Below are 120,632 nucleotides of genomic sequence, written 5' to 3'. Positions count from 1 at the left end.
TGATGATTCAGTGTTCTGCTTCTTCTGATGGTAAACGCCTCTGGAAAGCCTGAATATGTGAGCGCGTCTGATTCATACAGCGTTCTGCTCTGCCCCCCGGGCTGATATATGCAGCCAGTGTGAATGTGTGTTATGTGTCACTCAGATGTTAGGTTCATTAGACTGTCACAAGAGTGATGGACGGATGTTGGTGTTTTTAGGGCCAGGTGTATGAGCAGACCAGCTTCTGCTTTTAAATCAGGTAGAACGCGACCTCATCTTTGTGCAGTGCGTTACACATTTAATCTTTTTAACTGATTGGTGATTTCAGGCTAAATTAGTGAACTCTGTGACAAGAAAGGAAGTGAAAAAGCGACAAGGTCACTTCAGGTTCAATGTCAACAACACATTCATGACTGCTTAATGAGATAATCCATCCACCATATCTAGTCCTCCACTTATCATCGTCAGGCTTCCCCGTGTGCCCTCTGTCTCATTTCTCTGAGAGCTGAGGTGAGACAGCAGTCTTTCACATCACAGCGTCACATTTTCCGCTGTAAAGAAAAAAATGCATTCCAACTTTCAAAGTTTCAATCCTGCTGCTGTAGGACACAAACACATGACGTGTAGCATCACACCGGGCACACTGTGCGCTGTCCTGTACACTTATCTTCAGCTTTTCACTTTCCTTTGTGCAAACTTTCGTCAGTTCCTTTGATGCTGCAGGGACGTTAGACAGGGAATCTCCACTGTTAATGGCCACAGTGACAAACTATCAAAACTAATGTTGAGCAAACTATTGCACCATAAATGTTTTTGTACACAGTGGAAAACGTAGCAGTCAGCTGGCTATTCTTGTACCAAACATTATGTACAACGGACACTTCTTGGCACGATGTCACCACCTGAATGCATAGCAACAAAATTCCCATTCCAGTGTGCTGATGTGAATGAGGATTTCTGCCCTGACCTCAGCTCGGGCTTCTTGGCCTCATCGAGGTATTTGACAAGCAAGCGCTCATATCGCTATTGAGCCATGAGGTCACAGAGGAGTTTTTCTGCCAGCGAGGCACCATCTGGTCCCGTCACAGGCAGGAGATAAAGCCTCTGTAACATTTCACATTTCATTAATTTCTATATGCAGCATGTTTCTACAGCATGTGCAGAATCTGAAAGAGAGAGACTGATGTGTAGGCTTTTTCTAAGAGGCTCAGTCATCGTATGACAATGAAGAGAAGTCCAGTCCTTTGAGATGCAAAGAATAAGTAACATTTTATTAAAGATTTTAGTCTTTAAAGAGCTAAAATTTAACACAGCAAATACAAACTGTATAAAAGTGGAGTTAATTTTTATCCTTTAATATTTTTAACAGAGAAAATAACAATATAAAACAAAAGAAAAAAGCTATAATAATACAACACTCAGTCCAAACTGCAACACTCTGTTTAAACACCTGAAAATATAACCATACAAGCAATAAATCTGAACCACATGAGTAGGATAACATTTTTAAAAATATCCTTAAAAATACTGAATTTCCAAGCATAAAAACATGAAACGCTGATGGTTTTTTGTTTGTTTGGTTTTTTTTTTAAAAAGGGTCATGTTTAATTAAAAGTAATTCATTTAATAATCTTCATATGCTATTGATTAAAAACTGGATTTAACAATGTGTTCAGATGAGCTGAATCTCTACTAGGTTTTAGCTGGATGCTGTAGGTGTGTTCAGGCAGCCATTGTCAGCTTAGCAGAGCTTATGGTGATGCTGCTGTAGGGCTCAGCCTGATGTACGGTCACCTGTCCAGCAGACAGGAGCTCTGTTGGAAGGAAGCGTCACAGAATAGGGCCATTAAACATGTTACAGAGACCGCACTCTGTGACAGCCTTTGTTACTGTACAATGCAGGGAAGTTTGTGAAAGGTCAGCTTTAATGACACATCAATCCACCTCATTCTTCAAAGCTCTAAAAATCAATAAAATCCATTTCTGTCTTTCCCATACCCAGCAGTTTGTAGAATGTGTCAGTTGCAGTGGAGCGATTGGCCTCAGGGGGCAGCAGAGAGTCAAAGATGACTTCACCAAACCTCTGCAGGCTGAAGGTGATCCAGCTGGAAAAGAAACGTATGTTTTGTTTTGTTTTTAAATATCTCGAGGAAGTACAGATTACGTTTTTTTAAACAATGATTTCATTTATTAAGAAACCAAGTTACCCAAACCATCCATGTTCTGTGTAAAAATGTGAGAAATCCCTTAAACCAACACGTCTAACAAGGTAAAGTAGGCTAAAAGCACATCATGCCACAATCTAAAGAAAGAGCTAAGAAAAAAAGTCACTGGCATCAGTCAGTCTGGAAAAGGTTACAAAGCCAGTTCTAAAGTCTGGGAACTCCAGTGATCCAAAGTGAGAGCCATTATCCACACATGGAGAAAAACTGTACCAGTAGTGAATCATCCCACGAGTGGCCAGTCTACAAAAATTACTTCAAGAGCACAGCAATGATTCATCCAGGAGGTCGCAAAAGTGACAAGGCCTCATTTGTCTCTGTTGAGGTCAGAGTTCATGATTCAATGACAAGAAAGAGACTGGGCAAAAATGGCACCCAAGGAGAAAACCACTGCTGAGCAAACAGAACACAAAGGCTCAACTCACATCTGTTAAAAAGCATCTTGATGTTCCCAGAGACTTTTGGGAAAACACTCCAATAAAACAATTCTGAAAAGAAGAGTGGGCCAAAATTCCTCGACAGTGATGTGAATGACTCACTATCAGTTATCAATCATGTCTGATTGTAGTTCTTGCTGCCAAGGGTGGTGCAGCCAGTTGTTAAGCTTAGGCGGTTATTTCATTTTTACACAAGGGATATGTAGTTTTGGATAGTTATTCATTTAATAAATAAAATCATAATTTCACCAAACTGCATTTTGTATTTACTTGGGTTGTTTTTGTCAGATATTAAAATCTGAAATGTGAAAATTTACAAAAACTGAAATCATGAAGGGAGCAAATACTTTTTCACAGTATTTGACATTTAAACAAAATCAGTCAGGGATACGTGTCAGACTCATCCCTCAGGTCTGCTGCTTCCTTTCGGTTTAGAATTTCAAAGCAAATGTCCAACAACTTAGAAAGCAGGTCAACCTGTTATGCTGGAGGCAAAAAGTGTATATGCAATTATACATGTTACCGGACATGAATATAATTATAGATGCACTGTGATCAACAGTTTCACTGTCTGACGCATGAACTGAATAAAAATTAGAGTTTTAAACCAGATCAAACCAACAGGGAGACTCCCAGTGTGTAGATGACAGCTCAGTGTAACATCCCTGAAAACACTGAAGACAAGTGTGCATCAAAAGACGAGTGACCCCAACACTGTCACATAAGCAAGGATGTGAAAATGTCTCAGATGCTGTTTGTTGGCACACACTGGATAAAGATTACGAGTGTTGTTAAGCGTTGTTTTGGCCTGTGTTAGGAAAGGAAAGTCACTGTGTTTCTCTTCATGCAATTCAACCAACACAGCTGAAACTCTGAATAAATAGACTAGTTGTCCTAGTTTTCAAACTGTAGCCATTAATGGTTCACCTTTAAAAGTCTGCCACAGCCTACCTTCAAATACAAAGAGCAGAGTAGCATGTCGTGCCACAAAAACTAATCACCTTGGGGCGATTCTGGCAACAGAGCAGAGTGTGGACTCTTCAGATCTCAACACGAGTGGATATTAGAGCACTAACGCGCATGTGGAGGCTGGGCAGCATTAACAAAGAGCCTGCACTCAGGAGCCAGAAAGGATTAAAAAGTAAAGAAAGATCCTTCAGCATCCTGTATTATCACAGTGACTCTTACATGTTTACCTATGTTGCAACACGTGTCAAACTCCTGCAGTCGGGGCTGTGTGGGCACACCTCCATGACACCTTAAAGCTGATGAGCTAAAGGTGCCACTACACCCTCTGCAGTGGTCGCTTCGCTCGTCTTTATTCCCCACTGTTAAGGTGCAAGAAGCCACTGCGTTATTCTTCTAAACAGTTGCAACATCTCCCCCTGTGTGTTTGTGCGTCTCTGAGCTACTGTGCAGAACTATTATTAAAATAATCATAAAAACGGGCACGATCGTACACTCGGGTCTTGCGCGACCGGCCGATGTGTCACAAAGATCATGTCTCACGACACAGGATGAGATGTAAAAATTATCCCACAACACCCGGCACACAAGCGTCACGGTGAGCATAAAAGCGGCCCGACACAGAGTGGGACAAAGCAAGCAGAGGTGGACAATTTCAAAAGATGTTTGCTGTTTTATAAAGAGTACAGAGAGGCCTGCGCATGTAATCAGCAAGAGACGATCTCTGTTTTCAGGGAATATCATTTCTATTGATATACTGAATATACGAGAAAGAAACCCTCGGAGCTGATAAGAGGCAAGCAGTGTCAGGTAGACCATTTAGATGAGGACTTCCAGATAAACTGCAAACTTAATTTACAATTCAAAACCTTTCCTTGTGCGCCCACTTTCATATGAGCTGCCTGGCTTGTGCTATATATGCAAACCACCTGATCAGAGGCGTTTTTCCCCTTATATTTCCCACACAGCCACTAACATGTTAAGACTTACAAATAAGCACTTTGTTCTAGAGCTGGGCGATATGAGATTTTTTCATATCACGATATGTTTTTTTCATTTCAGGCGATAACGATATCTATCACGATATAAGCCAAATAACTATATTTGTAAGATTTAAATGTGCCGTTGCTCACAAGTAAAATGTGAAATAATCAGCAGCTTGTTTTTATTTAAATATTTATTTCCCATAATAAGTTCAACAGGGTAGATGTACTTAAGGAACATGAGACTTTTTCAGATAAATAAAGGCAAATATTGCAAACTACACAAAAGGCAGCCGCTAAAGCGTTTAAGTTTCAAAATAGAACAAATGAAACAGACTAAATTGTCAATTCCACTTAGAAACAAAATATTAATTCTAAAAATAAATCTTAGTTTGTTTTACAGAAGAACAGACAAAACTGACTAACTTTTGTCAATATCAAATAAACTGAGAACTAAAAGGAAATTCTCAATCTCTCCTTGTTGTATAGCTTAGCTTTTCAAACAGTTTTAACAGTTACTTTAGTCTGACAAAAGCCGAATGACGAATTAGCGCTTCCAGTCAGAGACTGAGGCTACGTCCACGCGTACACGGGTATTTTTGAAAACGGAGATTTTCCGTTTTCGTTTTAAAAAATAATCCCGTCCGCACATAAAGGGAGAAATGAAGGAAAACGCTGCTATGAACATGCCAAAGCAGCAGGTGGAGCTAGATTCCTAACCGTGCAGAAATATTGGCCAATCAGAAGTCTAGAAGCCTCGGTGGGAAAAAGTAAACAAAGCTGGGGCATAGAAGCAGAACCGAGTCGTATGTGTGGAGGGACAGTAACTGTGTGTGTATGTAAGCATTTAAACACTGCAGAGAGTAGAATTAACAGTAACAGTATTGTAGAAATTCATTTCACCGAAACAATAACGTGGCGCACAGTGTGACGCATGCACCAGTTTATTGTATTTCCAGACTTGCTTTCGGCACAATTTACAGTGCACGCTACTCTGTTTTTTGTCAGACTTGAAATAGCCGAAATACCTTCACACTACGGAACTTCTATGGCTCTTCCGTTCGACAATCTCTCCGGCATTGGAACCATCATCTGTTTTCTCTTCGGTCACGCTCGGTTGATTTTTCTAGTCGGCACACTCATTTCCTCCATTACGCGCTGGCTCCATTACCCGCTGGCTGCTTCCCAAACAAACACACGTGCGGCTTGGCACTTGTGCTGTACGTAACAAGTCACGCGACGTGACGCTGCGGCTGTGATTGGTTCGGCTCTGCGCTACTTAATTTGGATTGGCTGACCTTTTTTTTTTTTTTTTTTTTTCTTTAAGAGGACAAGAGCGGCGAGGTCTATCGCGATAGCTTAATTTCTCTATCGAGTAAAAGTTATATCGCGATACATATCGTTATCGTTCTATCGCCCAGCTCTACTTTGTTCCCACTTTGCTTTTACATAAGGACTGATGTTGTTTAATCAAATTCGTGCTACAAGCAACTGTCACACTCAGGCTGATGAGCAGGTTGTTAGGAGTTGGCGGTGTGGGCGCCATAATGACAACATATAGTTCAGGATTCACGTGGACCAGATTGTAAAGACAGGCACGTCAATAACATCTATAGGTCTGGTCCACAATGTAACTCTCATTTCAAACAGTGGGCATCAGTGAGACTGAGTTTGACACAGCTGCAAATGTCTTTCATGCATTTCTTGGAGTTACAAAGTATGTTTGTGTGTCAGTGTGAGTGTGTTTGTGCGTGTTTGCTAGCTTATGTTTAGAGCACCTCAGCATGTCCCTGCTGTCTGCGTTAGTCTGAGCCTCGGGCATCTCAATCCTTTCTTCTGCTATGGGCTCCATTGGTTGTTGGACTTCCTCCTGCAGAGACCTGCAGACACACACACACAAACACATAAACACAAACACACAGTGATCTGTTTCTTATGCACCGAGCTGTCCATCTTTCTATCCATCTGAGACTTACCATCTGCTGATGGAAGTAACGGCATCGCTTACTGATCGATCTTCTTTGGACATGTCCAGCATCATATCTGACACAGCTGCTGACACACACAAACACGCAGTGAGTGGCTTTGTGCTCTTAAAAAAATCTAAGTAGTCTGTGTCAAAGATGAGAGTTCTTCTTACATGAGCCCTCTGTGCTTTGCAGTCTTAAATCACTGGGTATCTGAGAAAGAGAGAGAGCAAAGAAATAGAAATGAGGTTTATAATCTGATTTATTTCACCAATGAGCTGAACACACTGAGCTGGCAGGCTACCACTGCGGGCTAGCTGGATACCAGATAAGCCTTATTATTACAACTCTGGCTCCACAAATACCCTCTCAGAATTCAGGATGGCATTACACTGGAGTTTGGTAAGATTACCACTACTTTACATCAAAATCCTCCTCGTCGATGGTTAAATGTACGCAGACCCACCTCCTTCATGGATGAGTCCCTTCTCTTCCTCTCTGCCCTCATTATCTCTCTCTCTTGCTCTGACCCCAATCTCCCCTCCTCTTCTTCTTCCTCCTCCCCTTTCTCTTTTTCTTGTTTGGGCAGGACGGCGAGTGAGGCCTGCTGTTTCCATAACGTCTGGAGGTCAGAGTGAAGGAGGGCTGTAGATAGGGCAAAAGGCAGACAGGGTGCTATGCCGACAGTTTGTTTTTTTTCTCTACAGCTATAGTTTTTTTTCACTATAGCTGATGACTGTGTTGGAGATTAGTCCCACCTATTAGCATGCAGAGGCCCAGTGAGGCTGAAGCTGATTAGAAACATGCACAACATTTATGTGGCGAACAGACAAGTTGCAGCATTTCTCTTTATTTATTAGGCTTCCTTACATGATGTACAAGGATTCTCTCTAAGGGATTTTATACTGCTCAATCCGTCTGTGCTTTCATTACCTGAGAATAAAAGGCTTAGAAATAATGGTTCGTATTCAGTCAACAGTAACTGTGTAGCTCCTGGTACTTACATCCACAGGGGGCGCTGAAGAGCTGAGTAGGAGTGGCACGCGTGGTCACAGACAGGAAGTCCAGCAACACGTCTGACTGAGAGAAAAAACAAGATTTTAGAGTGAAGGTTCTGGTGCAGCGAGGGAGGGAAACCAATCTCAGCATATCACAGGAATTTAAACATGGCAGGAAATCAATAAGCACTATTCCAGTGGGAAGAGAAGGAATAGAAGTGGAGAGCAGGAGTTTAATTAACAGACACCCTGGTGAATAGACACTTTGATGGCAAGACTTTGATTACAGAACAGCAGAGACTGAAAATCGGTCAGTCAACCACTGATCCCCGTCAACTGAACCAGGAACATCCAGTGAAGACGGATTTTAGTATGGAGTCTTTGTGTCTATTGCCTCTTTTCCATTAATACCTACTCTGCTCAGCTCAACTCCATTTTGGTTGTTTTCCACTACAATCGAGTACCACTTTGCTACGTGTGGGTCGTTATAGTAACGCGGACAAAAGTCCCGTGATGTGATTTGCATGTGACACAAACACAATAACAGCGGATGATGATCATCTACCTGCTGCTCAGTGTATGGCTTTTTCAGACTCAGGGACCGCACTGTTTTTTGTGTAGCTCTCGTGACGCCAATGACTGGCCAACTGTTGGCATGCAGTCTGTTGACGACATATTTTCGGATTGCCTCGGATCACCTGAAATCCAACAGGAGGTAACAAAAAGCCTAATGGAAAGCCCTAAAAAATGGATTGAGTCAAGTTGAGTAGAGACTCATGGAAAAAGTCTACATGTGTCTGAGAAGAAAAGAAGCTGTTAAATGTGTACATAACTCCAGCAGTTATGTGATGCAAACTGTCATTCAAAATCTGAAATATTTAGACTGAATTCATTCAGATAAATCTTTAAAAGTTCAGTGATGTCATCTTATTCTAACTACCAGTGTGAGCGTCTCGGCCCTCGGGTTCCCGATCTGCTCCTCCATCACTCTTTCAGATATCTGGACCTGAGGGTCTGCAAAGACCAGCTGACGCCTGCGTCTTCCACCGCGCTTCCTTAGAGGAGGAGCAGCCACCTGGTGGCACAGCAACAATCATACGTTTACAGTGCAATGACTTAACAGTCCAGAGTACGCATACTGGAAAATATGCAGCTCCATGTTGACACACCCGCACATGCTTTCTATTATTTGTTTCTAAAACAAAACAAACTGCTCGTGAGTCACTGGGCTACGGGTGTCATAAAAACAAGCTGTCATCACAGTGTTTCCTACACAATCATCGTTCAATAGCCTAAAAATAAAACATAGCTTTAATAGCTGTTTTTCCATCAACAAAATCCAGAGCCTTTCAGATACATCCCACACAGACACACCGGAAATCTTTTACTTTCTCACAAAACAGTAAAAGTGAGCAGTCCTCCTTATCCCACCTCATCACAGGGCCTTTCTGTCGTTCGGTCCCCCTCTCTCCCAGATGCCCCAGAGGGTGGAGATGGCATGGCAACTTGTACAGGGGTCATCTCTAGGGCAATGGTTGCCAAAGGAACTGCCATAGGCTGACCTGTCTCCTCGTCCAGCAGCCACACACTGTCCCGGTCTGTCCCCAACACCACCTCCTCCTCCAGCCTGGAAACACACACGTAGCACCACACTGAAAATGTTCATGAGACGAAAACTGTTATCACACCTTTGAGACACACATAAATATTCCTGTAAGTCTGCGGTCTATTTTCTGTGCACGGGCCGTAACAGCCAGTGGAAACACAAACCATGTTTGTCACTTTTGTTTCTAACCAGGACTCACTGATCAGCAGAAGACATGGCTCCTTTCCAGCTGCTCTCCTCTGTCTGCTCCTCTGCATCTGTTTAACACGTGTTGTAAACAACGCTCAGAGAAACAAGACACATACAAACTAACAGTTTTCACCAAATGACCCAAACTAATGAATCAAGTGGCTTAAATCTATTCTAATAAGACTCTAAAAAATCCTTTTCTACTCTCTCACTCATGTTTTAACAGAGAAAATTGGAACTAAATACAAGCTACTCACATGTTGTCCTGTCTTTTATAATTTTTGTCAGAGCAGAAGAGGCGATCTAAAGTTTCTGCCTCTCTGCTCTCCAATGAAACCAACCAGTTTCCAGAAAATAAATGTTTTCTTTCTGGTAGCAAAAGCACTCATGGGGTCAGAGCGGCTCTTTTTCCAATTATAGCCGTGGCACAAAGAATTTGACCCGGCTGATGGGGGCAGTCACATTACAACAGGCTTTCTCCTGACTCAGAATGGGGTCTTGTTGTAGGTGACCACATGCTTACAGTAAAGTAAATAAGTTCCGGTTTTGGCAGAAATCGATGCCTTTTCCTGTTATTTCTCAGGATTTCATAAACAAAAACGTCTTCAAGGCTTGGAATTAATGAAGCTAGCTTCAAATGAGGGTGACCTGTCTTTGCCACTCCTAAAACCTCTTAGAAGACAGTGCCAAAAATTTCCTCTAGGCAGAGAAAATACCCTGTGCAAGAGAGGGACGTGTTGCAGAGCTGATAAGAATTTCTGCAAAGCTAAAACATGATGTCAGGCTAAACACATAAAACCCTGTTATATGTGCACAGTGCTTATCACAGAGGACAATCAATGAGTCTGACAGAAACACCTTTATGGAACTGGTCAGCTTGGTCCATCAACAAGTCAATCTCTCTGGCTGTAGCTTCAGGAAGATCAGCTCCCTCGAAATCCTGACACAGAAAATGTAAGACGCGTGAATGAAAGACAGAAATAAAAATACAGCAGCAGCAACAGAGCTGAGAGTACAGATATTACCATGTTTCTGCCTGCATAGCAAAACTAAACTCATGAGACTGACAGTGCAACAGGGATGTGAGCAGCATGTCTCTGTGAGCAAACTGTGCACACAGGCTGATGTAATTAAGCCCGATCTCAACAAGCCAAAATGGATATCATCAGCTGATGCGGTTCATGAGGGCTAGGGCTGGGCCATATTATACCGTTCACGGTAATACCGGTATAATGTTAGGCAACGATAGGAAAATGAAATATCGCGATAGAATGGGAGTAAAACGCGCATGCGCAGTGCCTTTGTTTTCATACGCACATGGCCGATTGTTGAGTGAAACAGATGATCCAGATTTGGTTTGTAAAAATGGTGCAACTTCAGTGATGTGGAACTGGTTTGGTGTTTGTCCGTCAGATACACAACAAAGCACATTTTTTTTGCAGAACATGCAAGCGGCCGTTGTTATTGTCGTATTTGTCGGACTAAGATGCTCTTAAATCTGGGAGTAATCTGGGTCCTAAACTCCGTATGCTTCAGGTCAAACAACACTGCAGCATCACTTAGAGTTAAAAACTGTCTAAATTCTTTCATCTTTAATAAAACGATCAGCATTGCTGCTTTACGAGGTGTAACTATAAAGTTTAACTTCCAGGCATCCATGAAAACAAAAGTTATTACATTTAACGGAGTTAGAAGTTAGCAGGAAGCTAGCGGAAGTTAGCTCGCTAGTTTCGCTAGTTACCTAAGCATGATATTGCATGTTCTGACTGAGAGATTTCTGAAAAAATTCAAACGTACAGCTCTGCTATCACTTGCAACATAAATGAAGACAGGAAACTAAACAGCAGTGACGTTTGTAGGGTTACTGAAGTTGGGCTAGCTGGTATATAATGATGTGCTACGTGATCGCTAGCGACACAGCTATGTTAGCATAACATAAACAGTGAAGCTGGAGGACGAACACTAACACTTTTCCACTTATAAAAGTTAACGTGAAGGTTCTTCATGGTTAGAGACAAATGCAATCGCATGGCAGGATGCTGTAAACGGACCAAACTTCAGTCAGGAGAACAACTGAGATAATCCATCCACAATACGAGGTTAGTCATTAATATACTGCAACAACATGGGAATAGAGCAGCTGCCAGAGAATTCAACATTAAGGAATCAATGGTACAGACGTGGAGGAAGCAAGAAGAATGAGTTTAATAAAGTTTGATTTATCTGACTGCTTTGTTTCGCTTAATGTGCCTTATAATCCCGTGCACCTTATGGTCCGAAAAATGCGTACTGCACACTGCAGTTTAATGTTGCAAAGCACCTCTTTTTAACTTCAGTGGATATTATACATGGTTATGCTCAGGATATGTCAGCCCATTTCTAGTGGAAATGCCTTTTGGTTAAACTTTCAGCAAGGAATTTGCATTTGCACTGTTACATTTTTATAAAGCTTTAATGTACATAAAAACCAGCTTCTTGTTTAAGTGAATATAAATGGAAGGTTGTCTTTTTGCGCTAGTAATGTTGTGGAGTTGTATTTTGTCTCGCATCAATTATATCGTCGGTTATATCGTTATCGCAAATTTTCAAATATATATCGTGATAAATATTTTTGGCCATATCGCCCTGCTCTAATGAGGGCCATCGGCAGTCTCTAAGTGACAGAGCGAGGAGGCTAATACTGTGTGATGGTCCTGCTCGACTTACAGTAGGGAAACACATCCCTCTGCCTTCTTTTCTCTGTCTGTCATTTTGATCCACATTTCCTCACAACACTCACCTCACTTTATCTTATACACACTGGATTGGTTTGAGCACTTCAAAATAAGAGTTCTTATAAATATCTGGCCTTGTTTAACAGTAAACATCTTTCTCACAAGAGCATGTGACAGTGTACTACATCTTCTGCCTTTGATGCTGCTCCCTCGTCACAAAGCATGAGGCACACAGGAAGCAGGCTTCTAGCTTGTGACAAAGATGTTAACTGGAGATGTTGTGGGCACACGGTCCACATCCTGGCTCAGTGATTTACCAGGACGCCTGCTGTAACTAAAAATGATGACTGGGGTGTTTCTTGTCCCCGCACTATGACAGAGAGTTTACCTCAGCAGTGGTGATGATGAAGTGCTCCTTCTCAGTTAGAGTGATGGCAGCTGGAGGTGACCTGAAACCTGGTTTAACATTGCAGGAGGAATTAGGAGCACAAGGATGTGAGAGTAGCTGAGATTCAAATGGGGAGCAGCTACAGCTTTTTAAAATGCCAGAGTTTTCATCTCACCTCGTGTGGTGTGGGGACTGAGCACCAGGGAGTGCTGTGAACCAACATCTTCAATCACAAACCCCGCCTGGAAGCGCACATCACAAACACGTAACAAACACTTATGATGCAGTGCAGCAATCCTTTAAATCCATATAACATTGACTCATTCTACTCATTACAGATTATGAGGACAAAGTTCAAGTCCAGGTCTGCCAGATTTACATCACCCACACTCAGCAAGGAGTTATTCACTGTGATTTAACTGACTCAACACTATGAAGTATTGTAAGCAGGGAGAAATATAGTGCACAACCCCATTGCCACACGACTCGGGGTGTAAATAAAACCAGAATGCAATGACTTGCAAATCTCACAAACCCATATTTTATTCACAGTAGCAGTAATATAGTAATATACCAAATGTTTAAAATGAGAGAATGCAACAATTCAGGAAAAAAATCATTTCATGGCAGCAACATGTTTCAAAAAAGTTGTTACAGGGCCACGTTTAGCGCTGTGTATCATCCCCTCATCTTTTAACAGTCTGTAAACATCTGGTAGCTGAGGAGAGCAGCTGCTGGACTTTTTGGAGAGGAATACAGTCCTGACAGTCCGGGGTCTTCTGTCGTATTTCTCCTGATGTGCCAAATGTTTCCATTTGCTCTAAAACCTGTTTACACCCTTCAACACTGATGGTGTCTTTACAGGTGTGCAAGGTGCCAATACTATAGGCACTAATGCCATCAAAGATGGCTTTTGAACCGAGTGTTGATAACAACCCAGATGATTCCTCTTCTCTTTAATCTGAACTATAGGGCATCTATAACAGAATAATTTCATTTTAAATGAGCTTTGGCCAAGAGAAGCGCAGGGTCACGTTCATGTGGGGCTTCTTCTTGTCACGATAAGAACTTTAACCTGCATTTTAGAGGGGCATGGTGAATTGTGCTCACAGACGTGCCTGTTTTAATGCAGTGAGACCTGAGGCTCTGAAGATCATCTCATGGGCATCCCATACTAATTTTGACCCTTGCACACACAGATTTCTCCAGGATCTCTTAATCTTTTGAGTATTATGATTATGTACTGTAGATGATGAAATATATGGTGAAAAGTTTTTTTTCTGAAGTTGTTCTGCAGAAACCTCTTTAAGATGCATTTTTTATACCCAGTCACATTGCTCACTAGGTAACTTCTTAACTGCAAAATGTTCCTCCAGCGGTTTCTTTATTGTACCTCTTACTTACTCAGTGCTTTTCCAGCCTTTTGTTGCCCCATGCCAACTTCTCTGAGACATGTCGCTGCCGTAAAAATTCAAAATGAGGTGTTATCCTTCACGAAATAATAAAATCTCTTAGTTTAAACATTTGATATGTTTTCTGTGATCTATTGTGAATAAAATGTGGTTTTATGAGATTTGTAAATCACTGCATTTCCCCCCCAGTTTCGTCACTCATCCAAGTGACTTCTTCAGTCTCAGCTGACTGGAGGTTTCCCCAACCTTATAGACAGTACATTTGCACAATAACTGAAACCAGCCCACTGAATGAACAATGGGCAGCTCCTTGATCATTAATATGCTAATTGTCATGACCGTTGATCAAAAAACACTGATCAAAGCCCATTTGTAAACATTACCATAAAACAATAATCCAAGTAAATGGTGCATGTGTAATTTGTGGTAACAAACAAACAAAACTGTGTGAAATAACAGTAAGTTCTGCATTTATATGGCCAGTCACAATTTCAGGACATCAGATGTTTGTCTGTGTGTTAGGATAAGGACTAAATGTCACAAATAGTCTTGCATATGAAGCTCAACACTGAACTGATCTTTACAAGTCAAAAGATTTTTTTGGAAACAGGAGTTCGCCTGCATGTGTGAAATCCTGCAAGCTTCTATTATTATGATTCATGGTAAATCTAATCATTATTGTAATAGTAGCAGCTACTGCTGCCTCTCACCTGCATGCTTACAGAGCGTGACCTTCAACACTGACTGCAGTCCCTCTGTAGCAAACCTGACATATTACAGAGGCATGCATATATAATACTGGTGTATAATGGTGGGTGTATGTACCTGGGGTAATTTGTATGGGCTGGGTAGCTGGTGAGATTCCATGATACCAAAGAAGGGATCCTGAGCTCCTTCTGCCTCCTCCATCATGTACAGGATGTCAGGTATATCCAAAGCATTCCTACAGTGTGATACGCCAATGTTATTACTCAACATATTCAAACACTGCACACATTTTAGAATTTGCAGTTTCTAATAATATAAAATATCACTGGAATAAGACTAGAGCTCCTTCATATCGCACAAAATGGATTAATAAATAGCAAAGTGCATAACGTTACTGCTGTTCCATAATGTGGCTTATGAAACATTGATGAAGCTATTTAAAGGGAAGGAGAGCCATTTGTCCACTAATTTAAACACCATATTCTCCATTTTACTGTTTATTACTCCAAACAATCTGTTTGTCATCTCATAAATATTCAACAACAAGCCTGTGAGCTCACACTTCCCCAAACAGCTAAAACTTCCTGACAGTTCTGCTAATTTTTTTTCAGATGCCGCAAGAGACAAAACTTTCTTCCCCTGTGGATTAGCACACTGTGCGTGCATACACAGACCTGCCAGATTCAGCCATGTCTATAGGCACACATCTTTTACAGCGCAGCAGGCGGTCTATGGTTTGTTGAACCTCCTCTGGAAAACAGAAAAATTATGCACACGACTCGTACAAAAAAAAACAGAGATGCAAGAAGAGGCATCACATTTAAGTTAACAGTGACAAATGTACTAAAGGTCACTTCAAGCTAACATGTGTATTCAACATCCTCATTGATAAAAAGTACTAAGAGTATTTAGGTTGCCTGTACCGGCAACCTGTCCAGGATGTACCCAACCTCTCCCCCAAAGCCAGGATTGCCTCCAGCCTCATAGGACCTTCAACTGAATAAGCATATAAAAAAATGGATGTCTGGAAAAATAAAAATGAGCATGGAGGATGTTTGTGTCCCATTTTACAATGACCATACCAAACTCCACTAAGCCCTGCTTAATAATGCCATATAAACATCATACCCACACACTTGGAGGTTTTATTGTACTGGTGGGTGAAATTAAATGCCACTGCAGACAATGGCTGCTTTCTTGGCATCTCCTCCTGCTGATCATCCTGCATTATGTTTCACCATTTTCATCAACCATGACAGCAGCATGATTGCGAATATGTCGGATGCAATATCATCGTCAGGCTGCAATTTGAGACCTGATGAATCGAGACTGTTGCGCTGTGTTTGATGATGTTGCTTTCATTAGTTCCATATTGGCTTCTAAATCACACTTATCAGGGGGAGCTGGGATGATAGCATTGTTTTGGTTTTTGCACCAAAACAGTTTTCATGACACAGAGAGAAGGTGACGAACACAATCTGTCTGATGTGTTTTGCATAAAGTAAACAAGCTGGGCTTTTTTCCCCAGTTAACATCAATCATGAAAAATAATGAAGCTGCTCTGTTTTTGCTTTTGGTTTATTTGAGTTAGTGTTTTTTGTTGGGGTTTTTTGGTTCAATTGAAAATCATTTTGCCAACCAACTCCCTTTTTTTTGCTAATCCTATATAAGCAATCTACCATGAAATGATTCCCATTTATTTTTTAATCCATGTTAGTCATCTCCTCAGTGTTTTGTATACACTTTCAAATTTGACAACTACTGCAGTGACTCAACTTGCAGCATAGTGTGTAGGGAAAGCAGAGGAATGTCATGGCTGATCACACGATTTCAGTTTCTCTTGTTTCTGCTGTCTTGCTGTTTGTTCCTCACCAAGCAAGAAGCCACACTGCCTGTGGTAGACTACAACCACTCCGTACTGCAGCTGAGAGGACAGGTACAGAGAGAACCGAGGCCTGGGCAGGCTGGGTTGTGGTGGAGGAACCTGTGCCGTCACATAGTCCAAAATCTCCCCGCTGTAAACATTCAAAATGAGGCAGATGAATCTTGACTAAATGTGCACAGTAAAACTTAGCTGCACAATTTACTGGCAAATGGAGATGTAGTGAAGTGCTAAGTTTGAACTAAGTAACCTAAACTAGTCTAAACCTTTGCTAATCTACTTTAGCAATTTTATCAGGCTTGCTATACAAAAACATGCACATTCATACCAGGTCCGCTTGACATTGACTCTCAGAAGCTCTCTGCGGGTCACCCTGATGCCTTTAGTGGCTGCTAACCTGAATAACAAAACACATTTACAAAATTTAGACATAACAGTTAGCTAGTCGGGAGGTAATGTCCATCAGGACTTCTTGCTAATGGCTTTGAAGCAACATGTAGACTCACCAAATTGTGGAAAAACATCCAGAATGTCGCTGGAGCACATTGGGGTAGTAAAACATTTCGTCTTATCTGTCAATAAAAATGCAAGAAGTTAAAGAAAAGAGGACCAAGTTTAGGAACTAGATTAAAACACCAATCTTTGCCGAAATTTAAATCTCGGTTTCCCGCCTCAAAACATGCTCCACCAATCCGGTTTCAGATTCAGGACACGATAGTAAACACCCATGATGCGTTCAAGTACTAAAAATAAATCCATTGCTGCATAAATAAATGTAAGATGAGTAGTTATGTTAGACTTTACCCGTTTAAAGAAAAACTAACATAGAGCCTTACAATTAAAAAGGGCATCAAATTACTCTAAAACTGATGATTAAGACTGATAGCAGTACTCAAGTACTATATGGCTTTAGGTTTTACTTGTTCCCATTTAATGTAATATTATATAACTCTGCTCCCTTTGTGAACAAATGGATTTTTTTGTTTTTATTTTTGTTTTATTTATTTCACAGCCATACTAGTTACAAACACTAAAACTTTAAAATGCAAAGTATTTGAACTGACTATATTTGTGTTTTTTATAATCATAATATAATTGCCTGAAGCACACACATTTATATGTTCCCTGTGTAGGGCACACTGAGTGCCAACAGGTATATGGGGTATACAAACATTTTATACAACAGTTCAACCAAGCACAGAATGAAGTGTCATAATGTATAATAGCACTGTAGCACATGCATGTATATTTGTATGTTCCCTATCTGTATACTTGCTAGTATTTAAAAAATATTAAAACATTTTATATAAAGTTTTCATAGTTACTAAACAATATATAAAATATAGCACCTAGACTGTGATGGCATAGCATAGGAAAGTATAGAAAGTTCAGTTTTGTTGAGTTATCATGCCATTATTTTGATAAAGATTAAAAATATAGCTTTAGAGCAAAATTATCCTCTTTCAGAGAATGGTACTTTAATTATGCTTTTGCTGCTAACATTTCTATAATTTATTAAGTAATAAGTAATGCAATATATAATCATGTAATGTTGAAAAATTATTCCTATTCTTAGTCCTAATATGAAGACACATTAAAATCAATATAACTGAACTGTGAGTCAGTTTTCAAATGCTTTTGTTTGGCTTTTATTTCTCAGAGAATGTTGCTGATTTTCCAGGAACTTCTCTAGACTGGTCCCTATTTCATCCCATTTAAAAAAAAATCCTGGAAACGCCCGTGAATTTTACACTTAGTATTAAAATTATTTTAAAAAATTAATTTGATAAACTGTTGTTAGACGTGACTTTACCAACACTTACAATTACTTAAAAATTTTAGGTTTCTATTTTCACTTTAGCTGAAAATAAGAGGAAATTGTGACGTCACCCCCTTCATGGGTAGTGTTGAATGATTGGCCACGCCTCTGTGCGCGAGGGAGGCAGGCTGTAACGTGAACGTCAGGGTGGTGAAGTCTGATTGAAGCTACTGAGAGCAGAAACTACAGCAGGAGGAGGAAACACAAGCTATACTTGTGCAAACCTGACAGAGAGCTCCGTGTAAAAATGGCGTACCACAGTCCATACAGAGCCCCCCCACACATCAACGCTCCTCCGGACCAGGGTTTCCTGTGGAATATCTTCCAGAGGTAAGTGCAGGAAAGCCGGGTTGTTTCGCTGCTGTGTGCCTGTCTCTCACTTTGCTTCGAGGTGAAAACTGCTGTCGTGTAATAGCGCGGGAGGAAGAGGGTGAGACTGGGTGGGGGTGACACTAAATATTTCATTGAGAGCTCGCTGTTTTTGTTTGTCGTTGCTCTCATCTATGCATAACTCTTTTTCGGGACAGATTTCCCGGAGTGAAATGACTGATTTTCAGTGTTACAGTTGAGCCTCAGTTGTGGAAGTAGTACTACACAGTACACAGCCTGTAGCTGCTTTATGTCACATCTGGTACTACCTTACATTACTACGCGTCTGCATAGTGCCGCATAGTTGTATTGATGATGTTACATTGTGCCGAAATGAAGTCAAAGTCAGTCAGCTTGCTCAGTGAGAGTTTTCAAACCTGGGTTCAAGGACCTCCGGGAGTCCTTGAAGGGTTTCCCCTCCCCGGTTTATCCTAGCAACGGAATCACAGCTCCATTCAAAATGTTTTATTTATGTCTCCAGTGAAAACCATCTTCCACCAACACTTGAGTCTGAAGAAGTCATATAGAAATGATATAATATTCTAAAAAAGCTGGATATGACTAACTGGATCTATTTAAAACACATTGGAGAGCTTATTTCCCAAAAAAACATTGTTTTATGTTGGATTTTTGGATGTTCCCCCCCCTCCCATATTTGGATGTTAAAGTGTCAGCCACTGATAGTCATCAGTTTCAGCACAGCCTGAGTCAAAAGCGTGTCAGCAGCCAAGAAGGTCATAGAGTAGTAGGCAGAGATGGAAATGTTCATATGCCTTGGCCCCTGGCAATAGTAAGCTATAGAGTTATGTAATACTGCAGAAGATTTTTTTTCTCACATTAGGATGCTGCTGGCATTGCAAGGCTCGAAACACCCTTTAACTAATTATTTATGTATGGTGGAAAAGCTTTAAGGTATCACATGTACACATTTTGCCTCTTTGAGGAGCAGCACCTTCTCGTGGCTGCATGCATCATTGTCATGCCAGGCGTTATTGTGACTATCATAAAAACATACAGTCATCTGTCACATGAGCCATTGCGCTGCCTCATCTGCTGCCCCTCGGTGAATATCTGGCAGAGCTTTGCTGGAATTCCCTCGGTCATGTGGTCAGAGTCAACGGAGCATGTTGACGCAGAAGGCTTTGCAATCCCTTTTACACACACGCACCTACTAACCCATGACTCACCATCCCATTGTTGGACTGCTTTTATATACATGTTTGCTATGATATGACTACATCTGAGTGGATGCGCCACGACAAGATAAGAAAAGTAGGCTATTTGACGTCTGCCTGGCTAGATGCTGAATGAGTCACTCTCTTCCTTTTGTGTGCATGCTCATGGATGGCTATGGTATGACAAAAATGTTTGAATCCTGCATTTCAAGACTCAGACTTGACTGAGTAGCTCCTACTCACCAATTCTCAGCGTTTAATCAAATTACACATTGATTTAATCAAATAACTACTTGGCAGAAACAAATGTACCTGACAAAAGTTGTTACACATGCAGAGCTAACCGTAATTCTTTCTGCGACTTGCTTTATCCTTAGATTAAAAAGGTTTAAAGTAGGAAGAGTAGCAGTGGAATTTTCAAGCTTGGGAGCTACAGCACCAGTGCCTTACTTTTGGACCAGTTATGTGGAAAGTAGGACGGACTTTTGTTCCGCAAGCTATATTCCAGCCTGATTGCCTAATAGGAAACAGTGAAACATGGGAAAATCTGAGCAGAATAACTGACTCAGTCATGGTGTTTTGTCCTTTTCCCCCCCCCTTCTTTTAATATTGTCCCGCTGCAGCTTTTACATAGAAGTTCTGTATTTGACAGTGTGAATATGGAAACACCAGATGGTTAACTGCCTGCCTCTGCAGGCAAGAAGCAGTTTTAATGATGCTTTCAATTTTTTTTCTTTTTTACTGTTGAGGTAACTTCGCCTAAGGCTGGGCGTGTGAGCTTGTAGGAAGAAGACAGGCGGAGCGGGGGGAAAAAGAGAGCTTATACTGTACACACACATACTTCTTTGAGATAATATCTCAGTGTTTGGTAAAGGCTGGGTACCCCCTCTGCCTCCACCAACCCAACCCATCACCACCTTCACAGTGACAAGGCTCTCATTTATGGCAGCATGCTGAGAGCGGTTCCTTCCCCAGCAGGAAGACCAGGCGAGACCGCGTGTTTGTTTTTCTTCATTTAACAGGGGAAATGCACACCGACATATAGCTGATCACCATGCCTCGATGGCTGCAGTCATAGAGTTGCGGCCGCACAAAAACGAGTCACAGCCGGGAGCAGAAACCCAGCACACTTTTTGTTTTTGTTGTTTTGTTTGTTTGGGGGGGTCCTCCCCTCTTCTTCTCTGCTGGTATTCAAACTGTGTTTGTTGAGTGAGCTCTGCGTCAACAGGTTGGGCCTGGCAGGTTGCTAAGGAACAACTGAGTCACTGGATTTTTGACTAAGCTAGATTTCAAAAGTGTAAGGCCTCATATTTGTGCCAGAGTCCAACCTTATAATGTCTCTGCATCTCAAAGAGAGACTTGTGGCAACATTCAAGCAGACTATGATGTGTTTTTGTCCTTTATAGTTATCTATACTATCTAAATGTTCAGCTAAAGATTTGCTCTCAGCTCTGTGTGATGTCACTAAGAGCCGAGTTCCTAATTGATCCTAACATGGTGAGGCTTATGATTTGATGCCTGTTTGTTTGGGTCTCTAACTTTGTAGAGTGAAGAACTATGGTTATCGCATACATTGAATGGTGATTGGCTGAGAGCATCAGCAGAAGCTGAGATCAAAAAAGCTTCAGCGGTCTATCACCAGCTGTTTAACATGTAGACTGCAGGAGTTGTTATAGCAACAAGAACTAATCATTCAAATGGTAATGGATCCCTGCATTGATCAGCTTCTCCATTTTGATCCCAAAGTCTACTTATTATCTCACTCTCTTGGGATATTTTCAAGATGTGATGTGATTGGCTAGAGGTAGCGCTGGTGAATTTGAAATCTGCTTTGATTGGCTGATGTTTGCAACTTCTGGGAATTGAAAAGCTGAACTTTTATCAATGTTTCAGCTCCAAAGTAGTGGGAGGAAAGTGAAGCTGCATAACCTAATTCCCAAGGAGTGAAGGGCAATTGAAGGCTGAAGTGTGCACATGTGAGGGCTTCTTGAGCACAGAAGCCCCACTCACCTGGTGTTTAAACCTTCTGTTTATGAGGGGCAGCCAATCAGAACAAAGTCTTCTAAAAGGGCCAGAGGAAGGGAGCATAATTATGAGATAAATTATGATCTGTGTATCAGGAAAGCTACTCTGGCATAAAGACATAGAAATGACAAAGATTGCTCTCCTTAAAGGTACTGTAAGTGTACATTAATAATTACATCGCATCCCATTCCCTTTCTTTGTTTAAAGTCTGCCAGTGAGTCACCACATCAGTAGCACTTTCCTTCAGTTCTTTCTTTAAATACCTACACAGAGTAGAAATGTACTTAAAGAAGCAGCACTACCTTTGGATGCTTTACTAGCTTTGGTGGCTCCATTAGGGCTAAAACACCTGAATAGTTGGTGAACTGTGACAGTAAATTCAATGACCCTGGTCTATGAAGCTCTTAACCCATTTGCTAACGTTTTAAAGTAGAAATGATCCATAATAATTACATCAATCCTAAGTTTAAAGCCCTTTGATTTGTTGTCACTTCACCTGTAAAACATATTCAAGTAATGAAAACTTAAGTTCTCCAAGATCCAAAGTGACCTGAGAAAACTGGCTCAAACAAAGAGCAGTGCTTTTTGCTTGCTAGTTTCCAGTCAGTTGATTTACTAACTGTATGAGCTGTAACTTCAGGATCTGGGACAAAAAGAGACTAATTTAATTTTCTTGAGTAATTCTGCTTTGTTTTGTGAAGACTTTTCTCTCTCTCTGATATAATTTAATTAAACTGTCAGTGTTGTTGGCAGGAGGCAGCCTGATACATTCTTTTATGTATTGCCAGGTAGTCAAAATAGCATTGCTGTGCACATATGTCAAATATGAGAAATTTTAACTTTTGGTTTCACTATCACTTAAAAGAATCTTCCAAGCAGGCACTATGCTGTGGGCACTAAAAGTTACGAAGCAACAACCTGTTTTAGTTTGCATTCTCAGGACCAACACACACTAACACACACAAACCTTTAGACCTTGTCTGGCTGGTTTCTCTGATCTCTGAGTGTACAAACTGTCTTGTGCACCCTGATCACAGACTTCCATTCATTCTCTGTGCACTGTTGAAACACTAACACATGATCAGCGGGATGAGGTTTCAGTTTTCGAGCGCTGGTGCATGCTGCTTTTGTGTGTTGGGATTGTGTCCTGGTGTGAAGTGGTTAAAGCAGGCGGTATCTAATCTGTGTTTTCCTCCCCAGGGTCGACAAGGACCGGAGTGGAGTGATATCAGACACGGAGCTTCAGCAAGCCTTATCGAACGGTATGGATCAGTGTCTTGGAATTTCTGCCACTACTGTTATTGTCTTTCTTTCCCGTTCTATAAATATCTATATATATCTCACCTCCTTTTCTATGTCAATATATCATTTTTCCCTTTCTTCTTAATTCCCTCTGTTCTTCTTTGCTCCCCTGTGTGTCTCTCTCTTTGTCTCCCATCTCCTCGTTACACACCACTGGTCACTGGCTCACTCTTTGATTTAAGCAACGGCATGTTAAAGCAGAAAAATGGATGGGGATTTTATTTTTATCCCATCGATAGCAGGTGAACCGGATAAAAATGAATGGAGTTTTATTTTTGTCCCAGAACAGAGGAGTAGGTGAAGAGTTTAACGGCGTAGCTCGAGAGAAAATACTTTGATAGTCTTCTGTGTCCCAGCAATGACAGCCAGCGCCACACCGTACAGGATGCTAACTGAAACTGTGGGTGTGGATTTTGTCACACTCTTCAAAAGTTCAAACAAGATGAATGCTCTCACATCATTGTAATAGGAATAAGCACAGACTGCTTATAAAAGATGGAAACTGGCTTTTGTTTTGTTGACGCCAGTAATAATGACCATATTTATACAAAAGCGTGTGAAGTTAACAAATCCATAAACTATAGAAAGCAAAACTGGCACAGGATGTCACATGATGGGTCAAATAGTTCCAATAAAATACTCCAAAAGGCACCAAACCTCAAATAGTTTCTAAAGGTCTTTCTAAAGGCAATGAACACCTGCCATTTATACGAGCTAACACATGCTTTTATACATGGAGATGATCGCTGATGCTGTGCTAAAATGCTTGTGTGGACAGAGATTAAAACATGCTAATACTGACATAGCGTAATAAAGCATTTCTATTTACCTAAGTCACTCTGAAAGCCATTTTATTGTGCTTTCTCTTCTCTCTTGCTCTTGTATAATTAAAAGTGAAGCACAGAGTTTTAAAAGGGGGGAAAATAATGCATAAATCTGCCTCTGGTTAACTATTTAAGCATGTATGCAGTGCAATTAAACAGTAGTATGACAGAATTACATCATAGTTTCTATCCCCTGGTAAACTTGGAGGAATCCTGTGTGGTTCATCAGCAGCTGACGATGTTGACATTTACTCAGCACTTATAGTCTTTTAGCGCGATAATGTGAATTTGCAATGTATTGTAGGTGACTGTTAAGTGAAACCCTTTAGCAGAGTTTTAAAGGTGAGTCAGCTGGAAGCAATTAAATGTCAGCCATGGATAACAACCCCAATCATGCCTGTGCCACATAGGCTAATGGTGGCTTAATTAACTAGTTAGCTACAGCTCATAAACTGCTTAAACTTTTAAACTCTTGCTTTTGTCTTTCATAAAGTTGTTTGTGAGGCTGGGTGACTTTATATAAGGGGTGTGCTTTCTCTCCTGCAGAATGTATTAATCTGATTGAAAACCCAGGGATGTTTCATGAGGCTTACAGCTGCTAGTAATGGAGGCACAGTCCCTCTTAGTCTTGTAGCTCTGCAGGAGGAGCTGCATTCAGACAGGGACGAGGCTTCATTTCCTTAACAAATTAAAAGAAAAGAAACAGAGTGCTTGTTATTCCTCCCCAGCGGTTTCGGGAGAAGCACTGAATAAATGATACGGGTCATCTTCTCTGCTCACATCCTGGAAAATGAAGTCACTTATTATTTGTTTATGTATTTATTTTTTTAGACCAGAACCGTTAGACCAGAAACTGTGGCACAGGGTTGATGTTTGTATATTCATTATAATATAATGTCTTCCCCCATCAAGCTTTTGTTTGATTTGCTCCAGCAGCTTTTCAAAGACTTTTCAGCAGATTACGCTGCCCAGAAACCCATTTTTCTGGGCACTTCAAAAGAGAGAAAGAGGCAAAAAAGAAGTGTGAGAGCCAGCAGCAGCACTGAAAGAAGCTGTTATCGGGCTGCGCAGTGACTCTGGCACAGCATACTGATTAGTGTGTAGTGTGTGTTTGTGCGAGGCAAGCGTGTGTGCGTTGCTCATTTCATCAGATTTTTGGGTTTTTTGCCAAGGGTCAGTGAGTCTCTTCTTGTTTTTTTGGACTCGCTGTTGTGTTTGTGTGCTCCTCGCTGCGTATGCGTGCGGCGAACGGCAGGTTTCCCGGTCCAGTCTCTCCTAGTTCATTAGATTCATTGGGAAATGAAACCGAGCCAGTCAAGCCGAACACGGCGCACTGCATCCTGTCCTGCAGCTTCCTAAAGACAACCCGCCGTTCGACTGTCTGTTGCAGCTCTACTGTCTCTGCATTCTGCTTTTTTGAATCAGTTTCCTGCCATCAACTATGCTTTGTCTACTTATTCTTCTTTACCCCTGTCTCTGAGGAGAGCAGAGAGCATCAAGGTTCAGGAGGGAGGCTGGGCCAGTTAAACTCTTTTATCCTCTGCTGCTGTTTCTGCATCACATACTCTGGTTTTCTTATCGTCCATCAGCGCTCTGCCTACCTGTCTTCTGCACATAGAAAATGATCCGGGCTTCACTTCATATGTTTCTTTTTTCCTTTTGCTTTGTGCAGAAATCTTTTAATCTCCTGCTTTTTTTACATGTATTTTCTTTTTCCAGGTAGAAAAAAGAAATCAGTCGGCTAGAAAAAGGCATTTTAAACATTTTAAACATAGGATTATACAACATCTCCTCTCCTCTTACATTTCTCTTGAGGATATGGTACCAGCTGTTTTCCTGCCATGCCCTCTGTCTCCTTGTCCTCTCTTACTCTGACTTTGTCTCTTTGTCTCTCACCCTTACTTAGACAGACACACAGAGAGGGAAAGTGAAACTATCTTCCCTCCTCTCTCTCTCAGTCCTGGGTGTTACAGGACTGAGAGAGTGATGGCTCTGTGCTGTTGGAAGTGCACGTGCCTGTCTGTTTTGTCCGTATGCCTTTTAGCCGGGCCATTTGCTATAAATATGGATTTTTTTTTTCTGGCCTTGTCTCTTTGCTCAGCAGTAAGCAGATACCCTACCAACTTGCCTCCATGCTCCCCCCACTCTCCTGCTTGAGTTATTTGTGTAAGAGCTCCACTGAAACTGCTGACATGCAGAGCGGGCTTGAGGAACTCAATCAGCAGCCCTTTCCGTTACACTTGTACATATGTACACTTTTGTAAAACCTGAGCTGAGTCAGATGGCATGGATATTACCCAGACAGTGTTAAGCTTTTCAGCATTTCCACCTTCTGGTGAAGGAGCTGCGTCATGCACTGAATATGTTAGATCCAGTCATTTTCTAATGGCGTGAGGCACCGGTGCCATTTTGACTGGATTCCTTCTTATGCGTTTTCCTTATATGTGACCACAAAACACACAGAGCTGACTGTAGCAGTCGCTTTAATTATAATTCTCTTTACTCTGAGCAATGACTTGCTTGGATACTCCTGTTGATAAGCTCCCAGCATACTACATAACTGTACTCTTTGCATGATTTCAAATTGCAAGGTTTGAGCGACTCCCAGAAAAAGCTAAATTGCAATCACGTACATTTATATTAATTCAACGATAATCAAGCAGCTCTGTCCCTTTGCTGCTCTCAAGGTCAAACCTTTACCTGAGTAATACAGGATGTGTGTTTCGGGAGGTTTCAAGTCTGTGTCGCTACTTTGTGAGCTTAACATTTAAAGTGTGTTTGGAAAAGTTCAAATCCGTGTTTGCTTATGTCAGGCGTGTAGGGGACAATCGACTCACTGAACTCCATCACGACCGTTACATGTATGCGTATACACTGCGGTCAGCGCTCTCCGTTTTTCCACTCGCCCGCCTCCCTCCTCACCTCTTATATTCTCTCACTTCTGTCCACCTCGCCACTGGCAGTTCACCAGTGAGAGGGGTCCAGTGTGTGGACAGGACAGAGGGAGTATTGTCCCAGTCTGCCATCAGACGCTCACAAACATCTCAGCCATACTGGCCGCTTCACACTGGGCAGCCGCAGTGTGTCTAGCATACATTGGTGACCTCACAGCTAGCTACTGGTGTGAGGTGTGTGTGCGTGTGCATGCATGCGTGTAGAAGAGCCCGTGCGTCTGGAAAGGTCACAGCTTGTTATCTGCTCTGCCTTTGGGCATTTTACTGCTGGCTCTAATGTTTGAGTAGCATTCACAGCGTTTTAGCTGAATCCATGTTTGAACATCCAATTTCTGCTCACGCCAACAGCTACGTAACACTGTAGTATAGAAATATCAAAGATGCATTTAAAGGAAAATTAGAAACACTGTTTTTGGACTAGTGACAAACTCTTTTAATTATAGTTATAACTTATAATAACAGCCTATAAAAATATCTGAATTTTTTTGCTCCTGAAAATTCCAGTATCCCTCGGTATTTGTTACAGTCAACTTATTACATTTAATAAAATAATTGTTGACATTTTACTCTGGATTAACCGTCAAGCGGCATTTTTCATGATCCTATATCCATATTGGATTCTGACCGGTTTATCGGCAGACTGATATTATCTATACAGGTAACAGCCAGATGCTCTATAAAAGCAGAAGTTGTTGCTGTTTGCTAGTTTGGAGCATGTAAGTGTGTGTTAACACAATGCCACAGTCTTCCTGGGAGGCGTGATGATTTGGCCATGTTTTATAGCCACAGGACCTGGACACCTTACAGAGTTGAGCATGAACTCCTCTGTATACCAAAGTAATCTAGAGTCAAATGTGAGCTTTAGCTGTTGGCCATCTGTCCAACAGCTAAAGCTCACAGTGGATCTAAAACAGAATGACTGAAAAACAAAATCAGCAAGCAGTGACCCGCTCAAAGTCCAGTCAACCTGATTGAAATGCTGTTGCCTTAAGAGAGTTGTGCATAAATGAAGTGAATGATTCGAGTGTTTCTGCAGATTTTTTTTTTTTAAAATTATCTATTAAAAATAGTTTTAGTACTAGTAATACAAACATAAAAACATGAATTATGTTTTTGACTATGAATTGTTGGTGATCAAAGTATTAGGGAGTTTCCAGTTTATCTAAATTGTTGTGTTTAAATGTGCTGTAGCACATAATTCGCTACTATTACTGAAACGAAGAAGTAACAGGCAATCATTTTGTAATGAAGTGTGTGTGTGTGTGTGTGTGTGTGTGTGTGTGCGCGTGTGTGTGTGTGTGTGTTGTTTTTTTTTTGTTTTGTTTTTTTTAAAAGCATCTGTTGCACATTAAGGAAGTATATATAGAGATGACAAACAGAAATGTAGCCCGATTAAAGAAGTATTCCTTTAACATGGTCATAAATGACACCACGCCATTCATTTTAGTCGATGAGAGATGTGGTTTGATGAAAAAAGTACTTGTGAGAAATGGCAGCAAAGAGACATGCTGTAACACTGACCCGCTTCTACAAATTGCCCTCACATCTATATGCTAATAATACTTTATGATTGTTGCTTTAGTTCATTATTTAGTTCGTTTTGGATGAAAGTGGAATATAGATTCTGGCCCAAATCCCAGCATCAGTAAGAGCCTCAGGCCTGTCCCAAAACGGCTCTATCCACAGTCCTAGACGGCCTCAGCCATCAATAAAACAAACTGAGCAAGAGGGAGGAAATGACTAGTGTCCTCTGAAGCACACAGTACTTAGTGTACCAAAATCTTAAAGTTTTGAGGTCCTGAAATTGTTTCAGCTTCATATTATTTATTTAGACGCTTTAATGGGCTTTCCCAAGTAAAATCGAGGTGTGAATAAATCAACAATAAAGCAATTTCTGTGTTATGTTTGATTTGAAACCTTTTTATTTAAATGAGATCCTCTTATCTAAGCTCTTGAGGCTCGCGCTGCAAACCTGCTTACTGCTGTGCTGGCATAGCTGTGGAGGAAAATCAAAAACAAGCAGCACGGTGTGAAAAACGCTCCAGAGTTTTGGCAAGCTGTTGAAATTCTGCAGAGGCTGTTTTAGGATCTGCAAAAAGAGTTTCAGGAAACAACCTTAGGTCAGCAAATGTAGGCAAGAGAGCTCAAGGTACTGCAATGAGAACCAAACTGCAAATGTTTTGTTCACCTCATCTCCTCGGGTCGCTTCTCTTTTGTTATCTCTGCTCCTTTTGTGCGTTTCCTTGCCTCCCCTCGCTTCTCTACATCTTCTCAGACACGCTTCTCTTTATTCCTGGTCCTGAACTGCCAGCCTGCCTGTAATAAAGTGAGGTGGTGTGTCAGCAGCTATTTAGATGGCCTGATAAATCTCACTGTCTTGAGAGTGTGAAGCAGGCTATAAAAGTATAAACACTCACCTGAAGTAAAGACCTATTGCTCTTTTTCGCGCCCACCTATATGACAGGTAGATTCACTTGTAATTGAAGTTTGTCCTCTAGATGAAAAATAATGATGCGTAGCTGGAAAAAAAAAAGACATAAATTGTCATAAAACTCACCCCCGCTTTTTTAAAAAAACTGCAAAAGTCTTGAGCCACCCCTCATTTCTTTGTACTTTGCTGGGAAAATGCGCCAATGGGTGCAATAACAGATATGTAGAGAGAGAGTATTGTAACAAATCTTAAGGTCAATATTTGATATGACCACCTTTAATCTTCTGCACAGATTGAACTGTCTTAGTCAAGCTTTCCTGTCACTTCTTCAGGAACAGTTCTCCAGGCTTCTAAGAGCTCGTCTGCATCAATGCATCAAAGCTCACGGCAAATTTCAGAATGCTGATGTGCTCGTTCTTCTTCATTGCAGCCACCACATTCTCCTTTAACCTCCTAAGACCCGAACTTTTCCACAGCATGCATTTTTAATTTCTCTTTGACATTTAGGCATATTGTGGCCCGATGAATGTAAAAACAAAGAATTACCAGATTTTTTTTTTTTACCTTATTTTTGTTTTTATGAAAAATCAGAGCCACATATGAGGATATTCGTTTAAAATTTTGATAGAACAGTAGCAGTATAATGTCCTTATAAGTGGATATCAGGCCCTTGAAGAGCAAAATTGAGTATTTTGGTCTAAATAACCCAAAATGTTATTTAAACATATGTGGACGCCAGGTCCTAGGAGGTTAAAGCATTACAGACATAATTCACTGTTTGCTTGACTTCTTCATACTTAAACGCACAGACACGCACACATGCACAAAAACTCATAAACATGAAGACACAACATATCTACCTCATCCAGGAGATAAAACTCTGCCCAAGAGTACTTGAGAGTATTTATATATTTTTGCATTTAGTAAAATGTTTACTTAATTTTTTTTTAAATTTATTATGGCACGTAAATACAACGAAAGATTTATACAGTTACTCGATTACCAAAATAATTGGCAGTATGTTTGGGATCACTGTTATGCTTTCTAGATGGTGTTGCGTGATAGGGTAGCTGTGGCTTAGGAGGTAGCGCAGGTCACCTACTGATCGGAAGGTTGGTGGTTCGATCCCAGGCTCCTCCAGTCTGCATGTCAGTAACCCCAAGTTGCTCTCAGTTTAGAGACAGTGCTTGTGAGAATGGGTGTGATTGGGTGAACGTGGCACATTGTACTCCGGGAGAGTAGAAAAGCACCGTATAAGAATCAGTCCATTTACCATAGATCAAAATGTAATGGTTTTTTCTGCATTAATAATTCCAACAATTCCAACTTTATTAAAACAACCCTGCTGACTTAAATAAAGCCCCAAATCATGACAAAGTCTCCACCATGTTTTCCAGATGGCTGTAGACACTCACTGCTGTACCTCTGTCCTGCATTCCTCCAGATAATCATTGTAATTTAAACCAAAATTTCACATTCGTCAGTCAGAGTTGTTTGTTCTGTGTAGACACAACACTGGTTCATCCCTTGATTTAGATCCAATTTTTTAATGATTTACATGTCAGTGTTAAATAAATAAAACCTTCAAAAGCCTGGAGAACTGTTACTGGAGACCACTTTAAAAAAAAAAATCCAAGCAAGCGTGACTCCTTGGGCGCAAAACATAAAGAAATCGGGGGTGGCCTCATAGACATAGGCTGTCTTCACAGCATAAACTTTTGATTTGTCATTGCTGGAGTGGAATTAATCACAGTATTAATGGCTCTGTTCTAATCAAGTGTCCTTTGAGGATGACGGTGTGATAGTGAGTCAGCAGGCACAATAAATCATGTTAATGGCAGACGGTTTGACGTGCCATTAAAGGACAATCACAGTAGATTAGTAACATTTGTGATAGGTGATATCAGGGATTGCTGCTTTCTGCAGGTTTCAGGTCCCTGCCACGGCAACTCAACAGCTGCTGTGAAAAAAAGTGTGTCTGCAAAATCCTTCCCTCTTCACTCATTCACATCTCTCATAATAACGCACATGAGACTACACTAATGATCATCATTTTTCATTATCATCTGCTTGATGGGTTACTATGGTAATTTTCTGATTTATGAAACGTAAAGCGCCGCAGTGTGGGCTTGTTCGCATTGAAAGTCATCTGCCTTACATGGACACTACCAATGTATTTCATGCACAGTGCACATATAATCATAATAACAGTGGCAGGAAGTACATTTTATAGATAGTACAGTCAAGTATGTCTACAGTACTGTTATGTTTGGTCAAATGAAGCCGGGCGTTGCATTTCAGTTATCGTCTCGAGATAATGAACTCATTAAAAAGCAGTAAAATCAGATTCTTTCTTGGGTATGTCGTGATCTTAGGAAATAAATACAGGCCCCGCTAAAATGCTAATCTTGTGAAAATGTTTAATTAAGCTCCGATAGCAAGAAGAGTGTTTATTTTCTGTTTATTGTGATGATGCCAATTTTAACTGCAGTTCCACACAGTTGGTGTTAAAAAACAAAAAATCCCACGGCTGCTGTGGCTCTTACAAAACTCTACTGCACTCCCTAAAGATTTATTATATCATTACTGCTACCTCAGCTCTGTTATCATTATATCAGTTTCTTTGGGGCATTTAGCAGCTGGATGTTGCTGCAGGTCTTGGTGTATTTTTAACCAGCGCTCCTCTGTTTCACAGGCACGTGGACTCCTTTCAACCCAGTGACCGTCCGCTCCATTATATGTAAGTGACCAGTGACGGTGAGACAACCAACTTCCACACACTGCCTCTTGTTCTGGAAATATTCAGGTTGTTTATCTGCCTCCATGCCATGACAACCAGATTAGTTCATTAAACAGCGAGCAATCTGAAGACACAAACAAGCCTCTGCTGTTCTCCTGCTTTAGTGGAAACCTGCAGCCATCAATAAAACCAGGAAGAGGGGAATATCTGCAAGGAAATTGAAAAGCTGGTCCTAAAGGGCAGCTGAGAGTTTCCTAAGACTTCAAATATTGATCTGTTGACTCTTTTATAATATACAGCTGAGGTTAAAAACTGTAAACTTTGCAGTGTAGTTGATCTTTTAAACACACTGACTCTGAATCACACTGTACTAAACGATTCTTTTGTACTTTCTGTACACGAATGGCTGTGGCTTATTTATTTTTAAACTCCAAGACCAGAAGTATGTTAAAAAATGTCTGTCCCTGGGTCTCGCATGTACTTTGCACTCTCCGTTTGTTGTGCGACTTCCAAAGTAAATCCGTATAATTCCATCGCCTCTCCTTTCCACTGCACCATGCGCAGTAAATCCATTGTTTAGTACTCCCACAGCAAGAAGCATATCCTGTGATAACACTCCCTTTGTTGGGAGGTAATTGGATTGAAGCGCATGGGGGTGAGGAGTGGAGTACTGGTGGGGGGGATCAAGCTGTTTTCTTTCGCTGTCTTATGAGGCAGGAGTTAGTCAAGTGTGAGTCTTGCTGTCCCACACTGTTAATTCTGCTGTTCCCTGATAGCCCTGCAAAGATGTATGCGGTGCCGTACTCACTCTCGTGTCCTTAAAACTGTCCCAACCACATTTAATGTCCAGAATGTCTACCAGTGTGCGTGCATATGCATATATGTTGTCAGTACCGGTGCATTTAATATGCGTTATATTCTACTTCAGCCATGTTCGACAGAGAAAATAAAGGCGGGGTGAACTTCAACGAGTTTGCCGGTGTGTGGAAGTACATCACGGACTGGCAGAACATCTTCAGGAACTACGACAGGGACAACTCCGGCTTCATCGATAAACAAGAGCTTAAGCAGGCACTGACTGGATTCGGTGAGCAACAAAGTATGCTTGTGTACTAAAATTTAGGGTGCTGGTGGAGGGCTCGATGGTCTCTAGGCTGTTTCTACACGGTCAGTGTTTTTGTCTTTTCAGTTTTCTGTGTGTGTGTTTTAGATACAGCAGCTAGACACCAAATGAGTATATTTTAATCCTACTTTTTTTTACTAACCACCACATATACAAATGCTTTCAATTCATATATTTTGACAAATGTTAATTTGCGACTTTAAATTGGCCTGTAAAAAGCCAGAAAAAGTTGGGGTGCTTTGCAAACTAAATTCAACAGGAAGTGCTACAGACAACTAATAAAGTGTTGAACATTTGAGATTTGGCTGTTTGTTAGCAGGCAGGTCAGTTTATCACCTTGACATAGTGTTGGAGTAAGTACAAAATGTTGTTTGGCCTTTCTTGATAAGACGTCATCTGGGCGACGGCACCTGACTCCAAAGCCAGCATTAATGGTGTTTCCACTGCCTCCAACTGTGCAGAAAACATGCCGAATAGTTCCAGTTCTCCGTGATCTGACGAAGGGAGAACACAAAACATAATCGTTACTCAAACTACAGCAAGACAGTTTTATCTGCTGAGTCCATTTTAAACGAGTTTAGAGCCACAGAAGGGAGCAGCAGCATCTTGTGGACTTTCTCTGCATTCAGTGGTGGAGTTTAAGTTGCATTGTTTTGAATGCATTGCTGCCCGAAGGCCTGAAGATCATTGCCATTCACTGTTGGTTTTCAGCCTTGTCTGCTGTGTGCATATATTAAAGGATTTTTTGAACAGCAGATAGTATTACCTGCTTTGTACTTATACAATAAGAAATACGGCTATTAGACTGTGTGTCTATGCTGTCTTTACACTGTTAAGACTGTCGTGTTGCTCATTAACCTGATGAGTTGCTCATTGGTGCTGTTTAAGCATTATGCAGCTTTTTTCAGTCTCATTTTTCTCCAACTTTTATGAAACAATTTTCTTTCACCAAATTGAGCAGATGTGTTTTGTCAGTATTAAAATCAATTTAAATAATTTACTAATCAGCAGTAAAGTGACCAAATTAATAAATAAAAAAAGAACCTGTGAATGAAATGAGAGTGAAATCTGCCTGTGGGCTACGTTTGTGGTCAATGAAAAAGAAAGATTTCTTCGAAATAGCTGTTTTACTTTGCATGTTTTTGGTGTTTCTTTGTGTTTCCGTATTTTCTAAATCTGCTTCACGAGACTCCTGAAGATCAGAAGACACAGAGGCTCATATTCACTGTATTGTTTTCACTGGCAGTGGCAGGAGCGTCTCAGTAAAGCAGATGTACAGTATCACACTGATGGCGGCTGTCCCGTGAATGCCTTAATCTGACCGTATCATAACATGTCTCGAGTACAGCCACAACTTGTTCTTCTGCCCAAGCCAGTCTGCGTTCATTCCACCCAGCCTGGAGCTCTGCCACAGTCAATTTGCATATGTCATGGTTCACTTAAAAGTCATTACCTGGCCAGGAGCCTCGTGTATGTAGAGGCTGTCATGCCCTCAGTGGCTCCAGGAGCTTCTCACAGTCTCAAGGTCCAGGATACAAATTAAGGGGTGGGGAAAGAAATCGACACAGCATAGCATCCTGATAGTTTGTGTGGCAATATCGTATCGATATAGAGACATCCAATATCAATACTTTATTATTCAGTGACAATGTTGCTGTGCTAAACTGTTTCATTTTGTAGCACAGAAATAACTGAAATGAGCTGTATCTTATTGGATAAAACAGATACTGAGAAAGCTGTACTTTGAGGACATAGCTTGCAATTAAAAAAGGTAATAAATCGCAGTAAATGTTTTTGTGATAGCATTTTGCAAAAGTAAAGAAAACAAATCCCAATCGTATGATGTTGCAGGGTGCGTGGTGATTCCCACCTCAACAAAGACCCAGAGGTGAACGTCCAGCATCTGCCATAGCAGAGTTTAGACCAGAAATCAAATGCATTATAAATCATCCTTTATCAGAAAACAAACTGAGTGGGTGAATGTGTAGGACAGCTTTGAAATGACGGCTGTGTTACTGTTGTGTGCAGGCTATCGTCTATCGGACCAGTTCTACGGCACACTGATAGAGAAGTTCGACCGCCAGAGGAAGGGACAGGTGGCCTTCGATGACTTCATCCAGTGCTGTATTGTACTGCAGGTAACAGAGTCGCACTGACTGTAGTGTGCATGTAAAAGACTTGAAGTGGACTTTCAATCATGTATTTTTATGAGCCAGTTTCTTCCTTCTCAGTAATTTCATGCAGCTATAGAAGAGGCTGCTAAGTGTGACAAAAAGCCTAAAGAAGTAAATGGTATTAATAATAATGAGATAATGCTTCTGGCTAATCTGCAGTAAATCCTTTTTCTGTGCTTTTGCAGAGGTTGACTGATGTTTTCAGGCGATATGATACGGATCAGGACGGCTGGATCCAGGTTTCATATGAACAGTATCTTTCCATGGTCTTCAATATAGTATAATATACACGGCTCACCACAGAAGAGCACAACTGGACACAACTGTGCCAAAGCTACCGGCACCTCCCGGAAGTCTGCCATGATGGACGCTGCAAGATTTTTTTTAATTTTTAATGCCTTGCTGTTGTTTTTTGTTTTGTTTTTTTTGGGTTTTTTTTTTTTTTGGGGGGGGGGTTCACTTTTATTTATAAAGTTAACAACACAATTTTTTCTGTTTATTTTCCAAATCATTTATCTGGAAGTATAACTCAAATGCTTGATATAATTAAAAAAAAAAATCTTGTAGTGTTTTTGTTTGTTGACCAATCTGAACATTGTCTGTGTCGGCGACTCCGTGTGGGGGAACATTATGGACGCATCTGTCTTTCTGTCTGTCTGTTAATGTTGACATTAAATGTCTTAACTTTAATTGATTACATTAAAAAAAGAAAAGAAAAAAAGATCAGTCGAGAGTGAAATAATGCATTGTAAATACGATTTCAAATGCATTGCATGCTTTTCAGGGAAATTTCACCCCACAGTTGAAGCATGCTTTCCCTTTCTCTTGACTTTTTCCTCAGCCCTATTTTGCTCAAAGCCATGTTTACAAAACTGTGAGAGCAGGAGACGCCCTGCTTTGAGATTCACTCACATGCCAGCTTACATGCCATATTTGTACAAAATTATTTTTAACAGCAAATCTTCAAATGTGAGAACATACAGTTGGTTTTTTTTGTTTGTTTGTTTTTTTGGTAGAGGGTAAGCATAATGCCTTTAGTAAAGCTTATTTTTTGTGCATGATGCCTTAAAATGTGTACAAACAAACAGGAAAAAAACACAAAAGAGAAATCTTTTATTAAAAACAGAAATAAGAGAATCTGATGTGGAGTTTGCTCTCATTATTTCCAGCTTCACAAAGCCTGGCATGCCTGGCTTTGCAAGGAAAACTGGATTTAAGGCTCAGTGTCTCCCTCTGCTGTGTGTTTCCGGTTTTTACCACTGCAATGCACCAAGCTTGTGTGCGTCCCAGAACCTTTTGCATTTGTTTTTGTTTCAGTCGGGAAGGTAAAAGAGTTGCTCCTTGATAGCACAGTTCAATCGAAGCCAGCTTCGTCAAGTACAGCTGAGGTTATATTTTTGCTTTGAGATATTTTTCACTGAACTTTGTCGGGTTTTTTTTTTTTTAAAGTTTTTATTTAGACCTTCTAGGTTTTTTCATGCGAGTGTTAGCAATGGCGCTAAAACATTTGCGGACACTGACACCACTTTTAAGGTTTAATTGTCAGAGTAAAACATTTGGAAAAGACTCTATAAAGACAATTTTAGTTCCAGTAAAATCCTACAGCGCTCAGCATGGAGGCGAAGACACGGGAAGAGGTGAGAGGAAAGTGCAATCACATGATATGGACGCTAGGGGGCAGTAGAGGCTGCTAGTAAGGTGAAACAAGCTAATGAACAGCTGTGATTTAATCTTGGGGTATTTTTCAGTATTTATTTTATAATCCTTGTTCACAGCAGATGTTATTTATTTTTTTAGTTCCTAAGAGGAAAAAGTAATAATAATAATAAATTTGAGCTTTTTTTTTTTTTTTTTTTTTTTTCCTTCCAAGAAGCCAGACTTTCTTGTCATTTTAAATTGCTCTTCTTGAGTAATCGGCCTCCAGACTTTATGAAGTTATTTCAGATAGCTGTGATTGCTAAAAGACATAAGTCTATGGCAAAACAGCTTTCTGTATGACCTCTGCAAGCGGGGTTGAGCGCACACAACACCGCTTAAAACGCTTCTTTTCCCTTGAAATCACTCTGGTAGTGTATGAGTGTAAAATGCGGTGTGAGACAAATTGTCTTTGCGCCTCACTTCACCGGGCTTTGTCATCCTCAGAATAGCCTGTGAGGTGAACACATCCAGTAGCTTCTCTCCTGGATGTAGTTTCCTCTGGGTGTGGTTGACGCTCGGTTTCCCGGGATGAACCTAAACAATGTCAGGTTGACTGCCTGCTGCAAGTTAAGGCCACAATCACTGGCACACACACACTGACCCAAAGTGCTCACCTCAACCCAGATGATATCTTTCAGAGCCTCGTTCACTGTCATTATTTTATCAACTCTGTCCACATAAGACAATTTACGTCCCATCTCCATCCCGCCTACTGTGAAGTTAAAGCTTAACGTCTCTGGGTAAGCCTCTTTCTAAGTGTTGTGGGCCGCACTGGTTTCTCCCTGTGCATCTTTCTCGTTCTCTGTCATTAGCTGCAGGTCAGACTGTGGTCTCGGAGAGAACGGGATCCGTGGTTACTGTGGCAATAAACCGGCCCGAGGTGCGTAATGCGGTGAACCAGGAGACAGCGAGGCGTCTGCTGGAGGAGCTGAAGGCCTTTGACAGTGACCCAGGCTTGAACGTGGCTATCCTGCATGGGAAAGGTAAGATAGTCCTGTGGGGAAGGTTGGGGCTTAAATTGAGGCAGATATTTGCAGAAGCGTTACAGAGTCTTGTTAAGAGATTTTGTTAGTAGTAATCCTCCTAAGTGTCGCCCAGATTCTCATCCTCTTATTTATCTGTAATTAATACTTAAGCATGTCAGGCTTACAGCCGATCGTGAATATTAAGGAATATCTCTGTGAGCATTTCGCCTTAAAATGAGTTGATTTTCAAGCCGGGCAATAATTTTGGCTGAAGGGAAAAAACGCTGTGGCACCAGTGTCTGAGTGAGTAACCAACAAACTTTTAACTGGAAATAGAGAGGAAAAAAAAGTCTTAGTATTAATTCATTCTCTGTGTTTTAACAGTATTTATACCTTGTCTCATGTATTAGTTAAAAATGGAAACTTGGCTTCCTGCTCACAGAGAGCACGACTGTTTCATTCTTCATTCATTTGCTGTAACAGAAATATGCTGGATATAAAATTAGTTTTTTAAAAGAACATATTTAAAATTCTACTTTAATGTACCTTAGAGTGTAATTATTCTAGGAATGAGTTGTAACATCCCATATGGAAAAGAAATAGTAAAAACTTATATGTGATTACTCATGAAAGTGGCCACTTTCTCATTACTTTCATACATTGTTTTAGTAAGTATCCAAAACATACAAGTTTCATTATATAATTTTTCAAGGGATCTTATATCTGTTTTCACTCTTATATGCTTTTCATACAAGTTTCACACAAGACAGATACAAACTTTATAAGATTTATATATATCTTTTTCATATGGGATATTTTTTAAAATAAAGAAATAGTTCCCCCAGGTTTAAAGGCCACCATTAAAGAAACACTGCCTGGAAAGAAATGCCCATCTTTGTTAACTTGCTGAGAAGATAATGAGACTGACACTACACTCAGTGTCTGTAGAGGTAATTCTCCTCAGTCGCTGTGATTGTGAGTGATGTGACAACTACATCAAAGCAATGGAGAAAAACTGCAAAGGTAGAGCCATCAGTCTGTTAGCTTAGCATTAAGAGTGCAAACTGGATCAATGTCAGCGGATGCTGAGGGTCATAGTGCACAGCGGTGTTTCTGCACAGTCAATCACTACAAACCTCCAAACTTCATGTGGCCACAATGTAAAGCATCGAATACAGTGGCGTAAAGCACGCCGCCACTGGACTCTAGAGCAGTGGAGACGTGTTCTCTGGAGTGATGAATCACTCTACAAGCACTTCCTTCTTCTCCTCAGTACCTTCTATCTAACATTCACACTCCAATGAATGCATCAGGAGCAACCTTGCAAATCAGAGAGGGAGGCCATTTCCGGCCACAGTCTAATGCAGCTGTAGGATATAATGGGATACTCACTAAAAATGGACGTAACTTCTTTCCATCCCGCCTTAGCCCTTAATTTCTTCCTTACTTCCATCCTCAGCATTCATCCCACCTTCCCTCACATCCGCTTGACCCAGCTTTGCTACTATGGCTGCTTAGATCTCAACCAAACAGTGAGATGACTAGGCAAGAGTGCACTCGGTAACAACACACACACACCCACACTTGTAAGGTAGCCTGCACTATGTCAGCCGCAGATCCAAAATTATGCCACAGCTCCTAATGCTTCTAAAAATAATCATATCCCACACACTCCTTCCTTTGGTGGAAATAATGTCTTCAGTCTGGATCAACCTGTCTGCTCCGGCCTCTGAGCGTACACTCCAAAAGCCGGAGCATCTCCAGATGATGGCTGCTGATGGCGCTGTGAAATGAAAACAGTGTGTGTAACAGAGTAATGAGCTTTTATTAAACTGGTGAGCAATTAGCAGCACAGTGGGTAAAAGTCGCTCTGTCGTGATTCCCTCTACATCTGTAATCTGATTTTAATCATCGAACCACAGTTTCCTGTCAGCGGGCTGTCCCGTGTTCCTGCTCCAGGATAACTTGACGACTGACCTTCAGTGATGATTAGCAGTGCGTCTGTGCTGCGAAATGACAAGCGGGGAGTTTCTAGTTTCAACGTAGTGGTTCTGCAAACATAAGGAATCCATTTTGCTCAAATTAGCGCCGACACAGCTCTCATTCTTCAGCGTCCGAATGTGTGTTTTTAAACGTATGAAATTAAGAGTAATTGCTTTCAGCGGGTTTTGAATATGCTCGGACATATTTGGAGTGTTTGAGATTCGGATTTCTGTGGGAGTTTGTGGTTCAGGTGCAATCAGCTGTGTCACTGTAAGACCTGAACAGATGGAAAGACACTTTGAATGTTTTTTAATTTTGCAGTAGCTCCAGAGAGTGAGACAGAGGAAGGAGGCAAAGCTGGTTATTATGGGTTGGTCACGGTATTAACTAGTTGCTCATGTAGTTCATTCAGATTTATGAGGGAGGACATTAAAAGTTAGATTTTATTCTTAAAGAGAGGGAAGTTTTACTTTATCACAGAGAGCTGTTTCAGTTCAACTGCTGCATGGAACACCACAGCAGGTGAAGTACAGGTGTTTGCACATTAGCGGCTCTTATCAGCTGACTGTCAGTAAGCCGTTTACAATATTTTCTGCAGCTGTCCTTTCTCACGTGTTGCATACAGTAAGGAAACTGTCTGATTCAGGCATTTTAACACTACTGGATGTTCTCCATGTGTTTTAGGTGAGAGAGCTGCCTGAACACGGGCAGAGTGAAGTGTGGTTAGTGCACCAGACCATTCGCTTTTTTAGTAAACACTTTGCAGTTAGAGATCGTCTGATTCGCACTCTCATATGCGCGTCTTTCGGGTGCGTTCTAGAGAAGCAGTCAGCGGACCAGGATGTGCAACATAAAGCTCAGCGAGCTCAGTGAAATTCAGCCATCAATAATCGTTTTATTTTTATTTCTGCTGCGATATGTCAAAATGCCATGTTGAAACCGAAAAAATTGCTTCATAAAAATGTAAGCGCACAATTATATAGTGATTTCTAACATATTTGGCTCGGAGTCACTAAAGAAGAGTTGGCGTGCCAGATTATGGAGCCAACATAATGGAGTAAGGCTCTTGTGTTTAGAGGCTGGTGGCTTTTTTTAGGTTGGTTTTTTTCATTTTTGTGCCATTTATAGTTGTTTGTTTTGTTAAAGTGAGGTGGCTGCTGCATTTCTGTAGCCCAGTGTTATTTGTCAGCATTGAAAGGTTTGGCTGTGATGGCCTGAAGAGAAGAGTTGAAGTTAAGGAGAGATGCTCGTGTGCTCTCAGGCTGAGATGTTAGTGTATAATACGATATCGGCTGTGACATCCTCAGGGATTTTATTTATTTGCCTTGATCAGGTTGACCAATGATGAGTTTTTGTGTGTTTTGTTTTAGTTAAATTCTTAATAAATAAATAAGTAAATAGAAAAAAAAAGCTTCTTATTATCCCTGTGAAACTGCATCTTTTTGTAACTTCTGTGGAAACAAAACTGTTTCAATTCTCGTAACATTGATTCCTTTCTTCGGTAACAAACCTGAAGGTTTCCTTGTGATCTGTCTGTCGCTTCTGCTCATTTCCTCTTACAAGGACAAAGGAGATAAGGGTGCTCCTTCACAATGCTGCTCCCATAAACAGGGTGACACACTGTGTTTCTGTAATTGCCTTGTGCTGACCCACAGCTGCAATCAAAAGCTCCCAGTCGATGGGTGTTGCTTCCGCATGCATTCATTAAATTCGTTTTCATTACTGTTACATTACAGAGGGAGGAGGATTTTATGAGTCCCTGCCCGAAACTGTGACACAGTGTTTGTAGGCCTCTCGGGCAATGTTGTAATTACCACATGAATCCAACAGGAAGGGGCTGTGGTTGCAATATGTTACTCTTCTGTCGATGAGAATATGATGTGTGTGCATTTGCATGTGTGCGAGCACACGCGCGATCTGTGCCTATGCATCAGATTCTGCTTCTTTAGGGGGGAGAGAAGCATTTGTGTGCCAGCCAGCCCAAAGCAAGCTGTGCTGTCCAAATTGTAGCGCTCAGACTCCAGCTCAACTTGTTGTTTTTTTCATCCTCGTCATTTTCCCTTCCTCTCTGACTTTCCAGCTGCCATACTTTGTAATTTTGCGGTCTCTTCCAGGAGGGAATTTCTGCGCTGGTTATGATCTGAAAGAGCTGGCCAATCACACAGGCCCCTCGAAATTGGAGCAAGATGTCACAAAGGGTCCTGGTCCAATGGTGAGTGGTGAGGGTTACGGTAGATGTATATTTCCTTATGATGTTAAAGGGTTTGAATAGAATGTATATAAAAATAGATTTAGGGGCTCATGTTGAATCATGGAAATACCTCGGTAACTACAGATGCATAAGCAGAAAGCCCTGGCTTCTCGTACAGTCTTGCCACTCGACGAAAGGACGAATCATAACACAAATGATGTACTGTAAGCCAGGAAAAGTGCAGGTCTGTAAGGTCTGTTAGGATCGCATGCAAAGGCTTTGGGATTGAGTGGACCTCCTGTGCAGAAAATTATAGCCTTATATCTCGTGCACAATACAAAGTGCTTCATTTGTTCAGCTACGGCCAGAACTCGGATCATATTTCAGCCCTTTGTTTGACAGTTTGAGAAATGAATTGGCAAATAAAATCTGGAATGTTTTCAGTGGATAAACTCCAAAAAGCATGAAGTGGATAGTGAAAACATACATACATAAATATACACAGACAACAATTTACACATTTAGTTCTGGGAATATTTGTTCCTCGTTGAGTGTGTGTTGATTGTAGTCATTTGGCTTTGCGTACGATGTAAGTGTGCGTGTATGTTTGCAGTCACTAATCCAGCTGTTTCCTCCAGGGCCCGTCCCGTTTACAGCTGTCAAAGCCCCTGATAGCAGCAGTGAGTGGTTTCGCTGTGGCTGGAGGGTTGGAGCTGGCTCTGCTGGCAGATCTGAGAGTGGTGGAGGAGAGCGCCGTCATGGGAGTGTTCTGCCGCAGGTTTGGTACGTCTAACACCCCACGCTGCTATTATCTCTTCTACTGCTTCAGTTACTACTGTGCTGTGCTGTATGGTCTGTCAACAAACTGGCGACTGTCACCACTACTGCTTTGTTTTGACAAAAAAACTAGATACTAAAATGTTCACCCTTTTAGCAGAGCCCTGCTCACAATCCAGACATTCAGATACCACCATGGCAGATACTGCACCTAATAATAGAAGTGGGGGGAGATTTTTGGTACCAGAATCTTTCTGGTTCTAGTCCAAATGGTTCTGACAATTATAGTCGAGCAGGCTTTGATTGCATGCAGGTATATAGTCAATTTGCTGAAAATGGATTCTCGAAGCTATTATCTATGGTCTGAAGAACAAATCCACAAATCCAGAGGTCTGGATGTTTGGTGGTTACGCTGAACCCCCAAAATACTTGCCAGTGTCCTAGAAGTCAGAAAATGTGGAGTGCCCACTCCAGGTCAGGGACTAATTGCTGCCCCAAGTGGAGGAGTTAAAGTATCTCGGGGTCTTGTTCACAAGTGAGGGAAGAGGGGAGCAGGAAACTGACAGATAGAAGTAAGTGTAAATGCAAATGCTATCGATTTACCACTCGATCTATGTCCCTAACCTCACCTATGATAACGAGCTCTGTGTAGTGACCAAAAGCATGAGTTCGTGGATACAATTGGCAGAAATGATAAGGGGAAGAGTTCAGTCATTTGAGGGGGACTCGGAGTAGAGCTGCTACTCCTCCTGACTGAGATGATCATGATGCCTCCTGGGTAAATGGACATGTCCTACTTGGAGGAGGCCCTTGGGGTAGACCCAGGACATACTGGAGGAATGACATTTTTTGGATGGCCTGGGAATGCCTCACTAAGCCCCAGATAAGGTGGAAGAGGTGGCTAGGGAGGGAGGGCTGGGTTTCTCTTCTTAAGATGCTGCCTCTCTAACACAGCCCTGGGTAAGGGGAAGAAGATGGATGGATGGAGGGATAGATCAATGGATGTCACCAGAGTCATTAGACAATAGCCAAAGCATTTCAGGTTATCCAGTGAGCTCTTATTGCTACTCTGCTAGTAGTGCTACTTCTGTTTGTGTGCTTTTTGTACACAACAAGCCTAATATTAGAAATATCACTGATGTCTTTACTTTAATATGACTAGTATTCATACTAAAATATATAATGATCAAAAGAAGCGCTGCAGCTGGCCGTTCTTAATTTCCTGCCACTTGTAGTTGCAGTGCTATATCTATTAAACGCTTTACCAAAGTCGTAGGTGTAATGACATTAACAGCCATGCTTTCTCTCAGTTAATCCTGCTGCTGTTAATAATACCAATCCAAGCCTGTCAGTAGTAACACAAGAACCAGGGGGACCTATTTTTTGGCAGGCCATCTCTTTTTTCCCCTTCTTTTCTGTTTTTTGTTCTACCTCTGTGTGTGTGTGTGTGTGTGTGTGTGTGTGTGTGTGTGTGTGTGTGCGCGCGCTCAGCTAATTATATCTGCCCGTGAAAGTGTCCTTGTGTTTTTCTTTGCATCCAAACATACATCACTCGTGTCCTAATGCCAGGAAGTTGACACTGTTTCTATTTTTCAACTCTGTTACTCTGTCCTGTGTTATCACCGAGCCTCCTCTTGTTTGTGTGCGAGGACGGAGGCAGCGCGATAACACCAGTGACCGTGACCTTTTGGCATCACGGCCAGAGTCTGCTGGGCAGTCTTGATAAGTAGAAGAGGAAGCAGCCAACTGCCAGGTTTCCACTGCAGGGCCAAAACAGGGCTTACATATTATTTATGTCACACAATTTCCTCATAAACAACATTTTCCCTTTTTGGCGTCTAGTAGCTTACAGGCAACGTTTGCATGCTGAGTCAATTCTACTTTTAAACGACCAAGCAGTACTTTAGAGCATCTGCTGTAAACACTTTAATCCTGATCCCATTGCTGGCTTCACTCGGTAAAAGTGGCTCGTGTTGGAGCATCGCAGCTTCTCTCATAGAGCTGTCACTCCTCTGACCGTGCTGCTGGACGGCTTAAAATCCAACCATAGTGTTTATAAATACAGCTGTTGTACTATAATTTACTGGGAGTACTAGATTTAGAGTGTAAACATGCATGGTTTATTATCCAAGCCTGTAATTTAACAGGGGAGCAGTGCCCTCATCTGCTGACCGACTATGCAGTTCATCCTCACAGACAGAGTAGTGCCATGTCCTCAGTGTAGGGAACACTCAGCTCTACTTGTTGTGTGTTTTTTATACATATTTTTTTAGTGTTGGATCCATTTTACTGTCATTATTTTTTCATTTCTGTTTCAAATGACTCTTGAATTTGTTTAAATAAATTTTTTATACCCATTGAAATAAGTCATGTTGTGACAAAGTAATTTTTTTCTTTACATGATAATTAAATAAAAAAAATAAAAAGATCTATGTATATATGTAGTCTTCCATGCTAGTAGATATGGGAGGGACAAGTGGTGTCCGGTGACACCGACCAATTTGTTTAATAGCAGCGTTACCTAGTAAACTAAAAAGATATCACCAATAGCTGCCAGCAGAACAAAAGCACTGTCCTCTTCGTGTTTTGGTTGCACAGTCAGACCTTCAGCGTGGTAAATGTGGCAGACAGAAGGCAACCGTCAAAGCAAGGCTCATGGCGAGCCTGCACTACCATAGACTGTCATTATTCTGCAGCCTTTAATGTCTTCTCACGTTACTCAGTGTTGGAGTCTGTGCAGCTGCTTGTGCTTAACATTTTGTCAAGATTTGTTGTCATGCAAACTATTTATTAGTGTTACACTGGGCTAAGTGATGAGCGGATCAACAGCACAAGTGTCCTGGTGATGTGTTTAACCCACATATCAACGGCCGCTGCATCCATCCAGGTTTGAGCCCTAAATGCTGGAAGAAGCAAAATGGCAGAAAAACACTCAATGAAAAATTCGCTCCTTCACTAGCAGGAGATGCTAGCTGACCCGCTAAATGGGGAGCTCCTCATACCCAGCTTATATACTCATGCTGAATGGAGTCAGCTGGACTGGCCTTACGGGAGACAGATTGGCACCTGTGCAATACTACACAGCATCCATCCAACCATCCATTGGATCCATAGTTTACTTGTTTATGCATTCACAAGATATCCCAGGTTCAATTGCAGGAGGGTGAACAAATAAGTTTGGGATTGCATCAGGAAGGGCATCTGGCATAAAAAAAAATGGAGTGACCCTCTTTGGTGACCCCAGAGAGTAAAGCAGCAGCAAGTAGCAAATTTCATTTTCTAATTTCTGAAAAAGAAAAAAAAAACATTGTAAAGAGTAGAAATGATGCAAAAGTTGTCATTTCAACAGTGGGTTCGGTTTGTCTCTGAAAACAAGCTTTCTTAAATGTTTTTTAGAAATATCGGCCTCCACTCTGCACGTCTCATCAGCAACGAGACGAAGCCGACATCTGCGCTCTTCCTTCATCTCAGAACTATGTTTGGGAGGCAGAAATGAGCATTACTGCGGTGTCGACACATTAAGTTACACATTTCCTCCCAGTAATTAATTCTGAGCCTCATATTTGATTGCCACATATTTTGTTTGTCAACACATTAGCGTCGTTTCCTTCAGCTTAGCCGAAACCGCTGTGGTTTTTCATTCAGATGTTCGTTTAGCAGAAGAGCGGTTTTACTGTGGCTTCACCAGTTTTATACTCACTTTCTGCATAGCTTAGGCCTCCCTACCAACATTTCCTCTTCCTTAAACCCGTAGGTGGTGTTTTGTCTGGTTTTTTTTTTCTTAAATGAATGTGGGTGAAGGAACATTAGATCCAATGGGGCTTGACAAAAAGCCGCTTTTTAGGAGTTCAATTTTTAACACACAAAAAAAGAGGCTTAACATTAAAGTTTAAAAATCTTCTAACGCTAACGCTAAACAATTTAAAAACCAAACTTCCCAAGCCTTTCACATCAAAAGTACTGCTGTTCTGCCGGGCGCACTGTTTATTTAAAGATCCTGCGTTTCTTAGTGATTATTTCCTTTTAATGGTCGAATTCTGTAACCGTTTTTTGGGCCAGGCACAGATGGCAGCAGCCGGAGGGAATCCCTGGTGGTTTTGGAGATGAAAAACCCTCAGAGGCTCGCTGCGCTGCTCTGATGTGGGCCAGCGGTTACCGCAAGGATCTGACAGTTTTCTGGCATGTGATTGGCTGCCAAAACCTGTGGCTTCCTGTCTGGGGCACCTCTGCCCCGCCAAGGAGGAAATGAGAAGGAGGAGATGGTTGCGTCACAGGAATCTGGTGTTGGTGTCTGCTGCTCTTTGAATTTTCAGCCCTGAATGAGAAACCATGCCACTTACCTAATTCCCTCATGTTATTTTGGTTCCTTAAACCAGAGGAACATAACAAAGGGAAAAAAGGAAAGAGTTGGAGTAGGAAGTGGAAAATAAAAATACTTCACTTGTCTTAGTCTAACTAACTTGGGACCCGTCCTACACATAAACCAATCCATTTTAAGCCTGTGTGTTCCTGCATGGGTAAGGCGGATTCTAATTAAGAAACAAGAAGCCAATAATTGAGGGACACAGATTTATTTTTTAAAGTGAAGCTCTAGATTTAATGAGGCTTGACAAAATGCATTATCACAATAGTTAATAGTTTAACTCTATACCCCCTGAAAGCCTCTTAGGAGTAATCACTGAAGATAGTGAGGGTGGAAAAACCTAGAAACTATTCTAATATTCAGCCAACAACATCTTTATTGATATAAACTGAGGTGCCAGTGGAGGTCGTCAAACGTCGTCTTTATGGGTGGAGAGAGTTAAAGGTTAAGGGGAAGCTTGTTCCCTGTTAGATCTTATCGTGCACAGCACTTACATGTGATTTCGCCCTTTTTCTGAGCTGCTACACCTTCTGCCATTTTCATGGCTCGAGGCCCCATTTACAGCCTTGGTGGTCTTGTGTAATAGCCCTCTGCAAACTAAACAATACGCAGCCCTGGTATTAAATCAGTGGGCTAAACACATGAAATCAAGTTAGCTGTGTGGTGCTCATTTCTGACCCTGCCCAACTCAGTTATTTTCCTCGATTCCCAGTCAGTATTTCAAAGCGAGCTTCCGATTGAAGGTCTTGTCCATTTAGTCTGGAGTTCTCCGGAAATCGTTAATCCACATCAAACTTAATCGCATTACCCTCATGGGAGGCCATTGTAGTGGGTTTTGCTTTGATGTGGTGAGGATGCCAGCAGCACCAGGAGCAAACCAGAATGCCCCAGTGTGTCACGTTTCACACTGTTTGCGGTTATTAGCAGCTAAAGAGTGGTGGGTGTGTTGCCTTATTTCCTTTTCGTGGGACCTGGTACCTAACTCATGCTAACGATGATGAGTTGATGCCTAGAGCTTTAAGAGTGATGGGCCACCTCTTATTTCGGTATAGTTTGTTTGGAAAATGGGGAAATAGGTGCAGAAATGTATTGAAATGTGGAAGGATACATGGATTCATAGTATTTAAGAAAAAACCAGCTTGAAAGTCGATGTTTATTTGACCAACTTTATTCTTCAACGCAGCCTGAACTCTTGTAGTCGAGCTTTCTTCTCATTTCTTTAAGTAGTGTTAAGGAATCTTTATCCCGGCTTCTTGAAGGACATTCAAAGCTCTTCTTTGGATGTTGGCTGGCTTTTGTTCTGTTCTCTGCCAAGATGATCCCACACTGCTTCAGTAATCTTGAAGTCCCTGCTCTGGGGATGTCAGTCCATGACTGATCTGTTTTACTGTCCAGGTATGTTTTACTGCATTAGCAGCGTGTTTGGGATCACTGTCATGCTGAAAAATGACCTCTGTACATACTGACCCACAATGTGAACCAAACATTTCAGATTTGGATTCATTGCTCCATGAGACCTGTTGCCACTAATTTTCAGTCCAGTTCTTGTGTAATTTGAAGACTAAAACCTTTTTCCTCCTGTTTCCTTTCCTTAAAAATGGCTTTTTGATAGCCACACCTCCTCCAATGTAATAGCTTGATAGTGCGTAAACAATATTATTGCTGTCAATCTGTGTTGTCTTTGGTATTTCTGTAGATTCAAATAAATAAATGGTAACAAGTTATGTGTTTTTACAACAGTGTTTGTAACAAAGTGCCTGAAATACAATTTAAATTGTATTTTTTCATTTTTCTTTTAAAATTGATCCTTTGAGTCTGAGATGTTTTCTTATGCTTGATTGATTTATAGGTCACTATTAACTAGGGATGGGTACCGGTGTCCGGTGCCATTATGGCCCCGGTTCTGACATAAACGGTAGTAACCAGACCGAAAAGCAGCGCACATTTCGGTGCTTTATTTCGGTGCTTTTTTTTTCCTGAGCTGTGATACACTTCTAGCCAATCATTTTACGTTTCCCAGGATAGTAGGCGGGGCCAGGTACGTACGTTCAGTTAGAGCAGAGCTACAGATTAAAAATGTCCAAGGCGAAGCGGTCAAAAGTCTGGCTGTACTTCACAGTAAAATATGCAAACTCAGCAGCAACAAGTGCTTTAAGCTGATACTGTGATACTGTCAAAGGAGGTAACACCTCAAATCCGATGAAACAGCTGGCGACGCATAGCGTTTTTTTTAAAAGCCGAGAAATGCGCCGTATTTGATAGCTTGCTGCGAGACCTCACACCGAGCACGTCGGGTGGGTTGCCAGTTATCGGACCGGAGCAACATCCCCCAAAAACCCGAAGAATAGAGTCCTGGCCCCTAGCCCTGCCAGTGTAGCAGAAATGATGAGGATGATGCAGCAGCAGCTGTTCTTCTCTGTGTGAGTCGCTTAATGTTGTTCGAGTGTAATTTACGTTGAGTAAGCTAACCACGTTATTACATTAATGCATGTAAGGTGAACTAGCAAACATCATCATAGCTACATGCGGCTGTCTTCTTGTTTGATGGCAGATACTCCCTTCACCCTGCCAAAAAGGCTAAAATGACCAAAGAAAAAGTGGGAAACAGCTGAACATGAGAGGATTTTGGACAAAGTTTGTGTTTTTTTCCCATTGTTTAAGCACTGCTTCCAGCCAAGAGTGATACCATATATGCCCCATAGCTGCAGAAAAGGCTAACATTGTTATCTTTTTACAAAAAAAAAAAAACAGCTGAACATGAGAGATTTTTGGACAAAGTTTGTGTTCTCCATTCTTTAAGCACCGGTTCGAGCACCGTTTAAGCACCGGCACCGTTTCAAAAGTACCGATTTGGCACCGGTATCGGATAAAACCTAAACGATACCCATCCCTACTATTAACTGACCGAAAAAAAAAAAAAAAAATTTCTCTGATGATCAAGTACAAAAGCCAGACTTTAACACTTTAGTACTGTTAATATAAAACATCGAACAGCCTTTAGAAATCCCGGAAAACTATTGCTCAAGATCACTTTAAAAAATGACATCAAAGTCTGGCCTCTTGGAAACAAAATACAAAGAAACGAAGGGTGGCTGAAGATTGTTAAACAGTGCTTTATATTTGTCCTTTTAACGCTTTGAACCAGAGTTATATCTTTTATGAGACGAGAAAAGATATAAAGCCGTTGTTCACAGATCGTTAAAGTCGGTGTGCATTTCTGTTAACTGTCCTTTTAAGTAATTCATGGTCAATATACAGAAACATCTCGAGTTACAAGCGGAAAAATATTTTTATCGCTCTCTAAATGTTGCCTCGTGTCATTAGAACACATTCGATGATTACTCAGAATTGCTTTTTCTAAGTAATGTTATGACATTTTTATACAAAACTATGATGACTGGAAGGCAACACATTTCAAAGTCTGCAGCAAGAAGATAAAAGAGCAGATATCATCTGTCCTCTAGACTTTTACATATCAGTCAGATAAGCAGGAAGAGAACTCACTCTTCTGTCTGGTTATTAAACAATAGGCACTGCTGATTCATTCTTATCCCTGCTTTGAACAAAAAAGGGAGCTGACTGCTTTTCAAACATCTGGCTCATTACTAAGGACCAAAGATGACAAATCCACATCGTATTTTTATCTTCAGCATCAGGATCGTTGCTCAAACGTCCCCCCCACCACCACCTTTAAAGAGGATCTCCACCACAGCCTGCCTCTTTCAAGCCAAACATACCTTTTTAGTTAAAAACTGCTTCTGAGCTCCTATTCATGTGGGACAAAGCGCAGGTCTGTCAAACAGGACACATCAGAGACGGGACTATCAGAGAAAGAGGGGTGGAGTGGGGCTGCCAAGGGTGGAGGTGCTGGAGACGGCTGCTGTGGATAAGAAGGGAGATCCTTCCGGTAGCTGATAGCAGCGGTGCCAACAGCAGCACCAAAAGACAGAGACTAGGGGGTCAACCTGGTCTTTATCTGCTCTTCTTTGAGTCGGGCTCTGTCTTCTTCTGGCCTTATTTAAGCTCAGCGTGCTTCTCGACTAGCGTGCTTGTCTGTGTCACTCTACTGACTTCCTGTTTCTGTCTTTTCCTGCAATCAGATTGATAACACTGGGGTTAACAAGCAGCACAATCTTCTCGTTATTTCTCCGTCACTGAGGACTGTAGCAGTGACTCCCAACAACGGGGTCATTCAACCCATGCAAAGACTGTTAAGGAGCTCATTTAGTTGAAAAGAAATGTATCCAAGTAGGCAAAATGGATATCAACACGCCTTCTCAGTAAAGGACTGTGACTTTTAGATCAAAACAAACTAGGTTTAGGCGGCCACAGTACAACCTGCATTACTCAGAACCTGCATTTCACACAAACTCATGGAATGAGGGAACACTGAAAAGAACTGAGTGAAATCTCATCTTTGCGGACAGTGTAGAAACCCCCTCCCTCACTCGTCTAATTACAGTCTTCAGCCTGTGAGAGCACCATATGTGCCGACTGTCTCAACCTGGACCAGGCCCCTGGATTGGTCGCACATGTATTGGCGCTGGTATTCCGTGTATTCCAGTTTAATTTATTTGAACGACACGGAGAGACAGAGGAGCTCACAGTGTATGAATAGAATCGCATTATTTCCATGACTCTCTGCAGAATGAAAGAGGGGGAGGAAGAAAAAATTGAAAGCTCGCACGATGATTTGGGGTTATGAAAACATGTTCTACACATGTGCTCTCAATAAGAGGCGGTCAAACAGAATCAGTGACTTGGAGGAATTAGGGAGTTGGGATTGTGGTGTGGAGCTTGGGAGAACTGAATGGTAGAAAGTGTGCCAGTTGCAGCTGGTGCTCTTTAGAAATTAGGACTGATGCCAGAAGTTTACGGTACCTTGCAGCGTTCCCTCTTATTTTCACCCGATTTCTCTCCGCTGGACGCAGTAATAATGCAAATGTGTCCATTGAGACTAAGAGTAAAGAGGAGTTTTCTTGCACTGATGTAAAGAAAGTCAGTAGTGTTTCATCAGCTGTTTCCACACAACTTGAGCGACTTTTAATGAACATGTTGCACACGGCACAGCAGCCTGCATTCACTTTAATCTCGTTCAGTTAATTAATATTTATTTAAAGATCATTTTTTTCAGGAACTTCAGGCTTTACTCCAGACTGCTTATCATTCAAGTATTGTTTTTATTTGTTTTATTCATTGCAAAAGAATGAAAGGAATAATTTTAAAACTTATCAGATCTCAGTGGGAGAAAATCATGCTGGATATCTGCACTAATATAGACTGGGTAATATGTTAGGAATGAAAGGATGACACATTGTTTTAGGCAGATGAAAATGATGACGCTACAGAGGGCTGAACTCAAAGACGTCCATGAAATCAAGTTGAAAAGTGATGCAGCAGGCTAGTCCATTTTGACAAAATTGTAATTGCAGGAACGGCATCAGATGGGCAGAAACATAAAGAGGTGTTGTCTTGGATTTAGGTCAGGTGAGCGTGGGGGCCAGTCAGTGGAATTAATTGCTTTCTCCTCCAGGAACTGCCTGCATAATCTCGCCATATGAGGCTGGGCATTGTCGTGCAGCAGGACCCACTGCACCAGCGTAGAGTCTGAATGGGTCCAAAGATGTCGTCTCGATACTGAAGGGAGTCAGGTGGCATTTCCTACCCCGTAGATGTCTGTGCGTCCCTCAGTGGATTTGGCTTGTGTTATCCACGGCTTCTCAAGACCCTTTCACATCTGTCACGTGTGTTTAGGGTGAACCTTCTCGCATCTGTGAAAAGCACAGGACACCACTGGTGGACTCTGGTATTCTATAGCAAATGTTAATTGTGCTCCATGGTGCTGAGCAGTGAGCACAGGTCCCACTAGAGCAGACCTTCCCAAAGTGTGGGGGCGCAGAGCCATGGCAGGGGGGGCACGGTATGAAAAAGGGGGGGAGGACACTGCTAGCACGGGGCGCCCACAGAAACGCAAAGCAGGAGATGAAGCATCGCTGAATATGTTTCCAAACCAACTTCATTCTAAGCCAAAGACTAGAAAATATGGTGAAGCAAATCTGCCCTTTGGCTTCACCTGCACAAGTGCCGAGGTAGGTCTCCCCTGCAGAACTGGTTTTCACTTTGTCGAGAGCAGCGCTGGGCTGTTTAAATCACGGACAAAGTTGTGATTTTTAGTTCACAAACCCTTGTTGTAATGACTAACTACTCCTGACATTTTGGAGATGTTAGCTCTTTATACAGTAAAGCTACAGCGGGATACAAATAACATCAGGCTGATCCTGCCACGATTTGTCCCCCGGTTCAAATCACGGACAAACAGGATCCCACAGCTGTTTATGTTTTTAAACCCATTTTGCACAGAGAGGCCTTTTTTGATTTGATTGCAATGTTGAATATTATTACACAGAAGAAGAAAAAAACAACTACATGTAAAATAATCACACCGTGACGCCTCTGCCTTTATAAATGGAGGGACAGAAACTGAGTGTTTATATGTAAGCTGTAAAACCTGCAGTCAGATTAACAGTAACAGTATTTTGTCTCTATCTGCCATTTTGCAATCCATCTCATGTAAACAATAACGTGGCGCACAGCGTGACGTGAAAAAAGGCACATACCTTTGACGTTGCGTGACGAACTCTGTATTCCTCGTCCACACGTAAACGCAAAAAAGAAGTTTTAAAAAATCTCCGTTTTCGGTGATTCGAAACGCCGTTTACGTGTGGACGAAACAGCTGCGTTTTCAAAAATCCCCGTGTAGGTGCGGACGCAGCGTAAAAGAGTTAGTAGTTTATTTTATTACTACCTGTAATTTATTGCAGGTTACTTGTATTTGCTTAATTGCTTACTAAATATTTGAGGTGTGAAATAAACCGCAATGGAGCAAAATATGGGCGTGTGTGGTTGGAGGGCGTGTGCGTGTGCGTGCGCGCGAACATTTTTCTTGTAAAACAAAGGGGGGCCCAGCAAAAAAAGGTTGGGGACCGCTGCACTAGAGGACGTCGGGGCCTCAGGCCACCCTCACGAAGCTTGTTTTTGATTGTTTGGTCAGAGATATTGAAACCAGTGGTGTGTTGTCATCTTGTAGCTCTCTGGCAATGCTCATCATGTTCCTTAAAGCACAAAGGAGCAGTAGTGGTCATGCTGATAGGTTAAAGGGCCCTGTTGAGCTTTTCTGACTGTTTTTTCACTAGTTTTGCATTTGGCTAGAGTCATTGTCACTACTGGTGGCATGAGGTGGATTTCTGGATCCTACAGCGTTTGCACAGCTAGTCCAGCTCCTCCAGTCCAACTCCTCTAAAGGAGTACATGCTGATGGGATGGCCCTGCTGATCGGTTAGGACCTTCTATGGCCCTGTCCAGCTCTCCTAGAGTAACTGCCCATCTCCTGGGATCTCCTCCGTGCTCTTGAGACTCTGCTGAGGGACAAACCAGAACAAACCTTCTGGCAATGGCATGTTGGACTGCCTGTAGAACCTCTTTAGCATCCAGGTATCACCTCATGGTATGAGTAGTGACAGTAGCCTAACCAAAAGCAAAGCTAGTGAATAAAAACAGTCCCAAAGATGAGGAGGGAGAAAATGTTGGTGGCCTCCACCTGTAAAACCCTTCCTGTTTTAGAGGTCCCGTTGTTGCCCCTCTAGTGCACCTGTTAATTTCATTCACACCAAAGCAGTTCAAACTGATTAACAAGCCACTTAACTGACCAATATCCCTGAAGTTTAAATGATTGATGCTTTACTCGTATTAAAAGGTTTTTTTAACGTGATTTTTTTGAGCAGTGTAATTTATTGGTTAGATTTTGTTTATTTGGTCTAACGTCAGGGAAAAATGGAAAGAAACTGTATTTAATGCACCATTTAAAATGTCACAGTAGGAAATGTTTCTTTGATGAAACATAAATGATTTATCAGTTTTCTTCAGACTTATTCAGGAGTAATCAGATGAGTATAACAAGGTGTTATGTACTGTCAAAGTAAAAGGAAGCACAGCAGTAGAACTAATGCCTTTCATGCACAGTAGGCTCAGATATATATTTTATATTTGAAATCCTTTTCTAGGTGTTCCACTGATTGATGGCGGCACGGTGCGCCTCCCACGTCTAATTGGTTTATCAAGAGCACTTGACCTGATTCTGACTGGACGGCCAGTTGGAGCACAAGAGGCTCTCGCATATGGACTGGCCAATAGAGTCGTTCCTGATGGCCAAGGTATGTAAATTGAGTGTTTTAGCAACATCATTTTGTGAGTTAGTACGAGATATTAGACCTCAGCATCCCAGCACTGAGTATTTAAAATTATCAAGCACCAAAATGTTGCTAAAAATACTTGAAGTGATTGTTTTTTAACTTTTATTATTAAATCATAAATTTATAAAAAATTCAATTTTGTATAACGACAAATCACACTAGTCACATCAGGCACCTTGAGGTGCTTTATTGTAAAGGCCTTATAATAATACAGAGAAAACACCAAGAACCAAATAACCCCCTATGTGCAAGCACTTGGTGACAGTGGGAAGGAAAAACCCCCGTTTAACAGGAAGAAGCATCCAGCAGAACCAGGCTCAGGGAAGAGGAAACACTGGGAACTCTGGGAAAAGTTCTTGCTTTAAAAGTGATAACAGATACTCAATATTAGATTTTTTTTAACTTGAATTAAAGCCGTAATTAAAGCTTTAATTACTTCTTGATTGACTGATTTAAATCTGATTGTGTTGTTGTACAGAAGCAAAAAGTGACCTTGTCCAAAAACTTATGGTTCTGTCTTTAACGCGCTACATGGATGGAGCTGGGTTAGGTTAAGCAGGCGCTGTGGCTTCAACGCCACACTGGAGCTATAAATCCTCATTAGTGCTGTCTCCTTCCCTTCAAACGGCCGTTTCAGGATTAAGCTACACACACATTTCAATGTGGCATTTCCTGTGTTATATTAATGCATAAAGTCTCTTCTATGCTTAAATCCAAAAAAAGCATCTCCATGTGGTCTTCATGATTCCCCCTCCTCCATCCTTAGATGTTAGAAGAAGATTAGCTAATTCTTTTAGGAAACACTTCTTCCCACAATTGCCTCTCCGAAGGATGATCACTTAGCTCAAGTTTAACATCAGAGGAAAGCGAAGAAGTAGCACTTCATCATGTAGAGAGGCAGATCAGAGTGTGCCATCATGAGGTGTAGTTTCTTTTCCAAATGGCTGATCTGGATGTGTCCCAGTGCTTTCATGTGAGTGAGGAGGCAAAGTGACGCGAAGGCCCAGTGGCAGCATTAAAACACATTGAAATGCAGTACGTTGGGGATCTTTGTGTATTCGCTGTGTTGGGAATGGACACGTTTCCTAACATATGGACACTGCACATGTTTTCACTGTGTTGATTGAGTTCATGTTGCAACCACAGCTTTACAGGCGGCGCTTGAGCTAGCAGAGCACATCAGCTCCTTCCCTCAGCAGTGTCTGCGAGCCGACCGTGCTTCAGCCATGTACGGCTGCTATGACGCTCCATCTTTCACACAGGTAGGCAGATCCATATTTACACATTTTGATGGGATAATAGCTTAAAATGAGTTCACGGTTGTTAATGGCGGAAGGGTTGTAGTATAAAGGAATAAAATGCCTTTATGTAAATACATGTACATTTTTTTTGTTGTCCAGGCCATGCAGTATGAAATCGACCATGGGATTCCTGTCATCCAAGCAGAAGCTGTTGCCGGGGCACTCAAATTTACTTCTGGAGTAGGAAGAGGAGGAAAGTACTCCTAGGATTTAGCTTGCACTAACCTTATGAAGTGTGACCACAAACTGAAAGTATTTTTTTATGTCTGTACTCACTTCCGATCTGCTTTAAAAGCAATTACAGTTGCAGTGAAACCCAATAATTAAGCTCAATTTAAAAGAAATACAACTAATGATAATATCTTTCTACCACTAATATCGTCTCTTTGGTTTAAAATTTACTATGTTGTGAGTTGCACTTGTGAGCAGCTCAGCGGAGCGGTGGCTGTCAACAAGTTTTTGAAAATTACTGCACTGTCTCCAGACATAATTTTAGAGTTGGTGTTAGTAATTTGAAATGCACAAAGTGCACATGCTGCACGGCCCACTTTCTCCCTCAGTGATGTTTTCAGATGTTTATGAGGGGAATTCGACTTTCATTTCTCAATGTAAAACACAATAATCCCCTAAACTTCCCCCAAATTCAAAAATGTGTCGTATGAAAAGCAACATATAATGTTTACTTTTAATAAAATGAGAGCTTACCTGATTTTCTCTGTTGTTTCTAACACCCTGTGGACTGATTTCTACGTGAAGGACCAATTCGCAACCATCTGCCAACCAAAATATGAATATATATCCCTGACTCTTTGGCAAATGGTTGCTGGAGATTGATGGCGGTCACCGGGAATTCAGTAGTCCCAATCATATAGGCCTAGAGACCAGTCAGTGAGCCTCTGAGAACCACTCATCGCTGGGAAAAAACATGTTAGCTGAAGCACAGAGGGACAACTTTTGCTTTGAAGGCAAATGTTCTGTGTTTCAAGTGTGTATTGCACTTTTTCTACCACTTGGCGAGATCTTAGCTAGCTTACTTGGCTATTTGCAGACAAGTTTGCATCTTCTACGCACTCTACGGGCGACTACAGGAATTTACTAGTGACCAAAGCAATCATAAGGAGTTTTTTTTGTCACAGCATCTTTTTTGTGACCAATTGCATCTAGAAACCTCCAGAAACCACTGAACAACCACATTTTTGTGGGGAATAGACATTTTCAATGTATCACATTCAATGTTTTTTCTCTGTATGTATTATTGTAGGGTCTACCTTAAAATATAAAGTGCCTTGAGGGGACTTTTGTTGTGATTTGGCGCTATATAAATAACATTGAATTGAACTGAATGTGGCAGACAACTCTTGAGGAATTAGGAAGATGTCTTTTAGCATTGAGATCACCTTTACTGTTTGTGCCACTGCTGGAGAGTCATATGACCACAAAACGACTCCAACTCAAAAGACTAACAAGATGTCGAAAGAAGCAAACCTGCAGGAGCTCGCAGTTGCTCCTTCGACTGAAGAAACACTTGATAACTGGGTTAAGGTGTCTGCTTGCATGCGTGTGGGTGCGTGTGTGATTTAGCAACTGTAGCAATACAATTACTGCAGAAAATTTAGCGCTTATTATCAGGTCTGTGCCAGGTTAAGCATTCCTGTGGCTTTGGCGCATACTTCCCCTTAATTTAGCATGTTGGAGATTCTTGAGAAAAAAACAACTTGGTTCTCTCTGCATGAAAGTTTGTTTGAACTCCTCAGTGACCTCTTAAATAAAAATGTCTCATGGGAAGATTTAAAGGAGTATATAGATGTGTATGTGCGTGTGTGCGAGAGTAAAATAGAGACAGACAGACAAAGACCTCATTAGGTCTAGGAGGTGTCCTGTCTAGACAGTGTGATGACAGGACACAGAACTTCTGTTTAATGTTTCCTCCTCCCTCTGCTTCCAATTCACCCAGCATGCACACATATCACCTGCGCTGCCTCGGGGAATGCGCACACACACCCTCACACACACACAACATGTCAAGGGATATCTTTTCATATTATTTTAAAGTAAATGTGTGCATGTGCGGCTTGTTATGCTGGTTGCTATGAAAGCTCTGCGAAAGACAAGAAGAGCTATGAATTGTTTTTGGGGAGCAGGGTAGTGTTTGTTTATTGAGACACATGCCTAAAATTAATGGTCCATAAAGACTTTAAATCATGGACTTCATGGTGTTGCCATCGGCTGATTCATAAATGAACCCTTTCCTTTCATGCTTTTATCCTGACTCGTTCCCTGTTTCTCTGTTTAACACTCAAGCCAAAAAAGCATCTTTTAAAAAAAAAAACTGGAAGGGAAAAAAGTCACCATTCACAAAATCGTTCCCAGTGAAAGGGTTACTTTTATGTGTCTGTGTGCTCAAACTTGGCTTAACCCACAGCCTGTGTTATAAATCAGGACTTAGCTCCAGCTCAAATAAATGAGATCTTGGTTTCCAAGAAAAACTGAAAAAAGCTGATAAATGACGTCCGCGGGACAGCTGGTTCTCCGTCAGCGCAGCACAGCATCTTTAGCCCTGCTTCTGTTATTTCAGAGATGGATCAGTTTGCGTTTCAAAACACATCATTTTATGTGTGACAAGTCTTTCTGGATTATTTTCATGTTGATTAGGCGGGATAAGTGTTTTCAACTATTTCCAATCAGGAGAACTGTGTAGAGTGAATATAGCGAATAGACAATGACATTTGAAAAACACGCCCTTCCCCAATGTTAGGTTTTCTTTCAGCTGTATGGGATTGATGGTGTGGTATTTAGTCTGGAAGCTCCCCAGCAGTAGATGTGTGAGTGTATGTGTCTGTTTGTGTGGTGGTGGTGGTATGTGTAGCTTTGATGCTGGATCTCACTCTTCACGTACAGATTAGATAAGCTCTGGCAGCAGCAGTAGCAGAGACTCAGGACGATATGGACACCTTTGGACCTTATCACCCGGTCCATCACAGACTGAAGGGACCAGGAAGACATAACACAGGTTAGGGGGAATGGAGAGAGGGCAGCAAAAGACAGAAGAGGAATTTTAGAGAATTCCTTTTCCGTTTCTGGAGCACGTTTAGCCGAGTTCTGAAATACCACAGCAACATATTATTTAGTACACTAAAATAGCATGTGAGATTTTTTATTTTTTAGTACATCCAAATGCATGAGGTCCATGCTATTTTCAATGGAATATTAGAGACTATAAAAGCACTAAATACTACAGCAGCACATTGCAGTGAATTTGTGACACATATAGGAGACATAGGTGGCTAAGGTATAATGTTAAGCACTATATTTTATAGGGTTTAAATGTATGACTTTAATTCGCAAAGTATTAAAATTGCTTTATCGAGTCATCTGAAGTGAGGAAGTGAAATAATGTGCCAGAAAAGAAGCATACCTACTATTATTTACAAAAAACTTAAATAATAGAGAACAGGTGAGTGTATTTGTGTATGGTATGGCACTTAAAAATACTTTTAAGTAATTAGTGACCAATATCGTTCAAATCACAACAAATACTCTGTCTTTGAACACTTTTGATTTGAATTTTGACTTGAATTTCAGGGGAGTTAAATCGCAAAGGTTCACCTCTAAGAACAAACTCTTAGCTGTGACCGTGGGCAGCTGTTGTTTCATCATCATTTCATTCACAAAAGAGCCTACAGAGCTGAGTGAGAGATATCATTAAGTTACTGTCCTATGAGGAGCAGGGAGCTGACCATGCATGTGAAGTAAATCCAGAACTGGAGCATGTTTGAATGCCTGTGAATGTGAGATAAAAAGCCCTTTGAAAGAAAGAGCATAGATTGTGAATGGATGAATGAGGTAAGTGAGCGAGGAGAAGAGTGCTCAGAGTAGAAAAGCGCCATATAAGAACCAGTCCATTTAGATCCAGCTGCGGGGAAGTGTGTGGGTTTGCACAGCCAGTGTTAAATATTCAGATGTTCATTAAATCTGTGTTTATTCATGCAAATATTTCTGAACCCTTTAACTCTGGACTCTGTGCTGTCTAAAAATCCCGTGTCTGCCACGCAGATACTTCTATTTTCCTGTAAACCCACTCGAAGCTGAGACTGGGAACTAAATATTTACTTTATTGTTTTAGTTTGAAATGAATGTACGACCGCAGACTGTACAAAGAAGCAAAAGAAAAAAAGTAAAAATTCTTACTTCAGGACTTTGTTTTCCAAGGGTCATCTCGGCCAAATTACCCATTGCGCAATTTGTTCGCGTTATTTCCAGCGGCGGTAACAGGAAGGTGCGGGCTCTTCTCGCTTGTAGCTGCTGTGAGCGCTTTACTTGCTGTTTCAGTCTCCATCGTCAGGGGTCGTGCCTCAACAGGACAACGTGTAAATGTGTGACCCCTGCTTTAGCACATTTACTGATTCAAGCTCCCGCATCGCAACTCTTCAAACCTCGTTAAAAACAGATCATTTTAGAGTATGGTGTGCTCCGATCAGAAGTGTGAGATCGACCCCAGCAGTCTTATTTATTAGTTACACGTAGAAGTATGACGCAGAAGCAGAGTTTCCCTCAAGTCCTGACACGGAAAGTGTAAAATAACGACCGCATCTCGTGCTTCACAAACCTGACAGCTTTATTAAAACAAACAGGCTGTAAGTAAAATCTGGAAATACGATGTTAGGTCGTGTTTGCAGCCTAAAAAGAGCTCCACCTCTGGCTGAGAGCGCACAGAGTGGGCGGTTAAAGCGCCGAACACGTCCGTGCGCACGCATATTATGGACTGCAACCTGCTGATTCCTGTTAGACTCTGACACTCCGCCTGTGGGAGTAGGTGACTGTCGCTGAGAGCGCTTCGAACAGTTTAAGGACCCAGTGCGCAGCTTTGGAAAAGCCATAAATCCAGGCGAGTAGATATATCCGCTGTAAGTAACATGGCTTCTGTCAGAGGAGTTGTTCTTCTTCTGGTAAATGTGACATCAGACGGTGTCTGTTGACCGACTTACTGGAGCGCTCAGAATTAAGTTTCACATGGTGCACTTTATCCTGAAGGAGCCAAGCGCGCTACGGCGATCAGAAATGAAAGCTGGGCCGATACTATTATGCGCATTTTGCTTTGGCGAGTCTTTTAAATGGCTTGATACACGATTCTTTCTTTGCTTTTGATCTTTGGTTGCCACAGATCACAACGCGCCCGGACGGACTTTGGTTACCATTACGCGCATTTTTACTTTCGGATAGGCGACTGAAGCTCCAAGCCAGCCACTCTTGGGACTCCGGAGAGCCACTGAGGGACAACACCATGACCATCCGCTGGCTTGCCTTGGTCGGATTGTGGTGGAGCGCTTATTACTGCATGTTCACAGTCGCGGGGAGTAATTATTCACTGGATGGGAATAACGAGGTTCAAGCAGGTTTCACCCACCGGCGGCTGAGGACGCATGAGAAGAGGGAGATGCAGAAGGAGATCCTGTCCATCCTGGGGCTGCCCCACAGACCGAGACCACATTTGTCAAACGGAAAGTACAACTCCGCTCCGCTTTTCATGCTGGACTTATACAACACTATATCCAGCGAGGAGAAGAGGCAAGTGGAAAGCAGGTTGGAGCGATATCAGGCCATGCGGACGACCCAGAGCCCTCCCCTGGCCACATATCAAGAAACTGCCTTTCTAAATGATGCAGACATGGTGATGAGCTTCGTTAATTTAGGTAAGTTATTGAAACAAAACAAAACTTTTTCATCTGTGATTTTTTCTTCTCTGTGCGTAATTGTGATTGTGTTGGGTCTATTTTATATGAGACCGAACAGGTGTTTTATACAAGCAAGTGAAACTTGTGCCTGGGCAGACCGGAGGATAATTAGACAAAATAAGAAAACTTTATCGGAATTTAATGCTAAAAAAGTAAAATATAAAATAAAGGGTCATAACTTGGCTCTTTTTATCTCATCTACTTTAAACTTTGGGGTTACAGCTCTCAACACAGCGCGACACACAAAGCAGACACACAGTTACGCACTTTTATCGCCGGATAATGAACGAACCCATTGTGCAAACCACAGGGAGAGCAAATAACAAACTCATCTACTGTGCGGTTTGAGGAAAAACTGACGAGGTTCGTATTGTTTCTGAGTAATTTATTGTTACACGTCCTCTCCCTCCGCGTAAATTCGCCCTCCTCAGCTCATTTATAGGACCGAAATTCTGTGGTCAAGTCTTGCTGTGCAATCTACGCCATGATTTATGTCTTCCCGGGAAAAATAAACCTCGTATTCTCAGCAAACCATCAACCACCACCGCTGGCGTGTAACACACACACACACACACACACACACACACACACACAAATATAAATATATATATATAAGGCTATTCTTGCCGTTGACCTCCGTTACAGCGAGTTGCAGTTACTGTGCGTAAATCGCGTCGCGTTGTTTGTGTTTCCCAAGCAGCTTTGTCTTTAATTAGCTCGAGTGATGATAAAGAGGAACACTTTAATCATAACGGGTTTAGGACATAAAAGCTCAAAGCCTTTCCTTCCATTAGGAGCTGTAGTGTTTACTGGGAGACTCTAAACAGAGCGCCTCAAGATAAACAGACGCGCTGCCAGAGTCAGGCGCTGGTGGAGAAGGAGGCTTAAATCCAGATTGATTGTCCTTTTTTGGGGGGGGGGACTCGCTGCATTGTCATGATCTGGCTAGGAGAGCAGTGGGAACATATCACTGCAGAAGAATGTAGTCTTATGGCTTCACACACCCCCCCCTCACTCAAACTTTTCTTAAAACAAATATTCCTGTAAATATTTTTACCCCGCACCTTTCTAAACCATTTAACAGTCACTCAGTACCGCAAACGAAGAAGTGAATTAGGTTGGAGTGACTGAAGTAGAGCACTATTCTCTACTTATTGTACCTCTGAGGATTGGTGTTGCAATTTTGTAGTGATGAAAACCAGATATTCAGACAGGAGGAGGCCGTCGTTTTAGTCTCATATATCGGAGCCCCTCTTTTGGCTTCTGTGGGGGGAATGCGATGGTGTTTGTGCGTCTGTGGCTTTGGTGTTCCTTTGCTGTGCGAGTGTTCGGTTTATACGCCTGTGTTGTTGCACATCTGGCTCTCCACTTTGATTAATCATGTCCTGTCCATCCTTTGACGATTCCCTCAGATTTCTGCGGTGACCAGGGGATTAGGTTGCCATCTCCTCCAGCCGTACACAGAGTCCTAACCGCCCTGGAGGAGGGATGGCTTCCTCCCTGAATGTGATTGTAATTAATGTTGGACAGGCCAAGGCTTTCCATCTGCTTTGCAAATAAGGCCTTGCACGACTACCGTGTGTCGTCGCCGTCCGATTAGTTTTTAATGTGTCTTTTTTGGGGGTTTTTTGGGCGATTGGAGCCATTTGTGTGGTGGATTCTCTTTTAGAAAACTATAGTAGAAAGAAACACTTCTGGGTGGTCCTTTTGTGTGTGTATTTCAAAAGTAGCCCCAGAAATCTGGATATCATGTGTGGCCTGAGTAAAACTACAAATTGGAATCAAGATTAATGAGAGAAAGAAAAGCGGAGAAGTCAAGCAATCTGTCTGAAAGGATTTGAAAATGACAGATTAACAGACTCAGGTTCAGCCGAGCTCCTTCATCTGACAAATATTGTTAAGTGAAACACACTGTAGCAAGATCATCGGTCAAATTAAAGAAGATGACATGTGGTTTACACGGGTCACATGGTTTTCAAAGTGGATTCACCTGTTTTGAAACCAGCCATGTGTGCAGATGCACGAATCACAGAGGTGAAAGCGCCCCGTAGCAAACAAAACAATGACAGTGATTTAAACTTGGGTCTGAGCTGATGGCTTTCACAGCCAACCGTGGCAGCAGCACAGATAGATGTCTCATTCTCAGAGTGTATTCTCCCGGGGGCACGGACAGATTTAAGAGCCCCAGCGTTACATTCGGTCTCAAATACGCTCTCTGCAAACCATATGCCTCCTCACACCCCCACCTCTGCGTGATTCATGTACACTTTGTGTTTGGTCGTCCATTCTCCCATGCCTTCATCACTTGTTCAGAATGACCCACTGAAAAAAAGAAGAAGAAAAAAAGATGTGGAAAACTTTAAATTGGGGGGGAGGAAGCAGAAGCACATTTTCCAGCTGCTTTTTCATCTTCATTCCTAGAGGAGCGCGTTCATCACTGTTTGCCTTGTGGACGTTCTGCTTTTCCACTGGGGTGGAGTGAAGCGACACTGTGTGCCGCGTGACTCACCCTGTGCGACACTCTGCAGCTCTGGACACGTCCTGATGCACAGAGAGGTCCACAGGTGACGGTCGCTCTGAACAACAGGAGTCGGGGGTTGTTAGAAGCACTTGTTTCACGTGTGAAAGCAAGTGCTTCTAATCCTTTACCAGCAAGAACTATAAAGAGTGTTCATCCTTTAGTGTACAAAGCTATGTTTTCCACATTCACATTTGCAGTGAACTATTAGAACTATTAATATTTAGTGGGGGAAAAAAATATGACCTACTGGACTCCTCGGTAAATCTCTCACAAGGTAGTATATTGTGGAGTAAGTGACCAGTATTGGTAAAGCTGCATTCCAGTGGAAAACAAATACAAGAGGTCATTGCTCACTCAATTAATGAGCGGTGACATATTGCTGAGCAAATACCCAAAGCCGCAGTGACGGTTATAATAGTCAGCAGGGGAAAATTTGCTATTCCTATCAGGTTTGATTTTTAGCAGTTAGGCTGTTTCCTGGTGGTTATGGTGAATGAGAGATGCACAGAAACGCCTTTGGTTTCATGGGTCGCCGAGCAGGAACGACAAATGTTGTTCCTGTGTCATCTGCATTTAACTGTGATGTGTTTGTGGCCGACAGACAGACAGGCAGGCAGGTGCGGAGGTCTCTCTAAAGCTTGGCATAGCTCTGCAGGGCTTCTGTTTGTCTGCTGGGAGGCACCGAGGGGAAGGTCCCATAATAATCCTGGAAAACCCCCACAGGGATTTTGAACCTTGTTTGACTTTTTCGAGTTCTAAATACCCTCTGATGCTTTGGAGGTGAGATGAAACCTGTCCTCGGAGCTACTTTTTCTTCTAAGGCCCAAGTTGCTCTTGTTTTCTCAGGATACAAAGCATCCAGATAAGATTCATTTACATTTAGTCACGGGCTGCTTCGTCAAGCAGATCACAAATCAGATTTTTGTGGTTAGATTTGGGAGCACAGAGGATTATGTGTGCGTCTCGGGGGAAGATTTTTCACCGGCTGGCTAAAGTGCAGTTGAAACCACGTCTTAATAATCTGCCCTTAATACTTCTTGTTTGTATCTACACTTACCTTTGACACATTTATGCTCACCGATCCATTCTATACAAGATGTAATTGAAAATAAGCAGGCTTAATAGTGCAGTCTGTTCATTCTAGTTGAAACAACAGCTCATCTAGAAAACCCACAATCAAAGATGAGAGGTGCCCATAACCTTGAAGGAGGGATGGGATTTAATCTTAAAATCTGAGTAATAAATTGTCCAACTTATATTTTTATCAGGGTTCAGATCGATTTTTTTATATGTAGTGTGGAGAGTGGCTATTTCGATGCACAGACTGCTCATCGGTGTAGCAGAACTTAGAAAAAAGTACACATCAGATCTTCATCTTGGAAAAAACACGTGCAGCTTTTTGTAGACTGCATCTCTAACACTCTCTGGAGGAGGTCTGAAAACAAACAAACAAACATGACATCTTGATTTAATCTTGGTTGCATTTAAACTTGGCATTTTTCCCGGTGTCCAGAAAGCGAAACTGCACATCTTTCCCTCGAAGCTCGAATGTAATGAAATTTCTTTCTCCCACCTGTCTGTCATCGCTTCTACCCTTATTTTCTCTTTTTCCCTGTCCTTTCAGTCTCTGCACACCTCATTGCATGGTTATACCTGAGCTGTCACTAAGCAAACAGCCAAGCGTTCACCTACCTCCCACACTTTAAAGGCAAACAAGGCAGAAAGCTTTAAGAAGTGGGTTTTGGGGAGATTAGCCGGGTTCAGACAGCCCTGGGCTTATTCTCAAATGAAGTGCCCTTATTAAATGCCTGTTTTCCTTGTCTTATGATGCCTGGCTGCGTTTCTCAGTGCCTAAGCCCAGGTAAGCCACTTCCTCTGCAGCAGTACGTGTCCCAGAGCTCCAGCATGATCAAATAATTAGCTGGCTTCGATCAAAGAGTCGATTGTTTAGGGCACGGACTGTGGAAAATTGGAAAATTTTCACTAAATTGTCTTGAAACACTTCCTGCAAAGCCAAAGGGACCAGAACAGAGGACCACCCATCACTTTTCTTCAACTTTGAGAACCCCGTAAACAGTATTAGCCAGAAGTTAAGTGAGGAATTCAAGATATGCTAGAGTGGAATAAAAGCTCTTTTCTGAAACATAAACTTGGCAGTGAAGGCCTTCCTTCAACGGTGAGAAAAATTACATAGTACAAACCTCTGTGTTTGTTTTCATCTGTTTACAGTATCAGATATTTCACTGCCACAACAAATTCACTTGAACTTGCGATGATGTTCAAGAATGGCCCAAGATATACAAATAATTCTGCTTATTGAGTTTCAGGGTTTCAGCGCGCTTCTTTTTTCTCATGTTTGGATTGAGTTGGTTGTTGAGCGCTCTGGCAAAACACACAGCTGCCTCAAGAAACAAACAGGGTTGATGGGGGAAACATGTCTGGTTAACGAGATTATGTCTTTTCCAGTCAGGCTTCATAAAAAAAAGAAGGCTGTCATAAAAAGATGGAGTGTTACAGGACAACTCTGTTGAACGTCCTAGGAGAACATTTGTGCACATTACAGTGCTGATGAGTGCGTCTCCTGACTGTATTGTGCTCGGTAAGAGGATGTACACACACAATCTCACACACACTCATCCACCCCTCGATAATATCGCTCCCTCTCACGGCATGACTCTCAGGCTTGAAGAGATGGCAGCTGAGATTTGGGGCTCCCTTACACCTCTTCCCATTTTCCTCCTTTCCCCTCTGCCTCCCATCCATTTTCATGTCTTCATTGGGCATTCCACTTCGGAGCGATAGAGGCGTGGGATGACGGAGTGTGACGAGATAAGGAGGTGATGTGCAGCGCACTCCCTGCCGGTAACGATCTATTGAAATGAGCTGATAACCCCGGCGGAACATCTGATTGGGACTCGCTGCTCCCATCTATCACCTCTGCGTGCAGGCATGGAGGAATTTGTTCTGTTTGCTCTGCTGTGCTTAAAAGAAAGTGACGCCAAGCTCCGCTCGCATCTCTCACATCTGCGATTCCTCTCCACGTCTATCTGTCTTTGCTTGTCACTTTTTAACTGTTTCGTGGTATCTCATGGGGTTTGCGATGCGAGAAGAACGCTGTATTTAAAACCCCGGAGAGAAAACGCAATCACTTTCATTGCCTCCTGCCTTTTTTTTTTTTTGTGCACATTTTTTAACTCCTGCGTCACTCTCCCGAGGGGGGCTTTAAAACTGTCAGGCTTTGTGTCATGTTTAAGTGTCTACAAGGAGGAGATCATTAACCAGGAATCAGGGTTTTGTGCTTGTGTAAGGCTGAGTTTGTATGTCTGAAGAGTGTGAACATGAAAGAGACGGACAAAGGAAAGAGGTGAAGATGCAAGAACACGTTTCACTTTGTTTTGATTTATGCATTTCTCCAATTTCCCCAAGTTTGTAGCTACAAATAAAATAAAAGTAGAAGGGGAAGAAATGGCATCCAAAGACAAAGACCACAGCTGCACCTTCAGCTCAAAAATAATGTGAAAACATTTAATTCTATCAAATTAGTCAATGTTCCCTCCTTAAATCAGGCCCTCACCAATATAGTTCACATCTACACTTGTGTGTAGTAAGAACTGGCTGGTTGGTTTTTTCCTGCTGAAATCTCAACTCAGCATGTCCTTTTGTGCCCAGTAATCTCCATCATCATCATAATGACGCCATCATTTACCCTGTCAGAGAGACTCATTCTTGGCTGACGGGAATGGCGTAAATGGTGACGGTAAACGTTCCTGGTGTCACATTCTTCTGTGACTCCACTGGGAAGCAAGGATGTATCTCCGATCAATTAAAAAAATGGGAACAAGGAAAGGAACAAAAAGAAGAAAGGGAGACCCACAGGCTGCTTGCAGGCTAGCACCATTGTAAGGAGTGCGTAAATGCATTCATTATTGCTTATTTATTCCACAATAAATTGCTTTTCACTGATATTTTAAAAATGAGGACAAAAAAGATTTGTCAGTGCAAGTAAGATTTTAAGACACACTGGCATCATTTCCAGCCCAAACCAGTTTAGTCCAGTCAAAAATATGTGAAAAGTCACTGAATGGACTTTATTTGGACATTTGTGACATGCAAAAAAAGACTATAAATAAATCAAACAAAATAAATAACAATTATAATTATTTTCTTCTTTTATCTTGATGCTGATTTGTTCAGACGTCTAAAGAAAAAATAGCATCAATCTATGAGGCTACCTCTAGGTTTTGCTGTTGGCGTGCAGGAAGCTGTGGTTTCTTCATGATGGTTTTCCATTAACACCAGTCTCTTTAGATCTTGTTCTTACAATGGACACGTTAACAAGAAGTTTAGCACCTTTTTGGTGTTTTGCTGATGCTCTTGGTCTCTTGTTTTCTGTTTTTTTTATTTCAGAATAGAGTGCAGTACTTTAATGGACTTAAAGAGGACTGGTAAAGTCCTCCGTAATCGAAGAAGTCTTCCTACCAGCTTTTATGTGTTTCTATTTATAGCACGGAGCACCTATATCCCTGTTAAAAACATTAGAAAATAGGTTTATTTTCTTGTGTATGTGCATATGTTTGTGTGTGAACATTTAGAAACGCAAGGTCTCTCAACAACGATGAGTGTGTCGGGGTGGAGTCCGTTCTTCAGGGTTAGGGTCAGGGGTCGCGACATGAATGTAGCAACGCAAGTCTTTACAAATACACAAATACAGACTCGCGCTTTCACCGTGAGTGTCTGCTCTGGTAAACAGAGAGTATTTGAATGTACCCTTTAGACAACTTGGAACTCGAACTTCATCACACAAGATGTCTTCATCACACACTGCTGCCCGTCGCATGTTCCCAGGCTGGGTGTCTCTCTAAAGAGGACGTGCCTGAAACAACAACCACGAGTCCGCAGTGAGAAAAAGGCCCCATATGACCACCGGTGCTCTTGACCCTTCTGAGCAAGTAGCCTCCCCTTTCTGCAGCGCCGCTGCTGACAAATTTACGAGCCCTAGGCTGACCCACGGGCTGACTTTCTAAACACGATACTGACAGGAAAACAGTCAGAGACAGGAGAGATGAATTGGGGCGGGGAGGAAGAATAAGATGAGAAAAAAAAGAGTGCAAAGGAGGAAGGTAAGCAATAAGTGCTCTCGATATGCTGTGCACAACATTTTTGATTTAAATCTAAAATTTTTTAATCTAGGCATCTCTACAGAACGAGAATGACAACGGTGGGTCAGGTGAGGAAGAAGAAAAAAAGAGCAAAGAAAGATGGGTTTAATCTTTTTCTACAATCAGTTACAAAAACATTTTAGAAAAGAAAAAAGTAAAATGATGTCTTTAAATCCTAAACGCTACAAATTTATAAGGCATTACATATGTGCCACCAAATCGATTAGGCCAGAGGTTTAGATCCTAAGTGAGGCCACTCATAGAAAAATGTATCCATTCCTCTTGCCACGAGGCAGTTTGGATTAAAGGATCTTATCACTAAGGATGTGCAAGGGAAACTCTGCCCAGTGCTTCCCCCTGTACTGACACTTTGCACATATCTGAGCCGCCAGTCTCCTGGAGACCTTATCTCAATGTTTAAATGTCCAGTATGAATCCTTTTGGAAGAGGAAGTCTCCCATTTGTTTTGTTTTTGTTTTTTTTTGTTTTTTTGCGAATAATATGCTCCGATCTCCCTTCATCCAGGTTACGTGACGTGTGTCCAGCCCATGTCTTTGATGACGCATTCCTCTCTCCCTGTTATCTGTATTTCACATCCAAATAAAAGAAAAACCAGCTGCATAGAGGCAGAACGTCTCAGCTTAGTGTTGTGCTACAGAGATATCTCTAGGAACATGAAGGATATGAACCTTTAGATAACTCCCGTAACTGCAGTAAATGTTGGATTCGTGCACCACTGTGAAATTATGAGATAATTTAAAGTGGCCAGTGGGAAGCTGGGGAAAGTGTTGACAGTCATTCAGATAGTCAGACTTTGTGACTCGCTGTCTTATTTCACATATTTTAAACACTGTAGCATATGTGGCGTTTCTGCTCCTGCCCATACAAGTTGAGAGTGCACAACTTTCCTCAGTCTGGACACTTTTATTAAAAATGGCACCATGTTTCCTCCAAACTTCACACAATAGATATGAGTGAGGGCGACAGTTATATTACACAACTGCGCTGTATAATAATACTAATAATACTTTTTATTTGGGTTTTCAAAACACTCAAAACCACCTTAAGAATGAAGGCAAAAGCTTGTTAAAAAATGTAATAAATATTTAAGTAACTTTTTTTAAAAAATGTTACTAACATGCAATTGGTTTCCTGTTTGAAGCCATAAGCTTTCTCTCTGAAGTCCTGAAAACGCCGAAACATTAGAAGCAACTGTTTGCACACTGAGCAGTCAGTGACAGCGCGAGCTATTACACCGCACTGCACTTTAATCAGATTTCTGAGGCGTGTGGTTTCCTTTTGAGGTATTGCACTTCCACCCAGTGCTTTAATGATTCGTTTAGGCCACGAAACATCCTTCCATGTGGACTAATTTTGGGTGGTTTTCCACTCTCTGTGTGCGTGCACACCCTGCTAATGATTTTGCTTCTAAAATCATTTATTCCAACAGCGAGATGAAAACACGTGATTAGTATGTAATCTGTCATTAAAACGAAAAAAAGAGCATAATCGAGTATGCTAATTTCCTTCTTTGATCACTGCGGTGTTGATTATTCCTGTAACATTTCGCTCTCTTCAGTTTTCACTTATGTCTTTTTTTCTACAGCTGTTTGCGGTGACAGCATTGATCACTCTCGTGTTTGTAGCAGTGTGTTGCACATTTATCCATGTGTGTTAAAGGAAGTTCCCGGCGAGCTTCACTGAAATGATAAAAGACTGTTTCGATGTGAGTTTCTAAACGTTCTCTGCGAGCTCAGATAAAGTGGATGTCATTCTGCAGCGCTCTGCTGACACTGTCGACAGACCTATTATTAGAAACCTTGATTATTTTTCTACCGATTTTCCTCAAGGCCCACCTGCTTTTTGAATATCCAAGTATCCTGTTACCGTCGCTGTTTTTGGAGCCATGCCTGTGTGTAAAACAAGCAGTAGGTCTTACATGTAAGTCGGCCCGGGGGGGAGTATTGAAGCCGGCCCAGACTGATTTATCAGTGGATCATGTGCTCTGCCTCTAAGCTGCTGAAATGCATTGTGGTCACCGTGGACCTTCCAATGGGAATCACACTGCGGTCCGACTGTCTTTATGACAGACAGAGTGGAGGGAAGAGAGTGAGAGAGGTGAGGAGGGAGCGACATAATGGAAGAGAAGATGTGTGGAGAGGAAGAAAAAAAAGGGAGGTGTTCAAGTGGGGAGTGAAAATAGAGTCCCAAACATCATCACGGGGCGAGCTGGCCTTCTACCTTGTGGCTGTGGAATGCAAAGCCACCGATATTTTGCCTTCTCCTTTGGAAACAGCTGTGTTTCCCTTTTTCAAAGATATTTTTTCCTTATTTATCGGATCCCTGAGGAGGGATCCATCTCTCAGCTCTGACACCGGCTTCCTCCTCTAAATCTGGGACCAGACACACACACACACTTATATGCGCACACACTCACACGCATGCACACCTGCTGCCCAAAAGCAGATTTTAACGGCAGATCACTATAGCAGGCTTTTTTGCTGCTTGTGCTGCTGCACGTCTACAAAGGCACACACACATAAATATAGGCAGACACATACGAGCAGGAACACACAGCAACCTGAAGATGACGGCTGTGCAGACTGCACACAGTCTGTGCAATTAGACCTCAGAAAGCCAATAAAAGGGGGGACTCTTGACAGCCGCCGTCCCTTATAGACACAATCTAAATAAAATGGGGCCTGGTAATAATTCAAAGCCACTGAAATGGTTTGTTTTGCTGAAAATGGGCCCATCAAAAACCGCAGGAGTTCGTCTCTGTTTATGGAATATTCACTTAGCACCGAGTGGTGGCCAATTTAATAAAGCAGCAGAGGGAGCAATTTCTGAGAGGGTCTGTGGTCACAACCCAAGAGGAAGACCATAGGTAGCTATCATCATTCATATAAACCAAAGAGGAAGAGCCAAAACCAAAGAGGAGCCGAGCATCAAGGACAAAGAGCATTGCAGAAAAAAGGAACAAGATCAGAGGTTTCTTTCCTTCTTTTTCCCTTTTCTCAGTTTTTTTTTTTTTTTTTTTAAACGATCATGGCCTCCGTTTGCTTGGGGTCGCTGATTTCCCCAATAAATATTGACTTTAATGGTGTCTTTGAAAACTATTACTGGTCCACCTGTCGTTCTCTGTTTGGGGATCTCATTTTGCGACCAGGCAACAGCCAGAGACGTTTTTATTTTCAAAATTCGCTGATAGATTTGCAGCAGTCTCATATTTTTTCAGGACGCAGTCACGGACTTAAAAAAACGCCCTCTCTCCTGGCCAGTGAAATGTTTCCCCCTGTATCTAATGACAACCAAAGGATAGCCAGTCCTTAAAATCAGACCAGCTTTAAATGGAGCATCTTTTTGGGTGCCATGTACTGCAGGATAAATCATCCCAGTGCAGGATTGTTGCAATCTCAACCAGCGATGTTTGGTTGAGTTTGTTCTCATGTTTGTGTCGAAATGAAATGACTTGATTAATCCAAAATAAAGGGAGAAAATTCTTGTTTTTGAAAGGCCTGCCTTGCACGCATTACGGCTTACGGTTATAAACCTCACGTTAAACGTGGTTGAACTGATGGATGTCAAAGTTAAGGCGACTTCAGTTTGTGCGTCCTACTTCCAGCGAGGCATCCGGCTCCTCCAACCACAGGACGTAACCTTGTGTGAAGACCGCTGATCACAGTTGAACTGAAGTGTAGGCCGCCATTAGCCTGACCAGAGGCTGTTGTGACAGCTGCGTTAGTATAGAATTACATTTTTTATTAACATCCTATAAAGTGGGGGGGAAATCGGCGGGGTTTATTTTCCAGCTCATTTCTGTCCTGATTTGATGGAATTTCCTTATAAATGTAAAAAAGATGTTACACTGTCTTTTGCTGACAGCTCATTGGCCTGAATTGGTGTCCAGTGAGAAGAACACTTGTTTTTACAGACTTTAGGGGAAACTGTAACTGGCCATTAATTTTGGCAATTGTTTGTAGCCATTTCAAGTATTCAAATTGACGCCAATGCTGTTTCAAGATTATAGATGTGGTTGTAAGGGGTGAATGTGTGTGCATGAAATCCCAAGGCTTCTTTGTTACACACAAACACACACACGCACACACACACATATTTGTCTTGTAAATCCTGTGAGGTCCCTTTTCCTTAGCTTTAAAAACGTCATATTTTCAGTCCAAGTTTTCTTTATATGCAAGAGCTTTAGCAAATTGCAGATTTCCCTGGAATTTGCAAGCAGTCTTTTTTTTTAAATGTGGCATATCTGATTATCTCTAAGCAATGCTCGCAAACCTCGCCTTGTTCTCATAAATTCAATCATGATTCCAATCCGTAATGGTCAGCGTAAGCTGAAATAATATCCCGATTTTTAAAAAGTGATTCTTAAAGGTTTTGACTGCAAAACTGTGATGTGACACTTTCCAGATGTATAAATATGTGAGACTATAGCACTCTGTTCTCCATCCGCTCATCCAACTCAGGGTCCCATAGAGCAAGAAGGCGAGCACATAGAGACAGACAACCATTCACACCTATTATTAGAATCACCAATCAACCTAACCCCATCAAGGATGCAGAGAGAATATGCAAACTCCACACAGAAAGCCCCGGGCAGATGGTGGGTTTGAACCCAGGACCTTCCTGCTGGGATGCAACAGTGCTAACCACCACTACACCATGTAGCAGTTTGTGTTATTATATGTTCTATTTGATTTTATGAACTGGGATTATTCAGGAACACGAGAGATTCACTGTTTAATGTCCTTTTGCATGGTTGTTATTTATCCACCACCACATACTTTTTTGCTAACTTGCTAACAAATGTGCTCATTCATGGTATTTGTAGTGTAGATGTTCTTGTAGTACTAAGTTCTAGTTGGTGTCAGGGTGACTTAAGCACGATTTAGCTGCATCAACATCTTGCTACACTGAGCAGATGGCAATAGAAGTACAAGCAGTTTAAGGTACACAACTCTTTTAGGTAGGGGATGTGTGTAATGTTTCATTCAGATAAGGCTGAAGAAGTGAGCTATGGTAAGTGAACAGGTTACCGTGCTTAAACTGCATTGGGTTTTGTTAAATTGGTGGTTGTATTTCAATAATTGCTTAGATAATATGAGATATTACGACCTGTATGTAATTAAGGAAGGAAACTTTAGTAAAGATATCAGACACAAAACAAAACGTATAACCTTTAACTCTGTGTGGGAGCTCACATGTCTGAAATAGAGTACTGTTAGTAAGCTGTTTGGTCCTGATCGGTCTGGTCTCAACTTTAGGGGGAATTTATTGTAAGAAATTTAGCTATAGTTTTGTGTCACTGCGACAGGCTGGTGACCTGTTCATGGTGTACTCCACTTCTTGAACTATGGGAGCTGGGATAAGCTCCAGGATTCCTGTGAACCTGAATTGGATAAGTGGAAGAGGATGGATGGATGGATGGACGGTTTTGTGTCTCTTGCGTAAACACTCCTTTGATTTGGAAATATCAATGGAAGTATTCTGCAGGTGTGTAATAAAGTAAGGAGAAAGACTTCTGGAAACAGCTGGAAGCAATAATTTTGTGAAACCTCTGATTACAATCATTAGTTCCCTTAATCTGCCACAGACCTTGTCTTTATATATTGTTTATTTGTGATGGATATGAAATTATGGAAGAAAATGAACAGGGGAAAAGAAAAGCATTTGGTGATTTTGGAGATGCTACCGTGCACCTCCAGAGACTACACCGACACAAACAATATGTTTTGAATCCGGTGATGTTGCATTGTTGATGGACTTTTTCAGACTTTGTCCTGTGTGCAGAAAAACATCTGGTTAGTATTTATTTTCCATAAAGAACTGGCTTTAAGACTTTCATCAGATTAGTCTGAGTTCAAATGAAAGTCAGTCTGTCATGCTGAGCTGTTAAAAGAGATCCGCAAATGTTAGAGTGACCAACCAAGTAAGACTTTTACAGAACAGTGCTTAGGGTGCACATTTATACATGAAACCAGCCGTGTTAACATGCCATCAGCATAACCTGTAAACTGCTGCTTTATGCTCGGCTGCATTGCAGTCTGAGTTGCCTCATATTGGTTTTTCTAATTTGTCTTTTGGCTAACTATTACCTTCTTTTCCCTAATCTATATCACTTTACCTTGATAGTAGACTATACTTTCCTTTAAATTAACATACATTAACTTGTAGAACCGTAAAGTGCTGTTGAAAAGAACTACAGAGAGAAACACAGATAATCACATAACCTTGTGGTTTTAATGAACCCTACATCCGTGCTAGTGGGTTCGCATCTTAATCCTGACAAATTGTGCTTGAAGGGTTGGAAGAAAATCTCCTACTGACACACAGGTATGACATATCCAGCTCCTGGAGGACATCTGGAGTCTCCACAGAGAGCTGAGTTTTGAGACTGCTACCACTCAGCTGTCAGTACATTGATGGAAAATACTGATACTGCTCAGTTCAACAGCCATACCTCGGATATCTATCTGTTAGCAAAGCCCTAGCAGAAGAGCAATTACAGCAAATTATCCTTCTACCCTCAGGGTTAGGGACACACACACACCCACACACACACATGCAAACCCACACGTATTTAAAAAATCTCAAAACGACAAAAGATAGATGTGTATCCAGTCTTCATTTTATCATCTTGTATGGAATGCAGCACAGTGGTGATGGAGCTTTGGGATAGTGGGAGCAGAAATCAGATACTCGGTGGATAAGTGTGAGTTTGTGTGTGTATGTGTTTGTGCGTGTCCTGGGACAGTATGCCTGACATTACGTGTCATGGTTTTGGATGGGTCTTTAGAAAAACCCAAATGGTTTTTCAGGGATTATGTGGAAGATGATGGCTGTAGAAAAATGTGATTATATGGTTCAAATGGGGCCTTTGTTCCTGGGGATGTCTGTCCAGTGAGATCATTATGTACTGTAACCTGTGGGAGGTAATGGAAGGGGAGAAGGCTCGATATCAAGGCCACTGATGAATGTGCGCCTGTGTATATGCAATAGCTAGCTCTCTCTGGAAGTGCTGTATTATTTCTACAGTGTGTGCTTTGCCATTCTAAATCAGTGGATGTGTCCTATCATTGTTTAAGGCAGTTAGTGTTTTCACTTTTACCACCAACTAAGAACTAGTCTGTTAGTGACAAGTAGTGACTGTGCAGATCATATGCAATGTAAAATATGTCTGTATCTATTGTGATGTCACCCACTGGTTTGCAAAGTCCTTTGTTGAAGCATCAGGATGAGTATTTCCATCATCTCCATGTTTGATCTAACTGTGAAACGGCATATTCACTGGCTAACCTCTTGTCAGTCTCAAGGCTTTAGCTAATGACGATATCCTGAAATGACCATAATTTACAAAAATATACTCAGTATTTTACTCAGTCCGACCAAAAATGAGTGACTGAGCCCACAAACTCATTGGAAAGTATTTGCAGAGATCACGTCAGAGTGTTGTTTTCCCCTAGACTTCCATAGGACTGCACGTCTTTTTGCAACTGCAAGTATCACCCCCTGGTGGCTATTAAAAAGACATGCATTTAAGGCACCTTTCAGACCTGGAAGCTTCATCTTTCGATTCCTATATGATCTAATAAAAAGTGCTTGAGGTGACTCGTGCTGTGATTTGGTACTATATAAATAAAATTACATTAAATCTGTCTTTTGTGCTGTGTATGGTGCAGACCAGAAATCAGGAATAGTTTAACTATAGCTGACTGTATATTTAATATTTATTTCATCAAAAGACTTAACCACAGACTTCTTTTTCTGTTAAAATAGTCGCCCAAACAACAAACCATTTTATTTGTCAGATTATACATTAAAAATGATCCAAAAGGTACCGCACCACAAACACAATCGAGAAGTCCACTTTAGTGATTTAAATTAGCTGACAGTGAAGCCCACCTGCCTAACTTTTCAAACTTTTAACCCTAACTCTTACCCTTTACCCACTAAAAGTCTACTAGGAGTAAGCCTCAAGCTTTTTTCTGAACTGAACAGTTTCTGTGATATTTCAGGGCTGCTTATAGAACAAAAGGACTTGGTTTGCATTAGAAGTTTGTAAGGGGTGGCCTCTGTTTACCCTTGCCGCTACCATTAATATTCTAATGGTCATCAAATCACGTCTTTATTGATTTATAGTCAGGTGTCAAAACTCACTATTGAAGGTACAGGGGAGGTCGTCAGATATTGTCTTTAACAGGGAAAGAGTTCAACTTCAGATTCTTAAAGTTCAATTGAATTCAGTTGTATTTTTACACAACCAAATCACAACAACAGGTGCTTTATATTCTGAGGCAGACCCTACAATAATATATACACAGAAAACTCAACAATCATATGAGCAAGCACTTTGGCGACAGTGGGAAGGAAAAACTCCCTTTAAACAGGAAGAAACCTCCAGCAGAGCCAGGCTCAGGGAGGGGCGGCAATCTGCTGCGACCGGTTGGGGAGAGAGAAGAAAGACAGGTCAAAAGCCATGCTGTGGAAGAGATCCAGAGATTAATAACAAGTATGATTCAATGCAGAGAGGTCTGTTAACACATAGTGAGTGAGAAAGGTGACTAAACTCAGTCTTAAAGGCAGCCAAGACAATAGATAGTCAATAATTGTAAAGCTTTGATATGCTAAGTAGCACAATTCTCTTCTGAGTTCTGTTTGGTATTATTTTCTTCTAAGACTCACAGCTGAAACATATCGTTACTTAAAAAAAATCCCTTAAGACGTGTAGATTCTTACTCAAACCTATTCTCAATAGTTTCATATGTGCCTGGGCCACTCCAGCACTAAATGCATGCCCTGGCTGTCTTCACCCATCTGTCAGCAACACTTAACAGTAATCAGTAAAGACTAATGTGTGAAAATCACTTTACTGATTTCTGTTGGACACACAGAGTAGAGCTGTTGGCTGCTGTTCTCAGTTTGTTAATGGGGCTTGACTGTCTGCAAATCGGCTGGACTCACTGCCTCATACCCTCGCTATGGATGAATGCTGCTGCCTGGCCCTGAATTCGCGCACTGTTGACTTCGGCCACTGCGTGGGTGGGTGGGGGGATATCTGATATTACATGTTAGTGTTGTTACTGCGACACATTAATGCCGCTTCAAGGCTGTTGTTCCTGACCAGTGGTGTTTTTGTGATGTCATAGGACTGCTGTTTGGTGCAGACGACTGGAAAAATACTAAAGTGAGAAGTGCTCACAGCAGGGTCCAAGTGTTGGTGAGCCTGTGGTGAATGAACGGTCGAAACACAGGGCTTTTAAGAGTGGGCTTCTTGTCCCTTGTCAAACCAAAAGCAAATGTCGAGTTCTTATTTTCAGACTTTGTGGACTTATTGTTATTTTTTGAATTTTTATTATTTGTTTGGTTTCAACCACAGGTTTGGTCAGGTTTTTGGAAAAGGTCGAGGTTTGGATTAAAATAGACCCTTTCACAGCTTTGACCATGTGTTAGAAAAGCCTTCTGGCAGAAAGCCCTAAAGGCAGTTTCGTCCAAGTGCGGTCTCTCTCCCCAAGTGGGAAAGCCATTGATGTCACAACAGCATAATTGGCCAGATTCAATTAAATTAAAAGACCTTTTATCATAATATTTTTAATGCATCCATGGATCTGTGTATATCTCAGTGCCTATGCACATATAATTATCTTGCCTGGATGTGTGTGAGCCATTTTTTAAAGGTCTAGGTGTTGTGCTTACATGCATTGGATATAAACTGGCGCTCTTGCCAGTAGCCCTTGGCTGGTCCTGTGGCGCTCAGCGTGTCGGCTTTGATGCAGGGTCAGAGGGGAAGATCAGAACACAGGATGAGTCTCCAAAGACATATACACATGCCCTTGCTCAAAGCTGATGATGTCTCCCGGCGGACCCCTTCATCCATACCTCAACCTCAAAAGCTGCGCTGCCAGCTGCCCGACTACAAAGAGCCAAACTACTCAGCAGAATGCAAAAACAGCTCCTGGTGGCAGCCAAGCATAATGGTAACACCTCAGGCCACTCATGCTGCTTCAGTGTGTGTAAATGTCCTGAAAGCTGCCAGTATTCTTCTGCTGTACCAAAGTCAACAGATGTCTCAATGTTTTATCTTTCCACACTGCACCGGTGCCAAAGGTTAAAGAGTTTGAGGCATAAAATCTGGCTTCAGCCTCTTCAAAAAGACTGGTGTTTACAGCATAAAGATTTCCACTTAATGAGATGTTTTCTTTCTGAATGAAATAGTGGCAATCGCCGAAGAGAAACGTTTCCCGAAAAAGTCAATCTGACAGGCCAAAGCTTTAATTAGATGAGAGCTGGGAGAAATTAATGATAAATAGAAGGCATGGACATATCTGATGTGTCCTCAGAAACCATCAAGTCTGAGAGAAAAACCAGACAGATTATGGGCTGTAATTACATAAACACAGATGGATTCTTCTCATGCCTTGCACATCCAGATCATTTTTTATTGGTTTAGCTGTCCGGAGTCTTTAACAATGTTGACAGGTTCTTGGTGTGCAAAAATTTAAAGGGTCATTTTGAAGGGTGTTTGTGAAAATGTCCACACTTTTTAATCCTCCTTATTCACTCTATCTGTACTTCAGTCTCTATTTCACTCAGATACTTTGTAGCTAATAGAAAATACTCTAGAAAAATTTACTCTAGTTTTGTCATGTTTTACACACCCTTCTGGATGTTTGTGCCCAGCTTAGTTTAACAAGGTTTAACAAGGGGGTTCTCTTCCATGAGAGGAAAAAGGCAAGCATCGTCTGGTACCTGAAACAGGACTACCAAATGACAGCATTGGTTATTTCCTTATGGGATGAAGACTCAAAGTAACTGGGTTGTTTTTTGTTTTTTTTTACACATGTGCATTATGGAACAGGCTTTTCATGAAAAGTTAAATATACAGATGGATGCAAGCAGTAGAAAAGAAACACTTAAAGGTCTGCTATAAGCAGCTGATGTTAGCTAAACTGGGAAATGAAGGAAAATTGGACGTGTTATTAGTCTGCGTAAGGCCCTGTGTGGCTGCTGCTCAGAAAAAAATTAAGCAGTCTTGCATGAATGGAGCTGTGACAGAAAACATCATAGGACTGAGGGTAAAATCGCTCACACAAAGGGTCTCAAATGTTTGAAACTGTGAGGATAAGAAATAAAAATGTTTAAATTGGCACAACGAACCAAATTTCTCTGCCTGTCATCAACATGGTAAAATCTCAGTGAGAGCCTTAATAAAAGATCCCTAAAGACTAGATTATCTGGGTCACAGGTGCTCTGCTCTCAGTAATATTGTAGGACGGGTTATAGCATGCAAGGCTACAACATGGAAAAACTGACGATGCAGTTTTGATTCAGGATGTCTTCCTTAAATATTGTGAATAAGAACTCCTTACGTGCTCGATAACTTTGAGGATAATAGCAGAGTAGAGAGAGAAGGTGGTGGCTGTCTTGCTCGGTGGTTGGAGGACGTGTAGAAGGATGTTGGAGGGATGTGATAGAGGCGGCCGTCAACCAGCTGTCCTTCAGAGGGATTTGCTACGTGGCATTTAGAGTGTGACCGCTGACCACAAACTGGACAGTCCCTATTTTTGTTTCCTTATGTTGAAGAACAGTGCAGTTCTTCAGTCAGTGTTTATACTGTAAATTAGGCATGTATCGTTATCGCAGACAAATATCGATTTTGCATCTGCCGATATTGATCCTTTTTGACCGATATCGGCATATAAGATGATAATTACCCGTCGATGCTGGCTGATATTTATCTGATGTGTCGCATCCATTTTGCCCGAGGTAAATGTTCAAAAAATTAGCTGAAGGGCTAAAAAACAGATCCGTGGTTTAACAGTTGGTGCGTCCATGGTATGGGTCCCATTTCTTTTAGTTCTTAGTTTGCCGTCGTCCCTCTGCTCATGCAGTAGATTTCCTTCTCCTTGTTTATACTTTCTTCTCCTGCTGCTCTCCCTCACGCCTTCAAATGTGGTGTAAGTCCGCAAACGATCACTTTCTTGGCAGATGAATCTTTTTGGTTTTTTTAAAATCTTTGTGATCATCAGTCATTGTCAGATTCAGATTTTCTCGTCATTTATTCGCCTGTTTGTCCACTCGTGCACCCCGGCTGTCTCCCTGCACGATCAGCATCTGGCTCAAACTTTCTCTTGCTAGAATTTCTTTCGACACCTTTTCCTCTTTTTCCTCCTTTGCTTCTTAAAGGGATGCACGCCTTGGTTTATAAAAAGTCGGTCTGTCGGGATAAGGAGTCAGTCTCGCATGAACGGCAGACTTCTTTGGTCTGTTTTTTCAAGGGATGAACTTTTGCTTTCCAAATTTGACTTGGAAGCCTGATTCAACAGCTGTTAATCTGAGTTTTTATGCAATTTGGAGCAAAATTATGTAATGAAAATTATCTTATGTAAGAAAGCATTTCTGATGTAACTTGATTTATTAGCCATTTCAGACAAGTCATAGTCACAAAGCCATTACATAACAATTTATTAGATATATGCTAATAATAGTTTTCAAGTGTAGACTGTGTTTGTGGACCACACGGCTGCGTGTGGAAGTAAGAGATCCCCAGAATCGTGAAGTTGTGGTGCTGTGTGTGTTTATGTGTGTGGGTTGCTGTAATACATACAGCAGTAGGAGCTGGGAGAGCAGCGCCAGATGTTGCGCAGGTGGAAATGAGAGAACAGCTCCCGCCAGAGTGTCCAAGTGAATCTGCAAATCGTCCAACTCACTCTCCTTCTGTCACTGTCTCTCTCGCTTCTTTTCTCATATCACCTCGGACCGTCTCTTTCCTCTTCCCTGTCTTATCTTTGTCCCTTTGGTCTCTACGTATTCCTCTCTCCTACAGCCGAGTCTATCTTTCCCCATCCTCACATAATCTTATCGACGTCTCTCTCCATGTCATCGTGTCATTATAGATCACTTTTTTTGTTCACCGTATCCAATTTAATTTGTTGTTCACAAACGTTTCTTCCTTAAAATGATCCTAAATCCACTCGCCTCTCTTTTATAGCCTCTTCCTGTTTCTTTTCCTTGTTTTCTCAGTTTCTCTGCCTTCTTTCGTTTCCTCTCAAACATTAATTGTTTCAGTCTTTTTCTGCCTAGCAGTCATCATTTGTTCCTCTCTTCTCCCCTTGCTCACTCTTACTGCTCTTTTTGCCCTTCTTGTAACAGATGAATTCCCTGCAGTGTTTTGGTGAATCATCGGCGAAATTCCCCGGGATTGTCAGGCTTTCTGGTTAGCCTTAATTTCCTCTGTGCAAGAATGAAAGAGAAACTTTGTCACTTTATGTTTGTGTTGATTTTCTCAAGAACTGGTGATAAGCGATGGAATGAAAACACAGCGAGGTCACACACCCATGCCTCACTATGAATATTGTAATTATAACTCTTTTCCCATCTTTAGAACCGCTTCGAATAAATTCCTCTGTGAATCACCCAAATCCAAATCCCTTTTCCTTTCTGTGTGTTCCTGTCTCAAAGCCTCGTCATGGTGGATTAGCGCAAAGGTTATGCTGCTTGTGTGAAGGCTTCCCTTTGATTTTAGATGCGAAAGCTCAGTGGATTTCAATCGAATTTCAAGCTGAGAAGGTGGAGAAGCAGCTGGAATGCTACTTAGCTGCTAACACTGTGGCTCCCAGGCTGCTTTGCAAAGGGCTGTGCTGAGACGTGAGGCTGAGTCTGTCTCCATATTTCATGCCTTTAATTGCTTGTCTTCATAAAGACGCTGTTTAAAGCGAGTCCCCTCTCTGAAATTAGCAATGTGATTGATTTGAGCAGGCTCATTATGAGGCTGAGCGAGCTGAGGAGCGCCTCGAGATTCTGTTTGGAAGTGATGAAAATAAATGTGAAAACTGTGAATTTCATCAGAGCCTTCTGAAAATGGTGCATAAGGGTTTTTTCCACCTTAGCAAAAACTGTTTTTTTTCTTTGCCTGGAATGATCGAGACTTCTCCTGTGTGATCGTAGTAAATTTTGTTGGGAGTTTCCAGGAAACGCAAAGAAGTTTACAGTTGAACTCCAGGAAACTGCTTAGTATTGCCATAGACTGTATGTAAAAGATGGAAGTAGCCATCTGAAAGGTAGCTGTGCTGGATTCCAAATGAAGGTCATTTTTTATAAGTAAGGTTATGAGAAAATGACTCTACTGCTAACTTCATTTATTACCTCAGTCAAACACCTGGAGAGTGCGAGCTCTGTGTGGATCTGTGGAGAATTATGTTCATTTTCTAAGAGATTGTCCCAGTTAGCTTGTGATTGACAGTTAGCTGAGATAGAAGAATGTAGTTTCCAGTCAGGTTCAACACATCTTTACAAAACACCACGATGGCTGGAATAGCTGGAATTCCAAAGGCCTATGTCCATCTATTCTATACAGTCTATGGCTAACAGTCTTAGTGCTTCCCTAAAGCTGCTTGTTGGAGCACCATGGCTATGCTGATGAAATGATTTTGTGTCTCTGTGTTTGAAAGAAGGCAGCAGCCTGGTGGAAAAACTGTTAAGCGTAAATAAAGATCTGGGAAATTTCTCACAACTGCCCATAGTTAGCAGCAAACCTGCGTTAACATGGGCACAATAATTTAAATGCCAGCTGATTTAACCAGTAGCCTTAAGCTGTCTTTTTACATGTTATAAATAAATACCAAATATGCAAATGTAGGTTCACTTTTATGATTACACCTTTAAGGGCTGTAGTTCAGCCGTCCATGAGATAATTTGGCTTTGAGCGCAGTTAGACTAGGGCTGTCTTCCACATGCTTTTAATCCTTTGTTTGAGCTCCTGCTGTTTTATTTTATACATTTACCATTTATTTCAGGAAATATAATAAACAGTCACCACATTAAACTCCTCCTGACCTTCTCACCAACCTGCAGTCTATCAGAGAGCTTTCAAGCAAAAAACAGTTAAACGGGGAATATCACATTTCAAGCGATTTGTATTCAAGCTCAGGGGTGTTGAAGCGAGCGTTGTAAAGTCATTTAGGGTGCATGACCTCTGTTTAAGGCGTCCAGACACAAACGCTTTTCTGATCTATCCGCCCTTGAACACAAGAGCAGACCTGTTATCACACATAACGTGTGTGTGTGTGTGTGTGTGTGTGTGTGTGTGTGTGTGTGTGTGTGTGTGTGGGCAGCTTCTGGAATAAGATGATGAAATGGTCACTGTCACATCTGATAAAAGTCGCAGTGATGTGAATAACAGCTTGTTCTCCATAGGTGGTTTCCTTTGCTCCAGTGGAAAGTGTTTGAAGTACAGATCGGCAGACCTCGCACAGACGTAAACTGAGATGCTTCGTTTTATTATAATCTTTTGATTTAAGTCACATCAGCTTGCTTTTTTTTTTTTTTTTGTGAAGCCAGAAAGATACGTCTTCCTTCGTGGTCCTCCTTTTGCTCACTCAAATTCAACATTCATGTAAAAGTTGAAAATGTCCAGAGATGAGGGGAGCTTTGACCTTGCAGGGTGTAGGTACAAGGTGGAGCTGGCACTTCTGGGAGAGTCTGATTAGTTCCAGTGTTCTCACATCAACACAGTTTCTCTTCTGCTATGACTCGAGGAAAATGTGTCATCGGTCCATTTCTGGGTGGATCCCCACATCATAAAAATTACCAGAAGGTTTTAACAAGTCTGGCTCAGGTACAAAACTGTAACTTTCTTACCTAAGATTTGGACTGTAAAAGTATGCAAAATTAATCTTTGACTCTGTTTAAATAAAATCTAACTGACTGATTCATGCTGTGACCAGTGACCACATATTTCAATAAGGGAGGCATACTTTGTCCTTTAGTCCCTCCCATGTCATCTTTGGTCGGTTATCCTGCTGTCACTGTGTAGTTTGGCATATTAACTCGGTAGCTGGTGATCATAAAGAAATATTTAGATCCACGTCTTCAAGGACGCTAAGACCAAAGAAAATAAATCAGAATCAGGTTTATGAGGAAGTCCTTGGAAAATGTTGTCCTCTGTAACAGCGGTCCCCCAACCCCCGGGCTATGGACCGGTACCGGTCCGCGAGAGTTGAGGCTCGGGTGTGAAATTTATGGTTTTCAGGGGTTTTTTTGTTTCTGAGACAAATGACATCCACATATGAGGACATTGGTTTTAAATTTTGATAGAACAGCGGCAATATAATGTCCTCGTAAGTGGATATCAGGCCCTAGTAGAGAAAAATTAAGTATTTTGGTCTAGAAAACCCAAAATGTGATGTCCACATACGTGGACTCCAGGTCCTAGGAAGTAAAAGGTCGGTCCGTGAAAATACTGTCAAACATAAACCGGTCTGTGGTGCAAAAAAGGTTGGGGACTGCTGGTCTATAAGGAGTCCCTGAAGCCAAAACTTGGGAAAAGCCCTGGTTTAAAGGGCAAACGTTTGATCAGATTAAATTAAAGTCTTTGGGAAACATGTTTCTATGTTATAATTAATAAAATTAACTTTTATTCAGCACTCCTATAAATATTTATGCCTTAAATGCTGACTTTAAGTAATTTTTCATGTTATTTTATTGAATTTTAAAATGTTACATTGAATGTAATCTAGTCAAATGTAATTTACTTAATTGTTAAATACTTCATTTATACCAAGTGTATTATCCTTTACCTTTGATTTGATATATTTCAGTAACATTTCCTCATAGAGGTGTTAGTCAGTGTGTGCTGACTTCTGTGTTGGTCCTTTGGTGTTCCCCCTGTTTTGTACAGTCTCAATAACTAAGTTTAATAAGTTAAACTTTGGTACTTTAGCTTTGGTATGATCCAGTTAAAAAGGCAGTTTTCACAGGATTCGATGCAGTCCTGCTTCCACAGGAATTAAAAGAGTAAGTAGCAGCCAGGTGCTGCGAATCGATGCACTCAAATGCATTAACTGATCATCAACTGTGAGAACCTCCATAAAAGCTTTTGTGGTTTTTGCAGTTTGCTGGTTTGGAGCATCAGGTTTGTGTTTGTAAACTTCTGATTTGTCTGAACAATGAACAAATCATTCGTCCTTCCAAAGAGTCCTTCAGGCTGGCGGTGACAAAAGTGCACATCCTGAAATTTTGCAGGAATGAAGCTATTTACATCACACGCCCACACACAACTGAATACAGCCATTGCTCAGCAAAAAGCCATAATTACTCTTTTTATCTCCCCTCTCATCCTCATTGTCATGTTTATAAATTTTCTGCCTTCAGCTGCACATAAATGTATAAATGAGAGCATAAAGGCTCATTGCAGCCCCCTCCATGTTTACTGTATTCCAACAGCGGGTTAGATGTGGTGGCTGTGTTTCTCTGGAGGCGTTTGCTGCACATGTGGGTCAGTTTGGGAGTGAGACCAGTTCAAACTGGAGCGTGAGACTGGCCACGGATCAAGGCAGAGGATGGATCTAAGTCGTGTGAAAACGTGGCCTGTGTTCGATCTCACAGTGGGTGAAAAACTGAGGTGGTAGTATACGTCTGACTGTGGTACCAAGTTGGTCTGCGCTCAGTCGGTGGGGGTGAAAAGTCTGCTGAACCTCGCTGCACTGAGCGGTAACTGCAGATGATGAGAGAGCGTGTGTGTGAGCATGCCTGTGGGGTGTACGAGAGTATTTAAAGTGTGATGGGGTAAGAATAGCGCGTTGATGAGTATAACATCTACTGTTAGTGTTGGCCTGGGTATTTCTATACACAGCCTTCTAATTGTCCTCTTTATTCCTGTCCCCATCTTACTCCCCGTGTCTGTCGACTCTCCGGGTCCTTCGCTGTGGGAGAGAAACCTCCAGCAGAGACGGAAACGATTCCCCGGAGAGCACATTATCATTATGGTGCATATTGCACTTAAAACATAGGAGGGAGAGAATTTTGTTGGTTTTCGTCATTTCACGCTGTCAGAAGTGGTCGCAGAGTGACTCTAAGTTTGCTGCTTTTGGCCTTTTGCTGTGAACTGATGATAACAGGGATTTATTTATAGCAAGTGGAAGCCAAGAAACCTATTAGAGTTTATGTATAAATCACATGTTTGACATACTTTAAAGGCGTGTCTGAAAAGGTTATCCGCTCATCATTCACTACTGCGGGTTTACGATGAAACCCTGTTTGCGGATCTATAATTTGATCCTATTTGTGGAAAATGGATCATGAGCTTGAATCAAGCTGCTGGAAAGAGAGCATATGGGCCAAAAGACATGATTACCATTTGATCCGTAGGAGCCATTTTTTCTGATGAACATTAGCTTCATTTAGCTTTACGTTAATAGCTTTTTTCCTCACCCTGGTTTATATCTCGCCTTGTGTGAGCTATGGTCCTAAAAGCATGCGTATGTGTTTCTAACCCACAGTGGAGTACGACAGGGAGCTCTCACCGCACAGGCGTCACCACAAGGAGTTCAAGTTCAACCTCTCGCAGATCCCAGAGGGCGAGGCCATCACCGCCGCCGAGTTTCGCCTCTACAAGGAGTGCGTGAGTCGTGCTTTCCGCAACGACACCTTCCTGCTGAAAGTCTACCAGGTGGTCAAGGAGCACCCTGACAGGTAGCATATAAACTTTTACAGAGTTTCCAACGTCTATGCTGAAGTCCGATTCACTGTTAGATTTTCTCTTGATTGTCTCATCTGTGTTTGTGCAAAACTATAAAAGTATTTTTATACTAACTTGGGAAAAACAAAAAGAAGTAATAAGTTAATAGTCTCAGAATTGTGCATACCACACTATATCTTAAATATGGGAGTTTTGGTTTTCTTGCATACTCTTTTATTCACATTTCTTAAAATGTACTTGAATAAATAATAATCATTTACTGGTTTTCAGTTGTATGATTTTTTTTTTATCTGTGCTAAATGTGCACGATCTTGGCTCGAGCACTTTACATCCGTCTCACTTACAGTGAGATCACAGCAGAGCAGATATCTGTAACTTATGTGTGGGTTTGATTTGGGGGTCATAAAATTACTCACCTCCACCTCTCTGGCTGAAGCTGAGAATATTTGATTATTACCAAATCTGTGGAGCACAAATAGTAGTTGAATTTATGAAAAATACTGAAGATAACACAGTGTGACAGACATAAAATAGTGTTTTTGCACAAACAAGGTCATTTCCAAAGAGCCATTAGCTAAAAACTTGGCATATCTCAGCATGGTGTGCAGTGTGTCCTTAGAAACATTTGCAGAAATCTACAGCAGATGAACAGTATCTGAACCTCATGTCCTTGAGAAACGGGGAAAAAAAATCCAGAAAAGACATGAGACAGGATCTGAAGCCTTATCAGAAATAGTCTCAGTTGTTAAGAAGCCATTCTTAAGGAAGGGAAACAGAAAGAAAATGGTTTTGTATGCCAAAGTATGCAAGAACTGGACTGAAAATCAGTGACAACATGTCTGATGGAGTGAAGAAGCCAAATTATCAGTATGTGAGGAAGCCCAGGAGAGAGGTACAAAAGTGAGTGTCTACAACCGTCTGAAAAACAGGGTGGAGGCTGTGTCATGGTTTGGAGCTGCAACTTAGCCAGTGGTGTTGGAGATCTTGTCAAAGTTGATGTAATTACGAACGCAGAAAAATACCATCAGACTTTAATCCACCACGCAATGCTATTGGAAAGCATCTGACATCTCGGCAGAGAACAGAACAAAAGTCAGCCAACATCCAAAGAAGAGTTTGAATGTCCTTGAAGATGCCTGGAGAACCATTCCTGAAGACTACTTAAAGCAATGACGAGGAAGCTGCCGTGGAGAATTCAGGCTGTTGAAGAATAAAGAAGTTCATACCAAATTCTGACTTTCAAGATCGAATTGTACAAACTCTGTTGTTGTACAAGCTAACTGGATACTGTATTTCCATGTTTGTTTGCATGTTTCACTAACTCGATGCGCAGCAAAATATTAAGAAATGAGGTTCAGCTCAAGGCTTTTGTGCAACAATGTATTGGGACTGAGCTACTAAACTTTCCTTTAATTATTTGGGTTTCAGCAGCTCTTAGCTGTGAAACACGTGCACGTCGATGGCCCTGCAGGTAGGTTCCTGTAGGCTCCAAAAGCATTCACATTCACATTTTCTGGATATCGAGGTGTAAAAACGTCTTTCCTTCTCCCCGTGCGTTGCACATACTTTTGGCAGCTGCTGTGTTTATCATGTAAAATCAAGCATTACAGAAATAGCACAACTTCAAAATCCTCACCAGAAAAAGCACGGCTAATGCATGCTAAACATTTACTGTACTGCAGGGCTAGATAAACAGAGTTTCTGAATGACATTTGTGTTTTATCAAGCCCGCCCGCCGTCGACCAGCACAAACATGGAGAGAATGTCTGATATCTGTTTTTAGCCTTACATAGCTCGATATATTTAGTCTATCAGTGAATACACGCCGAAGGAACTCTCTCCTTAAAAAGCCATTGATGAATGACAAACTGTTACACTTGATTAATTCTTTTGTGTTAAATAAAACCAATTCAGTCTGTCAGAGGATTCACACACAGTACATTTATTTTCTCCTTTGTCCCTACAGCGGCTGGTTTGTGCTCTCGCTTTCTCTTCTTGTTATCAGATGGAGAAAATAAACTGCATGCATAATAACGCCTTGTAACTGCAGTTTTACATTATTCGATCTAATCAGTGCAGATGTCATCTGAGGTATTGTCACATACATGAGAAAAAACATTACTGTTTTTTCCCCGTTTTGCAAAACCGTCCCTTCATAATCAGCGGGAAGCCCGTTAACTTTCTCGTGCTCCTCCTTCCCATAAAACCTGACTCGTGCTCTGACTCCGAGCTGTAATGATAGAGCGCTTAATTAGCCTGACACCCGGCTGAGGAATGCGACAGATTACAATGCAAAAAAAAAAGGTGGCCGTCCTGACTTTGTGTTGAGTAAAGACAAAGACTGTCCTGTACCCGCTCAGGAGAGTTAGTCCTTACAATCTCTGTCTTTTCCTCCAGATGTCTGACTCACGTATCGTTTTTAAGGTCTTACAAATATGCCATTGCACCAGTTTCAAAGACGAAAGCATGTGAAATAACCAGGCCAGCTGCGAGTCACACTTTCCTACCTTGGATAACAATTTTATGAGTCACTGACAAGACTCATAAAGGGGATTTATGGTACAAAGAAACACGACTTTGACTCTTGACCTTATTATTCCAGTTCATTTAAAGCAGCCAGTCAATAACACATTCGTACAGTAGACCGTCACCCTGCAGGTGTCTCTCTCACCGACTCCCTGCTGTTCTCTGTCACGCGAGCGTTACGTGACAATGATGCAGAAACACAAGTGCACCTGGGACAAATGTGCAAACTCAGCAGGAGGGTGGAGTACCATATGCGTGTAGGAAAACAGGGTGTAGGTGCTCATACGGAAGCCGTCAGAAACACTCATTAATGAGCAATAAAGAGAGGCTGCTGAAGCATGACTGCAGGGACATTCTCTGAACACCTGGATGATTGCGAGGCTTTGATGTGTCTCGTGGAGGAGTGTCTGACAGGACCGCCGCAGTGTTATTACTGCTGTAATGGGACGGTGGGAGGACAGAGGCCTCTTATCATTCACACTCTGTCTTTTCCTTACATCTGTCACTATTTTTTACCTCCCTCCTCTTTTGACACATTTGAAGCCTGATTCGATGAACTCACTTTTTGTTATTTTTTTGTAAATGATATTAACATGCATGTAGCCTGATATCATACTTTTAATTCCTTCCTGTTCGTAGTCCCTCAGAGATGTAGACTTTAAGGTCAGATCTACGCTAGAGTAGAATACAGTATCCCAGCATTTTTTGTTAAGTGCCGCTATCCATCTTCCTGTCATTTTGTTATGATACTCTTACCTCGATAGAAACCAAGAGCTTCTGCGTCTTTGGTTTCTTAAAGCGGTAGATCTGACCTTTCTAGCGTTGCGTGATCTCAGTGATGCTCTTTGTGCCCCTGTTTTATACATAAGACTGAATGCAGTAAACCAAACGTATATAATGTCATTTCTGTTGAGGACATCAAAGAGGGAGAGCCACACAGCAGCAAGTTTTACTGAGTCAGAATTTATTAATCATGAATCGAAAAGGCAAAAATGTAAAGCTGCATGGACCCAAAATGATCTGCTGCCGGTGAAAAGCAGCACAGCGTACTCCTTAAGCGTAATTTAGACTTCTGCGGGAAATCTATGTCGTGACTTACGACGTAACTGGAAACTCCTTCTTAACCTCACATTATAGCTTTCCACATTCAGTCGTTGTGGGCTGCGTCAAACAGATGTGTCGTTACATTTCTTGGGGGGTGGACGTCAAGTTACCTGGAAGCATAGTTCAGGCATTAGGTCCATCATAGCACTTTTAGCAGTGCAGTATAATATCTAATAGCAGCTTGTATTTAATTGACTTAATACAGATGAGGACAAAATTATTTGTGTAGTTTATTTCTATTTGAACAATGACAGAATTATTTCAGTAATAGCATAAATTACCAGGCTCAGTATCATTGCCCCCCTGAAAACTGGTGTTCTTGTTGACTTTTATAAAGGACAAACCTCTGCTATGCAATGATGTGCTTTAACCTTGTAATGGTCAAAGATTGGAAAATCACATTAAAACACTCTATCTTCCAATTTACACACAGTATAAAAACCTCAGCAGCAGTTTGAGCTGTCACCTGAGAAAGCATCTTACCACCACAAACAAAAGATGTGAGTTTAGTATTAAGTTATCAAATGTGAAGAACTGGAATGAGAAAAATCATCAAGACACTGAAAGAGAGCCACACAGTGCAGAACAAGCCTGTCAGAGGTAGGAAGGGAAATATTTCAAAGACTCTGGGAAGAAAACTAGTGAGAATTATATCTAAAGAGCCCAGAATAACTGCCAAGACATGAGTGGAGAAAGATTATGCAAACTGGAAGCACGTTCTTTGGTCAGATGAGATGACTACAACCATTTTTAATACCGTTCCAGTACATCCATGTACAAATGCCAGTATTGGCACAAGTATTACTAATGTTTCGTGTAATAAGTTTCTTCTGGTGTTTGTTTGCCATTATGTCACAGAGAGGCAGATCTGTTCCTGCTGGAGTCTCGCAGGCTGTGGGCAGCTGAGGAGGGCTGGCTGGAGTTTGACATCACTGCCACTAGTAACCTGTGGGTGATGAGTCCCGCACACAACCTGGGTCTGCAGATCAGTGTGGAGACCAGCAGCGGTGAGGGATCCAATTGCACATCTCTTTTGTAATACAAAGCCATAGTTGGAGCAGTTAAAATGCATCACTTTCTCTCAGCAAAGTAAAGGTCAGCAGTCATTGCTGGAAGTTTTTGATCTTCTGTGGTTCGTACTTACTGTGATCTTTTTTTTAAACAGGACAGAGCGTCAGCTCCAAGGAGGCGGGGCTCGTAGGACGCGACGGTGCACTGGATAAGCAGCCTTTCATGGTGGCCTTCTTTAAAGTCAGTGAAGTGCACATCCGCACCGTCCGCTCCGCTAGTGGGAGACGGCGCCAGCCACACCGCAATCGATCCGCACAACCGCCAGAGGGATCTAGAGGGCCGGGCCCAGCAGGTCAGTCTGCAAGAACGCTGAACCTTAACTGACCTCATTACGCAGTGAAGTCGTGAATGCAATCACACTCAAAAGTAACATAATAGCAAAAATGATCTACATCCACTGATGTCACCGACGTCCAGCCCGTAGAGAACGGCGGATGGGTAGCATGTGTTTGAAATCTGGTTTTATTATCCCTCTTTGAAATTCTTGATAGATTAGACCCGACGTTTGCCGGATCTCTTTAATCAGTGCCGATCAGATGAGAATTGTAGCCCTTTTTTTTTTCTTTGTATGGTTAAGGTACTGCAGTTTTTTCCCAATACATGTCTTTTGAGCAGGGAATATAGTTATTTGTTATATTGGTTATACACCGTTTCTGCTCTGAGGAGTGACTTAAGTGCATGGTAGCAGGGAGAGAGTCCATGAGGAAGAACCTTGGGCTCAAATATTAAAGAACAGGCCATGTGAATGATGATAAGATGACTTTAAACTGACACACCTCTGGTGCATCTGTAAACTGTGTAGTAAGTCTTGCTAGAGATTTACAATGTGACACGATCTCACAGAATTGTGAGCTACTGAATATTCAGTGAATTAAGGCGCAGGCGGTGAATCCATCTTGACAGGTGACCTCATCCTCCGGACCTCCTCATTAGCCCTGCTTGCTTCTCTTCCTACTCAACAGATGATGTAATGTGAAGGTATGAGCCTGATGTTATGAGTCTCACAAGCTTTTCAAATTAAATCAACCCATAATCCGCCTGCTGTGTGATTCTGGACCTTTATAGTGCTTAAAGCTAAGCTGCTCCTGTGAGGCTTCATTGTGTGACTGTTGCAGTATGTAAAGGTAGTCCTCAGTCAGCTTGCTGTTGATACTGGTCTTATCCTCGCCAAGTTACGCGCACAAACCTTTAGATGTACGTGAATCCAGTGCATCTGCTTTCTGCACTCGTTGTTGGACTTTAAATGATGAGCCATAGTAAGCCTAAGTGTGCTTCCAGGGGCTGCGAGTATCTAAGCACAGAGTGATGCCAACTAAAGCTAACGATCAGACCAAAGAGGTTAGAGGATGTGCCACAGTAACCCAAATCTTGGCTATAACTGGCTTATCTTTGGTCCTCTTGTCTAATCACAGCTCTTGTCTGCACTCACATAGAGCTGCAAATCCTCCCATCCTGACTGGCTACTTAGGTAGCGATTTACCTTTGCTTTGCTTTCTTTTGCTCCCTGCTTAATGGCTCTAACATCTGTACGGTACGCAGAAGCATTTCCAGGACAGGTTTGCTCTCATCGCTACTCCCTGCAAAACCCTCTGCTGAGATTTGTTGGCTCGATCTTCTGTTTGCTCAGAGCATCTGCTGCGACTTTCTCAGTAGGTTACGCGGCACTGCTGTTAACACCAGAGGTTGTATGTTAAATTCCTGCAGGGCTTTTTCTTAGTAATTGCATTAGATGAAAGCTTTGGCTGACACGACACAGAACAAAGACTCATCATTTGTTATGCTACGGGACAGTTAGATCTCACCACATGTTCAGTTTTGGCTCCAGACCTGTATTCTCCACCGCCCAGCTGTCACCTTTGGCTCGAGACGTCCAAAGACTTTAAGGCAGGATGTCGTAAAGACAAAGTTATTCTGGGGTACACAGCGTGGATTTCAAAGCCTGCTCCCTTTCAGTATAAAGCTTTTTGTGTCCCCTTCTGCATCGGGAGGATGAAAAACTTTCCACGGAGCGAGTCTGCTGAAAAAAGTGCTCTAACAACGACAATCTGTTAAATATGCGTCCTGGAGGATTGGACTTTACATAACCCAAAACATCAAGACCTCTCCGCCTCGCCACTCGGGACGACTGGGAGTGTAAATATTTAGATCCTACACAGGAAGCAGGGAGGCCCCCCTCGCGACAGCCGTGTGTCCGTGGCCAGCAAGAGGACTGCAGGGATTGGACGGGATGGGAGGATCCGCGAGGAATTCAGGAGGGCATATGGTTTCAATACCGCATCACTCACTTCAGAGACGGGGAGGAGGCCGCGATGGATGGGGAGAGCATCCGTCTTGTGGAGCGCTCATGGGGAGAAACAAAATGTGGATGCTGTCCCCCAGTTTCTGTTTGGCCGGGAATTCACCCTCACGGATATTTTTCCAAAGAAGCGGGAGATCTAAGAGCGAGCGGCAGCAACGTGTTTGTTTCGAATGTGTTCAGTAGCGTCCACATAGAGGCTTTTTAAACTAATTCAGCAAGTGTGTTTTCTAAAAATAACCTCCCAAAGTGTAGCCCCTGATGTGTGAGGTCAACCTGATTCCACTGCCTCATGTTTTTAATCCCAAAGTAATCCCTGACATCATCAGACCCATTTTTAATTTAATACATTTTTGTCAATTTTGATTTGGTCTTCATGAATTTGGCCTTGCTGCACCTCAATTCGCCACAAATGACTCTCGTGCCTTGCTCGGTCTGCTAGGGCTATAAAGCAACCTTTAAACCAGGACAACTTTATTTTCCCAGCTCTAATCCCTGTGAGGTTTTGGACCTTGTTATTTTCTCATTTGCACCATTTTAGCGAGCTGGGTTTAAATCGACATCTGATATTAAATATCTTCCAGATGACAAAAGAGGCCAGAATCGGCCAAAAAAATTTCTGCAGCAATAGTTTTGAGATTATGGTGTAATTCTAAGTGTAACAAATCATCTTTGTTTTCCACATTTTGCTCCTGAAAGCGCGCGCACACACACACGCACACACACGCACACAGCTTTCAGACCAGCCACTTTTATCCCAGTGTTTTTGTTTTTCCTGTTCTTCCTGTTTAGTGGGGTAAATCTCTTTTTTTTTAAAGTTTCGCCTTAGATTCTGAGGCGTGCGGGGAAGACCGGGAATATCTTTTACAACAGCCGTGATATTTCCACCCACTCTGGGTGTGTCTGATGTGTGCACAGTGGAAAACGCTGGTGTGTATGTTGCCAAAAGAACAATACAACACCTTTAAAGGTAATTTGGGGTTTTGTGGGCGAGGAAGGGCTGGGGAGGTAATGGGAGTCGGGCTGGGCCTTGGCTGTGGGGGAAGTTAACAACCATCCGGGGTGGGAATATCACGTCCCGGCACAGCACCAGCGGCCTGTAATTAGGCCTAGCTAGTCATTAGTTGCACAGCTAAAAGACTGACCAAGCTAACAGTATTGCTTAAAGAATTATAATAACACGGCGCTCAGCCAGCTGTGTTTTTTCATCTGTCGCTCTTCTCCTCCCTCCTCCTCCTCCTCTTCGTTCTCCTCACTCCTTCACCACCCGACCTCCTTTTGTTTACCGTTGGCGTAATTAGACATGGCGGAGCTCCCTCGCAGGGTTTAATAACCTCTGTGATGAAAGACAGGAAGAAAGATAAACTTGAGTAGTAGTGGCTGCAGGGAGGGGGAGGAACGTCAGAGGCAACAGTGACATTCTCCTTTCATGTCTTCACAACTTTTGGGACACGCTCCTTCCTCCTTCAGGGTGAAGGATTTTATTTTGAACACTGGGACTGAGTTTTCCATCACCACCACCACCACTGCCACCACCTCTATGGGAATTTATGTAATTGCTACTGTAAAACCTGCTATTTTTTTCTCGCTTTGGAATTAAGAAATAGCTGGAGTAAACCATAGGCTGTAGGTGGAGCGGCTTGAAAAGCTTTGGCTTGGGTTTCTGTGACTCTTTTTATGTCACTGAAACACTGAATCCGAGCTGTGCAGTTATAACATCTGAACTGGCACCATAAGATCCTCGTGTTTTTGGAACAACCGGAGATAAATATAATTTACAGGCTTTTCCAGAGTTTGAGGTTCAAAGAGTGGCGAGGAAGGGTTAAAGTGAAGTCATACAGTACATTAAAAGTCTCAGTGTTAAAGAGCCACAGTGCTTATGTTCAGTAAGGAGCAGTGTTTCCCCTGCTATTCAATAGACAGGGTGGGAACCGGCAGTAGGAGCCCCACCCTGATGAATTCAATGTGAATCGGTTTTAGTGCAGAGTTTTACTATCACGCGGTCAAATGGATGTTTGTCTACTCGCAGAGAAACATTTCCAGGTTAAACACTGTTAGGTAAGCTGCCGTAACACAGCGGCGGAGCTCTGTGCTACAGTGTCCGTTTACATTGCCATCTCAGTAGAGGAAATCCTGCTTTTTTTCTCCCTGTTATTTTCAAATATTTGGTCCTGAATGTAGTTCAAGAAGGTGAAAGTGGAGTTCATGGTTTGGGTCTTAAAATCCTCTGAAGTCATGTTGAAAGGACAAAGATATTTACTTTGAATAGCAAGCGATATCTGAGGTGATTTTTCCATAATTAACCGCCATGTCTACACCTCCCCCTCACTAAAAATCAGTCATTTATGAATTATGTGTTACTACTGAATGCAAGACATATTCTTATAGTGTACAAATTATTTATTAATGCAATTTACATGATCTCAGTCTTACTGTTTACTCTTGTTTAGCTTGTCTCATTTGTTTTCTTTTTTAGTTTCTTTGGGTTTTTTTTTATCACTGTTGTGTATGTGAATTTTTGCAATATCTCAAAGTATAAGGGCTACCCTATGTGCATGTGGCACTTTTACTGGGACTATGTTGTTTATTTATTGCATACTGCACTTTTTTATTCTTATCCTGCTGCTCAGACTCAATAATTGTCTTGTGGGGTCAGTAAAGTTTCATTAAAGATAATCTATCCACCTATCGGTCTATCTAGTCCAGGGATTTCACGGCTGTTTTTACTGTACCACTAGAATTCAAAATATCCACATTACAGCCCTATGTAACTCAAATCTTCTATGTCAGATAGTTGCTGTGGCTTGTGCTATGACATAGTTCTGATTGTAGTTATTATTATGTTTCAAAGATCACGGTTATCATCGAAACGCTTTGCCACCTCCAACTTAATTTGTGAAAGACAGCTGTGACATGTACATGTGTAATGCAGGCTGTAAGTGCACTGTGTCTCAGAGTTTAGGTCCATAATTTTGTCAAAGGGCCAAGAGAAGTTACAAACACCAAAATACCTCTTTTTAAACTTGCAGTCATGATATTGAGTGCACTCGTTAGCTTTTCTTGCAGAGATCTTCATATTAGCCTGTTTAGCATAAAAGCTAACCTGTTTAGCCTAGCACTACCTTTGGATAAACAGACTTCACCTTACACATCAAACTTTTAGCCTTTCAACAGGGCCAGGCTAGCTTTTTCCCCGTTTCCAGTGTTCATGCTAAGCTAAGTTAACCAGCGTAGCTTAGCATCTCCATATTATGTGGAGGAAAGCTTCTAAATGATTGTATTTTTACAGTATTTTAGTTAAACCGACTACTTTAATGTCAAACTCTACAGTAGCACTCACACACACTCTAAGGCTTTTAATTAATACAGCAAGTATAACACGTTGAGTCAGTTTTTGTCTCTTCTCACCTCTGCTCTCTGTCAAGGAAAGGAAAAAGAAATGAATGGAAGCCTCATGGGAGCCGGAGCTCAGTGGTAGCTGTGTGGCATTAAATTTTTACAGGCAGGAAGGGGAGATGTGGTTTATGGGCACCACAAATCTGGGCCTTTACACTCAATGAAAGCCCGCAGTAAATATCAGCTTTATTCCTCTTAAAAAGCCCCACAGACTGTAAATGTTTGATGGCTTTGAAGACCGAGGGGGAAAAGGAGTTGTGCGGAGATGAGTGAGAAAGAGGGAAAAAGAAGCATGTCGCTAAATATGATACTCTGAACTGCACAGCAAAGCCACACTTATTTACTTATGATTTACTGAACCTTTGACCTGCCTGTCTGACTGCATATTATGTTTATCTAGCTAATTGGTGGCACATTAGATCATTCTAGCAAGCAAAAGTATATAGACTTCAATCTTTTTAACCCTCAAGGTCATATTTACAGTCACCTTAGAGAGCAGTGAATAAAATGAGATTATCAAACTTTAGACATCACTAGACTGGTTGATTGTGCGAAGGCCTCTCATGCTGTGTGGAGGGGGCAGGCGGGCTACATTCACCCTCCACCCTGAGCTGTGATTTGACCCAAAGCTGAATGTCACGCATCATAAACTCGACCTGGATGAGGAAGTAGGGGGGTCTCTATGAGAGGTTGTGTAATAACAAGGGTGCGTGTGTACTTAGAAACAGTGCGTTTTTCACTATTTAAAGTATTGCATATGCTACACTATTTGCAGAAATGCCTTAAGTAGTACACAAATATATTCCAGTATGCATTGGTATGTTTCTGTATATTAACCCTGAGACCTCTGCCATCCTGCAGTACTGCAGGGTAGCAGTTCAGCTCAGAGGTGTGTCGTTTTCTCTTTCTATAAACATCACCTCAGCTTTGTATCAGGTCAGCCAAGTTTCATAGCCAATCAGATTTCTTCTTTCAATGGTACTCTTCCATTATCCTTGGCTGTTTCCTGTATATAAACACTGTACACTGTGCTGTGACCGATTCTCAGTTAAAAAGGTATTGGTATTGTCCATGTACAGTTCTAACTAGTTCAGTTTGAAGGCAGGATGGATGCGTGCAAGCCTGCACACACAGTTTCACACGGAGCCAAACGTGCATGCCTGAATGCTGAGAAAAACATTTGCACATATGCAGAGGTACACAGAGACACACGCGCACATGGAGATGTACCATTGACTGCACAGACATGTAAACTTATAACTTATTTCCACATTAGCAGACATGCCGCGAGCTGCCCTTCCTACTGGAAAGGAAGGAAGCCTAAACGAGGGAAACACCTGACTGCATCCTGACTGACCGTTACACATGACCCTTTGACCTCACTATGCCGCTGACTGTCATGGCCAGTGGTACCTTTTGTTTCTTCTCACAGAGTGAACTCGTCTAGTCAGATGAAATATTCATCGAATTTCCAGCCTTGTTTCCAAAAAAGTTGCAAAGCTGTGAAAAGATTGATGAAAACCATTTTATACCTTTGTGCAGTACAAATACTTCTAAAGCTTTGAGTGTTGTATGCTAATTTTGATTTTGATGCCAGTAACATGTTTTTATAAAAAGTTGGAAAGAAGGCACACAGAGACTGGAAAAGTTGTGCAAAAAAACCACCTGGTGGAACACGTCTCAGGACTAATTAGGCTGATTAGTAACATGATTGGGCTTAAAACGAGCATTCCAGTGAGGCTGATAAATTATGGAGGAAAGATGAGGAGAGATTCACCGGTCTGTGAGAGACTGTGTGGATAAATAGTTGAACAGTTTCCAACATCAAACTGTGGTGCATTCAGTCATTAGAAAGATCCCACAGGTGGCGCTGTGAAGAACCAGCTTTGATGTTTTATGCGTCCAAGTTCATGTAAGATGAGGTGAATCATAGACACAGTTTCCTCTGAGCTGAATAGGAGAGGGGAGGCAGATAGTTTGGAGATGCATCTTGTGACGACTCTGTTAGCACTGATCGGGAGCAACATATGTTGCCATCCAGACGTGCTGTCACAGAAAGTCTGATGACAAAAGAGTGAGAGCAAACAACAATTTTCCTTTCATTCCCCAAACATTTACATAGTGCTGATAAGAAGAAGACTATCACCCCAATAGAGCTCTTTGCTCTCACACTGCTGGCTTCTTTATTCATGCTGCCATAGGCTTAGGTTGCTGTTTCATCCTGTTAAAAGGGAGTTTTTCCTTCCCACTGTCACCAAGTGCTAGATCAAAGAAGGCCACCTGATCGTTAGGCTTTATCTGTGTTATTGTAGGTCTTTACCTTACAGCTTCATGCACCTAGAGGTGACTGTTGTTGTGATTTGGCGTTATAAAAATAAAATTGAATTAAATTGAAGAGGTGACGGAGCACAGTCCAGATGTTTTTTCAAACGTGGAGCTTGTGTTTTTCAAGATCATCTCTTCCTACCTTTGTGTCATCTTCATACTATTTCAGTTAAATATAGGGAAGCAATTATGTCTTGACACAGTGTCTCAAAAATAGTGCCTTGGATTACTCTTGATTTGCCTTTTACTTCTTAGAAATACCCATCATAGGTATGTCTTTCTTGTTATTGCAGTTATTTTGGTGCCGTTTGGTAGATGTCCTTATATAAAGTACAACTGCACATTTATGGTACAGTTGGTAGAAACATGAAGACTAAACACAGGCAGTGCCAGGCCTCACATGCGTCTCTCTCTGTCACCTCATCTTTATGGTCTGCGATGAATCCAAGCAGGAAACCCAGCTTTGCTCTTCCTCTCCCTGTCTGTGTCTCTTTTTGTATTTGAGATGAGGCCAGCTAAAACACTCGGGTCTGGGCAGTGCAGTCAGCGAGTCTGTTCAGAATTAAATTTAATTTGATGACGAAATGGTAATGCAACCAACTCTGGTGAATTTAAATTACAACTCTCCGCTTTAATGAGTAGCTAAGTGGGTTTGGCTGTTAAACAGATAAACATCGGGTCATCTGTGAGTGCCTATGTGTACGTACTGCGAGTGGAAGCGCCGCTTGTAATGAATGATAGACGTATGGATGTAAGGAACCAAAATCAATTAGCATTACATAAGCGAAATATGTTTGTATATATGTCTGTGTGCGTCTCCCTCCAACTCCAGCTGACTAAACAAGGCTGCTGTCGGTGACTTGGTGAGGTGAGTGGCTGGGTGGTGGCTGTGACTGAGTGACAAATCCCCGACTGCCTTGTGACTCACTCTCAAACAGACAGACAAACAGACACACACACGCAAGAAAATCTATAAAATGCCCGTTTCTTGGATGGAGAGTTGATTTATTCTATTGTTTATTTTATTCTATGACACCTATTTATATTTGCCTGTAGGTGATAAATAACTATGTGTGCATGAGCTGACAGGTTAAGAGTCAGACTGGAAAAAGTCAACACTGCGTTTTGGATGAGAGGGTCAGTCGCATTTAGATTCAAACCTGTGAAAGTTTTTATTGTTTTATTATAATCACAATATTATTCTAGCCACAGACTGTATATAGAAGATGGCAACAATAACGTCATCTACTGATTTCTGATCTCCTGTTTTTTCTGTGGTAAAAAGAGATTTTTTAAAAAAAATTTAATACCAGACTGTAAATGCTTTTAGAGTTGCCTCAAGTGGCTATTAGAGGAACTACAAGTCTTTGCATTGCACCTTAGCTTTATTTCTCAGCCCTGGAGGTTGCTGCTTGATTGTAAGGCTGGTCCTCAGCAAAAGTCTAAACAGTTGGTTAACTGTTTTATAATTATGGATGTGCAGACCAACAACTAACTACAATTAAAATCAGTTTTGGGCTCAAAGAAGCTACTCTTGTGTGTGTGTGTGTGTGTGTGTGTGTGTGTGTGTGTGTGTGTGTGTGTGTGTGTGTGTGTGTGGGGTTGTAGAGTCATAATTGCCTCAAATAGAGCCTCATATAGAACCATCGAGAACATGGGACCAGTGCCACTGTGTAGCACTTTGCCTGTTTCACAGACAGGTTAGTTGTGAAAATGTAATCAAAGCCATGAAAGGACAGAGTAAATAAGCTAAAGGGAGACCTTGAAACCTAAGTGGAAAATCTGTGTCACCGTCTTGACTTCAGTGCAGTGACCGATGGCAGCAATGACCTCTTCTAGTTTGAAAACCAAACCTATACCTGAGACTGTCTGAGCCGTTGCTGTACGGCCGCAGAGGCGAACACAGATGATTAAGGACAAGCTGATGGGCGGAGAGTCCACAAACACACTTGTCACTATTTCACTGCGTTTGCATGTGCCAAATAATATGTAACTGCCAATGAATTCAATTAGGCACGCGCTCAAGTGCATTAGACAGCAGATGAATGTGAAGCACGTACAGCGCAGCGACCGCTGTAATGAGCACTTGTGCCGGCGCTCCGGTCTACGCCCTCACATGTTTCTCCACCCAGTGCATTACGCGAGGCGTGTTGTGTTATTCTTCTGCTCTCGGATTCAGTATGTAATGTGTCACTGGACTTCACTGGACATATTTACATCATTTACCCAAGGAAAAGGGCTTTCACTTTGTTTTATCATCATGGCGCTGTGACATACTTTCCACATGCTGAGGGTCACAAACGATGTGGAAAACGACGCCAGATGCTAATCATGATTCTAAGTGGAGCGGCCCCGTGTCTGGAGAGGATCGTGGTAATATGTGAACCCTGATGGTTTCTGTTCTTTGTCTTTCAGACTACAACAGCAGCGATCAGAAGACAGCATGCAGAAGACACGAGCTGTACGTCAGCTTCAGAGAGCTGGGCTGGCAGGTATTTTCTCCTTAAGCTTCACCTAAAAGTTTCCTAATACATCAGTCGTCTAGTCAGGACTACTTTTTAATTCTAATCAGTGTTCCTACTATGCATACTAGAGTATAGTATTATATATATTATATGATTGTTGGAATAATAGGGGATTTGTGTGTTTTTTAAACTCTTAGCAAAAGCAGTATGCCACCATCAGGTGTATTAAGTAGCCGTCTCTTGTCAGACTGGTTTCCTTCTACAAATTGTCATATCTTAATATTTAAAAAATGAGCATGAGTAGCTAAATTATGGAGTGGAGTCGCATGAACGCCCCAGAGTTTATGCACTGGTGGTGGTGGGGAGGTAAACCGTTAGCTGACGAGGGGAGGTGGGATGTGAGATACATGGCCTCGAAGTCAGACGTCACCCAGAGCAGGGATGTGAAAGGCACTTTAGATTGTGGGAAAGTATAACTATTTTTTCCACGAGATACTTTAACATAAGAAAAAAAGTGTAATTTCAACAGCACGTCTCAGTTTTTCTACACGATAAAGTAGTAAATGAAAGAAACCTGTCAGCATGACTCTGTAAAGTACACTGCTCAGTACACATTAGAAACAAGAGAGGATGCGACATAGAAAAGGTTAAATGGAGATCACAGTGTGTGTGTGCGTGTTTACTTAGATACAGAGGAAGAAATAAAAGAGAAGGGCAGAGGTACATACAACCAGCTGTTAACACAGCACTGACATCTAGAGGGAGACTGCCAGCAATCATTCACACACACACAGACAGAGGAAGGGAGCTGGAAATAATGAAAGGGATTGTCAGAAGAGTGAAAAGGTGAAGACAGACGGTTGATTGACACTGACAGGAAGATGAACTAGATCAAAACACAAATTAGAGTGGGGGGATAACCTGTCGACACCTCATCAGAGTCAAACAGTAAGACAGAAAGAGTGGAAGGAAGGAAGGAGGAGAGGGTGATTTCACAGACAGCGCTGTGGATTTGTCCGCAGAGAGAACGTTAACTCTGAATTTACCAACAGCAGTCAGGTGGGTTACATGGAAAGTGAAGCTGTACTGAACCAATAATAACAAAACTGTTCATTTCTGTTCATCCCAAAACCAACTGATTTCACGTGTTTCTCTAAGGACTGGATTATTGCTCCTGACGGCTACGCAGCCAACTACTGTGATGGAGAATGCTCCTTCCCCCTTAATGCCCACATGAATGCCACCAACCACGCCATTGTGCAGACGCTGGTAAGACCATCCCACTACGGTTTACCGCACTAAGTATGTGTGTATTCTTAACACAATGAAGAAGAAGTCATTTTAGGCCCGTCTCTTATGTCTGCCAGAACTTTGTGGTGGTGCTCATACAGTTTTTCCTGTGGATTTAGGATTGTTGTAGCAACACTGCAACGAGATATAATAGTGGTCTATTGTGTGTCTAAATGACCTTTAAAAATAAGCACAGGAGCATATGAGAGTGTTTCGACAGTGTATTTTTAATCTAGTCGCCGTGGCCTTCTTAGGGTTATAAATATCGGTGAATATAAAGCGTTACAGTTCTGTGAAGCTCAGTTAACTCCATTAAATTTACTTGTCATGGACAGTCGAAACATAAAAGAGACAAATGAGGTGCATCCACACATGGAGTAACTGCTCTTCTTCTAGTGGCCACTTGAAGCAGCCTTCAAATGGAATCAGTCCCCATAGACTTCCATGTTAAAATGTTTATGGTATTAAAAATATATATATTTATACAGTCTTATTCAAAAAAAGTTGGTCTCTGTGAAGAGTTTCCCTGTTCTAAACAACTGTACAGATGATAGCTTGTGTTTTCATAACTCCCAATTGGATGCAGGATTTAGGAGCGTGGCAGCATAGACGGTATAGCCAAGCAGCTTCTACTGATACTAATTGGAGTTACTGAATCTCTGGACCACTCTGACATGTTTGTTGGTGCTTGGGAGGATTTTTAATGTAGTCTGTGCGGGACAGACCATCCGATTAGTTTTTGCTCCTTGAGTACCATCCTAGCATTTTAGTAACTTAATTCACTTCAATTCAGTTTTATTTATATAGCAACAAATCGCAGCAACAGTCCCATCAAGACACTTTATAATAATACAGAGAAATCATTGCGCCTTGGCTTGACCCCTATGAGCCAGCACTTGGTGACAGTGGGAAGGAAAAACATCCTTTTTGATAAAAAAGAAACCAGCAGAACCAGGCTGGGGGTGATGGGACAAAACACACACTGTGGAAGAGATTGTCAATAATAGGTAAACAAAGATTAGCAGGTATGTGTACGTGTACAGTTTGTACCATTTATAACTGCTACTGTCTAATCAAGCTTGATAACGTCAGCCATATTTAGACGAGAGGGTGGAGTTCTATGTTATCAGCTAATGATAGCCAGCTTGGTTAGCAAGTTGCTATCTATCTATATCTATAAGCTGTACAGGTGCAGTGGACAGATAAAGAGACATGTTTGTTATTGCTTAGTAATGAATGATTCAAATATTAGCTTTTCACTCACTAAGACTGAAGCACAACCTTATTGGAAGGGCTGTGAGTACGCTTCGAGCCAAGGTGTGGGCTAGCAGAAAGCTAGTGGCTATACCTCCATTTATTTGTGTCTACCTGTCACTTAAAGCAACCTTTATATAATTTTAGTGACTGAATGATCTAAGAAGAGCATCCCTACACAGTCAATTTAATTTAGATGCTACTGAGAGAGTCCAAACCATTTTAATATCTGCTGTAAAGTTGGGCCACGTGGGGTTGGGGATTTTATAACCAGTCTCCAGTGGCCATTAAAGAAATGTCAAATAATCCGACATTTGGCATGATTAAAAAATATAATAAAATCAATTTTTAAATCTGTCCTTTGTGAGTTTATCATCCATTTCTAATTGCTACTTTTTCTGATAATAGAAAGAGGGTGTGGGGGATTTGTGACACATAAAGAGGCTGAAGGTCTTTCTCATTATTTCCAGGTGCACCTGATGAACCCCGAGAACGTACCCAAGCCGTGCTGCGCCCCCACCAAGCTGCACGCCATTTCAGTGCTCTATTTCGACGACAACTCCAACGTCATACTGAAGAAATACAAGAACATGGTGGTGCGGGCCTGCGGCTGCCACTGACAGACAGATGAAGACTGGTAGTGCTTCAGTCAAAGTTGGGTGTACGTTGACCTCAGGTAGACACCAGATTCCCGCCCAAATCTTCAACATGCAAAGGAACGTCCAGCCTGAAAGATCATTCCCATGTTCCATTTCCATAATTGTTAAGCCTGCTAACATATCAAGTAGCAAGTATTCCCCACCACATGTGGATCATCCATAGGCAACTTCACCTTGTTCCAGTCTTGAGCCACCAAGTTGTCTACCACCCTTCCTGTTAGCTGTGGACGGGGGTCTTCTCTTCATGGGTCTGCAACTGAATGAATGACTGTGTGTGTATGTGTGGGGGGAGGCATTTAAGCATTTAAGTTTGTATATTATGTGTTTACTGAAGTGTGTGTATGAATGCCTGAGAGGCTACTGCACCTTCTCCCTCCCTGAGAGGGTGAAACTGAACTGTCGTGGGACCAGTCAGAGTGCTGCTTTCTTTCCCGTCTTCTCTCCAACATAGAAAAAAAGAGCAAGGTGCATCAGTTCTCGCAGGAGGCTCAGATAATGAACAGCTTCCCTACAGCACATGACACTGCAGGGCTAACACCCCCGTCATATTTCCAAGTGGTGTGAATCAGCCCGACTTTCTTTTTTCTGTGCAAAATGTTGTTAACCAAAACCATCTAATACAAACTGAATGATACTTTGGAGTCAGCACACTCATATTTCCTTCCTCCCCTCTGCTGTTTTTTTTCTCGAGCCATATTTGCCTTCCCAAAAATATAATATGGACTTAACCAAAGTGACCGCAGGCTATTTTAGCAGTGGACCGCTCCAAATATCCCCCCCGACACCACCACCTCCTCTCCTCCATGTCAATATTTGCCAGGCTGGGGCTGAGCTGCGATTCACCAGGCTGGTTCAACATGATGCATGTTGTGGCTAAACTGATGTTTTTCTCCAAAGAACCGAAGAATACAGCCTTATCCCTCGGACATACCACAAATGGCCATTTCCATGTCGCTGCTCTCATAAAGTTAACAAACGCTTCCACTCCTGACAGCCCATCATGAAATAGTAGAGAAAAAAAACATCCCGCAGAACGGTTTGTGTCAGCGTTCTGAAATTAGCCGGTTGCTTTTTCAACCCCGAGGGTGAAACTGTGTTCGGATATGGACAGGTGACAAATTAATGGAAAAACCTGAATGCTCAAACCCTGCACAGTGGGGGTATCTCGTACTATTCTTTTAAAGCATTCATTGGCGGGATCAGTTTGTTCTGTGTTAAATCTTGAAGGGAATGGCCGCTTCTAGGATAACAGCTTTGCCCTTTTCATAGAGCCTGTGGCCCTCAAGTCACCAGATCTCAACCCAGGTTGGTAGATTTTCGACCAATCAATCACCTCTTTAAGTTTTAGAGAGCTGAAGAATTAAAAATAAACGTGCATTCGAGCAGTTTTGCTGAAAAGCAGTGCCTGGTTTTTCCTTTAATTTGTCACCTGTCACGTGGCAACGTCTTCCCAACAGAGTATGTAACTGTGAGCTTTAAATGACATGAGTACTTTTAGAGCATATTTTAATGAAAAACTAATACCAGTAAGAATCAGAATACCTTACGTGCCTAACCAATCATACATTACAAAATATACCTCTGGTAAGCTGCTGTTTACATTTGTGATCATGTTTAGTTTTTTTTTGTAAATACTTGTACATTCTCAGCTTATTTATTGCACCTTTTATTAAAAAAAAAAAAATCACATACGTTATTAACAGAGATGCAAGAGCAAAATGAAAATGCAAAGTTATTTTTGAGAAAAATTTATTACGAAATCTCATGTTACATTTTGCCATTATTCACTCTTTTGTACAAAATCTGTGGGTTGTGCACAAACTATAACCCATGAAAAGGAAAAAAACAACAACAAAAAAACATGACTTTGTCACTGGAGTTGCTTAGACCATGTGCTATCCATAAAAACTTTTACTGAGAAAAAACTGCTGTGTCTCAGACTGTTTGAGTACCTGGGTTTAACAATAAATGGTGCCTTGCATTCACACAACACATGCTTTCCACGTAACCTGGGTCAAAGAGCATTTGCCTAACAGGTGGGTGCAGTTTACACGGCGGTTAATTGCAGAAAGGTGCACTGAAACACTGCAAATGCTTTTTCACTAAGGCTTCACCTTCGAATCCCCCCGAAAATTATTTGTGTTGAATTTTAATGCTGCCAGTTCCTGCCCACTTCAATGATTAACTGTAATCAGAACCTCATCGTCTATTTTACTCAGGCCGATGGCTCTGGTGCCCAAAGGTCTAAATCATCCCGATACAATGTTTTCAACTTAGGCTGTCGCTTCAGTAAGAATAGATGGAAATGTGGATACGATGGGAGTTGAGCTCACCCTGAGCAGCAGTTCGACCTTTCAGTGCAGACGATGAGCGACCCTTCTGTGTCCAAATCCTTCTAACATAGGAAGGATAAACCTGGCCTGAAGAATACAAACATTCACGTTTTTACATCGACACCTAATAATGTTAGGGGAGACTTCACGTCAACGATGGCTTGTCCAAACAGAAGCAGTAACACAAAAGATCAGTAACAGAGTGATGGGGCAGCATGGTCCAGGCCTAACACTCCCAATGCTAGAAGTAGAAAGGGATGGTCGATCACTGAGACTAAAACAATCAGTCAGGATCTGGTAATCTTGATTAACAGAAAAAAAAAAGTTGTCAGATTCAGTAAAATCACAGACTTCTCCATCACCTCCCAGTCTGTGTGGTTTCTTCCCTGAGAGTTAAGTCAGACAGGCCATCACTGGCATGACTATGAAGCACCCTCAACTTAACACTCTGCTTCACATTGGAGAGTCACAAACTTTTACAGCCTCGTGAGTGACAGTAATAGAAAACTAATGGCTTATGATTTAAAAAAAAAAAAAATTTCATGTACACAAATTAGCATCGGGGAAAAAAGAAGTCAAATGGCAGAGACGTCAGAAACACTTCATTTAAAAAACAAACAGGTAGAAACTTTAGTGCCACTGTTTTAACATTTCTTGTATTCTTGTGAAAAGTTCTGGTTCTGAGCAGAGCTTGCAAAGTGGTTGTCGCACATATTACTTCATCTTCAGGCCCAACCAGTCGCCACGTGGTTTAAGGTTGAGCAAGAGCAATGAGAAGTACGATCACCTTCCAAACACTCTTACCGAATGATTCTGCACTTGAATACCAAAAAAAGATGAATGCGCCAGCCTGTCATTGGATGACTGACAGAGAGGGGGAAGAGTAGGGGTCTGGCTTTTGTAGGAGAGACGGTGGTGTCCTATTAGCCAGATATGCAGTGTGAGCGAGTAGAGTTGTGGAGAGAGAGAGAGAGCGCCGACTAGCCTGTATCTACAGCTCGTCTCGTGCCTGCTTCATCACAAAGTCGTGCAGGCTCTCCAAATCCCGCCCACCGTGATGCTCATCACCCTGCTCCCCTGCTCTGAAGATGATCAAGGTGGGGTAACCGCGCACCTGGATAACAGAAAAAAAAAAAAAAAAAGAATATCACCATACTGTCATCATTGGGTAACCATGGCTTCACTCCAAGCTGAAAACATGTGTGCACCAACCACCAGGACTGTTAAATCTGCTTTAGGGTTTTATTTCATAGTATCTAATTAAAATATGTAGCAGTTATAGAATTTTATGTCTTTGATATAATCCACCACTTTAGTTTATTGCATACACTGTAACACATTTAATCTTGCAGAAATATAAAGCTCACAGAAGGGTACGTGCGCCAGAAACAGTCTCCGAGTGCAAAGCATTCAGTGCCTGGACAGAATTTCACTTACAGAGTACTTGTTGCAGAGTGTGCGCTCAACAGTGCAGTCCACTTTAGCAATCTTGACATCAGTAAAACCAGGAAATTCCTTCTTGGAAAGATCTTCCCATGTTGGAGCGAGATTCTTACAGTGACCACACCTAGACAGCAGGATAACACAAGAGTGACATCACTCTCACTGACTGACAAATTGTGTTTCAAACACTGGCTGCCAACATTTTAAATCAGGAGTTTAATCACTTTAGTCACTAGAACAATAATTACTTCAGACATCTGCAGGTACTTAACGTATATTTGTTTAAAAATGATACACTCCGACTCATCTTACTCGTAGTAGTTTTAAACCCTCTCCTGCAGACAAAGGTTCAGCATTATTTAATACTTGAACTAATTTCTGAGGCGTCATGATTCATTTGGCATTAACAACACACAATAAAGGAAGATGTCAAACAATAATCTCACCATGGAGCGTAGAATTTGACGAAGGTGAACCCTTTGGCTACAGTCTCCTCAAAGTTGTCCTCATTCAGGACCAAAACACTGGACTACAGACAGAAAGAGGACAGGAATACAAGTTGGAATTATATGGATCCGTGTTTTTCCTCACCATGACGACATTATTGCATTATTGTATTTATTATTCTGTTACTGGAGTGAGAGCTTCTGAATTGTGTGCACAGGTTATGTTCCCCAGTAATGCCCACATCATCTCATTAATAAAAGATATGCAAAATCCTGGCATAATTTAGCTGCCAGTCTCTCACCTAACTGGAATCTGAATGGGTGCCATGCTCAAAGACCTACAGTGTAACTACTGCGTGTACATGTGTTGTGTTGAACAGTTTCACTGCAACAGGAAATAACAGCTGCTCATGTGCTGCAGATTCTCAGTGATGGCATCCAGAAGAAGTGCACTGTGTGTGTAATGTAAAAAATACACAATTCAAGCCCTTTAAGAATCACAATAACTTTACAGCTACAGTGCCAGGACCCCACTGAATGCATCAACGATCACTGCAATGTGCAGCTGCTGTGTATCTAAGGTCTCTGAGCACCAGTTCAACGGGGCACACAAATGTCCCCACTTAAAAATACAAAACAGGAAATAAAAAAAGAGGAGACCAAAATATTATCCGAGTACAACACCTCTCTGTTGTGAACACCCACCTTTGCTTCCTCTTCAGCTGGCTCTTCAGCAGGGATCTCATTTGCCTTTGGTTCCTCCTTCTGCTCCTCCTGCTTGTCCTCCTCGGTGAGTGCAGCCTTCAGCTGGTTGTCCAAAAAGTCTTTGAAGGAGTCCAGGTCTCTCTTTCCTTTGTACTGTTCTGTCTATGACAAGAGGACAAGAAACAAGAGTTACTGTAACCAGTGTAACAATATTTTGAATATTTCTTGGATGTACGCATCAAATGTGTTATTTTTCTTCCTAGGACCTCTGAACCGAACGAGTTCCCCTCAACAGAACGCTGTTATTAAGAAAAGCAGGATGTTTTTTCAAGCCAGCTATCAAAGGCATATATAGTGTGTTTCTGAGACCATTTTGATGGACCGATTATACTCTGACTTAGAATTTTAATGCCACAGATGAAAAACATTAGCCATTTTCACTGTGATAACATTGGTGGGTTTTTACTTGCCTTCACATTTGTCTCTGTAACTATTTAAGCAGCTTAGTATGAATCATCATCATCAAATTCCACAATCATACATTTTTGTACATTTGACGGTTCAACTGAGCAGCGAACAGCGACCTTACAGCTGCATGGACTTTTTAAACTTCACTGTGCTCTTGAGTAGTCGCTGATTATTGATCAAGTTATTGAAATAAGTGTAGAACATAGCAGAGCAGACGACAACAACGTGGGGATAAAAGATGAAATGTGGGAACCATCATTTCATGACACACTTCATGAAGCCACTCTATGCTGTTGCATGCTGGGGCAGCAGGTTGAGGGCACCAACAATAAGACCAGTAACATTGTGGGGACGTAGCTGGAAGGTGATGTTGGAGAGCCAGATGTTGTCCAAGATAAGGACAATGCTGGACAAAACCTCCCACCCATTCCAAGACGTGCTGGCCAGTCACAGGAGCACATCCAGTGACAGGTTGAGATTACCCAAATGCACCACTGAACTACACTGGAAATCACTCCTGCCTGTGGATATCACCCTGTACAATCCCTCCATCTAATGCACAGTATATAAGAAGTAGGGGTGCAACGATATTCGTATCAATATTGAACCGTTCGATACAGTGCTTTCGGTTCGGTACGCATATGTATCGAACAATACAACATTTGTAATTTATTTTATCTACTTTCCTTCTGACGATGCTGTCTGTGTGGAGCGCTCAGTGAATCTGCGTTCGACTACTCCGCCTAGGCTGCACTGTCGAGCGCAGATCCACTGAGCGCTCCACACAGACAGCATAGTCAGAAGGAAGAGCGCAGGGCAAGCTAGCGAGACAGAAGTTAAGCTCTCCTTGCAACATGGACGTTCCCCACTCTCATTCAGATCTGGCCTTTGGAATTATTTTGGTTTTCATGTGACGTATGACCCTGAAGGTAAGCGAGTCATGGACTAAAGTAAAACAGTATGTTGGATGTGCCACGCAATGCTTAATTACATGGGTGGGAGCTAGTGTGTTAGCGCAGTTAGCTCGTTAACGTGTTGGCCGTCCAGCCCCATGCACGGGGCGAACGGCGGTAGCTCGTTAACGGAGATTTGCCGTGTTGTGGCGTTAAGGTCATTTTAACGAGGTTAACCTGAAAGCACTAGTGGGAACACAACGAATATGACTGCACATTTACGCCGACATCATCCTAGTGCAAAGACAAAAACAACAAGCATGCTACAAACTTTATCAGTCATTTAGACAGCTGTTAGCACATGATTCTCCTTATGGGGACCTGATATGTTTAATATGCTGCTGAGAATATAGCCCAGAAGAAGCGGATAGTATAGCTTTTATTTTGGAAAGAGACATTTCTCTGTAATAAACTCTTTTCCAAAGATGAGTGATTCCTCAATCAGATACAGGGCTTGCAATATCGCTAGCCCGACGTCCCGGAGCTAGCGATTTTTTCAGTCGGGGTACCAAAATCTATCTCTGCCCTGCCCGTCGGGCTTTTGTAGGAAGGAAAAATATATGTCAATGCTTTTGCATTCTTTCGGAAATGTAGCTGGGTAATTATGTCATTGGCATCGGTGAGCCACTGTCAATATGTGACATATTGAAGTCGCGTTTGAATTTGCGCTTGTTTTTTTGTTTTCACTTTGCAATCGTGCGAACTGTGTATAGAGAGCGACAGTACTGATCTGTGAGTGATGATAATTTGTGCACCAATTCCTCTGACATCGTCTTATTAATTGTTAGCTTACTATGCAAACATGACAAGTGAAATCTCCCGCAGCTTAAACATGTGAGAGGTTGATCGCACAGAGAATCGCTGAGCTTATGTGAGTGCGTGTGTAAAAGCAGCAGGATATATATTTTAGTTCTGCTGAGCCAAATAAGACAGGTCAGGGTGAAGAAGTGACAGCCAAAGAAAAGCTTACCACAAAACGGAAAAGTTATGACAAATCAGACTATAAGGCAAAAAGAAAGTGCAGCTTTATGGTTTCATGGACAAAATAATTTCTGTGGCTGCAATATGACGAGCTAAATAACCAGGGCTGCACATAAGTGGTCCGCAGGTGCGCATTCGCTGTCAAAATAAAAAACACGCACAAGGGTTAGGGTTAAATTTAAAATATATATTTATAATTTTAATAAATGACAAATTAAAAAGGCATGAACATTTTATTTTGTATCGAAAAAATATCGAACCGTGACACCAAAGTATCGAACCGAACCGAACCGTGAATTTTGTGTATCGTTGCACCCCTAATAAGAAGGGCACCTCAATTTCAACTTCATCTATATTCAATGTTGTGCAATATACTGAGATATTTATATATTAGAGCTATTTTGTTATAAGATAAGATAAGATAACCTTTATTAGTCCCACACGTGGGAAATTTGTTTTGTCACAGCAGGAGTGGACAGTGCAAAAGTTATGAGGCAAAAATTAGAATACAATAAGAATAAATACAGTACACAGCTGTACAGAATAGAATAAAATAAAATACTATATACAGTAGAATAAAATAAAATAAATATACAATAAGATAAAAATAGAATACAAATACTATATACAACTGAGTAAAAATACAACGATGACAGAAAGGATTATTGCACTTAGTATTATTGCATATATTTTGTATTACTGAATTTAGTCTAGTTAGTTACTGTTTTGGAGCAAGTGTGACTACATAATTTCATCTGGAATTAACAAAATATTCTGATGCCCATGAGGCATCCTGGTCAGATACAAACTACCTCAACTGGGTCCTTTCGATGAGGATTAGCAGCTCTGCTCCGAGCTTCAATGACTGAACTCCTCAGCCGGTCTCTAAGGCACCATCCATTTGAACCTTTTATATTTTGATTTTCCTGACAGTTACTGTTTATTGACCTAACACCTAAGCAATGTGTGTAAGCACATGCATACACACAGAGCTAGTCCCAAACCTTTTGCATACCTTTTCTCCATTGTAGAAGAAGAGCAGTGTGGGATATCCCCTCACACCATTCTCAGAACACACCTCGTAGTGCTGAGTACAGTCCACCTAGTTCACAAATACACAAACTTGTGTTATTAAACAGGAATGTCGCAACACTGCAAACACTGGCTCTGTGGTCTGTTTTTATAACACAGTATGCAAATAGTTAACTCCTTATATGATCAACATCTGTTCTGTCACACAGGATCCTGACAGGAATCATTTAAGAGTAAATAATGTTTGCCCAAAGGGGACCTGGGACTAATTCAAGAAAGTAAACTTTCATTGTAGTGAGTGTCCATCTGTTCTGTTGTTTTAACATCTGAACCCACCTTTCCTATCTTCACATCGTCAGAGTGCTCAAAGGTGGTGGCCAGCTGTTCCCATGTTGGGGCCATGGCTTTGCAGTGACCACACCAAGGTGCAAAGAACTTGATAAAGTGGGCGCCTGAGGCAGGAAGAAAAGAAAGAAAGGTAGAACATGAAAAGCCTTGCAGCATTTGCACACCAGCTTTTAGGGAATTTATACATTTACACAAATCTACCAAAGCGAGGCTGAAGTTTATTGGTCCAGAAAATGAACATAAGAAAGCTGATTTCACTGCAAACTCAACACTGTAAAAGGATATACACCTCTTACAGCTCACACGAACCAATTAAGCAACGTTTATTGCAGCCCTGTTGCCAAGATGTGAAGGTGGGGACCTATAAACACCGTTTTAAAAATACCTATGTCATATCCTGCCGATTTTCATCTCCAAACAAGAAATCATTTATTTTTTTTCCTTCAAAACCAAAACATTCAACTTCAGTGGAGCTCAAGAGGCGTAATTTCAGCGAGACAATTATCGTGAGCGGCGTTAATTTTTGCAGTTGTTGCCTCAAAGTCCAGAAACGTGAGGCGACGGGAGACGAGGGTTTTTACAGTCGGCTGGCTTTGACTAACGCTCGGGTACTCGGGTGGTGAAATGTCAGTTATGTAAATCTAGTTAATGAGGTGTTTCCATTCTCCAATGTGAGATCCAGAAACTCGGTGTGGCTGAAAACTGAAAGCAGAATCAAAAATGACGGCAACACAGACACGGCTTATCTGTTACAGCAGGATGCAGCTGCGTAAATACGCAAAGTCGCTTGGCTAATTATGTTGCCTAACTGAAGCTCTACACAGCATCTCTTTTAATGCATCTTTACCTTTGGCTATGTGGGTCTTGAAATTGAGGGCGGTGAGCTCATACATTCCCTGTTTGGGCTCTGGGGCTTTAGGAGGCTCCAGTTCACTCTCTGGTTCCTGCAAAACATTCAGCAACAAAAAGCATGAGCATCAGTTTTGCACTGGTTTGAGGACGTGAGGTTATGACTGAATGAACACCAAACCACTAACCGAAGGCTCCTCTTGGAGCGTCTTCAGCATCCAGGTCTCCAGAGACTGCAGATCTCTGGGGCCCTGGTACTTCACTGCTTCCTGGTCGGGCCTAAACAACTTAAGCCTGCACATAAGACAATATATTCAACTCCATGAGACGTGGCATGGCAGATTTATAATTTAAAATCTACAGCTGGACGAGAGAGTTAAAGAAAATCTTAGCTATAACTTTACCCATAAATACAGGTATTCTGTAAATGATTATGGAGTAAACTGCTGCATTTGCAGTTACAGTGTGCATGGTGCAACATCCAAGTTTCAGCCATTAAGATAATGGCAGAATATTCCACCAAATGCATGTCAATGTGTCACTCCTCTGTCAATCAGTGATGAAAAAGACTTTTTACTTCCATGATCTAAGAGGAGTTTAAGCCTAAATGCTTCAGCTGCTGCGTTATGCTCTGTTGTGTTTCTGGAAAACTGACAAAAATGAAATACGGAGCAATCGGACATCAATAAGTGAAGCTGATGAGGCCAAGATATGAGACAGCAGCTTGTGTGAGTCTAGTACTTACGTAGGGTAGCCTCTAACGCCGTGGTCATTGGAGCAAAATTTGGTGTCCTGGACACAGTCTACTTTTACCACATACACCGGGGGGTCGTCCATGCTGTTGTATTTCTCTGCCAGCTCGTTCCACGTCGGCTGTAGCCTCTGGCAATGGCCGCACCTTGACATAAGAGAAGCAAACAGGGGGGATTTAATGCATTATGGGAAACCTGAGAGTTTATATTTTCATAACAGTGTATGTGAACACTGTATTCTGGATGCAGACACAGGCACACTGCTTCAATATTTTCTGCTTCCTGTTATTTGATAATAAAACCAACATATAGACAAATTTCCATAACATATTAGCATAATCTTCACTTTTACATAACCTCTCTCCATTAAGGAAAAAGTTAAACGATCACGTGTAAAAAAAAAAAAAACTCACATAATCTCATAATCTCTGCCTTTAGCGTCAGTTCCCTGTTTACATTATGCAGTGCATGGTGACCAAATTAAACTGCATAACAATAATGGCATTATGAATTCTTGTTACCCGCAAAGGACCTCTAGGGGGACCGTGAACCTCAGTTTTGCAACAACTGTTATAACATCAGTCAATCAGTGCGTGCCACGTAAGCGCAGCCCTGTAACTAACTTTGAACGGAGGCTCAATAACTCCTGCTCTGTGAATAAAAGCTGTTTAACTGTCTGAGTATAGCCTTCAACTGCAAACCTTCACACTGAATATTGGCAGCTAGCGAAGTGTTAGCATAAACGACAGCGAGAACCGCGTAAAAGAAGAAAATGCGTTTCATTTCGCTCAGCTGCACTTGGCTGTTTTGGCTTTGCTAGTTAGCAACTAAGCTAACATCACTCAATGAGCGAAAGGAATGAGCTAGTGCTAACTAGCCTGCGTGCTAACTAGCTTGCTTGCTAATTTGCCGGTTTGCTCCAATCCAGTATCAGAAATGCTTTTGTGTTTTCAGTATTAATTAGAATATTAAACACATAGACAATGTACTTTTGGGGAATTTGCTTAACTCCGTGTGTAAAAAAAGAAAAACTTAGCGAGCGTTTACTTACCATGGAGCGTAAAACATGACAAAGTGGGGTGCAGTGGGCACCGCCTCGTTGAACATATCCACCGTGTACGTGTGCTTGGCATGCTCATCTTCTTCTACTTCAAGTTCGCATAAAACACCAGCAAGCAGTAACGACAAGTGAATAAAATGCAACAAAACGGGTGTGCGGTGCAGAGATGAAGCCATGGTGAATCTCGGCAGCTGAACGGTGTCCCTGCTGGTGTGAAAGGACTGAGTTTCTGCGAGCACGCCCCTCTGGCAGCCTCTGACTCAAAGAATGCCAGACCTGGATGGGATGCTCCAAGATGGAGCTTACCACAGCAGCATATGGGCATCTAATCACGGTGTTGTGTAGATCTGTGGCGGCCCGCAAGCGCTTTGCAACTCTATCAGATGTGACAGGTTCAAACAAGTGCCAATTTACAAAGAAGTGTGAAAGCCTGTGAGGTATTACTGACTCCAGGGGGGGGGGGGGATATGTATATTATAATAAAAGGTGTGCAAATATAATAACAAGTATAATAATATATAACAATAAGTATAACAAAGAGTTCACTATTACCATAGAAATATATACTGAGCAGCGGTTCTCTGAGTAAAAATGCCTTGTTGATGTCAGAGATATCAGCCTTGAGCTGACAGGAAGGCAACAGTAACTCAAACAACTGCTCAACCAAAGAATGCAGAAGAGCATTTCAAAGGAATGACATGTTGAACCTTGAAGCAGATGAGCTACAGCAGCAGAAGACCACACTGGCTGTCACTCCTGTCCGCTAAGAACAGGAAACTGATTACAGTTCACACAGGCTCACCAAAGCTGGACAATAGAAGACTGGAAAATGCTGCCTGGTCTGATCACTCTCAATTTCTGCTGTAACATTTGGATGATAGGGTCAGAATTTGGTGTAAACAACATGGATCCTCTTACCTTGTAACAATGGTTGGGGGCTATTTTTGGTTTGGATCCATGGATCAAAGTATCTGAGGAATGTTTTCAGTGCTTAGATGAATCTGTACCATGAACAACTAAGGCAAAAGAGGCTCCAGTACTAGCAGGGTGTACCTAATAAGAGTGTCCAGAGAGTGTAGCTTCATTAAATCCCCATATATTTTTTTAAATTTTGGATCAACATATGCAGCACTTTATGGACTTCACTAACACTTCGACAGCAAATTTAAGATGATAAATGTGAAGTTAAATTTTTAAATGTTAGAGGAAAGTTGAAGTCATGTAGAAAAATCAAATTTGAGACATTCAGGAGAGTTTGTTCCGCCTCTGCTAGTGTAAGGAAAAGCCAAATTGGTCTATTACAAATGGTCCAGTAAGTTCGGGTTGACTGCTCCATCTTGGCCGGCAGCAGAAGTTTCCTTCACACCTGAGGCTCTCTTTCTTGAAAAGACAGGCTGCTCTCTTAATGCCCAGGGGTGTAAATCTAGAAGACATCCATGAAAAAAATGAAATATTGTGAAAATAGACCACATTAAAAGTTAATATTTTTGCTTTTGCTGTTAAAAAAAAAAGCATCTCAGGTGTCAAATCGCTGCTGGTTCAGATGGCAGACAGACTGTTGGTGTTCTGCACCGATGGTCAGATATGAGTCAGAGTTGCCTCCTCCTCATCACTGGAAATGATGTTTTAAAGTGAGAACATTTTAAGCAAACATAATTACTCCAATTTTTTACACTGGTTAAATAGCTCGTCCCATGGGGGCTGCAGCCTTGCGTAATGGCCACAGTGGATATAAATCATGCATATATTCCCACGGTGGAGGCTGCTTGCGTGTGTCTGTTCCCAGAGTAGAAAGTACCTGCTGGCTCTGTGAACTGACAGCTCTTTGGAAAGTCCTCCCATCTTTTATTATAGTCATGATTTCATGAAAACCAAATGGAGACAACCTTCATATTAACAGTATTTCTCTTTAATCACCCCACCTCACCACACCCCCAACTTTTCATCTGGACAACAGTAAAAATGGAAAAAGGAACAAAGAGGTCACAGCATGGAAACAGACAGAGGTGTCGCCTGCGAGACAGAGCTCTTTCAGATGGTCTACTATGGGTGAAAAT

General features: G+C 41.7%; 5 protein-coding genes across 5 annotated transcripts; 3 read left to right on the top strand and 2 right to left on the bottom strand.

The window, feature by feature from the left end:
* Positions 1-1,704: 1,704 nt before the first annotated feature.
* On the bottom strand, positions 1,705-17,016 carry rec8b (REC8 meiotic recombination protein b). The gene is made up of 18 exons (XM_085362508.1): positions 16,961-17,016; positions 16,783-16,851; positions 16,445-16,587; positions 15,247-15,322; positions 14,690-14,807; positions 12,628-12,694; positions 12,453-12,520; positions 10,209-10,290; positions 9,361-9,418; positions 8,987-9,182; positions 8,496-8,630; positions 7,562-7,637; positions 7,024-7,202; positions 6,731-6,770; positions 6,567-6,645; positions 6,369-6,470; positions 1,981-2,087; positions 1,705-1,796 (listed from the first exon to the last, which is right to left on the bottom strand). The coding sequence occupies exons 1-18, from the start codon at positions 17,014-17,016 to the stop codon at positions 1,705-1,707; spliced, it is 1,743 nt and encodes a 580-aa protein (XP_085218634.1).
* A 1,435-nt stretch (positions 17,017-18,451) lies between these two features.
* Positions 18,452-35,814, top strand: pdcd6 (programmed cell death 6). Its single transcript, XM_085362507.1, has 6 exons — positions 18,452-18,603; positions 23,043-23,104; positions 32,049-32,093; positions 33,022-33,180; positions 35,245-35,354; positions 35,576-35,814. The coding sequence occupies exons 1-6, from the start codon at positions 18,521-18,523 to the stop codon at positions 35,672-35,674; spliced, it is 558 nt and encodes a 185-aa protein (XP_085218633.1). The 5' UTR covers positions 18,452-18,520; the 3' UTR covers positions 35,675-35,814.
* A 989-nt stretch (positions 35,815-36,803) lies between these two features.
* On the top strand, positions 36,804-57,611 carry LOC146625814 (uncharacterized). The gene is made up of 7 exons (XM_085362506.1): positions 36,804-37,027; positions 37,901-38,071; positions 42,151-42,248; positions 42,866-43,010; positions 55,428-55,577; positions 56,763-56,878; positions 57,017-57,611. Exons 1-7 carry the CDS (start codon positions 36,868-36,870, stop codon positions 57,122-57,124), a joined length of 948 nt encoding a protein of 315 aa, XP_085218632.1. The 5' UTR covers positions 36,804-36,867; the 3' UTR covers positions 57,125-57,611.
* Positions 57,612-61,718: 4,107 nt separating this feature from the next.
* bmp6 (bone morphogenetic protein 6) lies at positions 61,719-108,795 on the top strand. Its single transcript, XM_085363004.1, has 8 exons — positions 61,719-61,802; positions 62,079-62,607; positions 88,620-88,812; positions 93,308-93,456; positions 93,615-93,812; positions 103,953-104,029; positions 105,161-105,271; positions 107,017-108,795. The coding sequence occupies exons 2-8, from the start codon at positions 62,199-62,201 to the stop codon at positions 107,164-107,166; spliced, it is 1,287 nt and encodes a 428-aa protein (XP_085219130.1). The 5' UTR covers positions 61,719-61,802; positions 62,079-62,198; the 3' UTR covers positions 107,167-108,795.
* Positions 108,796-109,515: 720 nt separating this feature from the next.
* txndc5 (thioredoxin domain containing 5) lies at positions 109,516-118,787 on the bottom strand. Its single transcript, XM_085362505.1, has 10 exons — positions 118,567-118,787; positions 117,509-117,661; positions 116,952-117,057; positions 116,762-116,858; positions 115,903-116,018; positions 115,550-115,636; positions 112,133-112,294; positions 111,428-111,510; positions 110,976-111,105; positions 109,516-110,652 (listed from the first exon to the last, which is right to left on the bottom strand). Exons 1-10 carry the CDS (start codon positions 118,749-118,751, stop codon positions 110,530-110,532), a joined length of 1,242 nt encoding a protein of 413 aa, XP_085218631.1. The 5' UTR covers positions 118,752-118,787; the 3' UTR covers positions 109,516-110,529.
* Between the last annotated feature and the right edge of the window lie 1,845 nt (positions 118,788-120,632).

Source organism: Diplotaxodon limnothrissa, linkage group LG9, assembly GCF_057381915.1.
Source record: "Diplotaxodon limnothrissa isolate DT_005_m linkage group LG9, D_limnothrissa_male_GT1.1, whole genome shotgun sequence".
In the NCBI taxonomy this organism is placed as follows: Eukaryota; Metazoa; Chordata; class Actinopteri; order Cichliformes; family Cichlidae; genus Diplotaxodon; species Diplotaxodon limnothrissa.
The sequence above is the reverse complement of the archived record's forward strand: the minus strand, read 5'-3'. Positions and strand labels throughout refer to the sequence as shown.

Bases quoted from the DNA above. Each gene is read 5' to 3' on its own strand.
- bmp6 (XM_085363004.1), top strand. From the start codon at position 62,199: ATGACCATCCGCTGGCTTGCCTTGGTCGGATTGTGGTGGAGCGCTTAT. The intron at 93,813-103,952 runs GTCAGTCTGCAA...TTTGTCTTTCAG, and splicing joins TAGAGGGCCGGGCCCAGCAG to ACTACAACAGCAGCGATCAG. The intron at 105,272-107,016 runs GTAAGACCATCC...CATTATTTCCAG, and splicing joins ACGCCATTGTGCAGACGCTG to GTGCACCTGATGAACCCCGA.
- rec8b (XM_085362508.1), bottom strand. From the start codon at position 17,016: ATGTTTTACTACCCCAATGTGCTCCAGCGACATTCTGGATGTTTTTCC. The intron at 8,631-8,986 runs GTGGGATAAGGA...CTGTGCCACCAG, and splicing joins CAGAAAGGCCCTGTGATGAG to GTGGCTGCTCCTCCTCTAAG. The intron at 6,471-6,566 runs GTAAGTCTCAGA...GTGTGTCTGCAG, and splicing joins GTTACTTCCATCAGCAGATG to GTCTCTGCAGGAGGAAGTCC.
- txndc5 (XM_085362505.1), bottom strand. From the start codon at position 118,751: ATGGCTTCATCTCTGCACCGCACACCCGTTTTGTTGCATTTTATTCAC. The intron at 116,859-116,951 runs GTTAGTGGTTTG...AATGTTTTGCAG, and splicing joins CGCTCCAAGAGGAGCCTTCG to GAACCAGAGAGTGAACTGGA. The intron at 111,511-112,132 runs GTGGGTGTTCAC...TTCTGTCTGTAG, and splicing joins CAGCTGAAGAGGAAGCAAAG to TCCAGTGTTTTGGTCCTGAA.
- LOC146625814 (XM_085362506.1), top strand. From the start codon at position 36,868: ATGCGAGTGTTAGCAATGGCGCTAAAACATTTGCGGACACTGACACCA. The intron at 42,249-42,865 runs GTGAGTGGTGAG...TGTTTCCTCCAG, and splicing joins CAAAGGGTCCTGGTCCAATG to GGCCCGTCCCGTTTACAGCT. The intron at 43,011-55,427 runs GTACGTCTAACA...ATCCTTTTCTAG, and splicing joins AGTGTTCTGCCGCAGGTTTG to GTGTTCCACTGATTGATGGC.
- pdcd6 (XM_085362507.1), top strand. From the start codon at position 18,521: ATGGCGTACCACAGTCCATACAGAGCCCCCCCACACATCAACGCTCCT. The intron at 23,105-32,048 runs GTATGGATCAGT...TCTGTTTCACAG, and splicing joins TCAGCAAGCCTTATCGAACG to GCACGTGGACTCCTTTCAAC. The intron at 35,355-35,575 runs GTAACAGAGTCG...GTGCTTTTGCAG, and splicing joins AGTGCTGTATTGTACTGCAG to AGGTTGACTGATGTTTTCAG.